Below are 144,179 nucleotides of genomic sequence, written 5' to 3'. Positions count from 1 at the left end.
CTAATGTCCTTTAGGGGAGGAAACCTGCCATCCTTACCTGGTCTGGCCTATATGTGACTCCAGACCCTCAGCAATGTGGTTGATTCTTAATTGCCCTCTGAAATGGCCTAGCAAGCCACTCAATTGTAAAATCTCACTAAAAAAAGTCACAATAAGAATAAACACCACACGGACTGCAGCGGTTCAAGAAGGCGGCTCACCGCCACCTTCTCAAGGGCAATTAGGGATGGGTAATAAATACCGGCCTTGCTAGCGATGCCCACAACCCATGAACGAATAAAAAAAAAGAACAACAGTGGTCCCAGCACCAATCCTTGTGGAACACCACTTCCCACCTTTTGCCAGTCTGAGTAACTACCTCCAACCCCTACTCTCTGTTTTCTGTTTTGTAGCCAGCTTGCTATCCATTCTGCTACTTGTCCCCTGACTCCACATGCTCTGACCTTAGTCATGAGTCTACTTTGCGGTACCTTATCGAAGGTCTTTTGAAAATCCAGATATATTACATCTACTACATTACCCTTGTCTACCCTTTCTGTTACTTCTTCAAAGAATTCAATAGGGTTGGACAAGCATGGTCTTCCCTTTTGAGATCTGTGCTGACTTTATTATATTTTCGGTTTCTAGATGTTTTTTCGATTACATCTTTGAGTATGGATTCCATTATCTTTCCTACCACCGACGTTAAGCTAATTGGTCGACAGTTCCCTGGACTTGTTCTATCTCCCTTTTTAAATATAGGAATCACATTAGCTGTCTGCCAGTCCTCTGGCACCATTCCCTTTTCTATTGAATTTTTATATATATGTAATAGTGCCTCTGCTATCTCTTCCCTAACTTCTTTTAATATGCACGGATGCAATCCATCCGGACCAGGGGTTTTATCCTCTCTAAGTTTGATAAGTTTATCAATTATCTCCCCCCTTTCTATCTTAAATGTCTTTATATCTTTTTTGATCTCATCTTCTAATGTCAGGCCCACCTTGTTAGTCTCCCTGGTAAATACTGAGGCAAAGTAATTATTTAATATTTCTGCCATTTCACTGTCATTACCTGCGAGTTTATTGTGTGTAACCCTCAGTGGCCCTGTCCCATCCCGATTTTTCTCTTGTTATTTATGTGTCTATAGAATACTTTACTATTTTTGTTGTTACAACACAAGCGGAAATTATTTTGAGCATAAATGTTTCACTTCCCATTTTACGCAATCAGTTCAACTGGAAACTGGCTTTTGCTAGTTTCATTAGATTTAAATCTAGTTTTTCAAGAAGGAAGTTTTGAGGTTATTTCAGTTATTTCCTTTGATTTTTTTAGCCTAACTGTTCTTGACACGAGGCAGGAAGGAGGATTTTCTTATCAAAACTAAGGACCTCCAACTGGTCATGCTAAAATAAACGTCACGGCTTAAACCTTCTACTTCCAGCTGCCCATTGTAGCAGTGTGAAAATTGGAATCCTCGTGGTCACCAGAGAGAGGAGACTTTCAGCCACACTCTTGAGGTGTGCTGTCCTAGCCCCAGGTACCTGAATAAATAATGAAAAAACACTATTAACCCTTGATGCACTACAATGAATTACCACATATTTTATGAGGCAAATGTACATTTGATTGAAGGGTGCTTGCGAGAGAGTAGTGTGGTACACTGGATTTGGTGACATGCCTTAGTGCCTATAGGAGAGTATATTAGATTAGGTTACATGGCTGTATGTTTGCGGGACAGTATACTGGTACTTTGGATTTAGTAACATAGCTGCTGTTTTTGTTGCAGCATCAGTTCCAGGAATTTAAAGGTTAAATAATGGTTATGTACTTGAAAGTCTGAACTCTACACTAGGGGTTTTAAAAGTGGTTCTGAATACAAACCTGTATGAGCTTCTTACATTATTTATTATTGGTCAGTAAAATTTTTACTGCTAACTTTTTTTGAATATACTCTATCAATAGAAAACCTCCTTTTGGAAGACAAAACATTTTGTAATTTTTAATCCCCCCATTTATTTCTAGTCCCATTTATATTATTCTTTATTAATACATTTTCTTACTGGATTTAATCATTTTGTGAAGTCAAAATCAGCTTTTATCCCTCCTGACCCATGTGGAAGGAAAAAGTAGACCAAGTAAACGGCTGAAAGCTCCTTCTTCTTAGAAGAAAAAAAGTTCTCAAAAAGGGGCAATTCTAAAAATAACAAGGGAGAGAATGAAGGGCGCCAGAAACAGAATAATAAACACAGCCCGAAACATGTGGTATAAAGGCAGCAGAATTTGGAGGTCACTGAACTTGCTTTACTGACTGAACCTCGATTATCCAGCACTTCTTAACCCAATTCTTCCAGAATAACCCAATTTGTGAAAATCTCCACAGAATATTATTTGTGGGGTCCGCTGATACTCTGAGGCTATTTCAACTGTTTTGATCACATTTCTTTCGCTATATTTTGGCTGATTTTTCTTCTGACTTGTGCTGCCATTGCCTGTTGCACAACCAGCCTAAAAAACTGGTTAAAAATTAAATCACTACAAACAAACTATAGCTTTACAGTCCTCAAGTGTGGTGCAGTTGTATTTTAGTGAGTTTCACAATCTTTATTTTTCACTAACTTCACTTACATTTTCAAACCCTTTTCGCTCACTCCTGACGTGTTGGCTCTAAGAATATTTTTTTCCATCTATTGAATAATATTTAATGCTAAACATTGATATTTTGCTCATTCCTTTCCATCACAGGAATGACTTTCATGGCTCATTCTACTGGGAGTGTTATATTTGCAGCGTAAGTACTTTTCTATAGAATGAGAAGGAGTACAATAGTCTTAAGGAGCTTAATATTCCTTACATTAATATATTTTTTAATCCGTTCTCTGAATATGGGTGTCACAAGCAAGACTATTGGCCATCCCTGGTTGCCCTTGAAAAGGTGGTGGTGGGCCTTCTTCTTGAACCTCTACAGTCCATGTGGTGAAGATTCTCCCACAGCACTGTTAGGTAGGGAGTTCCAGGTTTTTGACCAAGCAACAATGAAGGAACGGCGATATATGTCCATGTCGGGATGGTGATGTGACTTGGAGGGGAAGGTGGAGGTGGTGGTGTTCCCATGGGCCTGCTACCCTTGTCCAAGAACCTGGAACTCCCTACCTAACAGCACTGTGGGAGTACCTTCACTGCATGGAGTGCAGAGGTTAAAGCATCTAAGTTATCAAGATAGCTAAAAGAGCTGGGATTTTACACTATAGAGAAGCGTAGACTGGGGTGATCTGATTAAGGTTTATAAGATGATGAAGGGAATAGATTGTGTTCCTGTTGACAGTTTTGATCGCCAAGAGAGTCAGAGAGGAATTTCCCCCAAATTAGCCTGGGTTTTTATCTGGTTTTTTCGCCTCTCCCAGGAGATCACATGGTGTGGGGTGGGGAGTGTATATATTGTTATGCACAAGGTATCACAATTGTGTGGGACAGGCTGGATGGACCAGAGGGTCGTTTCTTGTCCGTCATTGTTCGTATATTCTTATCTAGGTGCTGGAGGTCACGGGTTTGAGAGGAGCTGCTGAAGAAGCCTTGGTGACTTGCTACAGTTCATCCTGTAGATAGCACACACTGCAATCGCGGTGTGCCGGTGGTGGAGGGAGTGGATATTTAGGTATAAGAGCATTTAAGCTTATTTTCAACTCCCTTATTACATTTGTCTTTTTTTTAAGCTCTCCTCTGAATTTGGTGCTGTTCTCATTGGAAGGGAGGAAATTAAGGGGTGATTTAATAGAGGTGTTTAAAATCACAAAGGGATAGGACAGAGTAGATGGTGGATAGAAACTGTTTCCAGTGATTGAAGTGACTAGAACAATACGTAAATAAGATTAAATGTAAGAAATTTAGGACAGAGATCAGGAGAAACATTTTTAAACAGAGGGTTGTGAGGCGATGGAATCCACTACCAGAGTTAGTGGTTGAAGCAGAGACCGTGTCAACATTTAAGGATAGATTAGATAGGTGGTTGAAAGAAAAGGGAATAAAGGGATATTGGAACAGGGCAGGCATGTGGGATTAGGACTGATTGGTTGAACAACCTGTTTCCATTTTGTAATTCCTATGTAATTCCAAGTCATATTATCGTCTTTTACTTCTTAAGCAGCAGTAACTAATGACTCATGGCAAGACACTTTACTCACATTGCACTTAATGTAAGATAAGTATAACACCAATCAATTCTGTAACTCTCAAAAAGAACACATCAGTTTTATAGTGTGAGTATTAAGTCTAATGGGCACAGTAATGGTTTTGGTTCTGGACTGATAACCCAGTGGACATGAGGTCAAATCCCACCATGGCAAATTGTAAAATTGAGCTGAATAGATCTGGTTATTTGTGGGCTAGCATCAGAGAAAATAACTATGGCATTTACTTTTTGTCATAAAAACCCAACTGATTCACAAACATTCTTCAGGTACGGGAACCTGCCAGCTGTACTCAGTCGGACCTACATGTGCCTCCAGTCCCACACTATGTGGATAACTCTACCGCCCTCCAATGGGGTCCACCAAGCCTCTTGGTTATAAAGCAGTTGCTATGAAGGAAGTCCACCACCACCTGCTCAGGACAACTGGGGATGGACAATAGATCCGGCCTTGCCAACATTACCCACACCTTCAGCAGGAGGTTGCTCAGGTAAAATAATGACCTTAAACTCGGATCGATAACCTATAACCAAATAGATTCTAAACTAGATCACGCAGCAACCAAATGCTTTAATTTGTTTGAAAGCCTTTTATTGTTGGGGGCAACCTAACCAGTCGTACTGTTATCATCAACAGCGGCTTTTCTTCCTCGGGGAAACCATGCTAACTTGAGTTGTTCCGTAACTGTGATGTAACGACTGTTATTTACTGTAGATGTAGGAAGTACAGAACGACAATATTGTAATTATAGTTCTGTCCTCTGTGGAATCTACCTTAAGCAAACAATGGTTGAGACTTGTTTCCAACAATGAAAAGGGCTCTGTTAAGTGATTCATATTGTTATAATTTCATATGGGATGCATATAATCCATTAACTTACTCACACAGTTATTGTTATAAAAAAATTATGTAATATCAAAATAGCTGTTAAAATCATGTACATTGCATTAATTTCCATTAAAAAAATATTTTTAAAAAATAAAATAATTGGCTCCCGGTCTAGCAATGCCTCAAATTTAAAATTCTCATCCTTGTGTTCAAATCCTTTCATAGCCTCACCTCTCCCTATCTCTGTAATCTCCTCCAGTCCTACAACCTTCCAAGATCTCTGCATTCCTCCAACTCTGGCCTCTTGTGCATCCCCCACTCCCTTCACCCCACCATTGGCGGCCGTGCCTTCAGCTGTTTAGGCCCTAAGTTCTAGAATTCTCTCCCTAAACCTCTCCGCCTCTCCACCTCTCTCTCCTCCTTTAAGACGCTCCTTAAAACCTATTTCTTTAACCAAGCTTTTGGTCACCTGTCCTAATATCTCTTTATGTGGCTCGGTGTCAAATTTTGTCTGATTACGCACCTATGAAATGCCTTAGGACATTTTACCACCTTAAAGGCGCTATATAAGTGCATGTTGTCATTATAAATATGCTGAATAATAACATTTATTAGTTCCTTATTTCTTTCTGTTACTATGCTGCAGTTCTTGCTGATACTGAACCCTTCTTGGGACAATAACATACTTCAACTGCTGATATATTACAGACAGCTATCTCAAGAAACGCTGGCAAGTCATTTAAATTAAATTGGTTTAAGTTTAAATGACACTGACTGATAATGTAAATCCCCAGTGTTTAGTTAAGAGTATCTGTGAAAAAGTGTTCAACAGACTTTTCTCCTTTGTTTGCAAACAGTACACAAAGAGATACACTGCGCTGAGCTACACCACCACCGTACCTGCATCGCAGGCTACTGTGGCAAAAAGTATGTAAAGAACACCACAGAATTTTCACTATCCTGGAAAACAAAAATATTTAATGAGCATAATTAAGGAAGATAGTACCCTTTTGAAAAGAAAGAGAGAAAGACTTGCATTTATATAGCGCCTTTCACGACCTCGGGACGTCCCAAAGTGTTTTACGATCAATGAAGTACTTTTTGAAGTGTAGTCACTGTTGCCGTGTAGGAAACGCAACAGCCAATTTGCACCCAGCAAGCTCCCACAAACAGTGATAATGACCAAATAATCTGATTTAGTGGTGTTGGTTGCCAAACAAACATTATACAATGCATCTTTAGGTGAGATACCAATTTCAGATACATCAATATAAGATAGAACAGAGTGTGATAAAGGACGGCTGCAGAGTACTAAATAGAAATGGCCATCCATGTACATTTAGCCTTGGCTTCAAAACATCCATAATTGATTCCTTCAAAGCAAATGTCTGAATTTAAAGGGCAATGGTACTAAAGCAAAAGTTGGTGGTTGTCACCCATGCTTCTTGAGAGAGATGGAACGTCTCTACAAGTTTATGGCATAGCTGTACCGATAATGAACATGAATGAGATCCTTTGATATTTTTACTGTAATACAGATTGGGTTAATAGTGGTAGATTTAGACTTTGTGCGATAGTGTCACCCATTTTACCCCATACACTATTAGTTCCCATAATGATTTAAGCAGCAATCACTCTTCAAACACTTTTTTTTCAAATCAGCAAGACAGAAATCAACAAAGGATTTTAAAGTCACCATAAATAGTAATTATTTGATTCTTGAATGGGGTATTGACAATGACACCTCACTCTTTAAATGACGAGCTGACTGACAATCAGCCTGAAGGTTAGTTTACTTCAGGCAGAGGAATGTTGCAAACAATGGATTATTAAAGTTCATCTGAAAGCTAGGCTCCCATGTGACTTGAATAAAGGTCAAAAGGGCAACAGAAAGCAACAGAAACTTGTGCACTTCCTTATAGAACATTTTAGAAACCAAACAAGATATACTGGAGTAGAAATAGACAGGCCCGAGGTCCTATTGATATTGGGCCTAGAGCCTCATGTTAATAAGACAAGCGAGCTGTGGATGCCTATGGCATATCCCCAGGCAGCTCGCTGGCAAAGGCAAGATTAATGTCGGGCTGCTGCAATGCTGGCAGCAGTCCCGAAGAAAGGGGGGGAGGGGGGGGGGGGTGGTGATCGGAGCGGGGGTGGGGAGGGGACACCAACAGCTGGAGCACTCCTACTTAGCTCCATGTTAAGGTAATTTCTTTTTTAAATGTACTTCATTTAATATCTTGATTCATTGCTCTAGGCCAAGTGTTTTGGATTATCTATGGTAGCTGATGATTAACACATGGTCCAGCCAGCAGAACAGTTTGGCATTCAATTGGCATTAGCATATTAAACCCCCTTTTGTTTGACAAAACCCAAAAATCAAACACATCCAGACCGTAATGTCCATTCCTGTAACTTGCAGAAATAGCCAGAAGAAACCCATAAAAAAGTCGAATAAAGAGAAGAATGCTTCATTTTCTCACTAGCTCCTCCCCATTCCTTAAAATATACTTCCTTAAAATAAACTTTCACAAATGAAAACTAGAATCTGAAGAATTATCCTTATGCTTTCAGTCACGTTCCTCAGTGAAGCTGAGTAAAGTGAAAAAATAAATCTTCTGTTCCTATTTTTTCATCTTTTTTTCCTAAGAAGATTTTCCACAACTTTGTGATACTTACTCGTTTTAAAAACAGAAAGTATGGATTTCGCATTTCTTCTTTTCATGATCTCCTTATCAGGTAAGAAACAATATTTGTTCAGAACATATATGGGTATATAACAATTGCATATATCTGTGCAAGTTTTATAGAATTAAGAATTATTAGCAGAAGTTTCTTCCAGATTTTTGTCTGATTATAAGCTTGTGAACGTCAGCAGTTAACTTAAATGGATGGAAAATCATGAGGGCTCCCTTAGGGGGGTATAATCCTCCCTACCAAATGTTCCTATATGCGCTGTGCCCGGGTAATTATACCCAGGCAAGGAAACAGGGAAATCTGCCCCAGTATGTCCCTATCCCTTTAGTGTCAGCCGTGGCTCAGTGGTAGCACTCTTGCCTTTGAGTCAGATGGTTGTAGCTTCAACCAGAGACTTAAGCATGTAAACCAGGCTGACACTCCAGTGTAATACTGAGGGAGTGCTGTACTGTCGGGTGGACAGAAAAGATCCCATAGCACTATTTCGAAAAAGAGCAGGGGAGGTCTCCCTGGTGTCCTGGCCAATATTTATCTTTCAACAAACATTGCTAAAAAACAGATTATCTGGTCATTTATTTCATTGCTGTTTGTGGGACCTTGCTGTGCACAAATTGGCTGCCATGTTTCCTACATTACAACAGTGACTACACTTCAAAAGTATTTTATTGGCTGTAAAGTGCTTTGGAATGTCCTGAGGTCGTGAAAGGTGCTATATAAATGCAAGTACATTCTTTCTTTCCAACAGAGCTTCAACTATTCTTGTAAGGTTTATTTAAATTTCAGTTTCAAATAAGCCATTTTATGAATCCATACAGCTTGGTGTGCCAGTAATCTGCTGCTAAGAAAAGCCTCTTCATACTATTATGGGATCCATGTCATAATCTTTTTAATCGCTTTTTGTTTGTTACTGTTTCACTCACCACGCTATTATGTTCTGCAGTCTTAATGCGCAAGAGTAAGAAAAGTAAAACTAAACGGCAATTTTTAAAAAAGTTATAAGGAATAATATGTAAGATAGGAACATAGGAACAGGAGTAGGCCATTCAGCCCCTCGTGCCTGCTCCGCCATTTGATAAGATCATGGCTGATCTGTGATCTAGCTCCATATACCTGCCTTTGGCCCATATCCCTTAATACCTTTGGTTGCCAAAAAACTATCTATCTCACATTTAAATTTAGCAATTGAGCTGCTATCAATTGCCGTTTGCAGAAGAGAGTTCCAAACTTCTACCACCCTTTGTGTGTAGAAATGTTTTCTAATCTCGCTCCTGAAAGTTCTGGCTCTAATTTTTTAGACTGTGCCCCCTACTCCTAGAATCCCCAACCAACGGAAATAGTGTCTCTCTATCCACCCTATCCATTCCCCTTAATATCTTATAAACTTCAATCAGATCACCCCTTAACCTTCTAAACTCGAGAGAATACAACCCCAATTTGTGTAATCTCTCCTCGTAACTTAACCCTTGAAGTCCGGGTATCATTCTAGTAAACCTACGCTGCACTCCCTCCAAGGCCAATATGTCCTTCCAAAGGTGCGGTGCCCAGAACTTCTCACAGTACTCCAGGTGTGGTCTAACCAGGGTTTTGTATAGCTGCAGCATAACTTCTGCCCCCTTGTACTCTAGTCCTCTAGATATAAAGGCCAGCATTCCATTAGCCTTCTTGATTATTTTCTGCACCTGTTCATGACACTTCAATGATCTATGTACCTGAACCCTTAAGTCCCTTTGGACATCTACAGTTTTTAACTTTTTACCATTCCCCTGTCCACTACTTTAGTCACCTCTTCAAAAAATTCAATCAGGTTTGTCAGGCACGACCTACCTTTCACAAATCCATGCTGGCTCTCCCTGATTAACTGAAAATTCTCGAGGTGTTCAGTCACCCTATCCTTAATTATAGACTCCAGCAATTTCCCCACAACAGATGTTAGGCTAACTGGTCTATAATTCCCCGGTTTCCCTCTCTCTCCTTTCTTAAAAAGCGGAGTGACATGTGCAATTTTCCAATCTAGAGGGACAGTTCCTGAATCTAGAGAACTTTGAAAGATTACAGTTAGGCCCTCTGCAATCTGCTCACCTACTTCCTTTAAAACCCTGGGATGGAAACCATCTGGTCCTGGGGATTTGTCACTCTTTAGTGCTATTATTTTCTTCATTACTGTTGCTTTACTTATGTTAATTTTATTGAGTCCCTGTCCTTTATTCAATATAAGTTTTCTTGGGATTTCCGGCATGCTATCCTCTTTTTCTACTGTAAATACTGATGCAAAGTAATTATTCAACATGTCTGCCATTTCCCCATTGTCAATGACAATATCCCCACTTTCAGTTTTTAAGGGGCCAACACTGCTCCTGACCACCCTCTTTTTCCTAATATAACTATAAAAGTTCTTTGTATTGGTTTTGATATCCCTTGCAAGTTTCTTTTCATACTCTCTTTTTTTGCTCTTACTATCTGTTTTGTGACCCTTTGTTGATCTTTGTATCTTTCCCATTCGCCAGGATCTGTGCTATTTTTTGCCTTTTTGTATGCCCTTTCCTTACATCTTATACTGTCTCTTACCTCTTTAGTTGTCCATGGCAGTGAGGTTAGGATGGTAATTCAGTCTTGGAATTTGACTATATAAATACAGTCACTCAATTTCTTCTTTTACCTATTGCCGAATTCTTCATTCAAATCCTCATTTTATTATATAATGGAAGTTATCTTAAACTTGTACAGAACCTTGGTTAGACCACATTTGGAGCAGTTCAGGTCTCCATAGTATAAAAACGATATAGAGGCACTGGAGAAGGTGCAAAAAGATTCACAAGGATGATACCAGAACTGAGAGGTTATACCTCTCAGGAAAGATTGAACAGGCTGGGGCTCTTTTCTCTAGAAAAGTGAAGACTGAGGGGTGACCTGATAGAGGTCTTTAAGATTATGAAAGGGTTTGATAGGGTGGATGTAGAGAAGATGTTTCCATTTGCAGAGAGAACAGAACTAGGGGCCATAAATATAAGGTAGTCACTAATAAATCCAATAGGGAATTCAGGAGAAACTTCTTTACCCAGAGAGTGGTTAGAATGTGGAACTCATTACCACAAGGAGTAGTTGAGGCGACTAGCATTGATGCATTTAAGGGGAAGTTAGATAAACACACGAGGCAAAAGGATATGGTTAGATGAAAAGGGTGGGAGGAGGCCCATGTGGACCATAAACACCGGCATGATCCTGTTGGGCCGAATGGCCTGTTTCTGTGCTGTACATTCTATGTATTTCTATATTAGTTGTTCATAATAACAATTTTAAAAATTGCAATATGATTATGACTAGCAAACAACTGGGGCCAATAATGTAGTCCTGGCACTATGGCAACAGGGTACTGCTGTGTTGGGGTGTCATGTGTGTCTATATTGCAATGTTCTCGCACTATAATGCAAGGTCAGTTTCTTTCCATAATATTGCAGCGTTCCTGCTGTGCAGCACATGAAGCAAAGGATGCAACTTTGAAGGTTCTATTGCAGAAGCTGCTGGAGAAAAGGTCTGTCCTTTTTGAAAGGGAAGGGCATCAACCTCTGACGAGTAGCACAAAAAACAGGCTGGATGGATTTAGCAGAGTCAATGTTGTCTCACCTGTGACCAAACTCTGGGAATAGGTGAGGAAGAAATCTGTTGGTGCGTGAAAGGTTGTCAAAGTAAACATGCTCAAACTGTACATCAATTTACTATGTTGTCTTACAACACATCTCACAAAGCATGTATTCTCAATGATGGTCTACCTCAAGTATCTGTGCTTGCTCCTTTATCATTCAACAATGCCCACTTCGATTGCTTGCTGGTGGCATCTCAGACTTACACCAAGCCACATCTGAAGCTACCCACTGGTTCACCAGTCTAGACTTGGTTATTTTAACGTTGCTAATCAGCTCCCTCGCCATACAAAAGTGGTAGTAGTAACAGCACTTTATTGTAAGCTTGATGGAGCTTCACACTGGAATTCTGGCAACTATACACGCACTTTCCAAATGCACAAGCATGCCAATGTTTTAGCATTGCACTCTGTATAACTGCTATGTCAATGCATCTGCCAAGCAGCCCATGAAATGTGGCAAGGAACAAACACCAGGCATAAAGCCAGCACAAGGTTCTTGAATATTACATGTTCATCGACTCACATAAAAGGGTTGATCGCCAGAATCCTCTTCTGCCACCGGCCCTTTACAAAACGGATCACAATCTTCTTGGATTGTAACCTTCTTGAAATGTAACCCTGCTATTCAAGAAAGGAGGGAGAGAGAAAACAGGGAACTACAGGCCAGTTAGCCTGACATCGGTAGTCACGAAAATGCTGGAATCCATTATTAAGGAAATGGTAACAGGGCATTTAGAAAATCATATGATTAGGCACAGTCAACATGGTTTTATGAAAGGGAAATCATGTTTAACAAATTTATTAGAGTTCTTTGAGGATGTAACCAGCAGGGTAGATAAAAGGGAACCAATGGATGTCATATATTTGGATTTCCAAAAGGCATTCGATAAGGTGCCACATAAAAGGTTGTTACACAAGATAAGGGCTCATGGGGTCGGGGGTAATATTAGCATGGATGGGGGATTGGTTAATGGACAGAAAACAGAGAGTAGGGATAAACGGATCATTTTCAGGCCAGCAGGCTGTAACTAGTGGAGAGCCGCAAGGATCAGTGCTTGGGCCTCAGCTATGTAAAATCTATATTAATCACTTAGATGAAGGGACTGAGTGTAATGTATCCAGGTTTGCTGACGATACAAAGCTAGGTGGGAAAGTAAGCTGTGAGGAGGACACAAAGATTTTGCAAAGGGATATAGAAAGAAGGGCTTGCATTTATATAGCACTTTACAGCCAATAAAGTATTTTTGAAGTATAGTCACTGTAGTAATGTAGCAGCCAATTTGCACAGAGCAAGCTCACACAAACAGCAATTTGTTAATGACCAGATAATCTGTTTTAGTGATAAATATGGGCCAGGACACCAGGGATAACTCCCCTGCTCTTCTTCAAAGTAGTGCCATGTGATCTTTTGCATTCACCTAAGAGGGCAGACAGGGCCTCAGTTTAACATTCCATCTGAAAGACAGCACCTCCAGCAGTCCCTCAGTACTGCACTGGAGTGTCAGCCTAGATTTTGTGCTTAAGTCTCTGGAGTAGGACACACTGCTCCTCTGTTAACTGGAGGTAAGATGATCTGGTCCTGTAGACTCATGTGTGGTAAGGCCTCCTGCGCGCTCCCTTCCTTTGCCCTCTTCTCCCTTCAGCTATGGGTCTCTCTACTCTTGCTTGACGCTCTTCCTCCTCCTCCTCCTCGTCCTCCAGCCATAATAATACACCAAGCAGCACACCCATGTTGCAGAGGTAGTTTGTGCAGCCGCCTCTGGGCAGATATTGTCCCCCAGCTCCAATTAATAACTTGCTACAATTTTTGTAGTCAACTACAGCAGCCAACATAGCTAGAAATAGGCATAAAAGCCCACTAGCAGTCTCAAACGATCAACCAGGAACTTGAGGATCCCTTTAAAATATTACTGGTACAATGTCCTCTTCGATTGTTCCCACCCAGCATTTGTGGACGGGTTTTAAAATGGGCGAATCTAGCGCTCAGGAAGTCAACTACGGCACAAGGGTCCTAAAACAGGCACAGGACCCCTAATTGCATTATTAAGTGTCTGCCGATTCCCTGGAGGACTAAAACATGCCGGACTCAAAATGGCGGCAAGCGTACTTCCGGCAGACATCGGCCGCGAGAGATCACCACTCAAAATTCGGAGGCCTGACACCTATTTTACCGGTGCTAATCGGGTGGCCGTAAGTTAAAAATCCCCTCCTCCCATCAATTTTTAGAAAGGGCTACTGAATAAATCAACATATTGCTCATGTTGTCGCAAGTTGCTCATCCTGTTTGAAATGTCATCGAAACCAACAAAAAGAACCGCTATCCTAACCCAAGACCACATCAATTGCACCTGAAAGCTACAGCTCTCTCATTTGTTCCCAGTTCCGTACGACTGAGCATGTTGTAGGTGCTTGCTTTGTATTCAAGCAGTTTATACCTGGCCTTCTCCTGCAAGCAGTGCCAACCTTTTTTTGCTGCAGGACCATTAAGGTTCATCCTCAATTGAATGAGTTTTCCCCACATTCCTCAGTGATCACAGGGTGGGCCAAAAAAACCTGAGCTGCAACTCACAGTGCAAACATGGCAAGTGCTCTTTAATTTTGAGCCGCAGCACTTTCTACTCTTGTTTGCTGCTGCCTCATTGGATTTTTCATTCCCTGCCAATGGCAGGGTCCCTACACTTGTTTTTCCTGTGTATGGAGCGTATTCCAATGAGGAGATATAGCTAGCCTCACATAATTTGGTGAACAAATGTAAGGAATCTTACAACACTAGGTTATACAACCTGGTGTTGTAAGATTCCTTACATTTGTCCACCCCAGTCCATCACCAGCATCTCCACATCATAATTTGGTGAAGGCAGCCCTCCTACTCTTGACACAGGCACTCCCACACCACAAGTGAGCACAACCCCAATTTTGCTGGTATATGCCATATTATTTTACATAGACAGTGATATAGAGCTTCTCATCATCCAAGCTATCCTGTCTGATACTAAACATGCCTCCTGCAACATATGTTGGCTTACAAGAATTTCTTGCGTCAAGACCCTTTAAGGAAGAAGGAACTTGCCTTTATAGAGCACATTTCATGTCCTCAGGAAATCCCAAAAAACTTCACAGCCAATTAAGTACTTTTGAAAGGTAATCACTATTGTTATGCAGGCAAATGCAGCAGCCAGCTTGCAGACAGCAAGATCCCACAAACAGCAACGAGATAAGTGATCAGATGTTGGTTGGTGCAGAAGCAAGAGTGCTGCTACTGATCCACGTCTGACCACTCAGATGGCCCTAAGTACAACAACACTTTCATTTACATAGTGCCGTTGGTGTTGGCAAGATGTCCCAGAGTGCTTTACAGATCGGATGATTGAAATTGATACTGAGTGGAAAGAAAAAGAGTTAGATAGGAGGGCTGAATATTCGATTGGGTATTTCTGGTAAGGAGTGACACTCACAGAGAGTGCTGTTCAGGAGATCACAGACCCACAGCCCTTGATGTTCCATCCATTAATACCGCCAAGTACAGCTGCTATCGACTGTACGCTAATTGAAACACAAAAAATATGTATTCGATATTCCAGTCCCTTGGTATACAGGGTTGTCCACGCTGCACAGATGTGCTCACTGCAAATCGTCCCGGGATCAATGCACAACTCATTCCTGTCTACCAGCAATATTTGAGGATTTTTAACTGGATGCCTCTTGGGAGGATCAAGTGTAACCACTCAACCCGTGGCTGATGCCATCAATGCAAAACCCACACATCATTGAGATAGGCTACAATCAAACTTATATCACTGCACGATCAGGTGTGGTGCATATCATTGGAGAGTTTAAATATAGATGAAGATATCAGTGTAGATTTTATGTTGATAGGATTCCCCCTCAAAAAAAAATATTGTTTCCACCTGGCTTTTGAGAAGGAGCAGGATGTACATTTACGGATCAGTGAAGAGTGACTGCATGAGATGGAATGTGAGCAATAGGAGCAATAACGACCAGCATCTCAGGATGAAGTTAGATGTAATCATCTTATTGCGAATACCTTCACCTGCACAATGACAGTGAGGCATAGATATGATGATCTGTCTTTTTTTCTGATTAATATTAATTATTACAGATTGTTTACAAAATGTTCTTGAAGTGTGTGGAATGGCCGTATTGTTGTTTGTAAACCTTTGGGGGTTAATGTTCCATGTACACATTTTCATACATGAAACTGCTGATCAATTTTCATCAATGTTTACGTCATATCTCCGCAAGGAGAGCAGGGTTTCAATAAAGAAAACTCTCTGTACTTCTTTGCAAAAGAGAGCAGAGGACCCTCAAACATACCAATAGAATGATCAAATTGGGAGAATAAGTTGATGATATTTAATACACATATTTAAAGTTTATATATATTCTATGCTATTAAACTGTTACATTTTTTTACTTTCATTGTACTTTAAAACGTGTGTTATATTTTCACACCTAACAGTTACACGCGCTACAATAACTGGACCAGATGCAGTAAATGGATCAGTGGGACAATCAGTCCATATCACGTGCACATATGACACATACTACAGCAATTATCAAAAATACTGGTGCAGAGGGCATGCCTGGGAAGCCTGTACTGTTCTAATACAAACCCAAGGCCCCAGGAAGGTAAACTCTGATGGCAGAATAACAGCTACAGCTGATAATGAAGCAGGAGAATTTTCAGTCACGATGGAACGATTAACAGTGAACGATCAAGGCTGGTATTGGTGTGGAATTGAAAGATATTTTCTGGACCTGTTAAGTCCTGTAAAACTTAAAGTTAATGAAGGTAAGGCCTGAATATACATTTATTATTGTGTACATTTTTCAGCTATACATTTTTGATAGATGACAAAGTTATATAGTTTGCTGTACGATTTATTATATATTTTGCAAATTTCCAAAATTTTCAGTGGAACGTTAAAGTTATAATTCAGATAAGAATAAACCAGCAGAATAGTGAAAAAACTACAAAGTGTTTAATTTTGGTACTTATTCTATATAAATCAAATTTTCTATCTTTTTACTGCTAATTAGGATAAATTTATCTCTGATGGTTTAGGCTGAATGTGTAACACAAGATTGGTGATAAAATCTAATAAAAATTATTTATATCATTTTTAACAGCTGACAAGTTACTTCCCTCATTCTCAGATTATCTGTCAGACAAGGAAACCCAAAGGTAAATGTCACACGTTATCTTAAACTGGTCCATTCTGAGCAGTTGTTCTGTATCTGCACAACTGTAATAATGTGTAATATCCTACAGCCATATGAGAGATCTTTATTGTTTCTCTGGGAGGGGGTGCAGGTAAATGTTTGCCCAAAGTGTCAGTACTGTGGAACAAAAAGCATTTTTTCCGCCAGTATCAGAAACAAAGGGGATAATTTTGACTTTGTGCGATAGTGTTAAATGCATGATAGTGAATCGGCCGCCTGTTTTACATCTCTCCTGTTGAAATCAATAGAAACTAAAGTAGGGCGAGATGGGTGGAAGGAGGCTTGTGTGGAGCATAAACACCGGCATAGACAAGTTGGGCCAAATGGCCTGTTTCTATGCTGTAGACTCGATGGGGTAATTTTAACCTAACTCAGCAGGCAGGAAACCCACGGGATCAGGTGGAACACTGTTTTTACACACCACCCAATACTGTTCTCCATTGACTTCAAAGAAGAGTAAAATCAGGCAGGGTGTAAAACCACTTTGCGCCTGATCCCGTCAGCTTCCCGACAGGGGGGTTAGGTTAAAATTGCCCCCGTAAATCAGTTTGCGACAGGTTAAAATACCTTTTTAGAACATATTTCTTGCACATTTTGATAAGATGCAGGACTCTTGGGTGAATCAGACTTTCGTAGACTTCCATCATGCGAAGAGGTGAACAGCGCCTGGAACTTCTGCTGTTGATCTCCCACTGTAACGGCCGTTTGCACCACCTCTCTGGGGTTACCACCAATCTCCTGCAGAAGGTACTGCAAGAGATTGGGAGAAGCTCCAAGGGAATTCTACCCCGAGATCTTTAAGCTAAAGCTGAGTGATCAGAGCTCCATTTGTATGTCATGGTAATCCATTCTAGTACATAATTCAACATTATTAGGTAACATTGGGGGTGGCAAATGAAAATATACCATTGGTGCAATAAGGGATTCTCTCCTGGGTCTGAGGGCTGGATTTTAACTCGGTGTCCGACCAGTGAAGCCAGTTGGGCAGCCAACAGATAGTGTTGACGGTAGGCCTGGTACAACTGCAGGTTCAGGCCGGCTGGCCTGCAGGCAAAAATTCAACATCGGATCAGGCCAGCCGGCCTCTGCACCAGAAGAAGGTAGGTCCGTTAGGGGGGGGTGGTCTGATTTCGGGAAGGGGGAGAGGGGGGAGCCGAAGTGACAGCAGCACAGGTTGGTTTTTATGGAGCCTGGGCGAGCACCTCTGCTCCTCCCGGTCCCATAAAAATACAGTAAAACTTACCTGTGGGCCCCTCTTTGGCCGGACGGCCAGCTGACACCGAGGGAGATTGGCGCAGTGCACACTCTGTGCATTATTACCCCAAAATAGCAAATGGGGTCCTATGTACGTCATACAGTCCCGATTTGCATTTTCAAAGGTTCTACATCCTGACTCGGGGTTGGGGGGGAGGGAGCTCTGGCTGCCCAGCGGTAGGCCCCGGGGGAAGATTGAGGAGGCCACAGCGACGACGGGAACGAGGTGGTAAGTCATTCCCCACCATTTTCTGGGCGCTACCGTGCCCCATTTCGGCCAAGCGATAGACTTCAAAATCTACCCCTGAAATTCAGATGTTTAGTCAGTGTAATGGATGCTTGCCCTATGTCTAATCCAATATTATACCTGATCTGGGAGTGTTTGGGGTAATTTTGACTTTGTGCGATAGTGTGAAAGAGGCTGCCGAATCGCTATCACCTGTTTCTCTGGGGATGTGCAGGTGAATGTTTGCCCAAAGTGTGGAATCTCATTTTCTGTGGAACGAAATGCATTTTTTGCACCAGTAGCAAAATCATTTTAACTTTGTGCGATAGTGTAGAACAGGTGATATTACGTAAAGTTACATGGGGTAAATTTTAACTTCGAGCCGGGAAGGCAGCGGGGTGGGTGGGTGGGGGAGAAGATTTTCGGGTGCGAAACTCGGAAGGTAAGCGGGCATGGGAGTTTGGGGAGCTGGGAAGAAGATCGGGGGAGGGGCCGGGAAGAAGATCGGGGGAGGGGCCGGGAAGAAGATCAGAGGTCGCTGGATGTCGGGTGAAGAGTCGGAGGTAGGTTGGGGTCCACCATTGTTGGGGGGGGGGGAGGGGCACCGATCGCGGGGTTTCTTTCGGCCAGGTGAGCTTGATGGGCTTGGATGAAGCACTCCTGCTCCTCCGGGCCCACAAGCAGTGAAATAAAGGCATTCACCTCATGGATCTGGCCCTTCCCGCCTGTTTTCGCTTAACGTGATTCGGAAGCGATGGGAAACCCGGACGGTAAGGTTAAATTTATTTTAATTGTCCAAAACACAAAATATTAAGTACCACCAGTATCTCAATGGGGTACATTGCCCTTTCAAGTATTGGCCTGCCAGCTAAGTGGGGGTGGGACCTCCTGGTGTCTGTTGTCCACACGCAGACAAACCTGCCTGGGTTAAACCCAGAAGTGGTTGTGGTGATCATTACAGGTGGCCTGAGTACCTGGTTGTAGTCACTTTGCAGATCTCCCTATGAGAATTTATCAAGTATGAGTGACTCCCCGGCACGCCGAGCAGCCAGGTGAGACGCTGCTTCGCCAATGGTTCGCCCATCGTCATCCTCCTCCTCCTCCTCATCTTCTTCAGTGTTGATGGTAGGTGCGACTGCTTGTGGGGTGTATGGGACCTCATCTACCGGTAACCCCCTCTGTTGAGCGATGTTGTGCAGGATGCAACACATGAGTATTGTTCTACACACCCTCGCCTGTGAGTACTGAAGGGCTCCCCCAGATCGATCCAGGCACTGGAAGTGTATCTTCAGCAGTCCTATGGCTTGCTCTATGGCAGACCTGGTGGTGCTGGGACCATTGTTGTACCACTTCTGCGCCTCGCTGGTGGGATACCTCACAGGTGTCATGAGCCACGTCTGCAGGGGGTATCCCTTGTCTCCAAGGAGCCGTCCCTTAAGTTTGTCTTGTGCATGGAAGAGGGCCGAGATGTTGGATTCACGCAGAATGAAAGAATCATGGCGGCTGCCTGGGAATTTGGCACACACCTGCAGAAATCTCTTACTGTGGTCGCAAACCAGTTGCGCAATGATAGAGTGATATTCTTTTCTGGCTCGTGTGGAGGTGCTCGGATTGCTATGTATGTGCAATCAATTGCACCCTGTACCCATGGGAAGCCAGCCAGAGAGTGGAAACCCATTGCCCTCTCAGTCTGGCTGATGTTGCCAATGGGGAAGTTGACGTAGTGGGATGCCCTGGCAAACAAGCCAACTGTGACCTGTCGTGTACACTTATGGAAAGATGACTGAGAGATCCCGGTGATGTTACCGGTGGTGCCCTGGAAGGATCCAGAGTTGAAGAAGTTGAGGGCAGTGGTGACTTTAATTGCGACGAGCAATGCGTGGTCACCAGGCCCAGTCGGGAGCAGCTCTGCATGAAGGAGCCTGCAGATGGCTGCAGCCACCTGGCAACTCAATCCGAGACTTCGTAGGCACTGCTCCTCAGAGAGGTCCAGGAAGCTCAGCCACTGCCTGTCGACCCTTTCACGAGGGTGGTAGCTCCTGTGACGACGGCCCTTCCGTTGTTACCCTCTCTGCTCTTCTGCAGGTCCTTGTGGCACACCTCTGTCTTCTGGAGCTGCAACTCTCAGAACTGCATGCCATGCCTGGCGCAGATGGTGATGTGCCTCCTCCTCAGATGTAGTGCAATACATCCATTGCACCCACCCACCCCCGCCCCCCATCCTGATGGTGTCGGTTTGAGGGGGTCCAAAATGCAGGCAAATATATCTGAACAGAAGAATTCTGACTGTGAACAAAGAAATCTGAGTCTAAACACAAAGAACTCCCAGCCAAATGTTTGTCTGAGAGAACTGAGTGCCCTGCCTCAAAAACTCACCTTTTATCCCCATTTGTCAATCATTGGTATGAATGTCCAAATGGCTGCCGGCTGCAACTCACCTCCGTTTCCATGGCGTGTTTCAGAGGCTACAGGAGACACGTTCAGGTAGAGTTAAAATCATTGTCTGCCTCAATCCCCACAAATTTAATTGATTTAAGTACTTCAATTGTCTTAATTCCCCCTTTAAATGTCAGCCCGCCGGTTTTAATTGCCGATGGGACTTCTGGGCTTCTGAAACACGCACGTACCCAGATGCGTTGGAGTTGGAGCCGGGACTCGTTCTTGCTCCCAACTTTTAAAATTTTTACTGCCACCCACCGCCCCCCCACCACCTCCAACCCACCCGTTCCTTGGGGTTAAAATCATGCCCCATATCTATCGGGAGAAATAAGGGGATGATTTTCCACTTCAGCACTCCTGGCACAGGCTAAGAGCAGATCCTGGGAGATAGCGGACCTTCCAACCCGATATTTTCTGTCCGCTAATTTTAATAGGTAGAATCTCACGGGCCGTGGTGCGTAATTTCCCAGTGTGCTCCAGGGGCTCCTAAGCAGAATCTTTCCACCACACGTGTAACCAAATGATTCACACCTTCAAGGTAATCCTGAACGTTTAGGAAGTTCCAGAAAGAGGAACTATTTAGATTAAACCATTCTGTCTTCTATCTACCCAGGCAAAAGAATTCTCAGTACTATTTTACATGGAGCGTTCTACGCTGGGTGTTCTTTGCCATTCTGCTTGTTTGGGCCATTTTGGTCAAACTGAAAATATAGGTGAAGAAAAACCGGTAAGTTGTTGTTTTTTTATCTTCTAGCTTAACAACATAAACTTTGGAAGAATTCTTTGAAATTTATTCATCATAAACATTTCCAAAAGGATAACAGAACAATAAGCACAACATATTTCTGAAGGAAACATGCCCCATTTTATCTTATATTGAGATCATATTTAGGGATGATTTTTTGTTGAAACAGTCAAGCAGCTTTCAAATCTTAAATCTTAAAATGCAGCTAGCATTTATTATTTTTTTAAAAATATGGTGCCATATAATTAACTTATGTTGGCACACTTTATATTGAGTGTATTATGTATGTTAATATTTAATATTTTACTAAAGTGGAAGGATTATTACAGAAAATCAAATAAAACATTTAAAAATGGCCCAAAGTACATTGGGGATGTACTCAGTAAACTTATCAGGTGGTTTCTGAAGAGCAACCACATAAGCAATATAAAAAAGCTTTATCATATGGCAACTATACCAACAATCCACAAGATCAAACTGGGGGGATCCAGAAAGCTCACTATTATTTCTATGATAATGAGATTTAGAGTTTAGAATGAGTTCCATCTCACCATTGGCGGCCGTGCCTTCAGCCACCTAGATCCCACGCTCTGGAATTTCCTCCCTATCATAATATCTACATTATGTGTACTATACTACGTACACTATAAATCTATACTATACGACATTCACTGGTTCCCCTTTATCTACCCTGCTAGTTACATCCTCAAAAGACTCTTATAAATTTGTCAAACACGATTTCCCTTTCATAAAACCACGTTGACTCTACCTAATCATATTATGATTTTGTAAGTGCCCTGTTACCACTTTCTCAAGAATGGATTACAGCATTTTCCCAACCACAGACTAGCTGGCCTGTAGTTCCCTGTTTTCTCTCTTCCTCCTTTCTTGAATAGCGGGGTTACATTTTCTACCTTCCAATCCGCTGGGACGGTTCTAGAATCTAGGGTATTTTGGAAGATCACAACCAATGTATCCACCATCTCTTTTAGAACCGTAGGCTGTAGACCAGGGGATTTATCGGCTTTTTTAGTCCCATTAGTTTCCCCAGTAGTTTTTCTCTACGGATTTTAATTACTGTAAGTTCCTCACTTTCATTAGCCCCTTCATTCCCCACTATTTCCGGTATGCTTTTTGAGTCTTCTACTGTGAAGACAGATACAAAATATTTGTTTAATGTCTCTGCCATTTCCTTATTCTCCTTTATAATTTCTCCTGTCTCAGCCTCTAAGGGACCAATGTTTACTTTTGCTACTCTCTTCCTTTTTACATACTTGTAGAAGCTCTTACAATCCATTTTTATATTTCTTCCTACTTTACTTTCATATTCTATTTTCTCCCTTTTTATCAATTTTTTGGTCATCCTTCACTGGTTTCTAAAACTCTCCCAATCCTCAGGCTTACTACTCTTCTTAGCAACATTATAGGCCTCTTCTTTTAATCTAATACTATCCTTAACTTCTTTAATTAGCCACAGATGAATCGCTTTTCCCGTGGAGTTTTCATTTCTCAATGGAATGTATATTTGCTCTTCATCAGAGGATCCTTTACTGTGAAATTACTAATTAACCCTGTCTCATTACAGAATACAAGATCTAAAATAGCCTGTTCCCTGGTTGGTTCCATGACGTATTGCTCTAGGAACTGTCTCGAAGGCATTCCATGAACTCATCCTCCAGACTACCTTTGCCAATTTGATTTGTCCAGTCTACATGAAGATTAAAGTCCCCCACGATTACTGCATTACCTTTGTTACAAACTCCTATTATTTCTTGATTAATACTCTGTCCAACAGTATAACTACTATTAGGGGGCCTATAAACTACTCCCATCAATGTTTTCTGCCCCTTGTTATTTCTTATTTCCACCCATACTGATTCTACTTCCTGATCTTCCGAGCCAAGATCCTTTCTCACCACTGTCCTTATGTCATCTTTTATTATTAGGGCTACACCCCCTCCTTTTCCATTCTGCCTGTCTTTTCGAAATTTCATGTACCCCGGAATATTTAGTTCTCGACCTTGGTCACATTGCAACCATGTCTCTGTAATGGCTATTAGATCAAACCCATTTATCTCTATTTGTGCAATGAATTAATTTATCTTGTTACAAATGCTCCATGCATTCAGATAAAGAGCCTTAATTTTAACTTTTTACCATTTTCCCTGCTTTGACCTTATTAGCTGATACACTATTACCGTTTAAACCTTCTGTCCCTTTTTGCCACTCTGCTTATCTTTACCCAAATCATTACACTGCTCTGTTGCCTTGACTTTTCTCATTAGATTTCTAAATTTCCCCTCACCTTCCTCCCACCCGCCCTTTTTAGTTTAAAGCCCTATCTACAGCCTCGTTATTTGATTCACCAGGACACTGGTCCCAGCCCGGTTTAAGTGGAGCCCGTCCCAATGGAACAGCTCCCTCTTTCCCCAGTACTGGTGCCAGTGCCCCATGAATCAAAACCCGTCTCCCACACCAATCTTTTGAGCCGTATATTTAACTCTCTGATCTGTCTGTCCCCATGCCAATTTGCACAGGTAGTGGCTCAGGTAGTAATCCAGAGATTATTACCTTTGAGGTCCTGCTTATTAATTTAGACCCTAACTCCTCAAACTGTCTCAGCAGAACCTCATTCTTAGTTCTACCTATGTCATTGGTTCCAACATGGACCACAACAACTGGATCCTCCCCCTCATGTTTCAAGTTCTTTTCCAGCTGCGAGGAGATAGCCTTAACCCTGGCACTGGGCAGGCAACACAGCCTTCGGGACTCTTGGTCACGGCTGCAGAGAACAGTGTCTATCCCCCTGACTATACTATCCCCTACCACTACCACATTCCTTTTTACTCCCCCAACTTGAATGGCCTCCTGTACCACAGTGCCATGGTATGTTTGCCCATCCTCCCTGTAGTCTTTGCTCTCTATAGTATAGTATGTTTGGATTTTCAAAAGGCATTCGATAAGGTGACACATGAAAGGTTGTTACACAAGATAAGGGTTCATGGAGTTGGGGGGTAATCATAGAATCATAGAAATTTATGGCACAGAAGGAGGCCATTCGGCCCATCGTGCCTGTGCCTTACAGAAAAGAGCTATCCAGCCTAATCCCACTTGCCAGCTCTTGGTTCTTAGCCTTGTAGGTTACAGCACTTCAAGTGCACATAAAGGCACCTTTTATATGTGATGAGGGTTTCTGCCTCTACCACCCTTTCAGGCACTGAGTTCCAGACCCCCACCACCCTCTGGATGAAAAAAAATTTCCTCAGCTCCCTTCTAATCCTTCTACTAATCACTTTAAATCTATGCCCCATGGTTATTGACCTCTCTGCTAAGGGAAATAGGTCCTTCCTTTCCATTCTATCTAGGCCCCTCATAATTTTGGACACCTCAATTAAATCTCCCCTCAGACTCCTCTGTTCCAAAGAAAACATTCCCAGCCTATCCAATCTTTCCTCATACCTAAAATTCTCCAGTCCTGGCAACATCCTCATAAATTTCCTCTGTTCCCTCTCTAGTGCAATCACATCTTTCCTGCAATGTGGTGACCAGAACTGTACGCAGTACTGAAGCTGTGGCCTAACTAGTGTTTTATACAGTTCAAGCATAATCTCCCTGCTCTTATATTCTATACCTTGGATAATAAAGGAAAGTATTCCATATGCCCTCTCAACCACCTTATCTACTTGCCGTGCTACCTTCAGGAATCTGTGGACATGCACTTCAAAGTCCCTCTGTTCCTCTACAACTCTCAGTATCCTCTTATTTATTGTGTTTCCCTTCCCTTGTTTGACCTCCCCAAATGCATTACCTCACACTTCTCCGGATTGAATTCCATTTGCCACTTTTCTACCCACCTGACCAGTCCATTGATATCTTCCTGCAGTCTACAGCTTTCCTCTTCACTATCAAACACATGGCCAATTTTTGTCTCATCTGCAAACTTCTTAATCATGCCCCCTACATTTAAGTCTAAATCATTGATATATACCACAAAAAGCAAGGGACCTAATACTGAGCCGTGCGGAACCCCACTGGAAACAGCCTTCCAGTCACAAAAACACCCGTTGACCATTACCCTTTGCTTCCTGCCACTGAGCCAATTTTGGATCCAACTTGCCACTTTCCCTTGGATCCCATGGGCTTTTACTTTTCTGACCAGTGGGCCATGCGGTACCTTATCAAACACCTTGCTAAAATCCATGTAGACTACATCAGCTGCTCTACCACCATCTACCCTCCTCGTTACCTCCTCAAAAAATTCAATCAAGTTAGTCAGACTCGACCTTCCCTTAACAAATCCACGCTGACTGTCCTAGATTAATCCTTGCCTTTCTAAATGATGATTTATACTGTCCCTCAGAATTGTTTCCAATAATTTGCCCACCACCGAGGTTAGGCTGACTGGCCTGTAATTACTCGCTTTAAACTATGGTACAACGTTAGCAGGCCTCCAGTCCTCCAGCACCATGCCTGTAGCCAGAGAAACATAGAAACATAGAAAATAGGAGAAGGAGTAGGCCATTCAGCCCTTCGAGCCTGCTCCGCCATTCAATATGATCATGGCTGATCCTCTATCTCAATACCATATTTCTGCTCTTTCCCCATATCCTGTGATGCCTTTTGTGTCTAGAAATCTATCCAACTCCTTCTTAAATATATTCAGTGATTTGGCCTCCACAGCCTTCTGGGGTAGAGAATTCCACAGGTTCACCACCCTCTGAGTGAAGAAATTTCTCCTCATCTCAGTCCTAAATGCCCTACCCCGTATCCTGAGACCTTCACCCCTAATTGAATTTTTTGAAGAGGTGACTAAAGTAGTGGACAGGGGAATGTCAATGGATGTTATTTATATGGACTTCCAGAAGGCATTTGATAAAGTCCCACATAAGAGACTGTTAGCTAAGATAGAAGCCCATGGAATCGAGGGAAAAGTACGGACTTGGTTAGGAAGTTGGCTGAGCGAAAGGCGACAGAGAGTAGGGATAATGGGAAGGTACTCACTGGCAGGATGTGACTAGTGGAGTCCCGCAGGGATCTGTCTTGGGGCCTCAATTATTCACAATATTTATTAACGACTTAGATGAAGGCATAGAAAGTCTCATATCTAAGTTTGCTGACGACACAAAGATTGGTGGCATTGTAAGCAGTGTTGATGGAAACATAAAATTACAAAGCGATATTGATAGATTAGGTGAATGGGCAAAACTGTGGCAAATGGAATTCAATGTAGGCAAATGTGAGGTCATCCACTTTGGATCAAAAAAGGATAGAACAGGGTACTTTCAAAATGGTAAAAAGTTAAAAACAGTGGATGTCCAAAGGGATTTAGGGGTTCAGGTACATAGATCATTGAAGTGTCATGAACAGGTGCAGAAAATAATCAAGAAGGCTAATGGAATGCTGGCCTTTATATCTAGAGGACTAGAGTACAAGGGGGCAGAAGTTATGCTGCAGCTATACAAAACCCTGGTTAGACTGCACCTGGAGTACTGTGAGCAGTTCTGGGCACCGCACCTTCGGAAGGACATATTGGCCTTGGAGGGAGTGCAGCGTAGGTTTATTAGAATGATACCCGGACTTCAAGGGTTAAGTTACGAGGAGAGATTAGACAAATTGGGGTTGTATTCTCTCGAGTTTAGAAGGTTAAGGGGTGATCTGATAGAAGTTTATAAGATATTAAGGGGAACAGATAGGGTGGATAGAGAGAAACTATTTCCGCTGGTTGGGGATTCTAGGAGTAGGGGGCACAGTCTAAAAATTAGAGCCAGACCTTTCAGGAGTGAGATTAGAAAACACTTCTACACACAAAGGGTGGTAGAAGTTTGGAATTCTCTTCCGCAAATGGCAATTGATGCTAGCTCGATTGCTAATTTTAAATCTGAGATAGATAGCTTTTTGCCAACCAAAGGTATTAAGGGATATGGGCCAAAGACAGGTATATGGAGTTAGATCACAGATCAGCCATGATCTTATCAAATGGCGGAGCGGGCTCGAGGGGCTGAATGGCCTACTCCTGTTCCTATGTTCCTATTGTTCCTCTGAGTGAAGAAATTCCTCCTCATCTCAGTCTTAAATGGCTGAACCGTTATCCTGAGCATTAATGTCAACTTCAAAGTTGCCGGTTATAGCGTCTTAAGTGCTCCGTTATTTCAGGCAGAAACAGCTGTGCTTACTCACCAGTTCGCACCTCATTAAGGTGCACTGAATGCAAAATGCAAGAACAAACATAAGTAAGTAAATAAGTAAATAATACCTTGTTAATGTTCAATTACCTCTCGTGTACTTAAAATCTTCTAATCCCCTTTAAGTGGTGTGGAGTTACAGTTTGTACTAAGCACTGACTGTTGTTTAAATAAAGATGCAGATCAGAGTGCAGCTGGAAACAACTGGGCAAAAGGTCACTACACAGAAGGAACATACTTGTTATATGGTGATAGGGCTACCATGTTATACCGGCCATTGCGTACAGTGGGTAAATTGCGTTCGCACAAAACGCGCTCGCCATAAGCCCTGGGGACTTATGGAGAAAGATTACAAATTAATCAGACAGTCTACTTCAGCTTTATGTCACACTAAACTAATGCCAAACCATCAATGGGTAAATAATACCAGGATGGCATGGCCTATGTGAGATTACCTAACTTGATGCTGATGGTGGGTGAGAGGAGGAGGGAAGGATTCTTATTCGCCATCATTGCGGTCCTTCACCTTGATGAGCCCAGAAAAAGATTAAAGTTTCGGCTTGTGCTACATTTAAAAGTGACCTATTTTCTTAACCCATTTTCTTAATACAATAATTTCAATCTTCATTTTAAATGGCTGTGTATAAAGTAGTACTTGCTAAGGGGTAGGAGGAGGCTCTTGTGGAGCATAAACACTGGCATAGGCCAGTTGGGCTGAATGGCCTATTTCTGTGCTGTAGACTCGATGTAACTCTATGCAACTAAGCGCAAATTGACTCTTAACATGAAGCTTGCAATATGAATCTTCCTTTGCTTTTTGTTTCCAGGGCAATAGGATCTGTAACTTTACATCAGCACCTTCAGTACACTGCAGAATGTCCAGTCAACCGAACAGCAAGACTATCCTCATCACGCCCTTAATCACCATATGTACGGCATGGACTGACTGACAGATATTGTGCAATAACTGTGCTGTGTTCTTTCGAAGTCACTAATTCTCTTTTGTACTGTCTCTTGCTGTACAATTTAAAACTATTAACAAGGTTAGTTAAACCCACATTTATGGGCGGAGAGCTAAAATGTAAAAATTCAGCTGCACTCCGCTTGGTGCAAACCAGGATCCAATGTTGCAAAATTGCGCCCTCACGGCCTATGATTTAGTGTCCATTAAAGTTAACTTCTGCTGGCAAGCCCAATGATAGAGGAGTCCCAGCAATGCTCGAAACCTAGAGTGTGGAAAACAAAATTGAATCTTTAAATGAAGGTTACTCACTGCATCTTTTCTTTGGGCGAGATTAATGCATCAGGTGAGCGATGCATTACTGCAGCAATGACTGCACTGCAGTCCCACATTACCGCCACCATTGTTTAATTGTTGCAGTGTAAAGTGTCACACTGACCGCAATTTCTAGACTTACAAGTTTAAACTCAGGCCACAATAGTGATAGCGATGACTAGCTTTTGCACAATAAGGATTTGGGGGTTAACAATGGATAAAGGTTCACCAAAGCATCGATTCATCACACATCAACGTTGACAACTGAATTGCCTTTTTTCCATTCAATATGTTTGTACTATCAATATATATTATGGACCGGAAAATCTTCAGAGGTTCTCTTGATCTCCTGCCATAACTTCATCAGGAGATCGGCAGAACCCCCAGAGAAACGGTGTAAATGGACAGCGCCGTTTGTCCAGAGGTTTCTCCGATCTCCCGCCAAAGTTAAGGCAGGAGGTCGGGAGAATCGCCCTGGAATTTCATGAAATATACACCTGGGGTCATTTTCTGACTTCGCCCTTGTGCCAGGAAGCCTCACCAGCTGGGAAAGCCTCACTGGGAGTTCAGGCACTGGCACGATTTTCCAATCATTCAAAGTAATGGTCAGAAAATTGTGTGCTGCGCAACACACAAGTTTCTGATGCACACTCCAGATGGGTGAGGCTCTCTGATAGAAGTGCACAGTCAGAAATTAGCTTTATAATGTAAATTGAAGACACTTTTTTTTTTGCTTCATAACTGTTGTTGTTGCAACTTTGTCCTAAAAATCAAATGTATTTTTCTGTTAGGTCACCTACTATTGCGAAATTAATTGTTATTCAATAAACAAATGACCCCATTGTATCCTGACTACTCATGATAAACAAAATGTGTTTCAACTGCTTTGCAGAAGAGAACATTGCAGTTTTGTAATATTTTTAAACTTATTTTCATTTCTTTATCACCTGCTGTCCAACACTGTCGCAGAAGGTAGAGAAGTTATTTACTCTGATGCCATGGCCATCGATGCCACTGATTACTGAGTAGCTCAAGGACATTCATGGCCAACAGTGCCACTCCTCCCTCCCCCTTTTCAATATGAAACAAATCACCTCTATCTGGCACTTCATCTAACGTCAACTGATTGTAAAAGGACAACTGTCATCAAATTCCACTGGCACAGCCAGTCCTGACAGTCCTGAGTCTCAGACAAAAGGCCTTCTTTTTAATTTTGTTTGATTGAATTTATATTCAGGTCAAGGTGAGAGTTAACTGTGTAGAGGAGTGGAATATTTTTTACATTGAGGACCATCGTGTTAGGTCCAGCATCACCAAATGAAAAATGAAGTTCCCTCTGCTCTACCTCAACAAGGTTCCTTATCTTCAGCCTCTGAAGATCACTTACTGTTGTGCAGGCATGATTTCATTTTCCATTTTCCACACCAGCAAACTTCATGGGCGCTGGGTCTGATATCCACCTCGGTGCTGATGCATGCTGAATCACAGCTAGTTTTATGTTGTGGACCAGAACATATTAGAAACTATGGGTATAGTCTGCCAAACTCATTTCAAACAGGATTCTTTGAGCCAGCACTGGAAGGAGACTTTTATCACATAGTGCAGATTGGATTCAACCACTAGTGCCAGATGTGAACGGTCACAGTATTAACCCACTATGCCACCCAGTTCAAAAAAAGACCAGATTGAGAGGCTGAAGATTTACCACTTGCACTATACGAGGCCGTCTTATTCCTTTCTTTTTTCTGTTTTTGTATATCATATCGATGGGGTTATTGTGTCAGGGCTATTGCACTAGTGCTAATGTGTGCCATGGGGTGATAGTTATGTGAGTTGGTATTAATGCAGTGGCTGTACTCTTTAGCCCTTACTTCCCCCAGGGGTTAATATTTGTAATACATATTAACCCAGGCCTGTTATTATTTTATTTGTTTATTGAATGCTTGTTAAACAGAAATTGATGGTGAACATGCAAACTTGCTGAGAATTTACTTTATTATGACATTATGCTAATTTCTCTTACCTAAAACACCATAAGGGGCCAGTAGAGTTCAAGTGGTGAGAAGGATGTATTGACTAGAAACATAGAAAACATAGAAAATGTACAACACAGATGGAGGCCATTTGGCCCATCGTGTCTGTGCCATGCCAGACTAAAAGAGGAACTCTGCAGTGTGGATATTGATAATTTGGAGGAAGAGAAGGAGCTGGAAAGAAAGAAAAACAAAGGACTTGCATTTATATAGCGCCTTTCACAACCTCAGGGTGTCCCAAAGTGCTTTACAGCCAATGAAATACTTTTGAAGCGTAGTCATTGTTGTAATGTAGGAAACACAGCAGCCAATTTGCACACAGCAAGGTCCCACAAACAACAATAAGATAATGACCAGATCATCTACTTTAATGATGTCGGTTGAGAGATAAATATTGGCCAGGATACCGGGGAGAACTCCCCTGCTGTTCATCGACTAGTGCCATGGGATTTTTTACATCTGCCTGAGAGAGCAGACAGAGTCTCGGTTTAACTTTTCATCCGAAAGATGGAACAGTCCAGCAGGTTCAAGTACCACAGGAGGTGGATTTTCAGCATCGCTACTACCCAATGCAGGGCGAATACTGCAAATAGGTCATTGCCTGTACCTCAACAAGGAACATCATGCTAGGAGGCTGCCACTCAATAGGGATGCAATCTTAAACTTACTTCAGCATCTTGAAGAATACCTGAAACTAAACAGCAACATACAGATGGTGTTTTCAGTGGAAAGGATACCACACTACTTGTTAATATCATTGGATGCTTTCAGGCATCAACAGGGGAGAGCGCTCAATTCAATGAGTATGCATCACCGAGGCTACAGGTGACCTTTTCCAACATGCTTCAGCAGCAGCTGAGAGGCAGACCCAATTTTACCTGTTGGGTGGCATTCATTAAGAACAAGGCCCATTTGATCACATTGCCCCACGAAGACAGGCAAAGGCTATGCCCCAAGAAAGGGATAAGGATGAAGATGAATCCACTGCATCACACCAGGCATGCTCCAAGGCAGCACACATGCAATGGGCTTTCATGATCATTGTAGTTAATAATCGTTTTTCAAATTACTCTTTCTTTCTGTACTTTTATGCTTTGAAACTGCAGGCGGGAGAAAGGTTGAAAACAGGTTGTCAAAAAAATCTCCCTTAAGCGGCATCATAAAGGGAATCTGCTGCCTGTCAGTGATACCCTGTCCATGGCCGGCTATGACCATATGACCAGCAACTGTAAGATGTACTCTGTGGGATAAAGCACTGACCCTGTGTTCCCAGCAGAAAGACTCATTGATAGGACTGCAACATGATTCTGTAGCATCGTTCTCCAGCCCATGCTTCCATCAAGCCTGGCTCCCAGGTTGGAGCATGGATTGGTGGGTGAATTTAATCTATATGGTTAATTCCACGATCTAGTGTTCTCAGTTGATTTTTCCCCTCCATTTCTCAAAGACGTTGAGGCCAATTATAATTCTTCTTATCGCTGCCTTGACTGAGATCTGCTTACTCAGTGTAGACCAGGGACAGAGGAGATTTACGAGGATGTTGCCAGGACTGAAGAATTTTAACTATGAGGAAAGATTGGATAGACTGGGGTTGTTTTCTTTGGAACAGAGGAGGCTGACGGGAGATTTAATTGTGATGTATAAAATTATGAGAGGCCTAGATAGAATGGATAAGAAGGACCCATTTCCCTTAGCAGAGAGGTCAATAACCAGGGGGCATAGATTTAAAGTGATTGGTAGAAGGATTAGAGGGGAGCTGAGGAGAATTATTTTCACCCAGAGGGTGGTGGGGGTCTTGAACTCACTGCCTGAAAGGGTGGTGGAGGCAGAAAACCTCATCGCACTTGAGATGCCATAACCTACAAGGCTACGGAACAAGAGCTAGAAAGTGGGAATAGGCTAGATAGCTCTTTTTCGGCCAGCACAGATACAATGGGCCGAATGGCCTCCTTCTGTGCCATAAGTTTCTATGATTCTATGAACCTGGGACTCTGCTGGTCTACAAAGATCGACTACTCACTGGATAAACTAACTGCCATCAGGGGAGCATAAGAAGTTAATTTTTAAAACAGGCATTAGCAAAACTGTTCCTATAATCAAATGCTTCTGGCTACATAGGTTACTTTTTTTGTTTCGTTGAATTTTTCATAATGCAGCTTGAAAAACTGAACACTTTCCAAATTCACACATTGAGTATTAGCATTAAGTATTCTCATCACAAACACAACACAGCTCGATGCAGAATAAACCTTCCTCTGCTCTGCCCCAAGCTCAGAGAAGCATCGTTTACACCATTTCTTTTTCTGCACCAAATTTTCCAAGGCCTCTCCAAGTGATGCTAAATCTGATGCTAAAACATGCCATATAATAGGCTCATGCCCACAGAGAACCAGTTTGAAGCTGTATGTCGGACACATATAGCCAACAGAGGAGACTTTCACTCCATCAGTCTGGGCTGGATGTGAACTTATGGGCATGATTTTATCGGGAGGCGGCGGCAGAGGAATTCCAGTCGGGAAACCCGGAAGAATTTTGACGTCAGGACTTCTTTTATATTTTTCCCACCCCACAGGTCGGCCTGATTGACAGGCTGGCCTCAGTCCGATGGGTGAAGAAGGAGGAAGAGGTCATGTTCAGCTAAGTGTTAGATGGGTTGGGGGGGGGTCACCGGGAGGAGGATCAGTCATCGGGGGGCTCAGTCATCGGAGGAGGGGGCAGTTGTCGGGGGGGGGGGGGGAAATCAGTTGTCGGAGGGGGACCTGTCATTGGAGGCGCTCAGTCATCGGAGGCGGGGTCTGACATCGGAGGGGGGCTGCCATCGGAGGGGGGGGGGAGCAGCCGTCGGAGGGGGGGTTCAGTCATCGGAGGGGCTCAGTCATCGAAGCGGGAGTCACTCATCGAAGGGTGAGTCAGTCATCAGGGGGTCAAGGATTGAAGATCTTGGGGCTCAGGGGTCATCGGGGGGAATGGAGATCGTGGGGGAGGGGAACTGAGATCGTGGGGGAGGGGAACTGAGATCGTGGGGGGGGGGACTGAGATTGTGGGGGAGGGGAACGGAGATCGTGGGGGAGGGGAACGGAGATCGTGGGGGAGGGGGAACAGAGATCGTGGGGGGAGGTCAGTCAATCGCATTTGTAGGGTGGAGGCAGGTAAGCTTGTTGGGCCTAGGGGAAGCATTCCTGCTTCTCCTGGCCCACCTGCTGTTTCGGGCCTTCCCCCCTCCTCTCACGTGGCGTGAATCAGAAGGCCCGGGAATCCCGGCCCCCAAAAACCTGTCAAAATGGAGGCCCACAGCCTCCTTGAAAGCCTTCACTGACCGACCCGCCTCCTGAGAGCAGATTGGTCGCCCGCTCCTCATCCTGCCTCTGTGAAAACCGGAAATGGGCTGGTTGGAGGCAGGTTTTAGATTTTTTTAATTTTTACTGCTTGCCCCACCCCCAACCCACCCGTTTTTCCCATTTAAAATCATGCCCTACATTCCAGAGGTGAAAGGCTAACTAAGAGGTGAAAGGGACCAGTTGTCCCTTAATTTTTATTACATGTTATTTTTGTTGTTTTAAAAATGTATCTGAGAAGCACATTGCCACAAGACTTAAGAAGTTACTGGAAAATAACATCTGCACTGAGAGTAATCTTTTTTTAATTCATTCTTGGGATGTGGGAGTCGCTGGCAAGACAGTTATTTATTACCCATCCCTAGTTACCCTTGAGAAGGTGGTGGTGAGCCGCCTTCTTGAACCGCTGCAGTCCGTGTGGTGAAGGTTCTCCCACAGTGCTGTTAGATGGGCAGTTCCAGGATTTTGACCCAGTGGGCTCGATTTTAGGGTTGGGTTTCCTGCGGGTTTCCAGCGGGGGGGCCCCAAAAATCCCGATACGAGGTCACGTGACCGGATCGCGCCGCGATCCCGAGCACTTCCGGGTTCCCTGATGACGTGCGGGGCTGCGTGCGTGGCCCCCGCTGGTGGGAATCCCGCAGGCAATTAAAGCCAGCGGGGTTCCACTTGAGAGTACTTACCTTGCTTGTTGAGGTCAGTTAATGAGCTGAATCAGCTGTCAAAAGAGGAAGTGTGGGATTTCACCTGCATCGCAGCATGTTTCCCACACTGGGGGAAACAGTCTCTCTCCAACCAGGCGTGTTGCAGCCAGCAGCCTGTGGCAGGTGCCAAGGTGCACCCCACGGGGTAGAGCCCTCACCCACGCAGGAGGCCACCGCGTCACATAGGGCAACCCCTGCCCCCCACCACCCCCCGCCAAGCCAGAGGACAGACCGACACGAAACTGCAGCCCCAGTCCGAGGAACCACCCACCTACCCTGCACAACCCCTCAGACCAACAACGGCCAGATGGGTGGTGCGTGGACACCCTCGGAGGACGAACAGCATGACCAGCCCCAGCAGCCTCGCAGTCCACGCCGTCCGCCGCAGAGACGTGGAGCCCCCCAACACGGGGTTGTTGCACGCCCACCTGCACAGCAGGAGGGAGGGCTACCACAGAGAGAGACGCATCGCAGAGGGCACTACCCTCGCCACATGGTCCACAGACCGAGGCGAAGCTCCCCGGACCTCTCCGAGCAGCAGTGCACACGGAGGCGCAGATTCACTCGACATGTAGTCGTGGACATGTGCAGGCTCTTTCATGCCGAGCTGCTCCTGCCTGCCAAAGTCACCACTGCCCTCCACAACTTCTCCTTCGCATCCTTCCAGGGTGCAGCCGGCTACACCACCGATGTCTCTCAGTGGTCTGCGCGGAAGAGCCCTGCAAATACACCTGCACCTACTCTGCAGTAACACGATGGGTGGCATCAGTGGTGGGTCCTCATAGTGATACCCAGGAGCGGGCATTATTGGACACAACAGACAGTATTCGCGGAGACATGGCAGTGGTGGTGCCAATATAATGTGTGCTGTTTGTTGCTCTGAAATTCAATATAGGTACCACCCATGGCAAACCCTCCGACACCCTTGTGCACCCCCTTCATGCTCACGAAACATTTGCCTTACGCTGCCTACTGCACATATGTGATGCATGCCCTGTGGCTGCAGCACAGGTGGTGGCAGGTTGAGTGAGGCTGGCCGTGAGGGAGATGCACGAGAGGGTGAGTATGGGATAGAGCCATGAGATTGTATGAGGATTGGGTCGCGTGTTAGTGGCAGGATGAGTACTGGCGAGGTGAGTAGGTGGAGGTAAGATGAGGATGGGGTTTGAGTGGGTATGAGGGGTGATGTGACAGAGTAGTGTTGGCGGTGCCGAAGGAGATGTGGGGTTGGGGCAGTGTTGTGGCAGATGGAGTGTAGGGGAAAGACTTCATGTTCTCACTGTGGCTGACCTACTGAGGTCATTGCAGCGCCTCCTGCACTGTATGCAGGTGGGCGATATGTTGGTTGCGCAGGTGACCCCCTCTGCCACCTCGAGCCAGGCCTTCTTGGTGGCAGAGGCTGGCCGCTTCCTCACGCCCGCCGGGTGGAAGATCTCTGTCTTCGCCCTCCTCCTCACCCCATCTGATGATACCTGGGGTGAGGCATCATTAAACTGGGAGCAGCCTTCCCCCTGGGCTGCTCCATGCTGAAATTTGTTCCATTGGTTGCAGCATCTGTCAGTGGAGGACTGCCCCTTTAACTAGAGAGCCTCCAGCTGACAGATTGTACTGCGCATGCGCAGCCCGCCCGACGCGCAGACCAGCAGCGTGGACCCCGGAGGAGCAGGTAATTGATTCCTGTTAGTGGGTTGCCTGCTACGATCGCGCGGGCAACCCAATAATTTCACCGAGCGTGTTGACCAGGCTACCGAAACCCAACCCGCCGGAAACCCGCAGGCCTGGTAACATCGAGCCCAGTGTCTTTGAAGAAATGGGGATATATGTCCAAGTCAGGAAGGCATGTGACTAGGAGGGGAACTTCCCGTGGTGTTCCCATGTGACTGCTCCCCTTGTAGTTCTCGGTGGTGGAGGTCATGGGTTTGGGAGGTGCTGCCGAAGAAGACTTGGCGAGTTGCTGCAATGTCAAATTAGCTCTTCCTTGTTAGTCCTCGTATATTTGTAAAATTTTCATTACAACAGAAAAAAAATCAAACGCAGCTTCTGCAGAATAACAATGGACAAGTCTAAGGGTTAATTATTTATCAAGTCCATTTTATTTTTAGAAAATCCCCATCAAGACTTTCAGAACATCGAAGTTGTGCTTCTGCATTTAGACAAATAAACCCATAAAGAGAAATGGTCCTGGCCAGTTTGTAAAATGCTGCACAGCAAAGTGAAAAACAAATTAAGTGAATCACAAAGCACATCTTATTGAATACACTGTATAGAATTTAAATGATTTAATAGAGATTGTAAAAGCTATAAGATTTTAACTCTACTTGCAGCAGTCATTTTGTCACTAACAATTAAACAGTTGATTCAATTCTTCAAACAAGGCTAAGAAAGAAAACAATTAGGCTTTTATATAGCGCCAGCGTGTTGTACCATGAATGCCTTGGTACTTATTTATTCAAACTAGACATGTTGTAAGGTCTGAGGGTGTCACAACTGAAAGCTGTCCTTTCTATTCTCAGCTATAGTAGTGGTCACAATCTCACAAGTGTTAAAGGGAAGTAAATTAATGGTTAGATACTGCAGTGCAGAAGCAGGGCCGCTGAAGTAAAGATCTGTGTGCGAAAAGTGGAGTTGTAAAACATTTAAAAAATGGGTTTTACCCTTCTCCTGTCTATTGCTTTCCTATCAGGTAAGAAAATATTAGTCTTATTTGTATTTTTGGAAATAATAGGAACGTACAGTTGCATCAGTCGGACCAGAAACATGATCTGTTGTGAAACCCTGTGATGTTACGTCAGACACTAAAAAATATCTTCTAACTGCTTTTCAAAATGTTAGAGAAAAATAAATAAGCCTATTTTACACTACCAATAATACAATGGAACCTCATTATTACAAACTCAACCATTCACACCTCCTGCTTTAATTACCATTTTCTTGATTGGTGTGAAGCTTGGAGTTCAGACCTGGATGAGATGAACCCTCTGATCAGACAGATTATTTTTCTGCTCATCCTGAATTTGTAATAATGGGACTTTACATTACACGTAGTACAATTTGTGCTTATCTAGCCTGTACTGACTTGTTCAACTTATTCGTTAAAATTTTAGTTAATGAATTGGTTGAGAAACACCAACTAATTTTGAGTTAGAGCCTAATGCAGAGTTTTTTTTAACATCAAAGTGTGAGAAACTAATCAGTGAAAAACAAGACATTATATTGTAATCACCATCTGAAATCATTCAAATGCTGCACTTCCTGTAACTTCCCCAAAAGCGGAAACAGAACGTAAACATTTTTGTTAAATAATCTTGTTACCTTTTTTAATTACTGTTAACCCCGGTGCGATTTTAGCTCCCAATCATTGAAAAAACTTGCCTGTGCAATGTGGTGACAAAATCTGACATGGGGAGAAATTCCTGCCTTTGTTGATTCGTATGAACATGTCACCGTTTGTATAAAGTAAGCAACACAAGCTTTATACTCACATTGACTAAAAGGGGACTTTCAACCCCTTGCGTGTTAAACTCACTAAACCAGTTAGCAGCAGATTAGTTGCAAGATTCTGCTTTTTTATAAGTATTCCTGATTGATTGATTTAACTGACTTTTTATGTAATGAAATATTCTCTCTATTGATAATAAGCTAAATTTGTTTATTTTTTGTACCCTTGGGAAATGCCAGATACTATTAGCAAGCAGAAGACCTCATTTTGGCTCCATTCCTGCTTTCCTAACGCCCATTTCTAAACGATTGTAAAAGCCCAATGAAACAGCTCATATCACCTAGCTTATCTCTAAGTACAGTTCTACTTTCCAGACACATGCTGAATTTTAAAGCTGAGCTCTTATTTTTTGTAATTATTTACTGTTTCTTTATGTAATTAGATGCAAATCTAAATATCTTTGAAATGTTTCCAATACTATCTAGGTATTTTAAGAGACAAATAACAATGGCTGTTATTTCCTGCAATACTGTCATCTCCTAATTAACATAAATACTCTGAATTTTATAAAGCCACAATTAGTGAGACAGAATGGTCAGTATGTTTGACGGTGAATAGATTATATAAAGAGCCCTAAACAGAAGCAGATGGCTTTAGATTGGTCTATCAATATTCCTAGCATTCTAAAATCTTCTGGATCTATCCAGTATTATCTTAAAATGGGAAATGTCTATCACAGATAATTCACCCCCTTTGCTAGACTCTCCCAACAATACCAGGTCTGATAAAAAAGAAAGCACAAATATTAAAATAGTTTCACACATCTTTCCTCATTGATGTCGTTCCAATATAGATGCCATCCTATTGCTTCTGACTCATTGTTCTGGCAAAGAAAATGGTATCTTGCATAGGGTAAAAACATTTTGTTCCTCTGCACATTTAATAAAGGCACCGGTCAAAATTAATTTGAAAGCATTCAAACTGGGTATAGTTTGGCGATGTGCCTAGAAACTCAAGATAGCCAATTTGGATGACCTTGGCTCTTCATAATTACTTGGACCTCGTTCACGCCTGTTTTGCACTTAAACTGGTGCACTGAGGCCCAATTTCGCGGACCAACGTCCTGCACTCAAAGGAAACATGAAAAACACCCATGCGGAAATTGGATTGGGCCATTATTCAGGCGTTGGGCCTGGCCCGCTCAGGATTCTTCAATGAAAGGTTAGTTTTTTAAACCTTCCTGTGAAGCCAGGAGGAGCAGTTACCCCGCCATGCCCGAGACTTACCTTTGTGCAGTTCAAAAACGCTAGCTGCCTGTGGAAGCACAACAGGTAACTAAAGCTCGTGCATTGGGTCCAGGCAAATTCATACCCCTATATATTTAAAGTTGTGCTGCTTTAACCATGTTTACCTCACCATTTTAACTTAAAACCTATTTAAACAGGAAGCAAAATGCACACACAGAACAAGGTTTAAAAGTGGTAGAACATGAACCTCACTGAGTTATTGCTCTCCAAAGTCTATAATATTCCCTACACTCTTCATAGCATCCTTTAATGAGCAAAAATCCTTTTCTGTTGGAAGACAGAAACCACATGGATTTCAAATTAAAATACGGGATACAAGGAGCATCTTAATTCATTTCGTTACGTTTTTTCAGCCAGTTTGAAATGTTTTACCTCAGATTCTCAAAGTGATTTAATGTTGGGTTAAATAACAGAAATATAGCTTGCACTAGTTCGCATTTAAAATTTGTTCACACAGTCCCTCCTTGTGTATGCTCAACCAAACATTACTGTCATAAATCACAAAAATAAGGGACAGGAAAAGGCCTTCTGGTCCATCCAGTCTGTCCCATACAGTTGTGGTGCCTCATGTATCACAATACTGACATTCCCCTGGGAGAAGCATTAAAAACAGATAAAACCCAGGCCAATTAGGGGAAAAAATATGGTAAATTCCTCTCCGACCCCCCCTTAGGTGATCGAAAGATGGGAGGGAAAGTATAGAGTGAGGAGGACATAAAAAACCTGCAAGGGGATATAGACAGGCTGGGTGAGTGGGCGGAGATTTGGCAGATGCAATATAATATTGGAAAATGTGAGGTTATGCACTTTGGCAGGAAAAATCAGAGAGCAAGTTATTTTCTTAATGGCGAGAGACTGGAAAGTACTGCAGTACAAAGGGATCTGGGGGTCCTAGTGCAAGAAAATCAAAAAGTTGGTATGCAGGTGCAGCAGGTGATCAAGAAAGCCAACGGAATGTTGGCTTTTATTGCTAGGGGGATAGAATATAAAAACAAGGAGGTATTGCTGCAGTTATATAAGGTATTGGTGAGACCGCACCTGGAATACTGCATACAGTTTTGGTCTCCATACTTAAGAAAAGACATACTTGCTCTCGAGGCAGTACAAAGAAGGTTCACTCGGTTAATCCCGGGGATGAGGGGGCGGACATATGAGGAGAGGTTGAGTAGATTGGGACTCTACTCATTGGAGTTCAGAAGAATGAGAGGCGATCTTATTGAAACATATAAGATTGTGAAGGGTCTTGATCGGGTGGATGCAGTAAGGATGTTCTCAAAGATGGGTGAAACTAGAACTAGGGGGCATAATCTTAGAATAAGGGGCTGCTCTTTCAAAACTGAGATGAGGAGAAACTTCTTCACTCAGAGGGTGGTCGGTCTGTGGAATTTGCTGCCCCAGGAAGCTGTGGAAGCTACATCATTAGATAAATTTAAAACAGAAATAGACAGTTTCCTAGAAGTAAAGGGAATTAGGGGTTATGGGGAGCGGGCAGGAAATTGGACATGAAGCTGAGTTCGGATCGGTCAATGCCCTGTGGGTGGCGGAGAGGGCCCAGGGGCTATGTGGCCGGGTCCTGCTCCGACTTCTTGTGTTCTTTAGATTTGTGGTTGGGATCAGATCAGCCATGATCTTATTGAATGGCGGAGCAGGCTCGAGGGGCCGATTGGCCTACTCCTGCTCCAATTTCTTATGTTCTTATGTTCTTATGAAACTAGCCCTGATTAACGTTACAAGGCACCAACCTCTTGTACGAGGTGATCTCCGCCCCAGCCAGAAACAGGCCCAGCTCTTGCTTGAAAGAAATTCAACAAATCAACGTTCATCCCACCAGCCGGCTGTACTCCTCATGGAGAACTCGAAGAATATTTATGCCCATTTTATATTGAGCGGCAGTCCTGTTATATAAATGAGGTGGTGTTAGTCAGGAAGTGCTTTTCCGAGGGCTCCACCAGAAATGAAATGCTGGCTGATGTAGAAGGACGCCCCCACCGGATATCTCTGGCTCCCATTTTTTTCTGCCCACCCATACAAACCAACTGGGAAGCTCCGTCGCCAGAAAATATAAGGTGCAATTGTACCCTTTAAAGAACGGCGTGCACATAAATTGTGTATGCACAATTCTTCCTCCATCCTTCCTGGTGCTCTTAACATCACCTACATGTAAGTGGGATCAATTCCACTGTACTCGCAGCCCGAGGACATTGCAGAACCACTTTAAATAGAGTTGGGACCACTTCAAGCGGCCATAGCATCGAGGCTTCTGATACAATACAAAGAGAAGAATAAATTGGTTAGGGCAATAGGAGAGAATAATAACTTGAAAATAAATATTAAAAATAATTAAGAAATAATTATTCTTATGTAGGAAAGAAGAAGTGTTCTTTCCACAGACTAACAATTTTTTTAAAAAAATTATTGAGAAACCAAGGTGACAAGCCAAGGTACATAGTGTGGGACATCACCACAGAAAAACAAACCAAAACCACCCCACAGGTTTCACCAGTGTGCATTATAAAGATAACACAGGATATCGCAAGTTTCAGATGTGATTGATACACTGCTCTGCGGTGTTCTTGCAAACACCACAGGTTGTGCTTTCTTGCTCAGAGTAGACTGAGGCTGTCCGCCCAGTTATAACTTACGCTCCAAATCTTTAGTGTCACTCCACTGTACGTTTGACTTGTGGTGTGGGTTTGGGGCTGGAAGAATAGTGAGAGGGGATGTAGTAGCAGGTAGTAGCAAGCAGAGTCTTGCTCATATGGGCCTGTGACAGTTAAATTCACCAGCCATACAGCTCCTAGAACAATAGTAACTGGCTGAGGAGGTCTCACTCGGACATGGATACAGACTTTTTAAAATTGTCCAAGCAACCATCTTCACCTCTTGTTTCCCAAACACAAAAAGAGGAAATCTGAGGATGAATAAGAAGGAACAAACTGTTCTGCAAATACACCACATCTAATTCCTGCAACTTAAACTACATTCTAGTCCTCGGATTTAGCCAAGTGCTCCAGGCGCACCTCCCACCAAGACTGCTATAAGTGCACCACTTATTCGCTCTCTCCTTCCCTCCCAGGCTCACCTCTAGGTCTGACTCCGCTCCTCTCTCCCACCAAGGCCTGCTTCCAGTATGCCGGTTCCATTCCCTTCTTTACAGTAGGTTGGCTCCAGTCCTACTGTTCTACACGGCTGTAGACTTTGGTCCTGCTACTACATCCCCTCTCACTGTTCTTACAGCTCCAAACCCACACCACAAGTCAAACGTACAGTGGAGTGGCACCACAATTTGGAGCGTTAATTATAACTGGGCGGACAGTCTCACTCTACTTTGGGATCATTAGATTTGCTGCTCCCATTGCTTCGTAAAATTAAACAGTAGAAACAGCAGAACCAATGCTAAGGAAATCAGCTTTTTCTCACCAAACTGAGGCGCCCTTTGTGCATTAACACTGCCAGTCTATCACATACCTAACTGTGCACCTGACTCAGACTCCCATGCAACATTTCATTCACCCTCAAACACAAAAGCTTTCACTCTCATATCCCTTCTGCCTTTCGTCCTCTGGTCAAGCTCTGCTCGCTCCCCAATCCAACGTCAAGCCTTAGGGCTTGCCCCATTCTTGAAACTGACTAACTGGATTGCTCTGACAAAGAGCCAGCATGAGCTCGATGGGCTGAACTGCCTCCTTCTGTGCTGTAACCATTCTATGATTCTCTATGCTTCTACCAGTATCGGGCACATCCACAACTCTAGACCCATTACAACTTCAACCAGTCCAGGGTACAAGAGTGTGATTCCAGATCAACCATGCTCTCCCAGGCCAGAATCTATTCCCATACATTACAGACCCTTATCCCCAGTTTCTCTGAAATATGTGTATTTTAGAATCTTCCAAGAGACCCCTCTACACCCTTGCCTGGCCTCTTCTGCCTGGTCCAAAACTCTTTCGCCACCCAATACATTTTTGTTTCTTGCTGCGTGTCTTTTTCCTTAAAAATGTAAAAGAAACAAATCTCAGTAAAATTGGTAACATACATGTAGACACTGTGGGAAACACAGAAGAGAGAGGGGAGTCATTGTGATCGAGTGAGTCAAAACGAGTGGAAAAAAAAGGAATCAGACAAACAGAAAGGACAATGAGGCAGCCATGCAGAGAGAATGAAAGAATGGAAGGCAAACAAAGAGATAGAGGAGCCCACAAAAAAAAGAGTGGAACAGTTAATGGCATTAGAGGGACAGTTACAGGGGGAACATCAATTTTAATTCTTATGTTTCTGTGTGCAATAAGAGTTCAACTATTGTACTTTAAAATGTGTGTTATATTTTCGCACTTACAGTTACGCACGCTGCAATAAGTGGACCAAAAGAAAAAATTGGAACAATGGGAAGTTCAGTCAAAATTATTTGCAAATTTGACAAATATTACAGCAATTATCAAAAGTACTGGTGCAGAGGCTACTACCAGAGATCCTGTACTATTTTAGTACAAACCCAAGGCGCTCAGAAGAAAAGCCATGATAGCAGAATAAAAATTGCAGCTGATAATGACAAAGGAGAACTTACAGTATCTATGGAGGGATTAACAACAAACGATAGGGGCTGGTACTGGTGTGGAATAGAAAAACGTCATCTTCTGGACATATTAAGTCCTGTAGAACTTAAAGTTACTGAAGGTAGGACACAAATATATGTTTACTAGTGTGTATATTTTCAACTATATATTTTTGTTCGATAATAAAGTTATACAATTTGATGCAGGCTTTATTATATACTTTACAAAATCTCCAAGATCCTGATTTCTCAGTAGAGTGTTAAAGTTATAATTCTGTTAAGAATGAGCCAGGACAATTTTGAAAAACCATCTGTTGCATTTTGATCATTCTGTCAAATCAGAATTTCAATCTTTTATCAGTAATCAGTGTAAATTTATCTTGATAGTTTAGAGTGAGTCTGTTACATAAAGTTGGTGAATAATCAAATAATATTTTTATGCATCACTTTTAACAGCTCAAAACTTACTTCCTTCGGACAAGGAAAGACTAAGGTAAATGTCAAATGTATCTAAACTGGTGTATTCTGAGCATTTGTTCTTTATCTGCACAATAATGGCAGAGTTCAGGTGAATGTTTGCCCAAAGTGAGGAATGTTGCTGCTGTAGAATGATTTTCATTTTCGGCACCAGTATCAGAATCAAGCTCTGACAGACCAGGTATAACATCGGTTACATAAAGGGTGGAGCATCCTTTACACCGACTTATCACGGTGCTTGAAACTATGGGGGTGACTTTCCTGGGGGCTTCTCCCGTTCCACCATCACAACTTCGGCGGAGGGTCAGCCTGTTTTCGCGTGTGAACGAGGTTCCCGATAAAGTAACGGCGGCAGAGGGAAATTCACCCCCTTAGTCTCAGAAGATAACCTCCTACTGCACCAATATGGCAATTCTACTTACCACCGGCAACCCTTGTGGGGGTTTTTGTGCTGTTGACTTGCGCCCAATGTGGACTGGGCCAAGACTACTCCAACCCAAACCTTTACAGTTGGCAAGGAGAAGAAATCTTCATCCCATCTGGTTGAGTTGGATTCAAACGCTGCTTGCAGCAGCAAAAAGGCACTTTGCTAACATACAACCTCACCCACTGCTATACAACCATATTAGTTGAGTACACTACGCTACAGTAAATATGCAAGATTAGTTTCTTTTGGTTTGCTGTTCAATGTATGTATAGGTGCAGATGTAATTATGTATGTGCTAATCCATTGCAGTCAATTTTTTTTATCCATCAGTCTTCTCTTATGTATGGGTGGATGGTAAAGATAACAAGGATGGAAAATTAATGTCCCATTTTAAAGTTATTTCAGCTTCCCAGTGGAGATCGAGTCAGTGAGACTCAGTTCATGTATTAATGCTGCTGAACCCTGCCCATCACCTAACTAATTCGAATTCTACAGGGGTTCGTTTACAAGTCTATGGTCCCAGTGAGGAGCCCCGCTGACCAGAAGCACCTATTGAAAATTCAGGCCCATAATGCCCAGGATTCTCTGACCATTAAAATGATTGATCGGAAAACAGTGGGCAGTGGCAACCCAACTTTTCAATATGTGCTCCCGATGGGCAAAGCTCCGTGCCAAAAGCACGGACTCATAAAATTATCCCCATAACTAGCAGGAGCCCAAAGGATAGGTATGATCATCAGTGTGATTTCACCTATTATGCGTTTCTGCAACTAGAGCCACTGAAAACAGAAAAATAACTTAAAATGACAAGACTGTGTTTTTTGAGGAGTAATCGTTACCTTATTCGTGATACAAGTTTAATTATGAGCTTTAGGGAACTGTCGCCTTCAGACCGTACCTTTTGTTCAGTATTTTACAACAGGCGACCACATCCTGGAACTGAAATAATTAAAAAATCTTTGACCAAAACCGTTTGTAATATTTACCATAACTCTACTTAACAGCACATTATAACAGTTTGTAATAGTAAGGCAATTTGATAATTTAATAGATATGTGTTGATTGAAGTGCTTTCATCAGGGTCCCAGTGTGATACGACATTCATGCACTGAATGTAATCCAGTGTACTCCACTGCATAACTCCAGAGTAACCAAGAGCACCTCAGACTGGGATTCATGGGTGTTGTGTTTACAAAACGGTTAAGTGATTAAGTAAAGGAACTTAAAAACTCTTTCAATTCGTTTTAGGATGGAGAAAAAGAGTCAATGTTGGGGCTTGCTTGATACTTATGGTCTAAGTTATGGAGGAATATTAGAGTTGGATGAAGACTGTGCAATCAATTCACACTTGGTTTACATGGTCTGCAAGGGATATGAAGTATGAGCTTCCAGCCTGGGGCTGAGTTTAGAAACATAGGAATTGCTAGATGATAAAAGACCAAGGTCCATCTAGTTCGCCTTCTACCATCCTGGTAGTCACATGATACGACGATAATGGAGTTGCTGACTAATCATTGCAATCAATCTCTATCAATTAGTCTACAATAGAATTAGACTTGATGTGAGGAAAACCCCCAGCGGTTGGGAGCATTCGGAAGTTTAGATCTCCTCTTTGGTTCATGACTATGGTAAAATAACATGCTGTGTGGTATTTGTCATGCAATATTTTCAAAATTTTAACTAAGTTAAGCTACTTGCATGACAGGGTGGCTCAGTTTTGTGTGTATTGAATTGTAGGACCTAGAAGCTCAGAAAGGTGGGTAGATAATTTTAAAAATCAATTTATTTTTTAAAAGTAAAGAGGGTTGTGCCGTTTCTCCAGGGTTTCCGCTGATCATCTGCCGAAGTTTTGCTGGGAAATTGGAAGAGTCCCCGTGAGAATTTTATTCCATGGCGTGTTAGAAGCAAAGGCGACATAGTTAGAAGACAAAGTGAAGAAAAAAATAGGGGAAAGGGACAACAAGACAAACAGTTGTAAAGGCTTTGTGATTTGATATTCATAGTACTATTTCTTTCTTGCTTTCGGTTATATAGGAGAAATACTACAGTGACAAAGTTAATCATAGCACTGTTGTAATGAAGGCATTTGTTTCACATCAGTGTGTGAGCTGCAAATTTTAGAAAACGACTGGCCCTGGGAGACTGGAATTGCCTAAGGAATACACTGTCATAAAATAAAAACAGAAAATGCTGGAAAACACTCAGCTGGTCAGGCAGCACCAGTGGAGAGAGAAATGGAGTTAATGCTTCAGGTCGATGACCTTTCATCAGAACTCCACCTATCATTAAACTATCATAGTTGGACCATCGATTCAATGCCACATTAGCTTGTTGCAAGGTAGAGTCAGTATCTGAGACTGATGCTATGTGACGTTGGAGAGTAATAGTCTATTTCATTACCCCATGATATCATCGGGGAGATATGGCAGATATAGCAAAATGTTGCATTACTGTGCATAATTACCTGTCATGGTCCATATATGGCTGATTATGTTTGTACATGTAATTTCTCTCTGTTTTTCATAAAACCCCAAGGCTTTTCATAATACTCGGACTAATCTTTGGAATTTTGTCGATGATGCTCCTCGGACTTGTGATCCTGGTTATCAAAAAAATAAGAAAGCACAAAAATAATGGTAAGTTCAGAAACAAAACCTAATTTCATGCAGCAAAGTAAATCCATCTCTCAAAGATACGAAACAAAAACCAATCACATGATATGGAACAATCGTTAACGGATTGTGTCTTGATCTGCTGCTGAGATTCTACCTATATCTGCATTTCAGCAGTACGAACATCTTGCCAGGACAGAAATCTCCTCATATTTTCATTTCAATCTGGCACTAATCTCAGTAAACCAGTCAGCCAAAAGTGACGGTACTTCCTTTATTTCTGTGGAAGAATAGGAACTCTGTTGCACTGTCTATTCAGCACAATATAATGGTGACAGGATTGCCAGTAACATTGTGGCAATTTGTATGTGGCACATAGCAAAGTGTATTGTTTCTTGCTGAGGCTTTTTAAATGCTAGGGAGTCACGTTAGCACGCTTAATTCAACACAAAGGTGATTTTATTTCTTAATTAAAAGGACTACTTGTTTGCATTTTCTGTATCATTTGATACTGATTCAAGACCATGCTCCAGTTTGGTACTGGATAAAGAAGCTAAACAATTATAATTTCTTGAACAAATATCAAGAGCAAAATGAATGAGTTAGTTATCAAATACTAAATGATTCATTTGTAAATCAAACTGCCATTATCTGATTACCTGATAGATAATCTCTCATGCTCAATTGCTGTCTTGTAAATTACATATTTGTTATGCTGTTAAGAGTTAGCATTCTGTGCTTTAGCTTAGATGCAGTTGCAGAATAATTAGATTAGGCAGATACTCCTTAACTCTAAAAGCATATAGAAAACAGAAAGAGATTCCATTTATACAGGATCCTTGGGACACCCCAAAGGACTTTACATTCAACGAATTACTTTTGATGAGTCGTCATTGTTGTCAAGTAGGCAAATAGGGCAGCCAATTTATACACAGCAAGGACCCACAAACAGCAAATGAAACAAATGACCTGATAATGGGCCAATTTTCATATAATTAATAGCTCTAAATGATTAGCAACTGGTACAAATCTCACCAGAATGGTAATCTGTTGATGGCACTCAAATTTTGTGGGTCAGCATATGTGTTTAATTATTCACAGCTCCAGGTGAAGATTTGTATGGGTGCAGGGTGGAATAGGAACATAGGAACAGGAGTAGGCCATTTAGCCCCTCGAGCCTGTTCCGCCATTCAATGAGATCATGGCTGATCTGTGACCTAACTCCATATACCCGCCTTAGCCCCTAAGGTCTAAATATCCCTTAATACACAGCAAGGACCTGCAAACAGCAAATGAAACAAATGACCAGTTAATGGGGCCAATTTTCATATAATAATAGAATTTAAAGGGATGCAGCCTATTAAAGGGAAGTGACAGTATAGTGGGACAAAAATTCTTACAGCCATTGGAAAGGCTCAAAAAGGCATTGTAACCAATTGGCAGCAGTTGCCAAGGAGAAAGGGGGGGAAGGATTACGAACATACAAACAATGACGGACAGGAAAAGACCAACAGGGCTGTTCAGCCTGTCCACACAATTGTGATATCTTGTGTATCACAACATATACACTCTCCACCCCACCCCACCTGAAACCATGGGATTAAAACATGACAGGCATTAATGAGGGGATAGGAAACGCAATGTGCAACAATAAGTCTGCAGGCAAGCAACAGATCAGCCCAGGACCTGACTCCCAGTTTTATGGCTACCAATATGACGGTGTTTTCAAACGAAGTAGTTGTCAGAAGTGTACTGCTGTTTGTCATTCCACGGCAGCCTCGCCATGAGTCTGCATTGCAGTATGCCTGGAAGGAACTGGGTTTGTTCTCCTGCAATAAAAGTGATGGAATGTTGGGTATACCCGCAGCTTAAGTTATGACAAGCTTGTGTGTCATAAGATCTATTTTTATGTCTGTCAGCTTTTTTGGGGCTGTGTCAGCTTTTTAGAAGATATCGCTCAGCTTTTGCCGGTTTTCTGGGTTGTTGCGTACAGAATTAAAAGAAATGTACAAGCTCTCCAACGGTTAAGTTGATTTGCCAACCCCTCAAATGTAATTTTGTTGGGACAATACCCAAGAATTAAATGAGGTAAAGTAACATTTGTGGATGTGTAAGCATATTTGTTGAGAAAACCTTCACAGCAACGCTCATATCTATCGCCATAGCAACTCTGATTGAGTCACATCAAGGCCATCGAGATTTATTTGAAAGGAAATGTCTATTTTTCTAACATAAAGAGGAAGAAAAAAAAAAGGACACAAAGGGCCAGAAACAACCAGGGAGATAGGAAGACAACAGCAAGAGAAAGTGTGTGAGCACCTCAGAGAGAGAAAGGAGATTCAAAGAGTGAAAGGCAAACAGAAAGACAGAGAGGGAGTAGAAAGAATTAAAGATTGGGGAGTAAATTTTCAACTCAGCACCCGGGTGTAAAACTAATGTTGCAGATCAGCCGCCCATTGATTTTAATGGGGATGAAAATCGGGCAGTTTCTATCATGGGAAACCAATCCACGCAAGTGTTAAGTTTAAAATCTATCCTCGGGGGACAAGCAGAGACACAGTTACAGGACGAGTAAGACCTTTTCACTTTTGTCCATGAAATCAATTAGTTAATGCGTTTTTTAAAAAAAGTTATCAACAACCCAACTAACAGCTAAAAATGAAAATAATTGTCGGACTCAATTCGAAGTTAATGAAAAGTGATTGAGCTGTGAAACAGTATCAGAATGTATCATGAGATTTAATTCATACAACTGCCTGACATAGACTGGAGCAATAAGTAACTAATACAAACCCATGTTTGACATTAATGTTTTCTTATGTGATTTAATTCTTGTGAGGCGAGGTTTTAACTGTTACACAATGGCTGATTATGTCTCCTACCCATGAAGTATAGTCCAGTTTGTTCCCCAAAATGACCGCATCACTCTCATTTATCCCAGTTTTTTAATGTAATATTGAATTGTGAATATTAAAAAGTGCAATAGATTTAAAAAACAGCGTTTAAATGCAACTCAAAAACAGTCACGTTTTGAATCTTCCTGCTGCTTTACATGGCTTTATTCATTACCTTTACATTTGTATTTTTTTTTAGATAACAGAGAGAAAGAATCAACAATAGAAAATTCTATTCCAAAGTCTAACTCTGTGGTAAGGCTGCAATCTCTGAGCAATACTGGATGGTTTAGTACCTGCAAAATTGACCGACCTTTGAAGTGATGTTTTGGGATAATAGATACACACACTTAATGCATTCATCTGAAATTCCTCTCTCAACAACAACAACTTGCATTTATATAGCGCCTTGAACGTAGTAAAATGTCCCAAGGCGCTTCACAGGAGCGTTATCAAACACAATTTGACACCGAGCCGTATAAAGAGATATTAGGACAGGTGACCAAAAGCTTGGTGAAAGAGGTAGGCTTTAAGGAGCGTCTTAAAGGAGGAGAGAGAGGCAGAGAGGTTTAGGGAGGGAATTCCAGAGCTTAGGGCCTAGGCAGCTGAAGGCACGGCCGCCAATGGTGGAACGATGAAAATCGGGGATGCGCAAGAGGCCAGAATTGGAGGTGCGCAGAGATCTGAGGGCTGGAGGGGGTTACTGAGATAGGGAGGGGTGAGGCCATGGAGGGATTTGAAAGCAAGGATGAGAATCTTAAAATCAAGGCATTGCTGGACCCGGAGCCAATGTAGGTCAGCGAGCACAGGGGTGATGGGTGATTGGTGTGAGTTAGGATAGGTGTTAACCTGTTTAAAATAGCGGGGAAAGAGCTTCAAACAAATGCATTATGAGTTTGTACCTCATATTCTGCATTGTAATTTCAAGGGCCTTGTGAAAATTTCATAATTTTATGCACTTTGCTGGGGAATATTTGATTTAAGACGTTATTTTGTTTGATAACACTCCTTTGGGACATTTTACTATGTTAAAGGCGCTATATAAATGTAAGTCGTTGTTGTTGTTAAGTACTAACCTTGATATCTGTGTGCAGGGAACAGCACAAAAGGGAATACTTGCAGCAAAATTTTAATGAAAAGTACAAAATTATTTTAATTAAAATTGTGCTGCAAGTATTCCCTTTTGCATTGTTCCCTGCACACAGAAGCCAAGATTAATTAAAATTGAAAAATTATTTTAATTAAAAACAAAAATATTGATTCTGCTCTCTCTCGCCCTTCTATTCTCTCCTCCCATTCCTTGGCCAATTTTTAAATTTACAATTTTTTTAAACATAATCAGATCTATCCTATTTTAACATTTTATCCCTAAAATATTGCAGTTTGAAACCTCTTAACTACCTGGTTTCTGTCTGGCTCCCAATATTCATTGTGTATGTGGGAGAGAGATCAGAAAAACTTGGGGAGGGCTTACTTCCAATTTCCTCCCCCCTCCCCTCAAATCGGAGGAAGCGAGGCAGAGCAGGACCTGAGTGTGCTGATGGAGGAGGGCCCAGACCCCATCCCAAATCCTGGACATGGAGTAAAATCAGGGAGGGCAGCCCATGCCTGTAATGGCACATTTGAAAACTGTATCCTGAGGAAGCACAGGGCCACTTAAAGTAATCGATTGCCTTAGGCTGCAGGAGTTCTTGGGCCTTTTTCCAGGGCCTCAGAAGGACTCACACCAGCTCTCAGCTGATGAAACTTCTACTGAGACCTCCCGAGGATATAATGGGTGGAATTATTAAGGTAGCCCATGAGGTCACCCCGACTTACTCCCTTGACATGAGGTGGGGGGTGCAGGGGGAGTGGAAAATTCACCCTCTCTCCTCTCCCCTTTGGGAAAATTTTCAGCTGTGAGCTTCCTCCCCTTTTTTGGGTCTCCATCTGTTACAGAAGCACCCAAAGCCCAACCAGAGTTTTGGGCCCTTGGTTATCACTGAAAGCCAGCTTTAAAGCTAAGACATGTGGCCATGTAACATATGCGACCAGGACAATTACTGAGGCATTTTTATACATCAAACTGTGAAGGAGGCTCTCCAATAGTATACTTGTCAATTATCCCTTGAGCTCAACAGTGATGCCGGAATGGTTAAAATTCTTTACAAAAACTAAGTTGTTGATTAACTCAAGTACTTGTGTTTGATATTGATTTTACTCCCTATTTACTGATAGTACTTTAAAGTGGATTTTTTTTTTCTAAAATAAAGCATTATCTAAATTTTTGTTTTTGTATTTTAATGATTAATCAGCTCATTGCTTCATTCCCATAAACCACATCCTTGTGCTCTTTGTCTTCAGTTGTCCAGAGACTTGGAAGAAGGGGTTACTTATGCCACAGTGACGATTCAGCCCAGTGATCGTCCTCAGGAGGACTCTGCTACCTCCAACAATGTGAAACCTTCCAAAAGTCAGGAAGCAATCAAGCCGTCAGTAACCGAACCTCCAGCTTCAGAACCAACAGAGTATTCTACAGTTGTATTCAAAAAATAATATTCTTCCAACGTGACTTCTGCAAGATACTTTTGACCCATTTTCTGAAGAATGATATCCCTATAAATTGTAAATGATCCCGTTAGAGTACGAAGCCTCCTGTAATTTTGCACCTCACACCCAGCTGGTGCATATCGGAAAATCACAGGCAACGTACCCGCATTTTTCCGATATTTGCCAGTGACATGGGTTCTCAGGGCATTTGTCCTCAGGTATCCTTTGAACCTGATCGAGAGAAACTATTTCCTCTGGTGGGGAGTCCAGAACAAGGGGGCATAACTTTAAAATTAGAGCTAGGCTGTTCAGGGGTGACGTCAGGAAGCACTTCTTCACACAAAGGGTAGTGGAAATCTGGAACCATCTCCTCCAAAAAGCTGTTGAGACTGGGGGTCAATTGAAAATTTCAAAACTGAGATTGATAGATTTTTGTTAGGCAAGGATATTAAGGGTTACGGAAGCAAGGCAGGTGGATGCAGTTAAGATACCGATCAGCCATGATCTAATTGAATGGCGGAACAGTCTCGAGGGGCTGAATGGCCTACTCCTGTTTCTGTGTTCTTATAACCCGTGACATCACAGTCAGCATCACTTAACTGGGCAGTCATCCTCACTCTGGCAAAATGCCAGCCGTTTTTTCAAAAATGGGAGCAAACAGAAAAATAAAAAAGTACCTTGTTACATTAGAAAAGGATGGATGGATGGATGGGTGAAGCGCAGACTTTTATGGGCAGTCCTGTGTTTTTATGGACCTGTACGTGTACTGTGGCTGTGCCATTCAGGCACATACTGCACCAGAACAACACAGGATAATATACACAACTGTAATATTTTTCTGACTATTCACTATGTGTAGGCAAAATAATATTTTAATTGATCTTTGAAATACTTAACAATTTAGTGCTAAGAACATTGTTGTGAAGTGGTAATAATAGTTTCTGCAGTGACTTATAAAGAATCACAATTGTTTAAGGGTGTAGTTCCATATAATGCTTTATCGCTTACAGTCAATGGACTTGCTGTTGGTGTGCCCTGTTTTTATTTAATGCTGACAGCATACTATGATTAGAGTCCTGTTCTCCAGGTAATATCCTGTACGAAAGGTGCTCAGGGTGCTGGCATTATTTAACATGATAGAGCTATGACAACTGATGTTGTAGCACTGATGAGATGGTATGGCAATGTTTCTTAATGTAAAATAAACACTCTTGCAACACCCTGAGAATGCTCAGTTTCAATGTCCTTGCCACATCAGGGACATTTCCATTCTGTAAAACTTTATTTCAAATGTTTTAACATTCGTATGTCCTGTAAAGTTTTGCTATGTTTGTGCTGTAAATTCACATCTGTATGAGAAAAGACAGATTAATGGGTATTGTGATCTTGACAGGCATCTGAGAGAAAATCTTGATTATTTATACATCCGGTTTTGGCTACACTGGACCAGTGGTGAGAATGTGGAACTCACTATCACATGGAGTGGTTGAAGCGAATAGCATAGATGCATTTAAGGGGAAGCTAGATAAGTACATGAGGGAGAAAGGAATAGAAGGATACGTTGACCGAGTGAGATGAAGTCAATAGAGTGGGAGGAGGCTCGTGTGGAGCACAAACATCGGCATAGACCACTTGGGCCGTATTGGCCTGTTTCTGTGCTGTAAATTCTATGTAATTCTATGTAGAACTAATAAACTGAATGGCAGAGTCAGAAATCAAATTTGCATGTGACATTTTATGTTGAAACCAATCTAGACTATATCCTTTTAGGGACAAACTCCATCTAAATGCACCAAAGGCAAAATTTCTTAATTTGTTTAGGATCCAGAATTAATTTCTCCACAATTCAGCATCACACACATCCGTGGAGATTTCAGGCTGCAACATGTAAGGTTGAATCACTTCAGAATCACTTTTGAATAAGGTTAATGTTTATCCAGACAGCAAATGATGAGGATGTCAATGTGATGACATGAGATCGCCAATTAGCACCTTTGCTATGTGTCAACATTTTAGAGCCCACAGCCAATCGGCATCTATATAAATGGCTATTTAAATCACTGCTAAGTAGAGTCAAGTAGAATGGTTCTCCTCTCAATTTATATTAAAGTCTTAGTCCATGTTGTCAACAATCCCTTGCCCAGCTGATCAATAATTACTGAGCTATACGGTTAACCTTTATTACATCAAATCTTACACATGACTGTGGTATTGTGAAAAAGAAACATGTATAGTGTCAAATACACAATCAATCGGAGGCCGAGAATGAACTGAATGCTCATAATTTATTATAAAGGAATCCTAAGGCTGTCAAATATTCTCCTTCATTGAATCTATTCGCTTTAATGCAATGGAAAAACAGGAGGATGACAGGAAATGTTATAGAGATACGTTTTATGCTATGGGAGATAATAACTTGCGTTATTAACTATTTTTAAGCAATTCACATTTGCTCCCAAGTAGATAAACAAAACTAAAGGTGGCAATTGTGCAAATGAAAGTTTGAAATCCTATTTGTTTTATCAATCTTGAACCAGAACTGTACATGAATTCAAAGGAATAAGTTTAGAAATGTCTAATATACTAGTTACTGACTTTCAAAGGATGATAACTAAATTCAACATACTTAGGAATCCATATAAAACTTACCTGACGTATTTACTGAGATACTAATGGCAAATTAATTCACAATTTTTTAAAGCTAACTTTGCAGCAGGTGGTGGATTGCTAACCCCCCAATACCTGTTATTTTATCGTCCGTGTTCAACCACTTTATTACATGGTTAAATTATTGTACTTTTCTTTTCTTCCACAAAGACATTAAAACTTTACAAACCCTTGATCTGAGTATGTGGCTTTTAGTTTTACCTTTCATTAAGCAAATTACGTAAACTACATTCAAAACACAAATTAATTTTTGATCCAAAACACAAAGGTTGAGGAGGGGTTATTGTTTAAGAGTTTGTGATGCCAGTGTGGACCATTGCCCAGTCATAACACATATCCGAAACTCGGGTGCAGACTTGCAAAATTAGCCCTGTTGTCATTTACATGTAATACAGGAAGTAATCTGCTGTTGGCTGTTGGGAGGCTGCAAGAGAAGGGTAATACTTACCTTTCCAGCTTCTCTTGCCTTGCCTGTCCCCCTCAAATCCTCTGATCCGAGGAGGTACCAGGTGCAGAGTCTTCAGGTGCCCCTGGATCTGAGCATCCTTCAGTCATTAGAATCATAGAATCATAGAAGTTTACAACATGGAAACAGGCCCTTCGGCCCAACATGTCGATGTCGCCCAGTTTATACCACTAAGCTAGTCCCAATTGCCTGCACTTGGCCCATATCCCTCTATACCCATCTTACCCATGTAACATTAGTGTCAAATGTGTGACTACAGCATCTAAGTTGCTGACCAATACTAGAGGATGATACCATTTCTACATAAATAGACTATGTATAGTCCTACAAGGCAGACTTCAGGCTAATAAGAGCAACTCTTGTCAAGCTAGCTATAGATGTTTTGATATGGTGCTGAGGGAGTAATTCTTTGCAGATTTGTCTGAATACAAATATCAGGATTCCTACCTCACCTTCAGAAAAGGCTGTTAGAGCTATCCATTAAATGGAAGAGGCTGCTTAGTGAACAGATGGCATCTATTTTTGACTCCCTGGAAGAAGTTTGAGTAAAACTAGAGGACCTTTCCTAAGAGGCACCCAAGAGTCTTCCCTTACAGAGTGAGGGAAACAGCACTCCTTGTGTCAAAAGAGGGGTTTGTCCCTCGAACGCAGAAGCCCATACAGGTCAGGGAACAAAGGCATACAAGAAGTTACTTCTACTTCGCAAAAAGAAGAAACAAAGAAAGACTCACATTTATATAGGACCTTTCATGACCTCAGGACATCCCAAAGCACTTTACAGCCAATGAAGTACTTTTAAAGTGTAGTCACTGTTGTAATGTAGGAAACACGGCAGCCAATTTGTGCACAGCAAGATCCCACAAACAGCAATGAAATAAATGACCAGATAGCCTGTTATAGTGAAGTTTGTTGAGGGATAAATGTTGGCTAGGACACCGGGGAGAATTCTCCTGCTCTTCTTCAAATAGTGCCATGGGATCTTTTACGTCCACCCGAGACTGCAGATAGGGCCTGGGTTTAATGTGTCATCTGAAAGACTGCATCACTCCCTCAGTACTGCACTGAAGTGTTAGCCTAGCCTTAAGTGCTCTCTCTGGAGTGGGACTTGAACTGAACTGAAAATCTTCTCACTCAGAGACGAACTCGGGCATGATTTTAGCCCCCGCGATCGGGTGCGTTCCTGGCGGGGTGGGGCTCCGAAAATCGGGGATTCCCGGGGCGGGTCAGGAGCCCGGCTCCAACCTGGCCCATTTCCGGGTTCCCCACTGACGCGCTGACATGTGCGCGCAGCCCCCGCATGTGGGACTCCCGCCGGCAATTAAAGCTGGCGAGGTGCCACTTAAGGTATTTATCTAGATATTTCAGGTCGTTTAGAGTCCTGATTAACGTGATATTTTAGGAGGGTTGGGATTTTGCAAACAACTGGGACTGTTTCCCGTACTGGGGGAAACACTCCCAGTTCAAATGGACGTGTTGCAGCCATCAGCCTGTGGCAGCTGCAAAGGTCCATTTGACAGGTGGGGGTGGAGACCCTCACTCATTGCAGGAGGCCACTCTGTCACTTTGGACAAAGTTTGGCCTCCACCACCCTCCTCCTAACAACAAATTTCACCAACTTGCACACTTACCCCGGTATCCAGACACATGTACCTACCTTGCGGACCCCCTCAGATGTGCATCTTCCGGATGGGGGCCGCCCTAGCTGCAGTCATGACCTCCTCAGAGGGCGAACAGCATCACCAGCCTCGCCAGCCACGCCGTCTACCTCTGACACATGGAGCTCCACAACACAGTGCTGTGACACATCCACCTGCACAGCAGGAGGGAGGGCAACCACAGAGAGAGATGCGTCGCAGAGGGCACTACCCTCGCCACAGGGTAAACAGACCGAGGCTCAGCTTCCTGGACCTCTCTGAGCAGCAGTGCACACGGAGGCTCAGAGTCACTCGACATGTAGTCGTGGACATCTGCAGCCTCCTTCATGCCGAGCTGCTCCCGGCTGGCCCGAGCACCATCTTCTTACCTGTCGCTGTCAAAGTCACCACTGCCCTCAACAACTTCTCCTCCACATCCTTCCAGGGTGCCACCGGGGACATCGCCGACGTCTCTCAGTCATCTGCGCAAAAGAGCCCTGCAAATACACCTACACCCACTCTGCAGTGACACAATGGGTGGCATCAGTTGTGGGTCTTCATTGTGATCCTCAGGAAAGGGCATTATTGCACAAAGCAGACAAGATTCGCAAAGGCGTGACAGTAGTGGTGCCAATATTAAATGTGATGTGAGTTGGTCAGAAATTAAATATAAGTAAAAACCATGACAAACCCTCAAACACCCTTGTGCATCCCCTTCATGCTCACGACATGTTTGCCTTACGCTGCCTACTGCACATATGTGATGCATGCCCTGTGGCTGCAGCACAGGTAGTGGCAGGTTGAGTGAGGCTGACCGTGAAAGAGATGCATGAGAGGGTGAGTATGAGATAGAGCCATGAGATTGTATGAGGATTGGGTTGAGTGGTAGTGGCGGGATGAGTACTGGCGAGGTGAGTAAGTGCAGGTAAGATGAGGATGAGCTTTGAGTGGGTGTGAGGGGTGATGTGACAGAGTAGTGTTGGCAGTGCAGAAGGAGATGTGGGGTGGGGGCAGTGATGTGGCAGACGGAATGTAGGGGAATGAGTAAGTGTACTTACTTTGGCTGACCTACTTAGATGATTGAAGCGCCTTCTGCACTGTATGCAGGTGGGCGATATGTTGGTGGTGCTGGTAACCTCTTCTGCCACCTCAAGCCAGGCCTTCTTGGTGGCAGAGGCAGGCCGCTTCCTCCCGCCCTCCTGTCCTCCCCCTCCTCCTCACCCCATCCAATGATACCTGGAGTGAGGCATCATTAAACTGGGAGCAGCCTTCCCCCTGGGCTGCTCCATGCTGTAATTTTTCCTATTTCTTGCAGCATCAGTCAGTGGAGGACTGCCCCTTTAAATAGAGCTCCTCCAGCTGACAGAGCTTACTGCGCATGCGCAGTCCGCCCGCCGCGCAGCTTTCCAGCGGGGAACCCGGAACAAGAGGTAAGTGGATCCAATCAGGCTGCGATCGCGTTCGGGGCAGACTGATTTCACCGGGCGCGTGGGTCGCCCCCCCGCCGCGAACCCGCCGCCATGGTAACATCGGGCCCGAGAGTACTACCACTGAGCCACAGCAGTATTCGCAACAGTAACATACTCCCAGATACTGGTACATAAATTCAGGGGGTGGCGGTGGAATTTGGAAGTTTTATCCAGTTATATGGAAAACCCAAGGGATCTGCAAACCTACGTTTAATCGCTTGACTTTTACAGAGCTTAGTGATCAAAGAACGTATGTAGGCAGTGATATAAATATCTCTGTTCATCCTCCAATTACGTCATTCCCCCATGCCAGCCAAGCTTCTTTTAATTCTTAAAAACATAAAATATTTTAAGTGCTATCATTGTCACAGAATGCAGTGCAATCTCCTCATTAATGCTTTTCAGTTGTTTATTAGATATTTGGTATTTGATTAGATATAGATATTTGATTCTGATACAATGCCATAGGCCTGCGAGCAGACTGTAATTATGATTCGATCTATGAGACATGGGCAAGAGATATAAGTGAGCAAACATTAGAATATCACCTGATATAGCAAAGTCTCAAACCACTAAAAACCTGTAGTGACATTAGCAGCATTACCTTGGGTAACAGTTGACCTCGCAGTAGCTTTTGCGCAACTGTTTGCAAATATTTCATCATTGCTAAGTCCGTTATTTCTATCTACCAGATAGGAAGGTGACCACAGTTTCGGAATAAAACCAGACACTACAAAGTGACATTCTGTCTGCACTATTGGCTGGATCTTTTTAAACATGAAAAACATTGAATTTACTATGATCCTGATCACTGTTTCGTTATCAGGTAAGGAAGCCAAGACAATCGAACTTTTATTACAAACTGGGATTACGCACCTCTTGTTATGACAGAGTTTCACTGATCCGAGTCCTGATCCAGATTTGAGAGAAATTACTTTATTAACCTTCTCCTCAGGTGTTTGCAAAAAAGAGTTTTTCTTTTAAAATCTACATCTTGTATTTGACAGACCACGTAGTTTTTATTTGTCCATGGGTATCTATATATGTATCACAGGTGTCAGCCGTGGCTCAGTGGTAGCTCGATCACCTCTGAGTCAATAGATTGTGGGCTCACTCCAGAGACTTGAGCACAAAAATCTAGGCTGACACTCCAGTGCAGTACTGAGGCCCCATCTGCCCTCTCAGGTGGATGTGCAGGATCCCATGGCACTGTTTCGAAGATGATCAGGGGAGTTCTCCCCGTTATCCTGGCCAATAATTATCCCTCGAACAGCTTCACTAAAAACAGATTATCTGGTCATTATCACATTGCTGTTTGTTGGACCTTGCTGTGCGCAAATTGGCTGCTGCGTTTCCTATATTACAACAGTGACTACACTTCAAAAGTACTTCATTAGCTGTAAAGTGCTTTGGGGCATCCTACAGCCGTGATAGGCGCTATATAAATGCAAGTCTCTTTCTTTCTTATGTGCCCAAGAAGGTTGATTTTTTTTCTTTATAAAGCTTGATTTTCACAGCGTATTTTTATATTCAGTAGATTCAGAGAATATTATGCATATTAACAAAATATTAGCATAGAAATGACAGCAATGTTAGTATATTAATGATTAAGAAAATATCATGACATTCCTCGGCATGTTACTTTAACAAACGCATTAACAGGATTATGTGAACGCACTAAGCATTTGCCTGCTTTTATCACAAAGATTCATTTCTTGGCTATTTGTTTATCAGCTTCATTCATCACGACATGCAACACTTTTGAGACACATTTAAGTGACGAGGTTGTTATGAGTTCACTAGGTAAGTGCATGCAAAGTGTAGGTCTTTTCATGCCATTTTTTATACTCTGCTTTCCAAGACCCTGCTAGCTTTTCCATTTTCAGTCTGATTCTGTGGACGTTTTTTGTACTCATTAGATGCACAGTTGGTGGCCCCAAAAATTCATGATGTCTTCAGGGTATTTGGGCACTGCTTGGGGCAGGCAAAGATGGATCTTGTTACTCTGGTTCTCGGCCCATTACAGCAGTGTTGGGGTTTGTGGGGTGAGGCTGGGGAAGGGCAGTTCCTGCACTCGCCCCTTCAAATTGGACTTCACAGATGGAGGCAAGACTGGCAGGATGGATTCACCTGCTCAACTTCCAACCTTTGGAGCTCCCAACATACTTCTTGGTGCACAGTACTTTCTAGAGGGCAGACATGGGGCCCATCACATGGGTAAAATTCTCACATCAGCCAGTCCCACAGCGATCAATACGAATAAAAAATACTCTTAAATTAGCTCCGTTTTTAGTGCACTGATTTGTGAGTCTGCCTAAGGACCACTGTGAAAAAGGGGCCAGTCTTCAGTTTACACTTCTTTCTGCCACAGGACCTGCCACCAATCCACCCCAACGGTTCAATGACAAGGACACAATTTCCAGCCCTCCCACCAATGCTCCAGCTGCACCCATACTGGGGCATGGCACCCACCCACTCTACAGGGATTACCTGACCCTGGGAATTCCGACAGGGGTCAAACGTGTGACTGAGAAGCCACTATTACAGCGGCGGAGGAGAACTACAGATTTTCAGCCCGGATGAATTTATTAGTTCAGTGAATCAATTACACTGTATTAAATATGAAACTAAGGGCTAGGTGATGTCAGCAGGTTATTGATCATTCCTGGGACATTAAGCAATTGTCAAACGCAATGTGATTGGAAATTTCTCACCTGCTTTGATTACACAGGAACAGAAATGACTAGTGCCCACTTTCCACCATATAGCAAAAGTAATACAACACTTACTGCAGGAGAAGGCAATGGTAAGAGCAGAGCTTCTTTCCGATGATGAATTTGACGATATTCATCTAATCCCATCAACATATCCTTCTATTCCTTTCTCCCTCATGTTTATCTAGCTTCCCCTTAAATGTACCTATGCTAGTCACCTCAACTACTCCTTGTTGTAGCGTGTTCCACATTCTAACCACTCTCTGGGTAAAGAAGTTTCTCCTGAATTCCCTATTGGATTTATTAGTGACTATCTTATATTTATGGCCCCTAGTTCTGGCCTCCCCCGCAAGTAGAAACACCTTCTCTACGTCTACCCTATCAAACCCTTTCATAATCTTAAAGACCTCTATTAGGGGTCTTGGAGGGGTTCATGAAGGTGATGGTGTTTCCCTTACTTTGCTGCTCATGTTTCTCTCAGGGGTAGAAGACATGGGGCTGAGAGGTGCTGTCGAACTAACCTTGGTGAGTTGTTACAGTGCAAACTATAAATAGTACATGCTGCAGCCACAGTGCGTTGGTGGTGGAAGAGATGGATATTGAACTCAGTGATAGAAGCACTAATCAAGCAGACTGCTTATTCCTGGATGATGTCACGCTCCTAGACTGTTATTGCAATAGCACCCTTCCAAGCAAGTGGTGAGTATTCCATCATACCCTGGACTGGAGCCTTGTAGATGATGGCGAGGTCTTGAGGAAGTCAGGAGGTGAGCCACTCATCACAGAATACCCAACCTCTATCCTGCAGTTGCAGCCACAGTGTTAATATGGCTGATGTAGTTCCTTTCTAGTCAGTGGTGCCTCCAAGATGTTGGTGGTAGGGTCTTACTTTGCTGATGTCAGGGGGAGGTGGTTGGGCCTTTTCTTGTTGGAGATGATCCTTATGTAGTGAAAATCTTACTTGCTATTCATCAGCCCAAGCTTGGATGTTGTCCAGGTCCTGCTCTAGGCATTATCAAAAGAGTTGTGAATATAGCTGACCGCTGTAGAATCGTCAGCGTATCGCCCCGCTCCTGACCTTATGACAGAGAGAAGATCATTGATGAAGCAGTTGAAGATGGTTGGGCCAAGGACGTTACCTGAGGAATGCCACCAGGAAGGTCCAGGGGCTGCGATAATAGGCCTCCGATGATCAAAACTATCTTCCTGTGCGTCAGGTATGACTCCGGCCTCTGGAGGATTTTCCTTTTGGCCCTCATTGACCTCAGTTTTGCTAGGGGGTCCTTGGCTCTATATTTGGTCAAATGCTGCCGTAATGTCAAGATCAGGTCTCTGGCATTCAAGCTTTTGGGTCGATGTCTGGATCAAGGCTGTGACAAAGTCAGGAGTCAGACAGTCATGAAGCTTTGTATCCATACTTCTTATGACTAACTTGTGAAAGGCAAAATGAATTGAATACTTCGCATGCGGTGGACGCCAATTCGCTGAATTTCTTCAAGCGAGAGCTGGACCTGTTTCTGGCTGGGGCGGAGATCACCTTGTAAAAAAGACAGGCACTGCATAGAACTATCAGGGCCGGAGTGATCTCCTGGACTAGTTTCAATCACCCAGTGGAGGTCGGAGAGGAATTTCCCAGTTTTTTTTCCCCCAAATTGGCCTGGGCTTTTATCGGGTATCACAATTATGCGGATCATGCTGGATGGACCAGCTGGTCTTTTCCTGTCCAGCATTGTTCATATCATATCATAGTATATTATAGTAAGTACAGCACAGGAGGAGGCCATCCAATTAGTCCCATTCCCATACTCTTTCCCCATAGCCCTGTAAATTTTTTCCCTTCAAGTATTTATCCAATTCCCTTCTGAAAGTTACTATTGAATCTGCTTCCACCACCCTTTCAGGCAGTGCATTCCAGGTCATTACAAGTCGCTGCGTAAAAAATGTCACCTCTGGCTCTGTTGCCAATCACCTTAAATCTATGTCCTCTGGTTACCAACCAATCCTCCACTGGAAACAGTTTCTCCTTGTTTACTCTGTCAAAACCGTTCATGATTTTGAACACCTCTGTCAAATCTCCTCTTAACCTTCTCCGTTCCAAGGAGAACAACCCCAGGTTCTCCAGTCTCTCCACATAACTGAAGTCCCTCATCCCTGGCACCTCTCTAGTAAATCTCTTCTTCACCCTCTCTAAGGCCTTGACACCCTTCCTAAACTGTGGTGCCCAGAATTGAACACAAAACCCCAGCTAAGGCCTAACCAGTATTTTATAAAGGTTTAGCGTAACTTCCTGGCTTTTGTACTCTATGCCTCTATTTATAAAGCCCAGGATCGCATTTGCTTTTTTAACAGCCTTCTCAACTTGTCCTGCCAGCTTCAAAGATTTGTGTATGTGAACCCCCAGGTCTCTGTTCCTGCACCCACTTTAAAATTGTACCATTTAGTTTATATTGCCTCTCCTCATTCTTTCGACAAAAATGCATCACTTCACACTTCCCTGCGTTAAATTTCACCTGCCATGTGTCTGCCCATTTCACCAGTCTGTCTATGTCCTCCTGAAGTCTATTACTATCTTCCACATTGTGTACTACATTTCCGAGTTTCGTGTCATCTGCAAACTTTGAAATGATACCCTCTATACTCAAGTCCAGGTCATTAATATGTTTCAAAAAGAGCAGTGGTCCTAATACTGACCCCTTGGGAACACCACTGTATACTTCCCTCCAGTCTGAAAAACAACTATTCACCACTACTCTCTGCTTTCTGTCCCCTAGCCAATTTTTTATCCACGCTGCCACTGACCCTTTAATCCCATGGGCTTTAATTTTGCTAACAAATCTATTATGTGCTACTTTATCAAATGCCTTTTGAATGTCCATATATGCAACATCAACCACACTACCATCATCAACTCTCTCTGTTACTTCATCAAAGAATTCAATCAAGTTAGTCAAACACAATTTTCCTTTAACAAATAAGAACATAAGAACATAAGAAATAGGAGCAGGAGTAGGCCGATCGGCCCCTCGAGCCTGCTCCGCCATTCAATAAGATCATGGCTGATTTGATCCCAACCACAAATCTAAAGAACACAAGAAGTAGGAGCAGGACCCGGCCACTCAGCCCCTGGGCCCTCTCCGCCACCCACAGGGCATTGACCGATCCGAACTCAGCTTCATGTCCAATTTCCTGCCCGCTCCCCATAACCCCTAATTCCCTTTACTTCTAGAAAACGGTCTTTCTGTTTTAAATGTATCTAATGATGTAGCTTCCACAGCTTCCTGGGGCAGCAAATTCCACAGACCTACCACCCTCTGAGTGAAGAAGTTTCTCCTCATCTCAGTTTTGAAAGAGCAGCCCCTTATTCTAAGATTATGCCCCCTAGTTCTAGTTTCACCCATCTTTGGGAACATCCTTACTGCATCCACCCGATCAAGCCTCTTCACAATCTTATATGTTTCAATAAGATCGCCTCTCATTCTTCTGAACTCCAATGAGTAGAGTCCCAATCTACTCAACCTCTCCTCATATGTCCACCCCCTCATCCCCGGGATTAATCGAGTGAACCTTCTTTGTACTGCCTCGAGAGCAAGTATGTCTTTTCTTAAGTGTGGACACCAAAACTGTATGCAGTATTCCAGGTGCGGTCTCACCAATACCTTATATAACTGCAACAATACCTCCCTGTTTTTATATTCTATCCCCCTAGCAATAAAAGCCAACATTCCGTTGGCTTTCTTGATCACCTGCTGCACCTGCATACTAACTTGTTGATTTTCTTGCACTCGGACCCCCAGATCCCTTTGTACTGCAGTACTTTCCAGTTTCTCGCCATTAAGAAAATAACTTGCTCTCTGATTTTTCCTGCCAAAGTGCATAACCTCACATTTTCCAATATTATATTGCATCTGCCAAATCTCCGCCCACTCACCCAGCCTGTCTATATCCCCTTGCAGGTTTTTTATGTCCTCCTCACACTCTACTTTCCCTCCCATCTTTGTATCATCTGCAAATTTTGATATGTTGCACTCGGTCCCCTCCTCCAAATCGTTAATATAGATTGTAAAGAGTTGGGGACCCAGCACCGACCCCTGTGGAACACCACTGGTTACTGGTTGCCAGTCCGAGAATGAACCATTTATCCCAACTTTCTGCCTCCTGTTCGATAACCAATCCTCCACCCATGCCAGAATATTACCCCCAATCCCGTGATTTTTTATCTTAAGCAATAATCTTTTATGTGGCACCTTGTCGAATGCCTTCTGGAAGTCTAAATACGCTACGTCCACTGGTTCCCCTTTATCCACCCTGTACGTTATATCCTCAAAGAACTCAAGCAAATTTGTCAGACATGACTTCCCCTTCATAAAGCCATGCTGACTTTGTCCTATTAAATTATGCTTATCTAAATGTTCCGTTACTGTCTCCTTAATAATAGACTCTAAAATTTTACCCACCACAGATGTTAGGCTAACTGGCCTATAATTTCCAGCCTTCTGCCTACTACCCTTTTAAAATACATTAGCAGTTTTCCAATCTGCCGGGACCTCTCCTGAGTCCAGGGAATTTTGGAAAATTATCACCAAAGCATCCACAATCCCTACTGCCACTTCCCTCAAGACCCTAGGATGTAAGCCATCAGGTCCAGGGGATTTATCCGCTTTGAGTCCCATTATTTTACTGAGTACCATCTCCTGAGTGATTTTAATCGTATTTAACTCCTCCCCCCGTAGAGCCCCCTGTTTGTCCACTGTTGGGATATTCTTAGTGTCCTCTACCGTAAAGACTGAAACAAAATATTTGTTCAGCATTTTTGCCATCTCCATGTTTCCCACCATTAATTTCCCGGTCTCATCCTCTAAAGGACCTACGTTTGCCTTGGCCACCCTTTTTCTTTTTATATAACTATAGAATCTCTTGCTATCTGTTTTTTATATTTTTTGCTAATTTCTTTTCATAATCTAACTTCCCTTTCTTAATCAATCCTTTCGTTACTTTTTGCTGTCTTTTGAAGACTTCCCAATCTTCTATCCTCCCACTAAGTTTGGCTACCTTATATGTCCTTGTTTTTAGTCGGATACTATCCTTGATTTCTTTACTTAGCCACGGATGGCTGTCATTTCTTTTACACCCTTTTTTCCTCAGTGGAATATATTTATTTTGAATGTTGTAAAATAACTCCCTAAATGAACACCAATGCTCATGTACCATCTTACCCTTTAAACTATTTTCCCAGTCCACTTTAATCAATTCCGCTCTCATACCATCATAATCTCCTTTATTCAAGCTCAGTACGCTTGTTTGAGAATCAACCTTCTCACCCTCTAATTGGATATAGAATTCAACCATGTTGTGCTCGCTCGTTCCAAGGGGATCCTTAACTAGGACGTTATTAATTAATCCTGACTCATTACACAGGACCAGGTCCAAGGTTGCCTGCCCCCTTGTAGGATCAGTTACATACTGCTCAAGAAATCCATCCCTGATGCACTCAATGAACTCTTCCTCAAGGCTGCTCTGCCCAATTTGATTTGTCCAGTTAATATAATAGTTAAAATCCCCCATAATTATAGCTGTTCCCTTATTACATGCCCCGACTATTTCCTGATTAATACTTCTTCCAGCAGAGTTGCAACTATTAGGAGGCCGATATACTACGCCTACTAATGTTTTTTTCCCCTTATTATTCCTTAACTCTACCCAAACTGTTTCATTATCTTGATGGTTTGTCCCAATATCATTTCTCTGTATTACAGTGAGTCCTTCCTTTATTAACATAGCCACCCCACCTCCCCTTCCTTCCTGCCTGTCCTTCCTGATTGTTAAATACCCTGGCATATTTAATTCCCAATCGTTGTCACCCTGCAGCCATGTTTCTGTAATGGCCACAAGATCATACCCATACGTAGTTATTTGTGCCGTTAACTCGTCCATTTTGTTATGAATGCTACGTGCATTCAGATAAAGAACTTTCAAATCTGTTTTGTGACACTTAGTTCCTGCTTTTTCCTTTTTTAACACTTTACCTATTACTCCATACCTTCTGTCCCTTCCTGATACGCTTTCCTCTGTCTCCCTGCTCAGGTTCCCAACCCCCTGCCACTTTAGTTTAAACCCTCCCCAACAGCACTAGCAAACACTCCTCCTAGGACAGCGGTCCCGGCCCTGCCCAGGTGCAGACCGTCCGGTTTGTACTGGTCCCACCTCCCCCAGAACCGTTTCCAGTGTCCCAGGAATTTGAATCCCTCCCCCTTGCACCATTCCTCTAGCCACGTATTCATTTGAAATATCCTCCTATTTCTACTCTGACTAGCACGTGGCACTGGCAGCAATCCTGAGATTACTACCTTTGAGGTCCTATTTTTTAATTTACCTCCTAACTCCCTATATTCTGCTTTTAGGACCTCATCCCCTTTTTTACCTATATCGTTGGTGCCTATGTGCACCACGACAGCTGGCTGTTCGCCCTCCCCCTCCAAAATATTCTGTAGCCGCTCCGAGACGTCCTTGATCCTTGCACCAGGGAGGCAACACACCATCCTGGAGTCTCGGTTGCGGCCGCAGAAACGCCTGTCTATTCCCCTTACAATTGAGTCCCCTATCACTATAGCTCTTCCACTCTTTTTCCTCCCAGCCTTTGCAGCAGAGCTACCCGTGGTGCCAGGAAGTTGGCTGCTGCTGCCTTCCCCTGATAAGTCATCCCCCACAACAGCATCCAAAGTGGCATATCTGTTTGAGAGGGGGATGGCCACAGGAGACCCCTGCACTACCTGCCTGCACCTCTTACTCTTCCTGGTGGTCACCCATTCACTTCCTGCCTGTATACCCTTTACCTGCGGTGTGACCAACTCGCTAAACGTGCTATCCACGAGTTTCTCTGCATCGCGGATGCTCCACAGTGAGTCCACCCGCAGCTCCAGCTCCGAGATACGATCGGTCAGTAGCTGCAGGTGGACACACTTCCTGCACATATGGTCGGCAGGGACACTGGTAGTGTCCATGACTTCCCACATCTTGCAGGAGGGGCAGATCACGGGTGCGAGGTCTGCTGCCATGACTTGCCTTAGCTTAGTTACCCCTTTTAAATTACGTTGAAATTAGAAAATGTTAACTATACTAGGGACCTAGGTTCACTAAAAAAAACACTACCTGCTATAAAACTTGCAGACCTTCCCTTTCTTATTACTTTACTTACAGTAAAACAGTAGAAATACTCACCTGAACCTACTCGCCAATCAGCTGCCTCCCCTGTGCCGCGTCACTTTCTGACTGGTGACGTCACCCTGAACTCTGCCGCTGGTCTCAGAGTCTCGCTCTCAGAGTAAGCTCTGGTCTCGCTCTTTGCCGCCGCTCACCGACTGAACTCTCGCTCTCTCCGCGCTGTTTTTATCCCCGCTCTGGTCTCGCTCTTTGCCGCCGCTCACCGACTGAACTCTCGCTCTCTCCGCGCTGTTTTTATCCCCGCTCTGGTCTCGCTCTTTGCCGCCGCTCACCGACTGAACTCTCGCTCTCTCCGCGCTGTTTTTATCCCCGCTCTGGTCTCGCTCTTTCCCGCCGCTCACCGACTCAATCCGTGCTGACTTTCATTTATTAGCCCATACTTTTCCAAGTGCCAATTTATTTTGTCCCAGATTATTGTCTCTAAAGGTTTCCCCACCTGGCCTGTAATTGCCGGGTTTACTCCTGTCCCCTTGTTTGAACAGGGGTGTAACATTTGCAATCCTCCAGTTCTCCGGCACCACCCCATATCTAAGGAGCATTGGAAGATTGTGGCCAGAGCCTCCGCAATTCCCTCCTTTATTTCCCTCAGTAACCTAGGATGCATCCCATCTGGACCGGGTGACTTTTCTGCTTTGGGAGCTGCCAACCTTTTAAGTACCTCCTCTTTATCTATTTTTATCCTATCCAATATTGCTACTCCTTTAATGCTGCAATGTTTTTATGTTCACCATTAGTAAGGACATTTTCAAGATGGTGGCTAGTTGCACCAAAAAAGATGTGAAGCACCCCACATGGTATGATGGGGCATATTAATGCACCCTCCTTGCTAATAGTAAACTACGTTAAAACTTTTTTTAAAAACCTGAAACAAAATTTTCTCAGCACCATTTCTAACAACAGAACACAAAGTGGAATATACAACTTACTACATTCCTGATTAATACCGTCCTAATTCACTTGCGTCACTCATGAATTATGAAGCCTTGTTCACTTATGGTATAAACTGTATATTGCACTATTCATAAGAACATAAGAACATAAGAAATAGGAGCAGGAGTAGGCCAATCGGCCCCTCGAGCCTGCTCCGCTATTCAATAAGATCATGGCTGATGTGATCCTAATCTCAAATCTAAATTCATGTCCAATTTCCTGCCCGCTCCCCGTAACCCCTAATTCCCTTTACTTCGAGGAAACTGTCGATTTCTGTTTTAAATTTATTCAATGATGTAGCTTCCACAGCTTCCTGTGGCAGCAAATTCCACAGACCCACCACCCTCTGAGTGAAGAAGTTTCTCCTCATCTCAGTTTTGAAAGAGCAGCCCCTTATTCTAAGATTATGCCCCCTAGTTCTAGTCCTTATTATATATGTTTCATTCATGCTACGGACTGGTCTTCAGAAGAACCAGTGGTGATAAGAAACAAGTTTTGCAAACCAAACATTCGCCTGCTTTATGTCAAATACTTAAGTACAGGAAAATAGTTTCATGGCTGAGGAATACTCCACTGATCACACTGAGGATCTAGCAGGGAGGGAGAGATGGGAGAGGAGGTTTGGTGCACAGCTTAGCCATTGTAACATCAGGGGCTCGATTTTGGCGGCGGGTTTCCGGCGGGTTTCCAGCGGGGGGGCCCGGAAAATCCCGATATCCGGTCACGTGACCGGATCGCGACGAAATCCCGGCCACTTCCGGGTACCGCGCTGACGTGCGGGGCTGCGCGCGCAAGCCCCGCTGGTGGGAATCCCGCAGGCAATTAAAGCCAGCGGGGTTCCACTTGAGAGTACTTACCTTGCTTGTTGAGGTCAGTTAATGAGCTGAATCAGCTGTCAAAAGAGGAAGTGTGGGATTTTAGGTTCAAGGCAGTGAGCTTCACACACTGGGGGAAACAGTCTCTCTCCAACCAGGCGTGTTGCAGCCAGCAGCCTGTGGCAGGTGCCAAGGTGCACTCCACGGGGGAGAGCCCTCACCCACGCAGGAGGCCACCGCGTCACATAGGGCAACCCCTGCCCCCCACCACCCCCCGCCAAGCCAGAGTACAGACCGACACGAAACCGCAGCCCCAGTCCGAGGAACCACCCACCTACCCTGGACAACCCCTCAGACCAACACCTGCCAGATGGGTGGTGTGTGGACACCCTCGGAGGACGAAGAGCATGACCAGCCCCAGCAGCCTCGCAGTCCACGCCGTCCGCCGCAGAGACGTGGATCCCCCCAACACAGTGTTGTTGCACGCCCACCTGCACAGCAGGAGGGAGGGCTACCGCAGAGAGAGATGCATCGCAGAGGGCACTACCCTCGCCACAGGGTCCACAGACCGAGGCGCAGCTCCCCGGACCTCTCCGAGCAGCAGTGCACAGGGAGGCGCAGATTCGCTCGACATGTAGTCGTGGAGATCTGCAGGCTCTTTCATGCCGAGCTGCTCCTGGCTGGCCCCAGCACCAACTGCTTACCTGTCGCTGTCAAAGTCACCACTGCCCTCCACACCTTCTCCTCCGCATCCGTCCAGGGTGCAGCCGGCTACACCGCCGATGTCTCTCAGTCGTCTGCGCGGACGAGCCCTGCAAATACACCTGCACCTACTCTGCAGTAACACGATGGGTGGCATCAGTGGTGGGTCCTCATAGTGATACCCAGGAGCGGGCATTATTGGACACAACGGACAGGATTCGCGGAGACATGGCAGTGGTGGTGTCAATATAATGTGTGCTGTTTGTTGCTCTGAAATTCAATATAGGTAACACCCATGACAAACCCTCAGACACCCTTGTGCACCCCCTTCATGCTCACGACACGTTTGCCTTACGCTGCCTACTACACATATGTGATGCATGCCCTGTGGCTGCAGCACAGGTGGTGGCAGGTTGAGTGAGGCTGGCCGTGAGGGAGATGCACGAGAGGGTGAGTATGGGATGGAGCAATGAGATTGTATGAGGATTGGGTTGCGTGTTAGTGGCAGGATGAGTACTGGCGAGGTGAGTAGGTGGAGGTAAGATGAGGATGGGGTTTGAGTGGGTATGAAGGGTGATATTACAGAATAGTGTTGGCGGTGCCGAAGGAGATGTGGGGTGGGGGCAGTGTTGTGGCAGACGGAGTGTAGGGGAAAGACTTTGTGTTCTCACTGCGGCTGACCTACTGCGGTCATTGCAGCGCCTCCTGCACTGTAAGCAGGTGGGCCATATGTTGGTGGCGCAGGTGACCCCCTGTGCCACCTCGAGCCAGGCCTTCTTGGTGGCAGAGGCAGGCCGCTTCCTCCCGCCCGCCGGGTGGAAGATCTGTGTCCTCCCCCTCCTCCTCACCCCATCTGATGATAGCTGGGGTGAGGCTTCATTAAACTGGGAGCTGCCTTCCCCCTGGGCTGCTCCATGCTGCAATTTGTTCCATTGGTTGCAGCATCTGTCAGTGGGGGACTGCCCCTTTAACTAGAGAGCCTCCAGCTGACAGATCGTACTGCGCATGCGCAGCCCGACCGACGCGCAGGCCAGCGCCGTGGACCCCGGAGGAGCAGGTAATTGATTCCTATTAGTGGGTTGCCTGCTACGATCGCGCGGGCAACCCACTAATTTCGCCGAGCGTGTTGACCACGCTCCCGGAGGACCACGCGCTGGGAACCCGCAGGCCTGCTAAATTCGAGCCCCAGGTCTCAGCAACTTTGGTTCAGAAAGAACATAGAGAAAGCAGCTGTGATTGAGAAATCAACTCTAAGTAAACTTAGTTTTTTGTTCCAAAAAATGCTGGTGAAAGCATATCCAGAGAGATGTTTGTTTTAAGGAATATTCTGGGCTAAGGCCATTATGGCTCAATACTTAAAAGCAGGACATAGTCAGTGGCTTGTAGGTAATATTTTTTCCATGAGGTTAAACCTTTCCACTAAAGAAATATCATAATAGCGATTACCTGTTAAATGCGAGTTGTTCCCTATCTAATGTTCAGTGACACAAGCCGAGGTTAGACAGATCTGTAACGTACTGAAAAGAATAGCCATGGCAATCAACAACAACAACAACTTGCATTTATATAGCGCCTTTAACTTTTGAAGAGGGGACAGATCCAGGCTGTTTGTTATTCTTACAAACAGATGGAATTTGTTGAAATGTCAATGAAATTGGTGACCTGTTTAAAGTCCTGTTTCAACGGTTGGGAAATAGTCTGCCTGGAATTTAATCTGGACTTTATAAGTCAGTAACGAACACACTTCAGACAGGCCATTCGAAAAATCACCTTTTTTGTATATTGTTGTAAATTATTACTATCTTTGTTGGATAGGTAAGAAAAGAATTCAACATTTAGATGAACATTTTTGAAGGCCCTTTACCCTCAGAGTTTACTGCACTTTGCAAAAAAAAAAGCTCTGGGTTTTATTGTTTTTCTTACCAGATACATGAAAGTAATTACTTTAGGTCATTTGTGAAAGTTTCAAGAATGAATCATAGAATCACAGTAGAATCATAGAATCATGCCTCACAGAAGGAGGCCATTCGGCCCATCGTGTCTGTGCTGATATGGGCCTGTAAGTAATATTTTAACATGAATCCGAGCGTTCGGACTAAAAAAACAGGAGGGTCGATTTTCTGGTGGGACTGGATTATTGCAAGCACACAGATATTCTCAAAGGCAACTCATGTACATAGAAATACATAGACGTTACAATAGGTGATTCGGCCCAACCAGTCCATGTTGGTGTTTACCCTCCACATGAGCAAATAGTTCTAATCACATTTACCCACATCCCTTCAGCCCCTTTTCCTTCATCCACCTATCCAATCTAATCTTGAATGTTGACAGTTTCTGCCTCAATCACAAACTCTGGAAGTAAATTCAACAACCTCACAACTCTCCGTGTGAAGAAGTTTCTCCTGCTCTCAGTTCTAAATGTTACATGTAATCTTGTATCTATGGCTTTTTGTTCTTGTCCCCTCAACTACTGGAAACAATTTGCTTCTATCTACCCTGTCCCATCCTTTCATAATGTTAAACTCTTTAATCACATTGCCCCGTTATCTGCATTGTTCAAATGAAAAAAGTCCCAGTTTTTCAAGTCTTTTTTCGTATCTGTATTTCTACATACCAGGCAGCATCTTAATGAATCTGTGTTGTACCTGCTCTAAAAACTCAATGTCCTTCCTACAGTGTGGAGCCCAATATTGCACACTGTACTCTAACTGAGGTCTTACGGTTTTATACAGACTCATTATTACCTCCTAGCTTTTATATTCTATACTTATTGTGATAAACCCTAGAGTTCCAACACTTTTTTTTCCAGCCTTATCAACCTGAAGCGTTGCCTTTAATGTGCTGTGAACCAAATCCCTCTGCTCTTCCACAGCACTGAGCCTAATTCCATTCAGAGCATAATTATTGATTTTTTAAAATCAAAATGCATCATACCACACATTGAATTCCATCTGTCACTTTTCAGCCAATTCCTCCACCTTATCAATATCCCTTTGCAGTTTCCTTTGGATTACTAATGAATTAACAATACTTCCTACTTTGGTATCATCTGCAAATTTCAACACCACTCCCTCTAGGCTTATACCCAAATCATTGATATACACAATGAACAGAAGTGGCCTCAGAACTGAACCCGATGGGACACCACCACCCATCTCCAACCACTCTGAAAAACTGCCCTTAACTCCTGCTCTGTTTTTTCCCTTCTAACCAATTTTTAATCCAGTTTGCTATCCTGCTACTAATTCCATAACCCTTGATGTTCTCTAGTAATCTCCCGCATGGTACCTTGAGAAGATTAAGAAGTATGGAATCTTGAAATGTCAGCTCATTAATATATGATCAATGAGCTCACACTGGCACAAGAAGCTCGCTGATTACAAGGCAGGGTTTATGGTGCAGCTGCGGCTCTTTAAGCGCTGCTGGTGTTGTGTAAAGGCAAGATGTCTTTCTTTGCCATAGCCCAATACTTAGCTAGGAATTAATTCATGGGGTGTTGAATTGAAGAAGAAATAGGATGGCAGGAACAGTGAACACCATCTCCTACACCCAGCAGTCTTAGGTGCAAATGTGGAAGAAGTCTCCCAGCCTCAGGAAGATTTCCAAGATTAACTATGGCATCATTTGTCTGCAAAACGTATATGGTCATTGTGTGCATGGCACAGAGTTTATCCTCAGCCCAGTGCAGCTTGACTGAGGCAGCATGCAAAGTACTCAGACATTATTTCCTTTCACACATTCACATGCATGCCCATGTTGCTGAAGGGCACTGAAAAATGCAACTATTGTCACACAGAAATCTTGAATGTTGTGCCAACAAAATCCCAGAATTTGATGGAGTGGAACATCTAATGGATGAGGGTTTCAGCAGCAGATGAGCTGAGGCGGGACGGAGACGGGCAATGTTACGGAGGTGGAGGTAGACAGTCTTGGTGATGGGAGAGGTTATGTCGTGAGAAGCTCATCTCAGGGTCAAATAGGATGCCAAGGTTGCAAACGGTCTGGTTCAGCCTCAGACAGTGGCCATGTAGAGGGATGGAGTCGGTGGCTAGGGAACGGAGTTTGTGGCGGGGACCGAAGACAATGACTTCGGTCTTCGCAATATTTAGTTGGAGGAAATTTCTGCTCATCCAGTACTGGATGTTGTACAAGCAGTGTGACAAATGAGAGACAGTGGAGGGGTTGAGGCAGGTGGTGATGAGGTAGAGCTGGGTGTCGTCAGCGTCCATGTGGAACCTGACATTGTGTTTTCAGATGATGTTGCCAAGGGGCAGCATGTAGATGAGAAATAGGAGGGGCCCAATGATAGATCCTTGGGGGACTCCAGACATAACCGTGCGGGAGCAGGAAGAGAAGCCGTTGCAGGTTTTTCTCTGGCTATGACTGCGAGAGCAGTCCCACCCAGCTGGACGATAGAGAAGATGCATTGGAGGAAGATGATATGGTCAACCGTGTCAAAGGCTGCAGACAGGTCAAGAAGGATAAGGAAGGATAGTTTACTCAGTTACCATGATAAGCCAGATTATACATGGTCAATGAGAGAATCAGGCTCACTGGATTGAGTGCCTTTTCCCTCATCCATGCTTTCTTTGAATACATGCTCTAAATAACATGACAGAACCCATTGCTCTCTGTTCTAACAGGTTCATACGGAGTAACAGGACCAGGGGAGGTGACCGGAAAATTAGGAGGATCCATCACCGTCCGTTGTCAATATAGCATACCAAGTAACAGGGATTTCGAGAAGTACTGGTGTAAAGGAGCACAGAGATTTTCATGCACCGTGATGGCTGGAACTCGAAGATTACAGCAAGAGGAATTCAACAGAATGTCCATTGTGGACAACCAAACCAGTGGGGTATTTTCTGTAACAATGGAACAATTATCACTCAACGATGCAGGATGGTATTGGTGTGGGATAGCAAAGGTTGGCAAGGATGAAATGGCTTCTGTCAAATTGAATGTTCCTGAAGGTAAGATAAGTAATTAGTGACCATTTACTAATTATTTACTTCAAGTTTAAGCATTCAAATAAATGAATTATTCCCTGTGACTGCTTTCTGTTTAAACAGGAAACATTCTTAGTCTTGCTCAGAGATTAAAAAAGGATTCTCAGACTTAAAATATATATTCAGGAAAAATAAACATCTTGTACATTTGACTGATAGTGCGGAAGAATTACATTAATATAGTCTGAAATGAAAAGAAAAAAACATGCTGGAAATCTGAAATAAAACAGTAAACATATATACAGGCCAATGGACATCTGTGCAGAGAAAATACAAGTTAATGTTTTGGGTAGGCCCTTCTTCAGAACTGAAAACTAAAAGGTAAACAGGGGACCCTGTTATTGCTGCGAGAAGAGGGGGAAGGGTGAGAGCTGAGACACAGAAATAGGATGTACACAACCAAGGGTCATATCAACCTATGTTGAGGGGAAAAAAGGCATTTCAGAAGCTCTGGTGCAGGAAGTGGAGTCAGCAGAGCAGGTGTGATGGAGATGGAGAAACCTGGAGAAAGGGATGGATTCTTCACAGGAAATGGAGTGGAAGTAGCATACTCTAGGTAGTTGCTGGAATCTGTGATCTATATCCACGGAAAGCCCATCGAAAGAGAGACAGATAGACAGATAGAGACAGAGGGAAGGAACTAATCAGAGAAAGAACATGTGAAGTGAGGGATGATGGATTGGAACCATAGTTAATGAAATTCTCAAGATCAGAGTGAGAGCAGGAAGCAGTGCCAATGTCATGGAAGAATAGGTCGGGGAGGAGGATCCATGTAGAATTGCGACAAACAGTATTCTACATATCCTACAAAAGGACAGGCAGAGCTGGGACCCATGCAGATCCTCATCGAAACACCGTTTACCTGGAGGAAGTGAGTGGAGTTAAAAGAGATGTTCAAGATGAGAACAAGTTCAGTCAGACAGAAAAAGAGGGGTTGGATAGGTACTGTTAGGCTCCTCTTCATGGAAAAAGGTGAGTGTCTGGAGACTGTCTTAGTGAGGGATGGTGATGTAGCATGACCGTACATCCTGACTATTAAGATAGTTATCTCAGGCTGCTGCTTTTATACGATGATGGCTAAGTAATACTCCAGCACATAATCTAGGCTGAGACGTCAGTGCAGTACTGAGGGAGTGGTGCATTGTTGGAGGTGCCATCTTTCGGATGATATTAAACTGAGGCCCTGTCTGCACTCTCAGCTGGATGTAATAGATCCCATGGCAATATTCAAAGAATAGGAGATTTCTCCCAATTTCCTGGCCAACTAACACCACCAAAAACAGATTAACTGATCATCTTCTCATTGATGTTCGTGGGGCTTTGAAGAGCGCAATCTGGTTGCCCACAAAAGGACAGTGACTGCACTTCAAAAGTATTTCATAGGCGTCCTGCGCAAGACTGTTTCAACTGAAATTCTTTCTTGAGGTAGATGGAGTCACTGGTTTCCTTGTTAACTAAATAATACGTCTGAATCTGAATAGTTCATCCTTGCAAACCTGGAAAATTGGCTAAAAGCTGACCGACAGCCTCAAAAAAAAAGTCGACAGCCCCCACAAGGCACGGGGGACCCTGACATGTGAAAACATGAAGGGTAGATTTTCATCTTCACTGCCTGGGATGTAATTGGGTAGAGCGTATTGTCCGACCTTTGTAAAACCCACCCGATTTTCATTCCACAATAAAGGGCGGGCGACCTGCCCCGGCAGATCACCACTCAGGTGGTGAAGGCTAAAATCTACCCCATAGTTACAGGGTTTTGTAACTGAAGCAGTTGGTACATCCACCCGTCCTTCACTTATATTAGCGGAAAAAGAATAAAAATACGTGAAAGGCTGGAGCAGAAATCCAAACGTTGAAGGCACAAAATTGGTGGTGTATTTTTAAAGGGATGTCTGAGGTGTGCTTTTCGGGAGAAAGTTCGCAAAAAAGGTTCTATCAGCCATCAGTTCTCTTTCCAATGGATTTGATTGGCTCTGTCAGCCTCCTTGTGACTGATCTGACAGGTTCACATTGACAACCTCCAATCCCAGCGATAAAGCTGATTTTCCTCGGGAATCGCTGACAAGCTGACACATGGGCTGAAAAGTTGACTCAGTTCAACAAGCTGAAGGTTGACATGTATGAAAGTTTATTCACAAAGATACGTAAATAGAGAGCTGTGATACAGGAACTAAATCAGATATAATACACTTGAAAATCTACTTATCACCATTAAGCTACAAGGAAATATGTCTGGCCGATCTTCAGCTTAATCCTAACAATTTGTGATTTGCATTTTTTTTTAATCATGCAAAGGCTCCCTTCTTTTTTTCCGACGCTAATGCTGTCAGATATATACGCAGATTTGTTGAGAATTTTTAGGTAATTATACATAAAGCCGAAGTGGCAGAACTGCTTGAAGACGCTTTGGGGTTCAAAAGCTGAAGTTCAACATAGAATTAGTCCAAAAACAGTCCACCAAGGTGAATGGTTTGGCTAAAAACAAACAAATCCTCCATCACTGTCACTTCATAAGGTCTTTCAGGGATCTGTTTGACTGGAAAAGCAGGAAGGATCTGAACATCCTTGAAAAGGAACATTTTAAAAGCGTATGCAGCAACGGAATGGACTAAGTGAACAGCTGTTTCAGAGAGCTAGCACAGGCATGATGTGCTTCTATGCTGTCACTCTGAATTACCAACATGTGCTCTGAATAACCTTCAGCAATTATATATTGTCCTCTATACTTGCAGGTGGATTAACTGGGCCAAAAGAGGTATATGGGACTTTAGGAGGAGCTGTCACTGTGGCATGTCAGTATCATGTACCATATTACAAGAACTACGAGAAGTACTTGTGCAAGGGGACAGAGAAGAAATCGTGCAGTGTAATTGCTGGAACTCAAAAACAGAATGTGAACGACAGCAGAAGGATAATTGTTGCGGATAACCAGATCAGTGGGGTGTTTTCCGTAACAATAAGCAAACTATTGATGGAGGATGCGGGACGTTACTGGTGTGGCATAACCATCACCGGCTACGACAAAATGGTTCCTGTACAACTGAACATTTCTGAACGTAAGATAAACATTTGTTTCTTCCTAATGAGTAGTTCCTATATACTTGAATAAAGTGTTAAATGTTCTGACAAGAGAGGCTATCGCGGTGCTCATAACAAAATCATTTTTTGACTAACTTATCGTAGTTTGTGTGATCCATTAGAAAATTAAGAACTTCTTATAGAGTGGAGATTTCACAGAGTGTTCTAGTGTAGGTAGAGGAGTTGGAATTTGGGGTAGAAAATGGATCTATCACGTTTCTGCCTCAATCAAAGAGAAAATGGCAAATTTGGCCCAGTGGGGATAATTCAAGGCAACGGCACTACCTGAGTTTCTAGGTTTATTTCTCAAACAGTGGATTTTTTTTTCTCATCAATTTTCTCTGATCTTGAGAATTTTAACTATGGTTCCAATTTCCACCATCCCTCACCTTCATGTGGTCCTTCTCTGATGGTTTCCTTTCCTCTGTTTTTCTGTCTGTCTGTCTCTTTATTGATGGGCTTTCCATGGACACCGATTACTGACTCCAATGGAGTATGCTACTTCCACTCCATTTCCTGGAAAGATTCCATCCCCTTTCCTCCTGACTGCGTTGATTCCTCGCTGGTATAAGGTTCCAGGGCATTGGGCCTCCTCTGGCATCTTGTTCACGTGGTCATTATTCATGTGTGAGCCTTCACCCACTACACCAGGACTTTGGCAGAATCGCGGCATAAAGTAGGTAGGGTGAGTTTTACAGCAGTTTCTATAGGGTTATAGCTATCGAGTTTCTATAGCTTTGTCAGCAATAACAAAAGCTTGATGTACAATCACTCCGCCATTACAATTGCCTGTCAACACACGCACCCATTCAACAGCTGTAGTGGAAAACTCCAGAAACGGCCAGTGTCGAGCCAGTGGAGCCACTGGACTAGCCTCCTGCTCAGGAATGGAGCGGACTATCGGAGTTTATCGTTGGCAGGCTATCGAACCATGGAAGGGACATCAGAGCAGAGACGGCCCCCGCCCTTACCTGATGTCCAGATGCACTCACTTCTGGCAAAGCACTGGACTGGACAGTAATCAGACCGGGGGGACGCCAAGAACTGGTGCATTATAAGACCTTAGCATGACATCTGTAGAATGGTTTTCCATTGTTCTGCCATGTGTCCAAAGTCGTATTTGCTTTTTAAATGTCTACTCCACACTGCCTCTAGCCATCTCCTCAGAATAGTTTACATTATTTTACCTGTTATTGATTTTAGGCTAATGAGCCTGGATCGAATTCACCCCTTTTTTAAATTTTAGGTATAATGTTTACTTAATTTCAGTTCCCAGTATGCACAGTACAATAACAACAACAACTTGCATTTATATAGCGCCTTAAACGTAGTAAAATGTTGCAAGGCGCTTCACAGGTTATCAGGCAAAATCTGACACTGAGCCACATAAGAAGATATTACCACAGTTGAGAGGTGGGTTTTAGGGAGTGTCTTAAAGGAGGAGAGAGCGGTAGAGAGGCAGAGAGGTTTAAGAAAGGAATTTTAGAGCTTAGGGTCTAGTCAGCTGAAGGCACGGCCACCAATGGTGGAGCAATGAAAATTATAAAAGTAAAACAGTCTGTAGAGTAGCACTCAAAGATTATAAGAAAGGCTGATATGGAAAACATGTGTCCCAGTTCACCATAGCGATGTTCTTTTAAGGCCGGTGTTAAGACATCCTGTTGGGGCAGATTTGAAGTCACTTTACTCTGTATCTTGTGCGGATTTGGGAGCGCTTGACAAGGGCATGTCCGGCTATAGGAGAAGTGCTTCATTTTCCCAATGCTGACATACGTATTTAAACAAAAAATAAAATGCTTGCCTTCCTGTGGTTAGAAGAGACGTATCTGCTGTGGTAAACAAATTGGCAGCTGACCTTATTTCTCAACCAGGCTCTTGCGGCTTTTGGTCCGGCTCAACCCTTTAACTTCTCAATCTCAAAATTCTTGTGAAATGGCACAATATTCACTGCTGAGGTTAGTTTGTACTAAATGTAATTCAGTATGAATTTTTCTAACGCTCCTGTTGAATATTTAGGGCCCGGTTCTTGCTCCCATGCCAGAAGTGCAGCAGGGTGGGATTTCAATCTCTCCAGGCCGATGATCCTGTCCCAAGTCCCAGGGATAATATTCAGGGCAGGCAGCCCGCACCTGGAGAGGCAAAAAGGAGGTGCCCCGCCTCAAACTACAGGTGAAAAATTGGAGCAGTGCCTTGTTCCTCCAATAGAGGCAGCCAGAGGCTTTCAACAGGCCAAAGAGAAGAACAAACTTTCAATAATTGCCAGCAGGGAAACCAGGACCTGCATTTTGAGGCAATCGATTCACTCTGGGATCAATTATCTTTGCTCTTTACCTTCTCTAGAGACTTTGGAAGGTCTAGCATGAAACCCAGACCTGGTCTCAGTATTAATCACAGGTCATAGAATTTACAGCACAGAAATCCTCCCTCATGTACTTATCCAACTGCCCCTTAAATACATCTTTACTTGTCGCCTCAACTATTCCTTGTGGTAGCAAGTTCCACATTCTAACCACTCTCTGGGTAAAGAAGTTCCTCCTGAATAAATGGATTTATTAGTGACTATCTTATATTTCTGACCCCTAGTTTTGGACTCCCCCACGAGTGAAAACATTTTCTCCATATCTACTCTATCAAACCCCTTCATAAATTTAAAGATTATTTAAAGTTTGAGTAAATATTTATATTAGCTCTAAAAAGGGTATCTGGCTTTTTATCATTTTTATGTGTTGATGTTGTGGAGTCATTAATTTAATTTCCTTTAATTCATTCCTCCACAGAATAATGCGTACAGTTTTGGTCTCCTTATCTAAGGAAGGATGTTCTTGCCTTGGAGGTGGTGCAACGAAGGTTCACTAGATTAATTCCTGGGATGAGAGGGTTGCCTTATGAAGAGAGGTTAAGTAGAATGGTCCTATACTCTCTGGAGTTTAGAAAATGAGAGGTGATCTCATTGAAACATATAAGATTATGGGGGGCTTGACAGGGTAGATGCTGAGAGATTGTTTCCCCTGGCTAGAGAGTCTAGAACTAGGGGGCATAGTCACAGGATAAGGGTCGGAAATGAGGAGGAATTTCTTCATGCAGAGGGTTGTGAATCTTTGGAATTCTCTACCCCAGAGGGCTGTGGATGCTGAGTCATTGAATATATTCAAGGCTGAGATGAATAGATGTTTGGACTCTAGGGGAATCAAGGGATATGGGGATCGGGCGGGAAAGTGGATTTGAGGTCGAAGATCAGCCATGATCTGATTGAATGGCAAAGCAGACTCGATGGGCCGTATGGCCAACTCTTGCTCCTTTTTTCTTATGTTCTTAATTTCATTAATTTAAAATACTATTGATTGCTATTTGCTAACATTCTTATCTATTCGGTCATTCCAATCAGAAACAGTATAACCTACAATTTATATGAGGATGGCTTATCTAATGGGTTGTGTGTGACTTGTAGCCAATGTCAGGAAATGTAATTTATCACTGCAGTCAGTGTCATTTTAGTATTAATTTTGCACATGTAGGTACCACTGTCAAATTTGCAATGACTTACAGCTGAACATTCAGCTAATTTAGTACTACTAGTATCTGTTACTAGTACTCATCATTTAGTTGGTATTTGAAGAATCCATTAAAATGTATTTTGTTTCTTAACTTGTATTCATGAAGTGAAAGACAACAGGTTGGATCTAAAATTCAATTAAAAAAATTGCAGGTCAGTCGGTACAAACTGTATGAAAGATCTACTTGTTTTCTGGCCTTATGCTGCTGACGCTACAACATCAACACATAAAAATGGTAAAAAGCCACACACCCCTTTTTACAGTTAATATAAATAGTTACTCGACTCAAATTTTGCTTTGCTTCCGAACAGTTATTGTATATGTATAAACTGTAGGAGAAATCTACTGCTACAAAAAAACAAAAGCAGAAGAGTTAAATCTGACAGGCACCGTTGTGAATCAGTTAATGCCAGCAGCATTTTCTGTATTTCTTATTTAAATTCAGGTTGTTGGACTGATATCATGAAGATATTGCAAAGGACTATGTAAAAACAACACTACTTTCAGATACATGGAAAGTGGCAGGAAACAGTAAACAAAAACACACACGCAACAGCCAACAGAATTTTTACTACAGAATCGGTCAAATCTGAGCTGTGTAAGTCCTTAAACAGACAGGTTGTTTGAGGAACGATAAAGCAATTTAATTTACCACAGAATTTGATCTTGTCAAAGTGTAAAAACAACTGAATCTGATACCTGTTTAGATTGCTAAATGAGCAAACCCATGTGGTCACCAAGATGGTTCAGATGGACTTCACACTTGGATCGGAGAAATAGCTACACCCACACCCACCGAACGCGAGTATCCCGCTGCATGTCAACCAGGGGTATTGATGCCTTTGTTTGAGGGAAGAGAAGTAGTCCAAACTTAGGTCCTAGAGAGAAGGTATTCATTATAAGCTTGTGGAAAAAAAAGGTCGGCGTCTAGCAAGGTAATTCTCTTCTACCCGTTACCTACAAAAAATGCTGCTCAGGTCTGTACACAGGTAATGGTCAACAGGGGGAAAATCCTCTTTAAAATGAGAAAAATGGTACTATATGGGGTAATTTTATAAAACTTGGAATATCATGGGGAATATGCACCTGAATTCTCGAATTTCACTGCTGGCAGGTGATTTTTTTGCAGCAGGAGTGCAAATTTGTAAAATCGCCCATTGTGTAATGCCTAAAATGACTGCAGAGGGCACATTCAGGTCATTAATGTCTTCCTCCTCCACGCCCCGCCCCACCTCCACTGTGTATGGACCATGAATCTTGACCATTTGCACTCAACTTTACAACTATTATGTGTGTCATGTTTTGGGGCTTTTGCAGTAGATATTTGCTCAGTTTCAGTATCAGCAGCCACTCCTGTAAGTGGACCACATATCCTCTATGATCTGGAGTGCATCTTTTTTCTGCCCAATAGCTAGGTAAATGATAGTGAGGCTCAGGGATGAAAACAAAGAACCCTTACCCTGTATATCAGCTATTGGAATATATCATAAGCCGTCATGTCGTTCTCTCTTTGAAAGCAGACTGGATGTTCTCTTTTACAAAGACAAGCATTCGGGTGTTGAACCAACAAGGTTTTGTTTTCAAGAGGTAGATGAATAAACAGTGAACAGTGAGATATATATTTCTCTACCCTCCTCAATACATAAAACAACAAAGACACCATTCACTTCCTCTATAAACATAGGCTTTAAACTACAGCCTCACCTCTTATCAATGTAGATCAGGCCACTGTTTCAAATCCAGCTCAGCCAACCTGCTGTGGAACTTTTAAAACCCACAGCCTTTCAGCTATTGGCTGAGAGAGACACAATCTGACTGCTGATTAAAAGTGGCTTCCCAATATTGCTCTGCAATTATGAGAACTTGGACCCTGAACTATTCGTCAATGAGGACTCAAGCCAATCAATGTCCCTGCCTCCTTCTCCAAAAGCTCTAAGAAAGAGCTGTCAATCAAAGCCATTCCCCCAGGCTGGGACCTTCGGCAATATTGAATGCAGACAATCTTTGACACCGACAGGGTTGTTTATCCCTCCATGTGATCTATCTATGATAACTGGAGCTGAATGTCTCACATCCAGCCTGCATTTACATGTGACAACACCTTCGTTTCTGGGACCACCAACACCATGCATGTTAATTGACCTCCATCTGCCGTAAAGTACCGTATATTTTCAGTGCATTGCAGAGCCAAGCTCACCAAAAACTCTGTGTACATTGTTTCTAGCACAGTATCAGTTAAAAGCAAAGACTAAAAGTACATTTTTGTCACAATGTGCAGGAAGCAGCTTAAATTTTTACATCAGCAAAAAATACTTACTCTGTTGTTGTTTTTACAGCTCTTACAACATCAACACAGCCCAATGAACTTCAGAAAACAATCACCTGGAGAAATGAAAGGTAATATCTTACACCGGTTGAAATTAATATTCTTTCAAGGATTTCAGAACAAAACTCTTTTGTCATTCAATATTGATGAAGGGCTGCTTGTTCCAACGTAATTATGAGCAATACAACCATCTGCTACTTGTGTTTCAGGATGGCCGCAGGCTTGGTCCCAAGCTACCTGGGCACCGATCAAAGCATAGGCCCCAGCCTGGGGTATGGCTTTGGTTGACAGCTGTTTCTGAGAAAGGGGACAGGGACATTGGTTGGTTCGAGTCCTCTTTGACGAATAGCTCAAGGTCGGAGTGCTTATATGACAGAACAACATTGGGAGCCAGTTTTAGTCAGCAGTCACAGAGTGTTTCCAAAAAATGAACGTGTTTTCTTGTTACATTTGCCTGTATTCTCCTCTTTCCTGAAGCTATTGACTCATTGCTGGGTTATGAATCCCACTGTGTCCATTACACGTAGGTGAGCCTTTGACGTCATCACCAATCTATTTGACCCCATGATGCCTCACAGCCAAAGCCCAAATTTGCCCTCACATGATGTTTGTACATGCACGCTGCCAGCAGGGATCGCTGATTGGGCGATTATATTTCCCTTCCCCGACCCAGAGGCACTGAAAGTAATTATGTCGTCCCATCTGCTGTCACAGCTAAGTTCAGCTAACTCAGCGCATTGCATATCTTCCTGGGCTGTGCGGCTCGATAAGCCATAAGGGAGGTCACAGACAGGTTTTCGGTCACAGGGCATTGCCGTTCAGTTGGTTCTAATGTAAAAAAAATTAATGTAAAAGCCACAGCAGTATCAAACTTTCATCTCGAGAGCTGATTCAATGATTGTCCATTGAACAATAAATCAGCTACTGCAGGCCTGAGACTTCCCAGCCAGCCACGGCCTATCCTCCCTCAGAAGGTCCTTATGATTTTAACATTGGGAAACCAAGTCAAATTTTGTTGGCTAACACTCCTGTGAAGTGCCTCGGGACATTTTACTAGGTTGAAGGCGCTATATAAATGCAGGTTGTTGTTGTTGAGTTGTCCACTCAGCCCGGTTTGCAGGTTAAGATGCAAATTATTGCACTTGATTTTATGGTACTCACAGTCAAACACTATTATTACAGACTAGTGGAGTTCAGCAGAGCTTTTTAGTCAGGGTTTTTCTTTAAAAAGAACATTTTTGAGCTCCTTTAAGGTTGAAGTAGTTGCAGGTAAAGAGTTTGTTATAAAGGAGCGTATCCAGACTTGGGAAGCTGAGAAATGACTGCAATTGAATCCATTCACAAACTGAAAGCAATCCCCAAACCACCAGTAATAAAAACAGAATTTGACTGAGATCTGCCACTTTAATGCAGTGAGCTTGTTCAATGACTTGCTATTTTAAATTGTGTATTGTAAATTGGCGGGCAATCCATCAAACCTAATGTCAAAACGAAACAACTGATATATTACTGAACATTTGAGTATATCAGTGGCAAATCCCAAGTCAGCAATAAATTATGGTTAAAACAAAAGTATAGAAGTCTATTTTCAGAGCATTCTGTAAAATGCACTTTTGACAGCTATATAGCACCAAGTTTCTCTTCCCACTTCTGTGCTAATATATTCCAAGGCACAGAATCGTATCCTTACACTGCAGTGAGTGAAGGCACCCAGTCAATGCCCAGCTGCAATATCATAGTTAATTACCTAAACAAAGAGGGAATAAGGCTTTTGAGTCCTTTAAGTATGATCCATATTTTCCTCTCTGAACTAACTTGAATGGAGAAAAAGAAAGAACATAAGAAATAAGAGCAGGTGTAGGCCATACGACTACACCTGCTCCATTCAATAAGATTAAGGCTGATCTTCGACCTCAACTCCACTTTCCTGCCCGATCCCCATATCCCTTGATTCCCTTCGAGTCCAAAAATATATCGAACTCAGCCTTGAATGTACTCAAAAGACGCAGCATCCACAGCCCTCTGGGGTAGGGAATTCCAAAGATTCACCACCCTCTGAGAGAGAAAAAATTCCTCCTCATCTCAGTCCTAAATCACCTACCCCTTATCCTGCGACTATGCCCTGTAATTCCAGACTCTCCAGCCAAGGGAAACAATCTCTCAGCATCTACCCTGTCAAGCCCACTAAGAATTTTATACATTTCAATGAGATCACCTCTCATTCTTCTAAACTCTAGAGAATATAGGCCCATTTTATTCAATCTCTCCTCATAGGACAACCCTCTCATCCCAGGAATCAATCTAATGAACCTTCATTGCACCGCCTCTAAGGCAAGTATATCCTTCCTTAGATAAAGAGACCAAAACTGTACGCAGTACTCCAAGTGTGGTCTCACCAAAGTCATGTACAATTGTAGCAAGACTTCCTTACTCTTGTACTCCAACCCCCTTGCAATAAAGGCCAACATACCATTTGCCTTCGTAATTGCTTGCTGTAGCTACGTGTTAACTTTTTGTGTTTCGTGGACAAGGACACCCAAGTCTCCCTGAACACCAACATTTAATAGTTTTTCACCATTTAAAAAATATTTTGTTTTTCTATTCTTCCTACCAAAGTGACTAACCTCACATTTCCCCACATTATATTCCATCTGCCACCTTCTTGTCCACTCACTTAACCTGTCCTTGTCCCTTTGCAGACTCTACGGGGCAAAAAAAATTCGATAGGGCCTATTATTGGGCGTAGGTGGCATGATCTGCTATTAACCCGCGCCCAATGGCCCCTGCGCAGGCAGGACGAGAACTTCGTCCGGCCTCAGTACTCACCTGCGAGCTGTGTTGAAATCCAGGCCTTGCACAGTGATTCAAGTAAATGTGCACTTTACACCAGCAGGGGGAGCCCCAATCGCTTAAAGGGAGGATGTCTCTTAAAATCTCTTAAAGGTAACCGGTACCTGTTATTTGCTAAAAGTAACAGTCGGCTGACTGCACGAGTCTGAACGGAGATCAGGCATCACACATGTAAGACACAGATGCAGATCCCGTCCCTATGGTTACAAACTGATGAGTTATGTTGAAACATTGAATAAAGGTTGCGCACGACTAAATCCCATGTCCTCCAATCTGAATGCTAGACCTCACCAATCTGCTGATCTGAGTTTGTACCAGGCCTACAAAAGTATGTGCACCAAGGTTGTTTGATGATATACCAGAGGCTTTGGTGCAAGAAGTGGACAAAAGGAAGGACATCCTATATCCGCAAGGGGGTGCAAGAGACCCTCCAGACATATGCCCAAAAGGCAGTGGGAGGCAGTAGGGGATGAAGTCAGTGCCAGGCGCACAGCATCATGAACATGGATGCAGTGCAGGAAGAAGTTCAATGCTTTGACACGAGTGGTCAAGGGGAGTGAGGTCAACTGTCAAGTGGCGTCTCCTTCCAACTGCACCACTCGCCGCATCCACTGCTCCACACGTTACACACCCCATCACCCACAGACCAACAAACTCTTTCCATCATTACTCAACTCTACCAATCAGATGGTTCCTTGCGCCCTCACACATTACCACTGTTGCAAGCTGTACACCCACAACTCAAAGGCCATACACACTGGCAGCTATTCAACCATGACAGACACATCACCCGGATACAAGTCCTGCTTTCTTGCAGGAGAAGGTGGCAGATATCAGGAGGCAGCAAGTGGCAGTGACATTTAGTCCCTCGAGCCTGTTCCACCATTCAATGAGATCATGGCGGACCTGTGACCTAACTCTATATTCCCACCTTGGCCCCATATCCCTTAATACCCTTGGTTCACAGAAATCTATCAACCTCAGATTTAGAATTCACAATTGAGCTAGCATCAGCTGCCGTTTCCAGAAGAGCGTTCCAAACTTCTCCCACCCTTTGCATAGAGAAGCTTTTCCTAACTTCACTCCTGCACATCCTGGCTTTAAATATTAGGCTCTGTCCCCTAGTCCTAGTATTCAAGTATAGGAGACCTCCAAGATCAGTTGCAAATATCTTGGCAGCCAGAAGCAATAATCCAACCACTAACCTGTATATCCTGCATGGTCCCTTTAAATTGCGCTGGTGAGGATCCTCCAGGCACTGTTAAGACACGTTCAGATAGTTGTGGTTAAGACTGTGCGTTGAGCTGAGCGTTAAGTGCCAAAATGGTGTCTATCACTTTAAATCAGCGCTGCACACTGATTGTATCCATTTTCTCCTTACTTAACATGCAGCCGGCTTTCAGTATTTGCACTTGCACGAATTCCTACACCAAGATAGCGTCCGGTGCACGTCACGCTGGAAACATGCATGCATAGCCAAGATGCCATCTTGGATATTTGAGAGGTTGCTTAGCGCCAAAACAACAGGCGCTACACGGCCCAATTTAGCGCCCCAAGTGTCCTCCTCACTGCTTACTTTCCCACCTAGCTTTGTATCGTTAGCAAACTTGGATGCATTACACTCAGTCCCTTCATCTAAGTCATTAATATAGGTTGTAAATAGCTGAGGCCCAAGCACCAATCCTGGCGGCATTCCACGAGCTACAGCCTGCCAACTTGAAAATGACCCGTTTATTCCTACTCTCTGTTTTCTGTCCATAAGGAAGGAAGGAAAGAGAGAAAGACTTGCATTTATATAGTGCCTTTCATGCCCTCAGGACGTCCCAAAGCACTTTGCAACCAATTAAGTACTTTTTGAAGTGTAGTCACTGTTGCAATAGGTAGGGGTAACTGACAAGATAGACTCTGTGACGGTCCCAGTTCAATATACGCCTGCGGCCCCACAATAACATGAGGTCAGCTCATTTCAATATTTCTCTGGCATGCCTGGCATTTAGCGCACGATGTACTGGGAGCACCAAAGAGGCGGGGTCCAGAAAGTTGACCCCTAGCAGCCAATGAAGGGTTGCCATTGATGTATGCCATTTTTTTCAGAGCCATGGGGTACAAAGTCCCTTTTGAAGCATCAGCTGTTGGAGACCAAGGAACAGCTGGGACGGAAATGGCCACTCAGCACCCAGAGAATTGATCAGACACTCCAGCGCATCATGGGGAGGCCCTGTAATTTAAGTTAAATGTGGGATCTTGTGACAGAGGTTCACAGGTTCTGAGCACACTCGGTACTTCCTACCTGCGTTTCCAACTGCTCATTGCATCAGGCTTAAAGTGAGGTTTAGGCTTTTGCACACGATAATACAGGGGCCCGGGAGTCTAAGCAACCCCTCAGATAATGAAGCAGTCCGTGCCCGCATGCAGCAAGACCTGGACAACGTCCAGGCTTGGGCTCGTAAGTGGCAAGTAACATTCGCGCCAGACAAGTGCCAGGCAATGACCATCTCCAACAAGAGAGAGTCGACCCACCTCCCCTTGACATTCAACAGCATTACCATCGCCAAATTCCACACCATCAACATCCTGGGGGTCACCATTGACCAGAAACTTAACTGGACCAGCCATATAAATACTGTGGCTACAAGCGCAGATCAGAGGCTGGGTATTCTGCGGTGAGTGACTCACCTCCTGACTCCCCAAAGCCTTTCCACCATCTACAAGGCACAGGTCAGGAGTGTGATGAAATACTCTCCACTTGCCTGGATGAGTGCAGCTCCAACAACACTCAAGAAGCTCGACACCATCCAGGACAAAGAATCCCGCTTGATTAGCACCCCATCCAGAACCCTAAACATTCACTCCCTTCACCACCAGTGCACTGTGGCTGAAGTGTGTACCATCCACAGGATGCACTGCAGCAACTCGCCAAGGCTTCTTCGACAGCACCTCCCAAACCCACGACCTCTACCACTTAGAAGGACAAGGGCAGCAGGCACATGGGAACAACACCACCTGCACGTTTCCCTCCAAGTCACACACCATCCCAACTTGGAAATATATCGCTGTTCCTTCATCGTCGCTGGGTCAAAATCCTGGAACTCCCTACCTAACAGCACTGTGGGAGAACCTTCACCACACGGACTGCAGCGGTTCAAGAAGGCGGCTCACCACCACTTTTCAAGGGCAATTAGGGATGGGCAATAAATGCTGGCCTTGCCAGCGATGCCCACATCCCGTGAATGAATAAAAAAAAGTACTACAGCAGTTTATGTGCTGAGTTAGTGGTAACAATCCTATCTTCCATTATTTACCAGCAGCTACAGTTATTTCCCCATTGAGGGGAGATTTAATAAAGGTGTTCAAAATCATGAAGGGTTTTGATTGAGTAAATAGACTGTTTCCAGTGGCAGAAGCATCAATAACCAGAGGACACAGATTTAAGGTAATTGGCAAAAGAACCAGAGGCAAGATAAGAATTTTTTTTACGCAGTGAGTTGTGATCTGGAATACACTAACTGAAAGGGTGGTGGAAGCAGATTCAATAATAACTTTCAAAAGGGAACTGGATATATACTTGAAGGATAAAGAATTGCAGGGCTATGGGGAAAGGATCTAATTGGATAGCTCTTTCAAAGAGTCGGCACAAGTACGATGGGCCAAATGGCCTCCTTCTATGCTGTATCATTCTATGATTCTTAAAAGTTTAAGCGAAATGATGCAAAAGATCTTGTCTTGCTAAAGGAGCCCTTAGGCTGATCCATATGTAAACATGGAGGATGCTTCAGCTTGAGCTAAAATACGAAGTTATTTATTCACGGCAGAACTGGCTGTATTGCTGGAACTGGGCCAAATATCACAGTTTGAACACTGCACTGACAGAACATGGTGGTGGCTTGGAGCAGGGAGGGGGCGAGGTGTGGCCACAAACCCCTCATTAGCTTGTCTTCCCCATTAGCCTAGACCTAACCTAACCCCTGATGTCACCCAAGAACCTGAAACATTTCCAACGGTCATTCTTAACCCTGATCCAACTCCTGACGTCAGCGTGACCCAACCCAGTGTCAGGCTATCCCGAACGCAACTCCTGCTGGCATTTCTGACTCTAATTCAACTCCCAGTAGCATCCTTGACTCCAACCCAACTCCAGGAGGCAACTGGCACACTGAAATGAACAAAGTTGAAGCTAACAAGTTAGCCATTGATAATATGGTAGAGTAATTTTCTGGGCTAACAGCAGGGTAGAATCAAGGATTTGAACAATATTCATTGTGAGTTCACACAGGACCTGAGCATTCACATGGGAACAAGTCCCTCTTTTCCCACATGAACCTTGAAGCTACTTTGAGGGGAAATATTTAACATATAGGTCTTGATGCGTGAAACGTGTTTTGCTCATTCTCCGCTGCTGCTTCGTCGTTAGGTTTCAGCACATCACAACTGGATTTGTGAAAACTCCTCAAACCCGTTTAAATGATATTTTACCAGCTCAACATGTAGAACCATTGAAGTGTACAGCACAGAAGGAAGCCATTCGGCCCATCATACCTATGCCAATTCGTTGCTAGAGCAATCTAAAATAAATACCAGCACTCCATCGAGCTGCAAAGAGTAAATACTCCATGATTAGAAGTGAGTGCTCATTCACCCGCTCACTTTCACTAATGATAAATAATAATAAATCAGAGGAAAGTGCAACTTATGCTTCACAAGCATATTCCTTCATTGCTGACCTGGGAGAGATGGGCTCCATATAGAATCATAGAATGGCACAGAAGGAGGCTATTCGGCCCATCGTTCCTGTGCCGGCTCTTTGAAAGAGCTATACAATTAGTCCCACTCCCCTACTCATTCCCCAGAGCCCTGCAAATTTTAATCTAATTTCCTTCTGAAAGTCATTATTCAATCTGCTTCCACCACCCTTTCAGGCAGTGCATTCCAGATCATAACAACTCGCTGTGTAAAAAAAAAATCCTCATGTTGCCTCTGGTTCTTTTGCCAATTACCTTAAATCTGCGACCTCTGGTTACCAATCCTTCGACCACTGGAAACTATTTCTCCTTATTTACTCTATCAAAACCCTTCATGATTTTGAACGCCTCTATCAAATCTCCCTTTAACCTTCTCTGCTCTAAGGAGAACAACCCCAGTCACTAACCTCTTAGCCAAAAAAATAGGAAAATATGGAAAGTTAACAGAGCTGACTGCAATATGACAACTAACCAAAACAGCAAGGATCGCAACAGTAACCTCATAGTGGAGTAGACAATGGTAAGAAGGCCAGCCATCTTGAGCACAAGGCTAAATTCTCTGAATCCATATATCAGAAGGGAACACTGGATAAACAGTTCAAACATTCATTGTACAAAATGCCAAAGATTCTTTGCTGTCAAACAAAAACAGCAAGGACCAGATTGTGTTCACCACCAAGCAAGGATGGCACCCCCAGGGGAAGCAGCCGAAAACTGAACAGAAACGGTTTTCCAAATCTTGGAGAGAGGTTGCAGTCAACTACGCGGGAAGCATGGGCAGAGCTTAAGCTTTGTTTGTCGGTCTGTCCGCTAGCAGATTGGAGGCCATCCGGAACAGCGGTACAATAGCTGGATACACAACTATCCCAATACGGACATATCTCCTCAAATGGTGGTATCTGGGCTCACTTGGCAAGTCCAACCTGCATTGAGTTATTGAGTGGTGCTGAACAATGATGGTTCAATGTGGTGAGCCACCACACTGTCCAAGTTGGTGAGATTTCTAACCAGTGAACAAGATTGTTAAAATCTGTTGTTTTCTGAGCCACTAGCAACATAATATATATAAGTTTGTTCGAGTCATTATTACCTCTGTATGTTTATTTTGCTTTCATCAGAAGTATATATTGTACAATTAACACAGTGAGGATTATTTTTGCTGCTCTGCATCCAACTTTGACCTTTAATTATCTTCCTTTGTGAATTGCAGTATCGTTAACTGGTCATTCACCATACTGCTGTTCGTGGGACCTTACTGTATACAAAATATTCACCACATTTACCCATATAACAATAGTAACAAGAGAAGAAAATAAAAGTTTTTCTTGATAGGTCTTTTTCATCAAAAACTGCTGCTAGTCACCCGTATGCTAATTAAACTTTAAGGACTACAGATTCAATTAACATTTCAACCTAAGAAACATAGTGTCCAGATTCATTTACTACTACAACAACAACAACAACAACGTGCACCTTTACTATAGCACTTTTAACGTGGTAAAACATCCCAAGTCGCTTCACAAGAGAGATTATCAAACAAAATTTGACACTGAGACACATGAAGAGATATTAGGACAGGTGACCAAAAGCTCAGTCAAAGAGGTAGGTTTTAAGGGGCGTCTTAAAGGAGAAGAGAGAGGTGGCGAGGCAGATAAGTTTAGGGAGGGAATTCCAGAATGTCGGGCCGAGGCAGCTGAAGGCCAATGGTGGAGTGAAGAAAATCGGGGATGCGCAAGATGCCAGATTGGAGGAGGGCAGAGATCTTGAAGGGTTGTAGGGCAGGGGGTGGTTACTGAGCTAGGGAGGGGCAAGGTCATGGAGAGATTTGAAAACAAGGATGAGATTTTTAAAAATATTGTCTATCAGTGAAAGAAAGAGCGAGCTTGCATTTATATAGTGCCTTATCAAGTTTCAGAAACACCCCAAAGTGCTTCACATAGAATAAACTACATTGTGCAGTTGTTACTGTTGTCATATGGGTAAATACAGCAAACGACAAAGTTCCACAAACAGCAATACGATGAATGACTAATTAATCTGTTACTGCAGTTCACAAAGGAAGATAAATAAAGTTCAAAGTTGGATGCAAAACGGCTATTTCGTTGTCTCCTTCCCCCACCTCAGCCGTGACCGGGGAGGATGAGTGGAGTGGGTGAGAAGGCGGGGGGTGAGTGGAGTGGGTGAGAAGGCGGGGGGTGAGAGGAGTGGGTGAGAAGGCGGGGGGTGAGAGGAGTGGGTGAGAAGGCGGGGGGTGAGAGGAGTGGGTGAGAAGGTGGGGGGGTGAGTGGAGTGGGTGAGAGGAGTGGGGGGGTGAGTGGAGTGGGTGAGAGGAGTGGGTGAGAGGAGTGGGTGAGAAGGCGGGGGGTGAGTGGAGTGGGTGAGAAGGCGGGGGGTGAGAGGAGTGGGTGAGAAGGCGGGGGGTGAGAGGAGTGGGTGAGAAGGCGGGGGGTGAGAGGAGTGGGTGAGAAGGCGGGGGGTGAGAGGAGTGGGTGAGAGGAGTGGGTGAGAAGGCGGGGGGTGAGAGGAGTGGGTGAGAAGGCGGGGGGTGAGTGGAGTGGGTGAGAAGGCGGGGGGTGAGAGGAGTGGGTGAGAAGGCGGGGGGTGAGAGGAGTGGGTGAGAAGGCGGGGGGTGAGTGGAGTGGGTGAGAAGGCGAGTGCTGAGGTCTTAAATCTGTAATTTTACGAGCTTTTTTGAGTCACACAGATCTAATAATACTTAGCAAAAGATTGGTACTTTAAAGCTTGACGTCTTAGACATTGGTTGTACGAAAAGTGCACTGGCATTGGCTAGTTGCCATTAGGCAATAAAGTAAGCAAAGTACACCAACTAACTATCATCACTGGTCTGCATTATGTGCCACATTCAAGAAAAACTTAAAATTCCCTTGGAACAGAGTATTACCTGTAGATGTTGTATTATTCCTTATCATTCACCCCTGATAACGACCCTTAAGACTCATTCATTCCTCTTTCAAGCATGGTGCTGCAGTTTCAATGTTACATAACACAACAGCACACCCCAGGAGAGGCTGAATTCAGACTGAAATCGATTTCTGCTCTATGGCAAAAACAAAACTTTGAGGTTAAAGAAAAACGAACAAAACACAAGCAATTTATTTCATAAACGTGAGCAGACTGGATTACAGTCAACAATTCAAGCCGTTTTCTTTCTTCTAGTAATGCATAATTTTCTTTTTGGAGGGGAAATGAACAGAAAGAGCAAAGGTTGATGTGTAATTAATGTAATTATCTCACTCATCGACACTCTGCAGTGGTGATCAGAGATGATCAAAATTATGATGGGTTTTGATAGAGTAAATAAGGAGAATCTGTTTCCAGTGGCGGAAGGGTCGGTAACCAGAGGACACAGATTTAAGACAATTGGCAAAGGAGCCAGAGACAAGATGAGGAGAAAAATTTTTACGCAGTGAGTTGTTATGATCTGGAATGCACTGCCTGAAAGGGTGGTGGAAGCAGATTTAATAATAACTTTCAAAAGGGAATTGGGAAGGTGAAAAATTTGCAAGGCTATGGGGAAAGGGCTTCGGAGTGCGGCTAATTGGATAGCTCTTTCAAAGAACTGACACAGCTGCAATGGGCCGAATGGCCTCCTTCGTTCTATGATTCTATAATGCAGCTCTGCGTAGGTGTCCTTTCACTGGATCCGCTCGGGGCCTCATGCATTGGCACGGCCCGAACGCCACTCCTGTGTGTCACACCAACACTTTTTCAGTCCTCAGTTATGATTTGGGTGCCAAGGTATTTTCAATATCTCTGACTGTGATCAAAGCAAACCACTCAATCAAATGTGGCTGCATTGGTCCACGTCCAACGGTGAGTGCTCTACATGCATTTACAAGAACAGTTCACCAACGCTATTTAAAGAAACTAGCTGATCTGCCTGCCATTGCTCACTAGTGTGGTGGGATCCAGGGCACAGTTGTGATGGTAACATGGTTGTGTGTTCAACTTGGGCTGCTTCTTAAGAGTCAATGCTTATATACTTTCTATGGAGAAATGGTCTAAATTCACATATATTAATATTAGGGAGGGGAAGATTGTTCAGGATTTCCTCTCCTAATCACTACGCAGCAACCTGCTGGAAAAGTTTTCATGTGAATATTAAGTGAGGACAGAATCGGGGTTATCTGTGATCTTACTGCAGCTGAATAGCCCGCTGACAGTCGCAATCAAAGCTCATGGATGATAATTGGCCAGTGGGCCACGTACATGGTGCCAGTAGGCGGTGCCTGTGGAATTGCACCTTGCAAATATCAGAGCTTTAAGAATTACAGGGGAGAGAAGGAAATTGGGAAATTGAAAAAGGGAAGCTTTCGGAGAATGAAAACGAGCCACACTTTGGAGAAATAAACTGTCTACTCTTCTGTTTCCGTAGCACCACAAATTTATCCATCATACTGGTACCTTTGCTCGGAGTTCTGATTGTACTGATCCTTGTTGCTACTATTTTTGTCACAAGATGCAGAAAGCAAACCACAGCTGGTAAGTTGCACAGTTTTGAAAATTCCAATTCCAATTTAAAGGAAAACCTCTGCTTGCAATCGGGCCAGCTGAAGAGTGAGGCCGGGAATTCCCCTCGGAGCCGCTCCCACTCCACCAGCCGTAACTTCGTCAGGCGTGCGGCAGAGTCCGCGGAAGCTGGGGTTTCTGCCACGCTCCCGGCAAAGTTATGGCGGCAGAGCGAGAGTGAGCAGCCCCGAGGAAATTCCTGACCTAATTTACAGTTCCAAATTTGATTCAAGTAAAGCAGGAGCTTACAGGTTAAAGCACAAGTACTACCCCGTTTCTCCATCCACTGTAATAGAGTATGAAATAAACTTTGGGCTATGCTGTCGTGGGATATTTCCTGGACACTTGGACTGCCCAGATGGACTGCAGTGGTCTTGTCCAGTTCAGTAAATTCCTGTGTTCCTATCTACTGGTGGCTTGGTAAGGGCCAGCTTTCCTGGCCACACTCTGCGTGGCCTCTAGAGAGTCGCAGGATCCTGAGCAGCCTAAATGGCTCGGGTCACCCCAGGCAGGCCCACCACCGGGCAGAGCCTAGTACCAGCGCTAGATGCAAAGACAAAGAAAAGAAAGAACGAACTTGCATTTATATAGCACCGTTCACAACCTCAGGACATCCCAAAGCACTTTACAGCCAATGAAGTACTTTTGAAGTGTAGTCATTGTTGTAATGTAGGGAAACGCAGCAGCCAATATGCGCACAGCAAGGTCCCACAAACAGCAAAGTGACAAGGACCACCTAATTTGTTTTTTTTAGTGAAGTTGACTCAGGGATAAATATTGGTCAGGACACCACGGCGAACTCCCCTCCAAAACAGTGACATTTTATGTCATTCTGAGAAGGCAGACAGGGCCTCAGTTTAACAATTCATCTGAAAGACGCCACTGCCAACAGATGAGGCACTCCCTCAGTCCTCAAGTCTCTGAGTGGGACTTGAACCCACAACCTTATAATTCAGAGGCAAGGGTGCTACCACAGAGCCACAGCTGACACCTGGTGCAGCAGTAGTCAAGCTAAACAATGAATAAGAATATGCCTTGATCCTACAGATTTAAATAAAGCCATAGAAAGAGAACAATATACAATGCAGCACATACAAGAAGTAAGTGTGCAACAGCCAATGTAAATATGACGTTCCAAGCAGACCAGGGTGGAAAGTTAAGTTTGATGTATTTGAATTTCATTCAAACCAATGTTTAATCATCGTAGGCTATGTTTCAATTTTATTAAAATTAAATTAGTAAACCAGTACCAAGAGTTCAAACGCAATTGCAAGTAGCAGTTTACTTGATACAGGATTCCAGATGAAGTAGTTTCAGATAATTGCCTGACTGTTCCAAAACCTTTTCATTTGGCTTCAACGGAATGAAAATCGGGCAAAATCTTTAAAAGACGGGCGACTCGCTCCGGCAGATTGCCACCCATGCAGGGAAGATGAAAATTTACCCCAATATGTTTAAAATAAATGGGTTAATGCCTCCATTAAAACAGAGGAGGGTCATACGATTGTTCTAAGTGCTTGTGTGCTAATATTGCAGTCATATGTCCAATTTTATTTGCTCAATTTGACCTCTGCTATAAAGATAGTATTTATTAATAAATTTGTCTGTTGCAATTGCAAAAACACACTGTAGATCAGTATTCATTAACATATACAGGGTAATGGATTCATTTTTATACTCGTGTCGCTGTAATCTATATCTGTATCATTCTTAGGTAAGAAAGGATTAACACATACAGAGGAAGAATCTAACCCAGTCTATAATGCTACGGTAAGAACTTCACACAGCAACATATCTGATGTCAGATATTTAACTGAAGGCACCTATCTATCCTCATTTCAATTATCAGTTTGTCTATTGTCAGAAAACTAAATAAGCCAATTATCTCCGTACTTAAGTTAAAATCAATGTAAATAAAAACTTTTTTTAAAACAAAAAAAATAACCTGAATTTGGATGAAATGATTGACCCCCCCAACAATCTTGTACTTTTATTACCCAGTTTCAGTCAGTAGCCCAGATTTTCCGAACAGCATTACATTAATGTTCATCTTAAATGGATTAATGCAGAGGCTAAAATAACAACAATGGAAAATCTCACTGTTTGCCTCTTAAACTTCAAGAATAAGAAATGCCACACTTTTAACACCAAGCACAAAGGAAGATGGCAGTGGTTGTTGGAGGCCAATCATTTCAGCCCCAGGACATCGCTGCAGGAGTTCCTCAGGGCATTGTCCAAGGCCCAACCATCTTCAGCTGCTTCATCAATGACCTTCCCTCCATCATAAGGTCAGAAGTGGAGGTGTTTGCACAGTGTTCAGTTCCATTCACAACCCCTCAGATAATGAAGCAGTCCATGCCCGCATGCAGCAAGACCTGGACAACATCCAGTCTTGGGCTGATAAGTGGCAAGTAACATTTGCGCCAGACAAGTGCCAGGCAATGACCATCTCCAACGAGAGTCTAAGCACCTCCCCTTGACATTCAATGTCATTACCATCAATGAATCCCCCACCATCAACATCCAGGGGGTCACCATTGACCAGAAACTTAACTGGACCAGCCACATAAATACTGTGGCTACAAGAGCAGGTCAGAGGCTGGGTATTCTGTGGCGAGTGACTCACCTCCTGACTCCCCAAAGCCTTTCCACTATCTACAAGGCACAAGTCAGGAGTACGATGGAATACTCTCCACTTGCCTGGATGAGTGCAGCTCCAACAACACTCAAGAAACTCAACACCATCCAGGACAAAGCAGCCCGCTTGATTGGCACCCCATCCACCATCCTAAATATTCACTCCCTTCACCACCGGCGCACAGTGGCTGCAGTGTGTACCATCCACAGGATGCACTGCAGCAACTCGCCACGGCTTCTTCGCCAGCACCTCCCAAACCCGCAACCTCTACCACCTAGAAGGACAAGGGCAGCAGGCACATGGGAACAACACCACCTGCACGTTTCCCTCCAAGTCACACACCATACTGACCTGGAAATATTTCGCCGTTCATCATCGTCGCTGGGTCAAAATCCTGGAACACCCTACCTAACAGCACTGTGGGAGAACCTTCACCACGTGCACTGCAGCGGTTCAAGAAGGCGGCTCACCACCACCTTCTCAAGGGCAATTAGGGATGGGCAATAAATGCTGGCCTTGCCAGCGACACCCACATTCCATGAATGAATTAAAAAAAACTGGGTTAATCATATTTGTCTGTGCAGCTTAAAACTAAGTGATTGAAAGCCATCTTTAAATTTGGAATTTATATTAAAGTTATTACAATTTCCTCTATTGAATGTACCTATTCATAATTAAATCAATGATCGCAATGGAGAGCGAAGCATGAGCAGCCAGATGTTTGGTAAGAAAAGTCTTTCACAAGTACTATTGCTGCCCTCCAGTGACTCAATAAGTAACCTGTAGTGGTTGAGTCACATTGAGCAAGAATCCAGTTGGTGCTTAGGGAGCTACAATTGTCCTCAGCTTCCTCAGGGTAGGAAGGGGAAAAATGAGCTGGGGTTCTGGGTCCTGATTGCAACCCATTGACCCATGCAGGAAAGTGTCCCTGTGTGTAGTTATCTAGCTTGCCTGTGTGACCTCTCACAGTTGAATACCATGTCAGAACTCCTTCTCTAGACTCGCACAATGAACATTGTCCATTTGGACAAGGAACCATATGTGACTTCAGCGGAGGAGGGGGAAAGCCCACTATAACAAAATTGATTTCAGCTAGAGCCCTTATAGTCACCCAGTCAGTCTCGGCTGAGCACAAAATATTGTGCAAACTTACTAGACCAACCAACCCTGGTCTTTGTACCAAAAATAAATGATTGTCAATTTTAAGAACATAAGAACATAAGAAATTGGAGCAGGAGTAGGCCAATCGGCCCCTCGAGCCTGCTCCGCCATTCAATAAGATCATGGCTGATCTGATCCCAACCACAAATCTAAAGAACACAAGAAGTCGGAGCAGGACCCGGCCACACAGCCCCTGGGCCCTCTCCGCCACCCACAGGGCATTGACCGATCCGAACTCAGCTTCATGTCCAATTTCCTGTCCGCTCCCCATAACCCCTAATTCCCTTTACTTCTAGGAAACTGTCTATTTCTGCTTTGAATTTATTCAATGATGTAGCTTCCACAGCTTCCTGGGGCAGCAAATTCCACAGACCTACCACCCTCTGAGTGAAGAAGTTTCTCCTCATCTCAGTTTTGAAAGAGCAGCCCCTTATTCTAAGATTATGCCCCCTAGTTCTAGTTTCACCCATCTTTGGGAACATCCTTACCGCATCCACCCGATCAAGACCCTTCACAATCTTATATGTTTCAATAAGATCGCCTCTCATTCTTCTGAACTCCAATGAGTAGAGTCCCAATCCACTCAACCTCTCCTCATATGTCCACCCCCTCATCCCCGGGATTAACCGAGTGAACCTTCTTTGTACTGCCTCGAGAGCAAGTATGTCTTTTCTTAAGTATGGAGACCAAAACTGTATGCAGTATTCCAGGTGCGGTCTCACCAATACCTTATATAACTGCAGCAATACCTCCCTGTTTTTATATTCTATCCCCCTAGCAATAAAAGCCAACATTCCGTTGGCTTTCTTGATCACCTGCTGCACCTGCATACCAACTTTTTGATTTTCTTGCACGAGGACCCCCAGATCCCTTTGTACTGCAGTACTTTCCAGTCTCTCGCCATTAAGAAAATAACTTGCTCTCTGATTTTTCCTGCCAAAGTGCATAACCTCACTTTTTCCAATATTATATTGCATCTGCCAAATCTCCGCCCACTCACCCAGCCTGTCTATATCCCCTTGCAGGTTTTTTATGTCTTCCTCACTCTCTACTTTCCCTCCCATCTTTGTATCATCTGCAAATTTTGATATGTTGCACTCGGTCCCCTCCTCCAAATCGTTAATATAGATTGTAAAGAGTTGGGGACCCAGCACCGACCCCTGTGGAACACCACTGGTTACTGGTTGCCAGTCCGAAAATGAACCATTTATCCCAACTCTCTGCTTCCTGTTCGATAACCAATCCTCCACCCATGCCAGAATATTACCCCCAATCCCGTGATTTTTTATCTTAAGTAATAATCTTTTATGTGGCACCTTGTCGAATGCCTTCTGGAAGTCTAAATACACTATGTCCACTGGTTCCCCTTTATCCACCCTATACGTTATATCCTCAAAGAACTCAAGCAAATTTGTCAGACATGACTTCCCCTTCATAAAGCCATGCTGACTTTGTCCTATTAAATTATGCTTATCTAAATGTTCCGTTACTGTCTCCTTAATAATAGTCTCCAAAATTTTACCCACCACAGATGTTAAGCTAACTGGCCTATAATTTCCAGCCTTCTGCCTACTACCCTTTTTAAATAACGGTGTTACATTAGCAGTTTTCCAATCTGCCGGGACCTCTCCTGAGTCCAGGGAATTTTGGAAAACTATCACCAAAGCATCCACAATCCCTACTGCCACTTCCCTCAAGACCCTAGGATGTAAGCCATCAGGTCCAGGGGATTTATCCGCCTTGAGTCCCATTATTTTACTGAGTACCATCTCCTGAGTGATTTTAATCGTATTTAGCTCCTCCCCCCCGAGAGTCCCCTGTTTGTCCAGTGTTGGGATATTCTTAGTGTCCTCTACTGTAAAGACTGAAACAAAATATTTGTTCAGCATTTTTGCCATCTCCATGTTTCCCACCATTAATTTCCCGGTCTCATCCTCTAAGGGACCTACGTTTGCCTTAGCCACCCTTTTTCTTTTTATATAACTATAGAAACTCTTGCTATCTGTTTTTATATTTTTTGCTAATTTCTTTTCATAATCTAACTTCCCTTTCTTAATCAATCCTTTAGTTACTTTTTGCTGTCTTTTGAAGACTTCCCAATCTTCTATCCTCCCACTAAGTTTGGCTACCTTATATGTCCTTGTTTTTAGTCGGATCCTATCCTTGATTTCTTTACTTAGCCACGGATGGCTTTTACACCCTTTTTTCCTCAGTGGAATATATTATTTTGAAAGTTGTAAAATAACTCCCTAAATGAACACCAATGCTCATGTACCGTCTTACCCTTTAATCTATTTTCCCAGTCCACTTTAATCAATTCCGCTCTCATACCATCATAGTCTCCTTTATTCAAGCTCAGTACGCTTGTTTGAGAATCAACCTTCTCACCCTCTAATTGGATATGGAATTCAACCATGTTGTGGTCGCTCGTTCCAAGGGGATCCTTAACTAGGACATTATTAATTAATCCTGACTCATTACACAGGACCAGGTCCAAGGTTGCCTGCCCCCTTGTAGGATCAGTTACATACTGCTCAAGAAATCCATCCCTGATGCACTCAATGAACTCGTTCTCAAGGCTGCTCTGCCCAATTTGATTTGTCCAGTTAATATGATAATTAAAATCCCCCATAATTATGGCTGTTCCCTTATTACATGCCCCGACTATTTCCTGATTAATACTTCTTCCAGCAGAGTTGCAACTATTAGGAGGCCTATATACTACGCCCACTAATGTTTTTTTTCCCTTATTATTCCTTATCTCCACCCAAACTGTTTCATTATCTTGATGCTTTGTCCCAATATCATTTCTCTGTATTACAGTGATTCCTTCCTTTATTAACATAGCCACCCCACCTCCCCTTCCTTCCTGCCTGTCCTTCCTGATTGTTAAATACCCTGGCATATTTAATTCCCAGTCGTTGTCACCCTGCAGCCATGTTTCTGTAATGGCCACAAGATCATACCCATACGTAGTTATTTGTGCCGTTAACTCGTCCATTTTGTTATGAATGCTACGTGCATTCAGATAAAGAACTTTCAAATCTGTTTTGTGACGCTTAGTTCCTGCTTTTTCCTTTTTTAACACTTTACCTATTACTCCATACCTTCTGTCCCTTCCTGTTACGCTTTCCTCTCTCTCCCTGCTCAGGTTCCCAACCCCCTGCCACTTTAGTTTAAACCCTCCCCAACAGCACCAGCAAACACTCCTCCTAGGACAGCGGTCCCGGCCCTGCCCAGGTGCAGACCGTCCGGTTTGTACTGGTCCCACCTCCCCCAGAACCGTTTCCAGTGTCCCAGGAATTTGAATCCCTCCCCCTTGCACCATTCCTCTAGCCACGTATTCATTTGAAATATCCTCCTATTTCTACTCTGACTAGTACGTGACACTGGCAGCAATCCTGAGATTACTACCTTTGAGGTCCTATTTTTTAATTTACCTCCTAACTCCCTATATTCTGCTTTTAGGACCTCATCCCCTTTTTTACCTATATCGTTGGTGCCTATGTGCACCACAACAGCTGGCTGTTCGCCCTCCCCCTCCAAATTTTAAATAATTAATCATTCTAATTACAGCCAGGAAAACAATATGAAGTAAAGCTCATTTATTTTAATACTTTAAAAAATGTGTGGGCTGGATTATCACCCCCAATCCTGCCTGATTTCCCTCCTTGTCCTCATTTGTTACCGCTGCTTCCCAGGGTCGCCATAGAGAAGTTGACAGTAGGTCTCGGGAAGCAGCAGTAACAGCCCTAAAGTCTCCCCACAGACGGAAAGGGCCTTGTAGGGGCCTCCTCCCCTTCATTCTGGTCCCCACTTACCTTGCTTTATAAGCTTTAGTCTCTGCCGAGGCCTACAAAGCAGTCAATGTGCCAACCTTCAACACCTTTCTGCCCCTTTAACTGCCCAGCTGCCCCCTCTGGTGCTGCAGCTGGGAGGAGAATCCTGGCCTGCGTGTTAAATTTCTTATCTTTGTAACTTTATTTTAAACTCTAGAGCTTAATTTTCATCAGGCTCTTGGTATGAGTTAGGTGGTGCAGTATTATCCCCAGTTTGATCCCTTCTGGTCCCAACCTTATCCCAAACAACCTGCCAACCCTAATCTCCCTCTTCACTGCCTCCTAGTGTCCCTGCTGGCTCCCCCTGACCCTTCTTCATTGATCCCTTTCCACCTTCTCAGTCACTCTGTCCCAGGCTCCCCCTCACCTACTCCTTGATGCCTCCTGGAGCTTGAGCTGAGGGTTCATAGCCTAGAACTAGGAATTACTTGACAACATAACAAAATAACACACACCAGTCTTCCACTCCCAAGAAAAGATCATTTCTACAATTGTTAGAAGCTTGGAGCCCCAATTGGATTCCAGGTCTCCATGGGAGGTGAGAGGACAAGAAACATGCAGTGTTAAACATTGAGTCGACTTCAGCATCTGTTACCCCTGATTGCATCTGCTCATAAATTGAGTCCAAGGCTTATGAGGGGCCCAGAACTTGACCAGGCCTAAGCTTTCAACTTTCAATTTTTGGTGTGGAGGTGTAATGGCTGCCTTCTGTGTTTATTGTATAATGTGATTCTTGGAACTAACTGATCCCTACGATCCATGTGACTGATAGAACCAAGTGGTTAGCATGGATCAATTGGACACCAAGTTTTTATGCTATATTCATATATTCATACAGAAACAAAACTTATTAAAAAATTCTTGTGGGCACAATGAAAAGTTGTATGGGTAAGTCCTTCTTCTAATTTATTCCAGCTTCTCAACGAAATTATGGAAGAAAGTACAACAAAATAAAATGCAGCATTTTATAACAGAATCCTTTATCAATCACAAGTGTTAAATTTTCTTCTATTTGAAATCAATCGACACACTGTAGTATGGCAACAATCATTTATAAATGCTTTTTTAAAAGTTTTTCAGAGATGATGGACAAGATATCACATATGACATGGCAACAAGCAAATTCAGCACTCAGATACAAGAAGACTTCCCCACTTATATTTATGAGAAGCCTCATCATGAACAGTAGGAGGCTGCAGATGCTTCAGAATCAATTCAATATCCTACTCTTGCATTTCAATCATAATGCTTCTGTTACCGATACTTTAAACTTACTTTCTAACTTTATAAGGACAGTCTGAAGTACTTAGTTCCATTTTTATCAATGTCTTCATCTCAGCTGACAGCTTCAATTCTACAGCCTGCGCCGTTTTTGAAGAAATGTGGCTCAGAGATTACTCTCATTGTTATTAACAGGTGAATGCTTAACGCTTCTGGATTGCAATCCACTATTTCAGCAGACGTGTTAACACTTAAAATAAATGGGCTAATATCTGCGTTAAAGTAGCAGACAGGACGTGTCATACGGACGAATTGCGTGCTCATCGACTGATGAGGCCAACAATAATTTCTAGCTTTACAGAGTAGACGTAAACTGCCCCCAACTGCCTTTATAAATTTTTTTTCTAAAACCATTGCGTTGCAAGATGTTTTTTGACAGACTTATCGGGTCATTGATTGTGTTTATTATGTCGATTGATCACATGTCAAATTAAATGCACATCACTGTATACAATGGCAACAGGAGACTGAGGTTGAATCTGTTAACAAATTGAATATTTTTGCTAATAAACCATCACCTAAACAATGAAAGTTCTGACATTTGGTAACAATCTTTCTGTGGATATTTGATTATACTGAGGTGAGGTGATACTCAGGGTGGCATGTCAGGTAATGTATTTTATGTAGCCAATTACGATGGAATGTTGCTAGACTTAACGTAGGCCCAGAATGTACATTCATTGGGATAACTTCTGTGATACAAGAAAGAAAAAAAAATAAAATTCTAGTGCTGTACAAAGAACTTTTCATTAGGCTGTGCAATCATTCTCTGAAAACCATAGCCCATTCAAAGTAGGAAAATACAGCTCTATAATAAGGTTTGTGACGATAACAAAATTGCATGCTAAAGTAACATGGTTTAGTGAACCAGTTCACTGGACTGTGCCAAGTTCTCTCTGCCCCTAAAAGTACCCATGTTAAAATTCAAGTCTGAATTTTGAAGGGGAAACCTCTTAAATAATGACGCTTCTCTGCTGTAGAAGTAGAACAAGGCATGGGGACGGCTACCAACACTCAACTTGTTGACCCAACATATTTTTTTGGTCAAGTGTACTTTTGGTCTAACACCAGGTATCTCGCCATTATATTGCATGGTACATATTTACATATTCTGTGCATATTATCAACATGACTGCTAAGCGATCAGCTCAGATAAACCTGAAATGGTTACGGGACTATTATTTTACAAGCAGAGAAAAAAATTATTGTATCCTACAGCGCCCAACTCCATTCACAATTCCTCTGATAATGAAACAGCCCATGCCAGCCTACAGCATGACCTGGACAACAAGTAGCTGGCAACATTCACACCACATAAGTGGCATTGGCATTCTCCAATGAGAAAATCACAACTACCTCCCCCTGACCGTCAATGGCACCAAAAATGCCAAGTCCCCCACCATCAACATCTTGGAGGGTACCGTTGACTAGAAGCTTAACTGAACTGTCGCTACAAAAGATGCTGAAGACTGTGTGACAAGTGGATCATTTCCTGACCCCCTCAAAGTCCCTACACCATCAAAAGGCTCAATTGTTCAAATACTCTCACCTTGCCTGGGTGAATGCACCACAACAACACTAACTAAACTCAATGCCATCCAATACAGAGCTGTCCACTTGATCATGCCTGTGTCACTGGACTCAATAATGGCCCACTCCAGTTGTTTTTCTTCTTCACGGAAAGGATTTAGGAATGAATTATGTTTGGCTGTTGTGTTTTAAGACAAAGTTATTTTGCACAGGTTTAAAAACCTACAGGTTTCAGCCACTGAGATAAACTGTTTGTCTGCTAATAAGCCAGGCATCAAAGCTATGTATTAAAGCTTGATAAGCCAGTTTGTGGAATGAAGTCGCTCATAGTCTACTTTAGCTAAGACAATGAGGGTCACTTGACTAGTCCCAGGCTCATTAAGTCAGGATGGCCTCTATTCATTTGGAGAAGAGCAGAAATGGCTTCCTTAAGCCTGTATTCCAAGGTGGGGGGTGGGGGGAGAGGTGATCAGTAGTATGTCTTATTGACTGGCAAATCATTGAATGGAGAAGAAATCAGAGGGACAACCCTCCCACTTACTGGGAACACAAAGGGAAAAGGAGACATGAGAAGTCAGGTCAGGGGATTGTGAAGTACAGGCTTGGGCCTGGAACTTGCAGCTAAGATGTAGGACATCTGTTTTTTTCAGTTAGAAGTTGTCCAGAATGAAAGGCAATGTTAAAAACAAGTAAATCAGCCCCTGAAAGGACAGGGCACATGGTTTATGATATGGTTCACAAATATGAAAATTCAATGAGGCTTGATTATAACTGATACTCTGTATGTTCACTGTAAAATGAAACAGATTAACAACTCTTATCTGGCTAGATCTCACAAAGGTCTTTTTCAGTTGCATGAGGCACTTGTGAAAGACAAGTCTTCCAGATCTAGTCACTATGAGGTGCTCTTGTTACACCAATGTATAATTAGATATTGGCCAGTGCGGGTACACTCCTGAACACAAGATGTTCAGAATGCTTATGGGAGTCACCAGCATCGCTGTACCAAAAAAAAATCTAAGACAGACCTAAAGCTTGTATCGAGAGTGAAACAAATTAATGCTTGCCGTGGTTGAGCCAGATCTACTGATTGATGATTGGGTCAGTTGTGCACCATCATATGCTTGAGTTTGCATTGCTTGGACTTGAAGGAGTGAAGATGATGTTTGTACGAGGGGAAATGACAGGGATGGGAGGCAGTGATTGATTTGCTTTATTGCATGTATCTCTCACAGCTCCCTCCCCGGAGCACAATTGCACAGATAATGGGTATGGTGGCATAGTGGTTATGTTACTGGACGAGTAATCCAGCGGCCTGAACTAATAATCCGGAGTTATGAATTCAAATCACTGCCACGGCAGCTGGGGAATTTAAATTAAATTTTTAAAAATCTGGAATTAAAAAAACTAGTATCAGTAATGGTGGCCATGAAACTACCGGATTGTCATAAAAACCCATCTGGTTCACTAATCTCCTTTAGGGAAGGAAACCTGCCGTCCTTACCCGGTCTGGCCTATATGTGACTCCAGACCCACAGCAATGTGGTTGCTTCTGAATCGCCCTCTGAAATGGCCTAGCAAGCCACTCAGTTGTACAATCTTGCCACAGAAAGTCATAATAAGAATAAAACTGGATGGATCACCCGGCATCGGACACGACAAAGGCAAACTAAGCCCAGTTGACCCTGAAAAGTCCTCGTCCCCAGATGTTAGTGAGTTGTGCCAAAATTGGGAGAGCTGTCCCACAGACGAGTCAAGCAATAGCCTGACATAGCCACACTCACAGAATCATAACTCTCAGCCATCGTCCCATCCCTTGGTATGTCCTGTCCCACTGGCAGGACAGACCAAACAGAGGTGGCGGTACAGAGATATACAGTCAGGAGGGAGTGGCCCTGGGAGTCCTCAACATTGACTCCGGACCCCATGAAATCTCATAGCATCAGGTCAAACATGGGCAAGGAAACCTCCTGTTGATGACCACCATCAGTCCTCCTCCATGTTGAGCACCACTTGGAAGAAGCACTGAGGGTAGCAAGGGCACAGAATGTACTCTGGGTGGTGACTTCAATGTCCATCATCAAGAGTGGCTCAGTAGCACCACTACTGACCGAGCTGCCAAGTCCTGAAGGACATAGTTGCCAGACTGAGCCTGCGGCAGGTGGTGAGTGAACCAACACGAGGGAAAAACCTACTTGACCTCGTCCTCGTCAATCTACCTGTCGCAGATGAATCTGTCCACGGCAGTATTGGTAGGAGTGACCACTGCACAGTCCTCGTGGAGACGAAGTCCTGTCTTCGCACTGTGGACACCATTCAACGTGTTGTGTGGCACTATCACCGTGCTAAATGGGATAGATTCAGAACAGATCGAGCAGCTCAAAACTAGGCATCCATGAGGTGCTGTGGGCCATCAGCAGCAGCAGAATTGTATTTCAGCACAATCTGTAACCTCATGGCCCGGCATATTACTCACTCTACCATTACCAACAAGCCAGGGGACCAACCCTGGTTCAATGAGGAGTGTAGAAGAGCATGCCAGGAGCAGCACCAGGTGTACCTAAAAATGAGGTGCCAACCTGGTGAAGCTACAACTCAGGACTACATGCATGCTAAACAGCGGAAGCAACATGCTATATAGACAGAGTTAAGCGATTCCACAACCAACGGATCAGAGCAAAGCTCTGCAGTCCTGCCACATCCAGTCGTGAATGGTGGTGGACAATTAAACAACTAATGGGAGGAGGAGGAGGAGGCTCTGTAAACATCCCCATCCTTAATGATGGCGGAGTCCAGCACCTGAGTGCAAAAGACAAGGCTGAAGCGTTTGCAGCCAGAAGTGCCGAGTGGATGATCCATCTTGGCCTCCTCCCGATATCCCCACCATCAGAGAAGCCAGTCTTCAGCCAATTCGATTCACTCCACGTGATATCAAGAAACATCTGAGTGCACTGGATACAGCTAAGGCTATGGGCCCTGACAACATCCCGGCTGTAGTGCTGAAGACTTGTGCTTCAAAACTAGCCACGCCTCTAGCCAAACTGTTCCAGTACAGCTATAACACTGGCATCTACCCGACAATGTGGAAAATTGCCCCAGGTATGTCCTGTCCACAAAAAGCAGGACAAATCCAATCCGGCCAATTACCGCCCCATCTTTTCATTCACTTTGCTGATGATTGAGAATCGAAGGTGTCGTCGACAGTGCTATCAAGCGGCACTTACTCATCAATAACCTGCTCACCAATGCTCAATTTGGGTTCCACCAGGACCACTCAGCTCCAGACCTCATTACAGCCTTGGTCCAAACATGGACAAAAGAGCTGAATTCCAGAGGTGAGGTAAGAGTGACTGCCCTTGACATCAAGGCAGCATTTGACCGAGTGTGGCACCAAGGAGCCCTAGTAAAATTGAAGTCAATGGGAATCAGGGGGAAAACTCTCCAGTGGCTGGAGTCATACCTAGCACAAAGGAAGATGGTAGTGGTTGTTGGAGGCCAATCATCTCAGCCCCAGGGCATTGCTGCAGGAGTTCCTCAGGGCAGTGTCCTAGGCCCAACCATCTTCAGCTGCTTCATCAATGACCTTCCCTCCATCATAAGGTCAGAAATGGGGATGTTCGCTGATGACTGCACAGTGTTCAGTTCCATTCGCAACCCCTCAGATAATGAAGCAGTCCCAGCCTGCATGCAGCAAGACCTGGACAACATCCAGGCTTGGGCTCATAAGTGGCAAGTAACATTCGTGCCAGATAAGTGCCAGGCAATGACCATCTCCAACAAGAGAGAGTCTAACCACCTCCCCTTGACATTCAACGGCATCACCATCACCGAATCCCCCACCATCAAATCCTGGGGGTCACCATTGACCAGAAACTTAACTGGACCAGCCATAAAAATACCGTGGCTACGAGAGCAGGTCAGAGGCTGGGTATTCTGCGGCGAGTGACTCACCTCCTGACTCCCCAAAGCCTTTTCACCATCTACAAGGCACAAGTCAGGAGTGTGATGGAATACTCTCCACTTGCCTGGATGAGTGCAGCTCCAACAACACTCAAGAAGCTCGACAGCATCCAAGATAAAGCAGCCCGCTTGATTGGCACCCCATCCACCACCCTAAACATTCACTCCCTTCACCACCGGCGCACTGTGGCTGCAGTGTGCACCATCCACAGGATGCACTGCAGCAACTCGCCAAGGCTTCTTCGACAGCACCTCCCAAACCCGCGACCTCTACCACCTAGAAGGACAAGGGCAGCAGGCGCATGGGAACAACACCACCTGCACGTTCCCCTCCAAGTCACACACCATCCCGACTTGGAAATATATCGCCGTTCCTTCATTGTCGCTGGGTCAAAATCCTGGAACTCCCTTCCTAACAGTACTGTGGGAGAACCGTCACCACACGGACTGCAGCGGTTCAAGAAGGCGGCTCACCACCACCTTCTCGAGGGCAATTAGGGATGGGCAATAAATGCCGGCCTTGCCAGCGACGCCCACATCCCGTGAACGAATAAAAAAAAAGGTTCCTCCAGAGCTCATAACCGAGGTGAAATGATAATATTATGGGGACATGTAACTTAATTGGACACGAGGAAGCTACTGAGTGTATGAGGCATGAACAGGAAAATTACACCACCAATTGGGGTCTAAAATCAGTGCCCGAGGTGGTAACAATAAAATTTATGATAACGGGAATCAAGGGGTTAGGGAGAAAGGACAAGTGATTCCACCCACGAGAAACATACTTCGCCAGGGAACAACCCACCAAAGGGTACCAATCAGGGATCAATGCACAATTTAGTGAAAGTCAGGAAAGAGTAGTGAAGAATGATTAATTAAAAGCTTTCTCTCGGAGAGGGTTGTGTCCTTGCCGAAACTAAACAATGTCCTTTATAAGCTGGCCACCACCTCAAACATTGGGAAAACGCAGGGGGAGATTCTAATCAAAGACCTCCGGACCCCCTCTACCCAGCTTTCTGTACGATGTTTTATGATTTTCTTTGTCTGTTTCATGATGTGTGATATGAATCAAATGAAACTGAGACGAGAAGAGCAAATGGCTCAAGATAGTATGTGATGCTAACCAGGAGAGGTGTGGATTCTGGGGAATTTATTCCCAAGTTCCTACAAAGGGGCGACTGTTAGAGATTAACATTGAGAAATAGTTAAGAAATCTATTTTACACAAAACAATCACATATTAAGTTGAGGAAGGAGATGATGGGGGCAGTAGCTGGCACAGATAAGCAACCGGCTCCATGCTGCTGATCCTATTTCTCACTGTCAGTGCCAGGCAGTTCCATGTTACAGCCTGCGTACAGTTGGTGGCATCATGCTGGTTCATCCCTGGTGCCTGCTGGCCTCTTTGGCAAGCCTTCTTTCACCAGCCAAGTGCGAGGCAATGACCATCTCCAACAAGAGAGAGTCTGACCACCTCCCCTTGACATTCAACGGCATTACCATCGCCGAATCCCCCACCGTCAACATCCGGAGGGACTCCATTGACCAGAAACTTAACTGGACCAGCCATATTAATACCGTGGCTACAAGAGCAGGTCAGAGGTTGGGTATTCTGCGGCGAGTGACTCACCTCCTGACTCCCCAAAGCCTTTCCACCATCTACAAGGCACAAGTCAGGAGTGTGATGGAATACTCTCCACTTGCCTGGATGAGTGCAGCTCCAACACTCAAGAATCTCAACACGGTCCAGGATAAAGCAGCCCGCTTGATTGGCCACCCTAAACATTCACTCCCTTCACCACCAGCAGACTGTGGCTGCAGTGTGTACCATCCACAGGATGCACTGCAGCAACTTGCCAAGGCTTCTTCATCAGCACCTCCCAAACCTGCGACCTCGACCACCTAGAAGGACAAGGGCAGCAGGCACATAGGAACAACACCATCTGCACGTTCCCCTCCAAGTCACACACCATCCCGACTTGGAAATATATCACCGTTCCTTCGTCGTCGCTGGGTCAAAATCCTGGAACACCCTACCTAACAACACTGTGGGAGAACCTTCACCACACAGGCTGCAGCGGTTCAAGAAGGCGGCTCACCACCACCTTCTCAAGGGCAATTAGGGATGTACAATAAATGCTGGCCTCGCCAGCGACGTCCACGTCCCATGAACAAATAAAAAAAACCTTGTACCACTTCAACCATTAATATATTGAGGCACTTCAAAACCATCAATAAGTTGGCATGCCAACCACTAGGGACTTTTCACTTAGATGCCATTCAGCTCCCATCAAAGTTGACATTGTAAGATCTCCTTTTTCATGTCCCCTCATTTATTCTGCTAAAGTCTTGTAAATGCTTCAATCACCAGCATTCCTGTTAATTAGAAGATATCGTACGACTCATTTAGGTTCCACATAAACATACTTTTAGAAAATGAAATTCTCCAAAGAAATTTGAAAAAAAAATCATAAATTGCCAACAAAATCAATAACAGAAGCCTATACTAAAAATGTACGAGAGATTAAGGTAGGACAGAGCTGCAAGAGGTCCTATATGTGCTCCATTGCTCATGGAGATTCCTTACGCCCATTAATTTCTCCAACCTGGCTCAATCCTGGCCTACATGGATTGAAAACAGCACAAATACCACTTGTAGTCAGAAAGTGGGGAAAAGTCATCTTCACAGATCACAAGTGATTTAATTCTGGTCGTTATGGTAATAATTCCCAATAATTGTGGGTGAATTCTGATTGGACGGTTATTTTCCTGCCGGTGGAAAATTTTTCTCAGTCGTCATTGTTGTGTTGTCATGGTGATTGATTCAGCAGATAATGTTTTCTTTTTATAAACGTGTGAGAACGCATGCAGAAGAATTGTGAATGTGTGAGTGGAGTATACAAGAGTATTGTATCTCAATACAATTCATTATAGTAATGCACAAATATGGCTGAAAATTAAGCAGATTGCTCTACTTTACATGTAAACTTCAGAATGTTATAGAGGGTAAAAGGCCCCAAAACACCTAGAATAACAACCTAGTCCTTTAGTCAGGGCCACAAACCTTTTCTTTATATTTCCTTACTGTGAAAGAGGAACTGGTCTACTCAACTGTTATATGAATAAGGAAGTGACCAACTCAAATACAGTATAAGGAACCAACCGATTCAAACACAGTACAGCTAAAATACGATGTCTGCCCAGGGTGAATTCACCCACCAGAAACTGTCCACAGCAATGGAATTAATTGCTCTTTTGATTCTGACTTCTGCACCAGGTAAGTCTTTCTTTTAAATCTTGTTTTTTTACTGTTACTAAAAAGTACTTTTGTAATCAGAGGAGATGAAGACCAGAAACTTCGACTGACTGACTAATCTGGAGTTTTGGTGCAGTCAGCTAAAGGTAAACCACCCACGGTCTTGCAAGTTGTTGTTGTTGTAATATCCATGTGCTTTTCCAGCATCTTCAATCCACCTTCGCTTCTTTCTGTGCTTTCCCGCTGCATCTGATTCTTTCGGCCCTCTTGCAGCTCTGTCCTACCTGAAACTCCGGCTCCTCATCAATGCCAAGAGGCGAACTTCATTTCTTTTTAGGCTTACAACAAAAAACTTGCATTTATTCAGCACCTTTAACGTAGTGAAACGTCCCAAGGCACTTCTCTCTACAGACTGCACAGAAAAATGTTGAACCTCGAACATTGTCTCTTAAAATGCAAACTGTGTGAAATATCAGACTTTAAAACAGAAGTTCTTTTCAAAAGAAAAATCACCATGCTCCATTATTTCAGTTCAATTACATTTAAAGAAATATCAGCAATATCTCACTTCTTCTAAAAGATTAGATGTTACCAAAAATTGAATTGCATCAGAGCCTTGAGTGTTTCTTCACACTGTGCTTTATCCAGCAACTGAAGCTCAAATAATGTAATTGCTGTTGAAGCAATTTGTTTTGTGACTTGTGAGTTTACTTGCATTTAAATGATCATATTTCTCAGTACCAGCTCAGAGCTGATAAACCTCCTCCTGTCGTTTTTTGGACTAGCCCTACAACACCTATCTTTAGATTCACCGAACGCTCTGTTTGACACCAGTGCACATAGATAACATCCTCAACTGAATCATCCATGATGCTCTTGGTGTGTTGCCAAACCAACAGTTCCACAAAGAAAGTATTTTAACCTTCCAGCCTTCACGCTGCATTTATTTCTCATTGCTTTCCTGCACCAAAAGATAACCAATTTTCCTGTCACGTCTACCTCAAGTTTGCCTGAAAAGTGGGCACTGGACTTTGAAGGCTGTATTTTGGAGGCAATGGGTACGGATAGTGTGGTGATTATCTTACCAGACTAGTAATCCAGTCGGCCTAGACTAATAATCCAGAGAGCGTGAGTTCGAATCCCACTGTGGAAGTCTGAGAATTTGAATTCAGTTTTAAAAATCTGGAAATAAATAGCTGTTATTAGTAAAAGTTACCATGAAGCTGTTGGGTTGTTGTAAAAACCCAACTGGTTCTCTAATGTACGTTAGGGAAAGAAACCTGCCATCCTTACACCAACATGGTTGACTCTTAACTTCCCTCTGAAGTGGCCTGAGTTGCATTAAACTGCTAGTGGTTCAAGTGGAAGGCCCACCACCTTCTCAGGCCAATAAATTCTGGCCTCGCCAATGACGCCCACATCCCAAGAATGAATAAAAACAATCCATTTTTTAAAGTGACCAAGAGCAATTTTGATAACAGGACAATCATCGATCTTGGGGAAAAGATTTGGCTTAATCGTTCAACTTTGCTGAAACAGCAAGGAGCAGTGTGTTTGACACCTGCGGTTTGCTGGGAAGGTGGTATGGGGAGCTTAGAACCTTCAACCACAGTCCAGGGCAAACATGGCTTTCCCTCCAGCTGTTGACGTTACCATTGTCTTGAACCTTTTTGCCTCTTGGGTCCTTCCAGGGTTTTGCTTGAGGTATATGTAACATTAGCCAGTCTGCAGTGCATAGGTGCATGCAACAAATGGCAAATCCCTTGTTTGAAAGTTCTCCATGGAGCCCAGGGAGGTATAGGCCTGAGCACTGTGTTTTAGGCTGGATATCCAAAAACCCATGTAGTCCCTCCAGGCTCCTTCTGACAGGACAGGCCCAGATGTGAATCAGAAGGGATGTTGCTTCATCAATATGCAGCTGGTCCGCAACCATCATCGTCACATCAGGCAAGTGACTGCCAAATTCCCAGGCTGCTAACATGATGCCCTCATTCTGCAGCATGTATTCCACCACTGATTGCAAATTCCCAACGAGTGAAGAAGTGCTTCATTGGCGACCAAGGATACTCACTGCTGCCTTGTCTGATGCCTCCTTTGCACCATTCCAGTGCACCAGCTGAGAGAAGATATAATGAGACCCATGCCATCACCAAGGCAATTATTGAGAATGCCGATGACAGGACAGTTCAAGGAGCATCCTGCATTACCTGCCAAAGTTTTCAGGATTGTAATGGTTTGCTGAATCGTGCATAACATTGACTTGGAAAGAGGAAATCACCCAGAGGAGCTCCAGCTGGGAGCCAAAACAAACATACAGGAGGTCACAGATTGGGAGGCAGAGGAAGCAGAGGAGATAGCTCCACTGGGCTCTGTCACCACTGCCAGGGAAATACTATTCACCTGAGCTAAATCGAAGCCTTGCCTTTCCAATCCACACAAACATCTCACCCTGAATAAATGTCAAGCACCAGGGGCCACTAAAACCCCACTCCATCTCTGTCCAAAATATCTTTCATCTTCTCTGATTCCTCTCACCTCAACAGCTGCTGTGCAGAAAGCTCTTTACTTTCCAGATCTCCAATTGTGTCTCTGTAACAAGTGTCTGCTACCTTGGTGCTTGCCTTTCCTACCAGTTGGTGATTGTCATGTTCCCCCACCTAGTCTAATGCTGCTTCTTCTTAGAGGAAGCCCTAAGGCAGGGGTCTGTGGGGTGACAGCCAGCTGGGTGTCCACGAGAGCCACCTGAGATCGAGGAGGCTCTCAGGCTCTGTCAAAATGTCTCCTTAAGGGGCCACTCCACACTGCTGCTCTTCTGCTGGTGCAGGGGCAGCCTGGCTCTGCCTGCTCACTAGTTCCTGTGAAGTCCTCGGACAAGGGGTCGGGTAATTTGGCAGCTCAATTATTACCTAGGTCATGCACTCAATTTTTGGACAATTTTTGCTGTCCCTTTAAGCCTGTTGCTGTGTCGGATATCCTGTCCCCACAGAAATTATGCCCCCTGCTCAGTGCCTAATCCATGTAGGGAATGCATGAATAATATTGGAATAAGCAACCTCGCAAGATGTGAGGTCAACGACTTGCAATATGCACATGGACTGCATATGGTGACCGATGACAGGATGCCAAAATTTTGCTCATACTTCCTAGTAGTGATTTACAGGGAACTATCGGTAACAGCCTCTAACCAGGTCAGCTCTCTGTCCTCTCATTGAAGGACTGACTAATAGCACAGGGAAATCTAAAGTGAAGAAATTTTAATGAGAGCCATCTGAATCAGATCCGTGCAAACTAAATATTTGATGAAATAGGTTTAGATCCACTTTTAAAAAAACAGTTTAGACTGTAGAGAGTGGAACATAGGAACATAAGAACAGGAGAAGGCCATTCAGCCCCTCGAGCCTGTTCCGCCATTCAATTAGATCACTACTCTTTGCAAGTGAAATAAAATAACTGAGCTTAGAAATGAGCAGAATGAGAGAACCGGTTAGAAAGAATGAAAAAATCTGGGATTTAAATGAGCTTTTTAGTCTCACTTAAAAGCGATAATCGGCGTAAATAAAGACTATCAATCTCCAATGACGGCAAGGATAATTTTCTCAGAATGCACAACCAGCGGGGAATTTGGCCTCACACCCAGCAGACAACAGGAAGTCACAGGCCCCCATATTGGAAAAATCACGCCCCAAAAGCTCTGTATAGGCTGTAATTTGAGTAACAATGTTGGTGATATGAGAATCAACACAAGGAATTTGATATTAAAAATGGAATTTGATCGATAATTGCAAACAACCAGACTGCTTTAACAGTGGAACAGCAGTGTTTATTCAGTTAAATACTGTTCTCGTTGTTTCTGATAATGTAATCAATCAATAATATGCCCGCAGGGTCATATCAATTAACTGGACCAAAGAAGGTTGACGGAGAAGTGGGAGGATCGGTCACTGTGGACTGTCGCTATGATCTGATTTACAAGGACCATGTTAAACAATGGTGTAAAGGTCAAACTTACTTTTTTTCACGTCCTGTTGTGGTTTCTACTGATCATCCAGAACATGGAAGAGTATCACTGACTGATAATAAAACACAAGGGATATTTTCAGTTACCATGAATCACCTACTGAAGAGTGATGAAGGATTGTACTGGTGTGTGATAGCACGGTCAACATTTCAAATGAATGAAAGGATTTCTATCAAATTAGAAGTTTCTGAAAGTAAGATGACAAATATATTTCTATTTAGTTTATTGTGATCAAATTTAAATATATGAGCCCAGAAATTCCCACCCGTCTGCCCTGACAATGACCCTGTGCCAAATCCCAGGGGGAAGGTTCATTTGCATAAAATGGGTGGGCACCCATTTGTGGCACAACTGGGGTGCCCTGACCATGGGGACAGTGGATTTCCAGCGCAACAACTTGCCACTCCATCAGGAAGGGGTGGGGGAGGGGGGTGGAAATGGGCTGGCAAAAATATCCCGACTGAAAGGTTTTACCTGCCAGCTGTTGTGTTGTTGTTGTCGTGTCACTTCCCCAATGGTAATCGATCGCTCGGAGATCAATTCCTCCGCCCAACTCACACTATGTCAGGAGGAGGAGAATCAGCACTATATATACACACCCAGTAACCACCATTCATGGGTCATGTACTTTGTTGCTGTTGCTTCTAATTTCATCTTTTTGTGCCACACAGTCTAGCTCTGCTAATTGGGTCATTTTTTTGCCCTAAAAAAAAAACTGAATGATTTAATTATTTTGAATGCATTGATCATTTGAATTAAGCAACATAAACAACACAAAGTGGGAATTCAGTGCTAAAAAATGATTTATCAGATTATTTAAGTAACTAAATTAAGAGGAGTAGACTGTATACAAAAAATGCTTTAGTGATTAAGTGTCCAGCAAGTTCATCTATTTTAGCCCCAGCACGGAAGTCAACAATGGGCCCAACCACGAGGACAGCAAGGACTACTGAGGCTTCTGTCGCGACATCTCTCACCACTTCTTTTCACAGCACTGGAACAGTCAGGTTAGTCTCTCAAAAGGTTGAAATCAATATTGTGCATCTTTACCAAAACTATGAAAGTATTCTGCGAATAACCCACTGGAGCATTTTTAAAATGCTGACCTGGAGAGACAAATACAATACGGAGCGTCACCATCACTCAAAGGGTGGTGAGTGTCTGGAACGAGCTGCCAGAGGCAGTAGACAATTTTGTCTTTTAAAAAGCATTTGGACAGTTACATGGGTAAGATGGGTATAGAGGGATATGGGCCAAGTGCAGGCAATTGGGACTAGCTTAGTGGTATAAACTGGGTGACATGGACATGTTGGGCCGAAGGGCCTGTTTCCGTGTTGTAAACTTCTATGATTCCATGATTCTATCCTTGGTGAAACTTATAATAGATTCTATTCCTTTTCGTTTTGGTACTTTGCATCGGATGGAGCAGATTTCAAGTATTTCTGACAATCCCCACCCTTTTTTTTTGAAGGTGATTAACTAAATAAAAGTTGCAGCATTACATTTTCCGCACGGTGCCGTGTTGAGATGTCCTTCACATGTTCTCTGTAGGATGCCCAGAGGCTGATCTTCCTCCCCTGCTGCAGTGCGGGAGCAATTATTGCAGAGCACATCAGACGTGCGCATTGCTACGCTGACATCTTCAGCATTCGAGCTTCCTCATGGGGCCATATTATAATGAAACAGATGCAATCCTGGGCGCAGGGCCAGACAGAAGAGGAAATCAGGGCACTGTCTGGGCCTGAACAGCACCAGCACCATTAAATGGGGAAGGTATAGTTAAATCCCCATGGAAGAGCCAGAAGGAATTCAATTTTTTTTCAGGTAATAGGACGAGATTTTGGTCTGGACACCTCCTGATGAAGAGTGGTAAATACTTAATGTACAAGTGATTTGCATGGCAGTGGTCTTCATGTTCATTTAAAGATTCCATCCCCTGTGAATGAGCTTGCACTGCTGGGTCATGGTTAGGCTGGCAGCAGCACTCATGCAGCAGTCGTGGCACCCCTGCAGCCTGCACGGAGGGAGGGAGCAGGCGAGCGAGTGGAACCGTGATGCCAAACAGCAAGTATGGAAAAGTTCAGGAAAAGGGAAAACAAGTGTTGGTATGAAGAATGTTGGAGCAGGAATAGAAGGGGGTGCTGGTTCGAATGTGAGGCTTCCCTTTTGTATTCCAGGTGGTGTGAGGCAGTTGTACGATTGGGGGAGGGGGGTTTCTGACTTTAGGGAAACTGGTGTTTGTGGCTCAGGAATGACCAATAACTGTCAAGGAGGCTTGTGATAGTTTCCTCCTGCCTGCTTCCAAATAAGTTACATCGCAAAAAAGGGGAGTGACAAGTTACTGAATATGGCCTCCATCACTACGTGTAAAAGACTAATTAGCATTCTGCAACAAGTCCTGAGGCAGCAAAACCAGTTTTTATTCAAAAGGTCAACAATAGAAACCTATTTTGACAATTGCCAGCCTGTTGCTTAGGACAGAAAGCACCTAAACAGCAGCTCAAGGACTTACCACAGTCCACTGGGACGTTGCTTCCTCAAAGATGTCAAGGAGGTTGGTCATGCAGGATTTTCTCCTTCTGAATCCATATTGATTCCCATCCTCTGGAGGGATGAATGTTGATCAGCACATCAGAAGGATGTTCCCTTTTCTCCCTTGAGATCTTTTACATCCATGTAAGCAGGCAGGTGGAACCTTTCCTCCGAAAGAAAGCACCTCTTGGCACTACGATGGTGAGGCTTGAGTTCACAAACTTCTGCCTCAGAGACAAAGGTGTTACCAACTGAGCCAAGCTGCACACTTAAACTGTGGGCATCTCAAGGTCTAATTACTTGGACCGAGGATGTCAGCACATTAGCAACAATTTAACGCATTTGTGTTAAATTCCTATTTTATCAGAAGCGTTAATTTGCTTTTAATAAGCCTCCGTTAATATAGCCACGGAATTTAGTCGGAACACATTAAATGTTCACACACTAACCTTTGTATGATGTCATTCCATGGCCATTGTATTTCCTTAAATATCGATAGAGTGGTTGGATTATTTCATAAATTTCTAGAATTTAACTTACACCATTTAGAGGTACAGATATAGCAATGATCAAATGCACTTCTCATTTATCTGATTGAAACACGATGAACAAGACTGGAGAGGAATAAAGTTGTTCTTGTTTTATAATTACCTCCGCTCTGTCGATCTCATGCTCCACATATTTCGCTTGTATTTTGCAGTAAGGAAGCTGTGACTCGATGGCAGGTTGTCCTTTCAGCAGTCGTGGTGATTATTGTCTTCCTGCTGCTCGTTGCTGCTGTCATTCTTTGTGCAAAAACAAAACAGCAGAAGAACAGTGGTAAGTTCAGTCCAATACAACAAAATAAAAATCAAGAGCAACTGTGTTTAAAATATCTACGAAGAAGAACTTGCATTTCTACAGCCCCTTTCACAACCTGAAAACATCCCAAAGGGTTTTCCTATAATTAAATATTTTGAAGTGTTGTAATGTAGGGAAACAGTGCACCCAATTTCCGCACAGCAAAATCCCACAAACAGCAATGTGAAAATGACCAGATAATCTGTTTTAGCGATGTTGGTTAAGGGATAAATATTGGCCAGGACACCAGGGAGAACTCCCTTGCTTCTTCTTTGAATAGTGCCATGGGATCTTTTACGGGCATCTGAGAGGGCAGGCAGGGCCCCGGTTTAACGTCTCATCCAAAGGAAGAAGGTTTTCCAACATTTTCTAATCATTTCATGTTTATATATGCAAAGAACTATTAGACTAAGGCTAGCACACAGGGGGAAAACACTGCAGGGCAGGAACATACATCAAGTTTAAATTCAATACATCTCAAGTGGTTTTAAACACAATTCAATATTTCAAGATTTTGCAGTATTCAATTGGAATAGAAAATGTTATATAAAAACTGAGATCTCGTGTAACGACCAGAAGTGGTTGTGCCCAGACTCACCTATGCAATTCCCTGCACAGGGAGTTCACATTTCAGCTGGGATTTTGGGGAGCACGGCAAAGCAGAGATGAGGGACTTCCGTGAGCTGCGATGTCTTCCGTGGTTGAATAGTCGGCTCACTCACAAAAGAATTGCCACTTGAGCAAAGTATTGGAGGATAGCTGGTAGCTGTGGAACTGTAGGCCAGCTAAAGTCAACATCTACAGAAGACAGGGGGGAAAGGGGGGGGGAGCAAATTAGCAAAATAAATGTCTGAAAGGAAAAAAAGAATGGTTATTCACAAGTGAACAAAATCAGGCTACCTCCAGTGACTTTCCACTGTCACCAATGAGAAAACTATGTTTGTTTCAGTTCATTTTAACTCAAACAATGTAAGGAGATTACACCATAGTGGGGCAGATTTCCCTCTTACTGTGCCTGGGTATATTGGATCACCTAGGCACAGCACATAGAAGAAGTTTGGATAGGCCCCCTTATGGGTGCCCGCTCATCCCTACCCGATTCTCCTCTGAAACGCTGCACCCATGTGATCCAATATGCCCAGACGCAGCAATAGGAAAATCTACTTCTTTGTGCCCTGCTGAGGCACTTTGAGTTTTTGCAAGAGGTGTAATGTTATGCTGAAATAGACTAATTTATGAATCAAGTTCTTTAGCAACCAATGGATTCAGCAATCCAATGGGACCTCCTGAAGATGTGATAAGGCACTACATAAATGCAATTTCCTTCTTCTTTTTATCAGATAGTAAAGTTCCTTTAAAGCATATAATAAACTGGATGTATGAAGTTTTCCATAAAACACATATCAAACATTGCTTAAATGAATAAAACCCATCAGGAATCTTTGCATGTTTGAGCACAATAAAATTCTTATTATAAAATGATGTTTTAATTATAATTTTATTTTATAGGCACAAATGAACAGAACATTACTGATGCGGAAAATCCTGCAGTAATCTGCAAGGTAAGATGATGCCACGTCAGACCCATAGATGCGGAAGGTGGCAGTAGGCCCCAGGACAGGGTTGCCAACTCTGATTGGAGGCACTCCTGGAGGTCTGATCACACAATATTGGGACCACACGATGTCCGATCGCGTGATATCTGCAAACGTTATTGCATTTGGTATGTTGGCTTTCATTGCAAGAGGATTTGAGTACAGGAGCAAGGATGTCTTATTGCAGTTATACAGGGCTTTGGTGAGATCATACCTGGAGTATTGTGTGCAGTTTTGGTCTCCTTACTTAAGAAAGGATATACTTGCCATAGAGGGAGTGCAGCGAAGGTTCACCAGACTGATTCCTGGGATGGCAGGACTGTCACATGAGGAGAGATCGGGCCGACTAGGCCTGTATTCACTCGAGTTTAGAAGAATGAGAGGGGATCTCATTGAAACATATAAAATTCTGACAGGGCTAGACAGACTGGATGCAGGGAGGATGTTTCGCCTGGCTAGGTGGTTCAGAACGAGGGGTCACAGTCTCAGGATACGGGGTAGGACATTTAGGACTGAGATGAGGAGAAATTTCTTCACTCAGAGGGTGGTGAACCTGTTGAATTCTCTACCACAGAAGGCTGTGGAGGCCAAGTCACTGAATTTATTTAAGAAGGAGCTAGATAGATTTCTCGACACAAAAGGCGTCAAGGGGTATGGGGAGAGAGCGGGAATATGGTATTGAGATAGAGGATCAGCCATGATCATATTGAATGGCGGAGCAGGCTCGAAGGGCCGAATGGCATACTCCTGCTCCTATTTTCTATGATTTTATGTTTACCTCGCCAGGTTCTCTGCACTAGCCGGTGGCGGGGGTCGGGAGGGGGGGTTTGTTAGGGAGATGGGGGAGGCACGAAATTTAGAACTTGCAGGCCGCGAGCAGCATGCCCCATTCTGGGAGAGTCCCAGGCAATTCGGGAGGGTTGGCAACCCTACCCCAGGAAATGGTGGTTAAGGCCCAGAGTTCCTCCCATGGAGGCAGAGGACCTGGTAGTGGCCTCCTCTCCCCCACTCAGGCTCAGAGACTAATCTACCGAGGGCCTCGATTTTACTGCATGGCACTCTGGTCACATTATTAGCCGCCTTAACTCCCTTAAGTCTTTTTCTCACACAGTCTACAGGCTTTCAAAACCAAGTTTTCCAGCACCCAAACATTAGGTATCAGCTGTGGTAGCACTCTTGCCTCTGAGTCAGATGCTGTGGGTTCATGTCACACCCCAGAAACTGAGGGAGTGCTGCACTGTCGGAGTTGCCGTCTTTCAGATGCAACGTTAAACCATGGCCCCTTCTGCCCTTTTAGGTGGATGTAATAGATCCCATTGCACTATTTGAAGAAGAGGAGCAGGGGAGGTTTTTCCTGGTATCGTGGCCAATATTTATCACTCAACCAACATCACTAAAACAGATTATCTGGTCATTATCTCATTCTGGAACCTTGCTCGGTACAAATTGGTTGCTATATTACAACAGCGACTACACTTCAAAAAGCACTTAATTGGCTGTAAAACGTTTTGGGACGTCCTGAAATCGTGAAAGGCATTACATAAATACAAGTCTTTCTTTCTTTAGTTTCTGACTTACCTCAGCTTCTCTTCCATTCTTTTCAACCTTGGTAATGGTGACCATTCTGGCCCTTCACCCAAGTTTCTCAAGATTTAAAAAAAAAGAGTATAATCTCCCTCAGAAATGAATGACGGAAATTTGGTCTTCTGTAAATATATGTAACCAGTACAGTTGACAATAACACAGAACATTTGCAGATCCAAGTTTCATTGGTTCCGATAAAAGCTGTGAGTTTGGTTGACGCCGTGCCATTATTGTGGTGACAGTTTTCCATGTGTCTCAGTTTTCTAAGGAAGATAATGAAGTGACATACTCCACTGTGAAGATCCGCCCCAGAGCAGACAGGGAAGATACTTACGTTAATGTTCAGGATCTTAAAGCCCAAGAAACCTACCGGTCACCCAGTGGTCAAGATGCTTCGGAAACTGTAAAATATTCAACAATTCTTTTGAAAGCATAATGAAAAGACCCAAAACAATGTGAGTGCTTTTCTATACAATTCCACCTTGAACATGTCTTCAAAAGAACACCTCCTGTTCTAGTGTTTCTCAGAAAGACTGTCCAGTGAGCTTAGATGTGATTTAAAGCAATTTTTTTATACATTTGTCTTTGTCTGTACAAACCTATTGAGTGACTGTCATGTCAGTTTTTCTATTGAGCGATTACAGCTTTGGTCATCAATGCAGATTTAACCCTTTGAATGTTCATTTTTTTCCCCTAGCATTTAAAATATGTCATTATCATTTGAAACAAACAGACATCTTGTAAAGATCAAGCATGTAAAAAAGCAGAAATACACAAATGCACACATGCCCTCTCACTAAATAACAATGATATCTCATTGTTAACTTGATTAGCTAGTGGCATTTTCACCTCTGAGTTGGAAGGTTGCGAGTTCGAGGGCCACTCCCCAGGATTTGAACGTGTCGCCTAGTCTGACATTCCAACTCGGTACAGAGGGAATGCTACATTGTCAAAAGTTCTGTCCTTCAGGTGAGGTATTGAACTGAGGCCCTGATTACCTATTCTGTTCGGGTGGTCATTAAATTCAGCACAGGTCCGGCATTCAATGGGTACCTTCCTGGTGCAGATGTCTCCACACTGGGCGGTTCATTCACACACCGAGTCAGCAGGATATGCCGAGAAATAGCTTTAAATTTGAAACAGCAAAAATAAAGATACATGAGGAGTATAGTTTGTCTAACAAACCTGTATTGAGATGTGGCCAGGATCACAAAATGCTTCCGTTTCACAAATGGGTTAATTCTGCATCAACAGAAAAACCGTGGTTCTCTGAATAGCACTCCATGTGAGTGAAGCTCCCCTCTGGCAGTGATGGATTGCGGAATTACCCCTTATATTTATACTTCCAGTTACCTCCCTGACAAAGATTCTCCCTGGCTTTGTTTTTTTTAAAAAAGTGTGATTGGTAATGTCAATTAAAAGGCTGCAGATATTCCGACTTGTTTAAGTTCCTGGAGAGTTTCTCTGTACAGTTTAAATGACTATTTTCATTTCTTTATAATTTTTTTTTAAAAAGTGTGATACATGATGTGTGGCAGTTAGAAAACAGAAAAATGTGAAGAAGAAGAAATGGGGAAGCATCAAGTATAGAAATGCACCCGAGGCATGCAGTTTTCTATTATAGATTGTAACTTTGACAATCATTGATAATGGCTCGACTTTTTTATATATGTGTATGCATGTATGATGGTATAGACAGAGCTTGTGAATGGAAAGAAATCAAAAATATTGACTGTAAATTTGAAAACGGAGATACACGATATACAACACTGATACACATACCTTTGACTTATTTCATGCATATCATATGGGAGCTATTCTATCATCAGCACAAGCCCGGTTTAATATTGGTGCTTTTGCAACAGTAGATGAAAAACTCACCCACCTCTCAGTGAAATTGTATGCTTTACATTTCCGTAGAATATGCTCCGGGTAGAAAGAAAGACTTGCATTTATATAATGCCTTTCACGACCACAGGCTGTCCCAAAGCACTTTACAACCAATGAAGTGCTTTTTGAAGTGTAGTCACTGTTATAAGGTAGTAGTGTTGACACTGAGACATACACAGGACACCAGACATGAGTGATTTCTCCAGTCATATGTAGAATGATAGGGAAATACAGCGATTGATCACTTTCTCCTTTATCCATCCAGACAACTTGTGCTGACAGCTCACAAGATACTGCTTGGGATTCTCTTTGCTGTCATGCTTTTTTGTGTTATAGAAAGAAAGAACAAACAAATGAACTGTTTTTAAATAGCACCTTTCATATCCTCAGGATGTCCCAAAGTGCTTCACAGCCAATGAAGTACTCTTGAAGAGTACTGTGTTGTAATGTAGGCAAATGTGACAGCCAATTTACACACAGCAAGGTCCCACAAACAGCAATGAGATAGATGAGCAGACAATCTGTTTTAATGATGTTAGTTGAGGGATAAATGTTGGCCAGGGCACTAGGAGAAACCTCTTGCTCTTCTTTGACTATCACTATGGGGTTTACATCCACATGAGAAGGCAGATTGGGCCACGGTTTAACATCTTAGCCAAAAGACATGATTGCACTTTCATGCTGACCAAGGATGAAGGAAAACCATGGTAATTTCAAACAAATATGTGATATATCCTCTGTAACATCCCCTTATACACCACACATTATTCCTTGGGCTAAAATAATGAACAAACCACTGTGTACTAAGCCTCTGCCAATAGCACTCTGAAACCAACTACCAAGAGATGCATGACAGGAGCGCAGGAGAAACTCAACAACAACAACAAATTGCATTTATATAGCGCCCTTGAAGTAGTAAAATGTCCCAAGGTGCTTCACAGGAACGTTATCAAACAAAATTTGACACCAAGCCAAATAAGGAGATATTAGGACAGGTGACTCGGGCAAAGTGGTCGTTTTTGAGGAGTGTCTTAGAGAGGCGGGAGAGGTTTAGGGAGGGAATTCCAGAGCTTTGGGCCTAGGCAGCTGAAGGCACAACCGCCAATGGTGGAGCGATTAAAATCGGGGCTGCGCGAGAGGCAAGAATTGGAGGAGCGCAGAGATCTCGGACGGTTGTAGCGCTGGAGGAGGTCACAGAGATAGGGAGGGGTGAGCCCATGGAGGGATTTGAAAACAAGAATGAGAATTTTAAAATCGAGGCATTCCCGGATCGGGAGCCAATGTAGGTCAGTGAGCTCAGGAGTGCTGAGTGAACGGGACTTGGTGCGAGTTAGGATACGAAAAGCAGAGTTTTGAATGAGCTCAAATTTATGGGAGGGTAGAAAATGGGAGGCTGGCCAGGAGAGCATTGGAATTGGCAACTCATCTATAAACTCTGCAGGGGAATTGCATGCTATGCAGTCAGCCCATGATAATAACAATTGTTTAAACATCCTTTCTATAATCGGGCATTCAAAGCTATGAATAATTTTCTAACTGTCGCCTAACTACTTCCCGTGAAAACTTTCCTTATTTTAGCCAATGTTGAATTTTCCTTCCAGGTATGAAATATCTTAAACAATTTTACAACACCAAGTTATAGTCCAGCAATTTTATTTTAAATTCACAAGCTTTCGGAGATTTTCTCCTTCCTCAGGCAAATGTTTCAAGAGCTCCTTGAAGCCTACGCATTTATACATATTGAACAATACATGGTGTTTACAGACTGCCCCTGCAACTGCCCGTTGCCAAGGCGATCACCGTGTTCAGACAGAGAGGTGTCATCTGCAGAACCCCCGAATACACATTCAACAAAAAAACAAACAGGGAAAAAAAACAGAGAAAAAAAAACACAGAGAGAGGCAGAAACATCCGGAAGGCAGAGAGAGCCAGCAAATGACCCATTATATTAAAAACAGATAACATTTGTTCGCTGGTGGGGTAACGTGTAGCGTGACATGAACCCAAGATCCCGGTTGAGGCCGTCCTCATGGGTGCGGAACTTGGCTATCAATTTCTGCTCGACGATTTTGCGTTGTCGTGTGTCTCGAAGGCCGCCTTGGAGTACGCGTACTCCAAGGCGGCCTTCGAGACACACGACAACGCAAAATCGTCGAGCAGAAATTGATAGCCAAGTTCCGCACCCATGAGGACGGCCTCAACCGGGATCTTGGGTTCATGTCACGCTACACGTTACCCCACCAGCGAACAAATGTTATCTGTTTTTAATATAATGGGTCATTTGCTGGCTCTCTCTGCCTTCCGGATGTTTCTGCCTCTCTCTGTGTTTTTTTTTTCTGTTTTTTTTCCCTGTTTGTTTTTTTGTTGAATGTGTATTCGGGGGTTCTGCAGATGACACCTCTCTGTCTGAACACGGTGATCGCCTTGGCAACGGGCAGTTGCAGGGGCAGTCTGTAAACACCATGTATTGTTCAATATGTATAAATGCGTAGGCTTCAAGGAGCTCTTGAAACATTTGCCTGAGGAAGGAGAAAATCTCCGAAAGCTTGTGAATTTAAAATAAAATTGCTGGACTATAACTTGGTGTTGTAAAATTGTTTACAATTGTCAACCCCAGTCCATCACCGGCATCTCCACATCATGAAATATCTTACTGTGGTGTAGCACTCCATCTAGTGATGCAACTAGGAACTGACAAAACAAACAAAGCAAATCTGAATGGCTGGTAACTTTGGCACTGTAACATGCGACCCTCTGAGCAGAAATGATTCAAACACTTAATCGCTGAGATCCCAGGTCACTGAGTAATTTTAATTTGTTTTTGTTCCAATCAATCCGGCTGTCACAGTCCCTCCATCTCTCCTTTGTATCCCACAAGCCACTCAACCCGACCTCTGGCGGGCAGGATGGCCAAAAATCTCCCTTCTTCTCCCAGCGACTCCCCTGGTCAGTGAGCAAGGACCACTGAACCTCAGTCAGTCGGCTGAGCATTTTGCCTCCACTCAGGACTTCCTACGACTGGTTATCCAAGATCAAAGCTTGCCATCTGCAGAAGGCCCAGTTGTGGATGCCAGCAAATGTTGAGATTAGGAGCTGGTCTCCCAGCCTGTATGTTAATCCAGTATGTTAACCCATTAACAGCTCACTCCATCACAGTTGTTTTTCTTCAGGCTGAAAGCAATGTTGGAGGGTGTATTTCATTTTAACTATAAATTGCTTAATGCTTATTGATACACAGGGATAAAACTTAACAAGGCTGCGATGCATGAAGAATAACAGAGGAATTGCTAGATAAAAAAAAAGGCCAAGGTCCAGCTAGTTCACCTTCTACCATCCTGGTAATGATATGATACAACAATAATGGAGTTCCAATGGGAACGCTATTGTATTTTCAAACAAGGTACAGTTCCACATGCAATAAGCAAACAACATGGTTTACTGATTTCAATAAAGAGCTAAATGCTGGACATCTAAAACAAAAACAGGAAAAGCTGGAAACACAGTCAGCATTTGTGGAGAGAATAGATGGTCAACATTTATAAAATCTTAATATAAATATAAAAAACAATGAGGAAGGCCTTGAATTTGCTCAGGTCAGTAGGAGGGCACCTCATGGAGCAGGTGTGCCACTGTGGGAGCATCATTGGCACCTGCCAGCCCTGAAACTTGTTCTGCCCTGAGAGCGGTGGGGTGGGGGGGGGAGGAGAGGGGAGGGGAGGGGAGGGGAGGGCCAGGACACATGCCATGCTTGGACCCCACCAGTGGAGCCCACCTATGCCTCACCTCACTGGCCTAAGGAAATGGGAGAGATGGAAAACAGAAAACCTGGGGATCTGGTTTGAATTAAAACAGAGGATGCTGGCAAAGTCCACCTGCTCCAAAAAGGGAACGAGCAGGTCAACGGGGAGAGTGCAGGCAAAGGGTCTCACCCTCCTCCAACGCATCTTCTCTTCCCCCAGACACTAACATTTACCTACTTCAAGAATACAGCCATTACTTTGTTCAGGCATAGAAACACTTTGTAAACATGAACAGCTGATGTACAAACAAGATCGACAAGCACAATGCATTATTGGTCTATATAGATAACCCAAGTGCAGTAGTTAAGTATGTTACACATAAACCAACACTGATAGTGAACCAAGCTTAACATCCTTTGGAGTTGATGGTTTCAGAGTTGAGACTAAAGGGAAAGTCTCTCCATCCAGGAGGAGGTCAGCCTCCTGCACCCAAGGAGCATTATCTGAATGATTAGTAACCGCGGGTGAATCATCTTTATTAGTTTAACTGAGAACCGTGCAGTAAGTCATTACAGCAGGAGTTGTGACTGGTGTCTGTCTTACATTGAGGTAAAAGAAGAACTTCCTCAGTACATTTCAAACTGGATCCTCCGCTAGTCTGTTACGTCTTTGGAAGTGTGGTGTGGCAGGACTTGCACCTGGCACGGGGATGTACCTTAGACCCCGCCCCCACAATTCTCCAGCCTGAGGGTCATTTGCATTTTCCACCGGGGAGTCTGTTTGGAAGGGGCGGGGTTGCAGAATTTGGTCGTGGCAGGCCCGGTGGCCTTATTAAATTTTAATTTTCAAATTTTTGAATATGGCACCTAAGCCTCTGCAATTGAAGACTCTGTATAGGTATTTCTATTGGTCACTTAAACGCACAGAACTCTGGTGACAAAAGAATAGAAATCTGATCAACTCAGGCACTCCTTGGATCCCCTCACAAATCTCCTAGCGTACCCCAGTTTGAATTGCTACGTCATACAGTTAAGCCCTCAGTCCAGCTCCTCTTTACACTCTCTGGATACCAGTTCACATTGATTCTCGTCCCTTGAAATTGCTGGTCAAGGCCCTAAAAGGGGTGCACTTGAAATGCTTTACTGGGTTAAGCACAAAAGCATTATTTTCTCCTTTAATACAGAATACAGAAAAAAAAAACACCAGAGATTCAAATTGAAAAGGGATTTTCATATTTATCATCCCTTTCCTTTGGGCGTGTACACCTTTATTTAAAGTTGTAGTTTGTCAACGGTCAGCCAAGAAACGACAACGTCCTCAAACTGCTACACATCAAGTTGTGAAACAGGAAGATTTGTCAATACCTCTTATCCTATATCATATTGCGAAGATATTTGCAAATCTATGAGGAAATGATCGATTCAGTACAGAACCTTTAACCAACACGTAGATATCCTCACTGGAAACCATGGAGTTCTCTGCTCTGCTGTTCCTCACTTTGATATCAAGTAAGATTATCCAATTATATATTTAGAATAACAGATCGCATTTATATTGTGTCTTTAACATTAAAAAAAAGGCTCAAAGCGCTTCACAGCGGTGTGAAGAACACGGACACCGAGCCAAATGAGGAGAGATTAGGAGGGGTGGCCAAAAGCTTGGTCAAAGAGATGTGTTTTAAATAGGGTCTTAAAGGAGGAGAGGCTGCTGGCGAGGAGGAGGAGGAGGGGGGGTTAGGGATGGAATTCCAGAGAGTTGGACCTAATTGAAGGCACAGCCATCAATGGTGGGGCAAAGGGAGGAGACAATGCAGAAGAAGCTTGAGTCAGCGGAATGGAGAGTTCCATCAAGGAAGTGGACGGAGGGATATTGTAGGACATTACAGGAATATGAAGGGGTGAGTACGATTTGCATTATCAAGAGGCCCACTGCCCAAAATAACAAAGGAAGGCCCCTTTTAAAATGGCGGCTGCCAGACATCGACGTTAACGGGGCAGTAAGTCTACCGACTCCAACAATGCCAATTTGGCCAGGTGAAAATTGGCCCAGGCAGGCTAACATTTCAGGTTTAAGCCCTTCGTCAAAATTTAGATTGTAGTTCTATTCAGAGACGAACAGCACAAAATAACCGTCCTCAGGTTTCTACAGTAGTGAAGATAAACTTACAGTGTGGAATGTAAAGTGAATATGAACGTCACGTTCTAAGATTTCAAGTTGTTTATTCTTAACTTGGGACTTTTACTGCATTAAAGGCGCTATATTAAATGCAAGTTGTTGTTGTTGTAACATATCATTTACTGATAGTTTGTTCATTTAATCAAAGATCATTTGATTGTTGAGCTCCCGAGCTGGCCTACTGAGTAAAAGCACATCACTTTCCCGCTCTGTTTCCATTAGCGGGTTCTCCTGCAAGTTATAACCCACCTCAGCCTATGCTGCCAGACAGTATAGTGGTACCTGCACAGTGATATTATGAAAAGTGAAGCTTCCTTAGTCACTTAAGGACGTTGTAATGGCTCCACAGATCAATCTGATAGTGATTTACAGTTAGTGACTGCACTAACTGTAAATCACTCTTAGTTACACCTGCATGAGTAGGAGGGTTTGGAGTGATGAGTTAAATCCCACAAAGCCCATACCGACTGGTTTCATATGTTTCCAGCACCTTTCAGAGCCTTGCTAAATCCACCTCACACTCAGCCAGCCAGCAGCTTCCAAAGTTATGTCTCAAGCCATATCTGTCACGTTGCTCAGTAGAACGAATTATTGGTTTCCCAATGTCCCCATAATCGTGACAGCGGACTAAAGAGTGCTTCTTTGTCATTGGTGCACAGCCCAACGCCTCGATGCTATGACCTGTATCCATATCCCCAAAGTACACAGATTTACTTTAACAATTAAGACTTCCATTCGATTTATAAACAGATGATTGCCTACATTTTTCGAGTACATCCTGATAGCGAGAGTCTCGTCCGCCACCAGGACATATCGGAAAAGCAACTTTCTAATAGTCACTGGTTCCTCGCTGCCAACGAGTACTCGGAAAATTACCACCTATGTGTCATTTCAGGAGGTAGTACTTTAGGGGCAAATTTGAGGACTTACTGCTGGAAAATCTTAAACACGACAAGGAGAATACGGGCCCATGTGTTGCAGCAGATTGATAGGAACATGAGAATTGCTTGAGGAAAAAAGACCAAGGTCCATCTAGTTCACCTTCTACCATCCTGGTAATCGCATGATAAAACGATAATGGAGTTGTTGACTAATCATAGCAATCAATCTCTCTCAATTAGTCTACAACAGACCCAGATATGGGGTGAGGAAACCCCCAGTGGTGGAGAGCTTTTGGAACCATTGCCACCTGTTCCTCCCAAGCATGCTACACTTAACATATATCATGTCTCAAATTACTCATACACCGTATCCGAAAATATTATTTTCTGTAAGAAATCTATCTGATTTACATTTAAATGAGTCAATACTACCTGCTTCCGCCATCTCCCTAGGGAGCCTGTTCCATAGATTAACCACTCGCTCACTGAGATAATGTTTCCACAAATTGGTTTTGAATTTGCCCCCCTTCAAGCACAGGCCGTGTTCTCTGGTTCTACTGTTCGGGACCAAGAGAAACAGCAATCATATCAACTCTCAACCTTCTCTTTTCCAGTGAGAACATGCCCAATTTACATAATCACTCCTCATAATCCAATCCCTCAATCATTCTGGTTGCTCTCGTCTGTATCCTTTCAATAGCTGCAATATCCTTTATGTGATGTGGTGACCAGAACTGCACACGGTATTCCAAGTGCGGTCGCACCAATGATTTATAAAATGGCAGGATTACCTCACCACTTCGGCTCAATAGTGACGTTTTAATACATCCCAACATCTGATTTGCTTTACTCACTGCCACCGAGCGTTGTTGAGAAAGCTTCAATTTATTGTCAATCAGGACCCCCAGATCTCTTTCATTTTCCATACACATTATTTTCTTTCCATTTAAGCAATAGTCGCTTCCTGGATTTTTTTTTTGTTCCCCATGTGTAAGACTTTGCATTTGTTATTTGTGTTCTACCAGAAGAGCTGGGTAAAATTGATTGTTGTGATACTTTAAGCTTTCTGACGTTAAATTTCACCAACAGGTTTGTGGCCACAAATTGCATCGATGGTGATGAAAGCGGCAGTGGGAGAAACGGTCACAGTGAAGTGTCCGCAGGCTGTGAACCAAGGCATCTACAGCTGGTGTAAAGCAGTTTCCAAGAGGAGATGCGTTACTATAGTGAGCACCAAGGGATTTGTGCACAGAGAGTATAGTGGAAGAGCATCAATCACCAAAGACAATGGGTTAATTTCCGTTACCATAACACGACTTCAGGAGAGAGATACAGGAACGTACTGGTGTGGACATCAAAATGCAGATTATATCAATATTTTAGATGTGATACTGCTAAAGGTTTTCGCAGGTAAGAATTTATCGGAAGATAATAGGGCTGATAATATGGTCCGGGTGCAGTGACACCAGGATTGCTGCTGTTCAGGGACTGTATGGGCCACGTTATGAGCTCAGCTTATTAACGTATGATCACGGGCTCCCACTATTAACTCCATTTCCATTAACCTATCTAAACAGACAGTATCCTTTCCCCTCAATCATTTTACAAACCTTAAATCATATTCCATCCAAGCCCCTGTGTCTCCACAGTAAAATAACCTTCATTTCCATATGTGCCCAAGCCACTGCTGAATTCGGTAGGGCCTTTTTTTTTAAGGCGGCAATGGCGGCCGCCTGAAATGAGCACAGTCCTCATTTCAATATTGAAATGAGCCTCCTGAAACCCATTTCCAGACCCGTTCACGAAATTGGTTAAGGCGAGTTGGAGGCAAGCTTCGACTACTTTTTCAGGCTCTACAGCGGCGCCGCTGGAGGCCTTGGAAGAAGCCTGCAGGAGTCCTCCTCCTACTGCCACATTAAGACTGCAGCCGCTGTCGGCCCGCGCTCATACAACCACCACCCCCACCCACCCACCCCCACCTCGATTGCCTCCTTCCCGCTCCCCTAATTTCGGATGGTCCTCGGGCCTCTCCGTTCTGGTGCGCCTTGGCTGCATGTCGCACTCGACTTTGGGCGCTAATGAATTTAGGCCCGAATGGGGGTGAAATGGCTCTTGGGGCAGTTGCGTAAAATGGGTGATAGCGAATCGGCAGCCTGTCTTCATTGTAATTGAACATATTACAGTCCTATATTTTGTTCTCCACATTGTACATAAAGGTCTGGATAGTAGCAAAAAAAAACACTTGGCACAATTATAAATAATGTCATACAGAAACAAAAAAAATTCACAATTCGCAGAAAGTAGCGTCTGCAGATTTTCTTTTCCATTGATTTCACCCTCAATACCCCAAGGGCAGATGTCCTTATGTAACCAATTTTGTATTCAATGGTTCTCGCAGTACCACCTAAAACTCTATTTGACTTCCAAATAGCAAACTCACATTGCTTGTGTATCTTTAGCAACCAAAACTATCCTCAGGTCTCTTTCCTGAACTTATTCCTGACCTCCACTGTATAACATGCCTGGAGTTAGGTACCTTCCATGGACTTAGAAAATGTACCCTAACATGTTCTTGTTTACACTGCAGTAGCACAATACAGAAAGGATTTACCAAATTTAGACTGACCTACTTCTTAAATACAGTTCAAAATAGAGGCCATTAATAAATATAGTATTAGAACGGGCAGGGACCGAACACAGGCCCACTGAGCACTGTGACTGTGTTCTTAAGTATGAACATTTTTGACATTTTCAATGATTGGATCATTTATTGTATATTTTGTTCAACAAAATATGTTCCGTTTTTCAGCATTTTAAACTTTTAATGTTTTTTTATTAATTTACGAACAGAATTATGGACACCAATCAAATCACAGATCAATGGTATAACGGGAAAAGCAGTCACTGTACAGTGTCTGTACACGGAGCAGTTTATAGACTATAATAAATTATTGTGTAAAGTAACCTCTGTAAATGAGTGCACCTCCATAGCCAGCTCTGATGGACATGTGCAAAATCTGTATAAAGGCAGAGCATCAATCACTACTAACGATGATCAGCGTTTTGCCGTTACCATGAGCAACATTCGTAAAAGAGATGGAGGAGAGTACTGGTGTGGAGCAGCAAAAATAGTTGAAGTAGAGATTGCACAGGTTAAAGTCCTGAACATTTCGAATGGTAAGAATCAATATAAAATTATTGTAATTCAATTGGTGTTACATAGAATAACATAGAATTTACAGCACGGAAACAATTGGTCTGTGCCGGTGTTTATGCTCCACACGAGCCTCCTCCCACCCTATTTCATCTAACCCGATCAGCGTATCCTTCTATTCCTTTCTCCCTCATGTACTCATCCAGCTTCCCCTTAAACGCATCTATTCTTTTCACTTCAACTGCTCCATGTGGTAGCAAGTTCCACATTCTAACCACCCTCTGGGTAAAGACATTTCTCCTAAATTCCTTATTAGATTTATTAGTGACCATCTTATATTTATGACCCTTGGTTTTGGTCTTGTCCACATGTGGAAACATCTTCTCTACATCTTGTTGCACATACATATTGTACAATACTTGATTTATATCATAAAGTTTAGTTAAATTATTGTTTCCGGCAATACATAGAATTCAGTAAATTTATATTGATTGTCATCTTAATCTGGACTTAAATCATGAGTTGGAATTACTTTGAATGAATACAGTGTTAGGATGGACAGTGAATGAAGCCAGGGTTGTTCCTATTTCTTTCAGTCGCTGGTCCAGCGCTGTAATTCATTCAGCTTATGAAGGAAGGAGAGCAGGCCTTCCATGGCAAAGAACAGGAAATTATATTGGACTGAAAGCAGCATAAACTCTATCTCATTTTTTAGTTTGGCCAGATTAAACAGTGAGGCGTTGAGTGGCATCTTCCAGCACAAGGGAGGGAAATATTGGAGAGTGGAATCATGCCTGGGTGCTTTCTGGCACCTCCTAGTGACTGACTAGAGGGATCATTGATGGTGGCCTCAGAGTAAGCAGTCCACCCATCCTCTTAACAATGGCGTCAGGCCAGAAGTACACAGAACAAGGGACAAATGTACATATACAGTATAGAAACTTACACAAATAACTTCATAAAAATAAATAGAAAGGGTTTAAGTTTGATGCCCTTCTAACACTGTTAGCCACTCTTGAAGTCCCCTCAAAATGTACATTTGTTGTTTCTGCCACTAAGAATCCAGCTTTTCCTCAGGCTTCCTTTTCACAAGATCACACGATAATTAAGGACAAAGAAGTCCATTCAGCCCATCTTCGTTCATCCATCCAGAATTTGACCTATTGTCTTAAGGCAAGAGGAAAATGAAACTTAATCAGCCAGTGATAGAGTGAATAAAAAATGTCTTCCTCCCTCCCACCCCACCGCATTCTCCTTCTTAGGTACCGTAAGGTTTGAAGAAGATGGAAGTTATGTTGTGTTGTGGATGGTTATCAGTTATTTGTTGCGTTGTTATAATATATTTTCTTTAATAAATCCCCTAAAACAGCAAGAAGACCAACATTAAGTACTGAGGTCATATCCACCACCCCCACAGTTAGCATCAATATCAAAAGGTAAGATTTTAACAGTTGTCATCAAAATAACAAAACTTGAATCATTCTGATTGAAGTCACAGTTAATAGACAGTTCTGCTGTCCTCATGAGTAATGCTGATGTCCTTAAAACTACCACAGTCCACACAATGTCCTTTTTTGCGCTGTACTTTTCCCCATACTTCTTCTATTAATTGTCTTCCCATTCGATACAATCAATGCAAAAGCTAGGGATCAAAATGTTCCCAGGCCCTGACAATAATCGGTCAGTTGGGGATAGTATGTGAGCTATGTATGTCCGCTTTCTTTGACTTCCCTCCATCAAGGGAAGCCTCACACCTCAGCCCAGAGTTTCAACAGTGAGAGATAGTTTCACCAGAACATAGGTCATCTTTTAGCTCTTGAATAATTACAGTTAAGACCAATTCCTCTTTTTAGTTCAATCTACTAAGTATTAGAGATACTTTCACTTGTTCTATTGTATGTACAAAGCCTTAGTTTCATCTATTCCACTTTAATTTTTTAGTAAAATTGCCCAACAAACATGGTACATCATCCTCTCAGCTGTGCTGGGACTATTAATCTTATCACTGATGGTTCTACTTATATGGAGAAAGAAAAGGATGAAAACTGCCAAAGATAAGGGTAAGTAGCCAACAAAACATTTTTTCTGCAATAAATATGCAAATAGAAACAGCAATTGTTTAGCATTATAGAACAATAATAAAACATTAATATGAAATTGAAAAGAACTGCTTTCTCATTGAAGACACATAAGAACAGGAGTAGGCCATTCAGCCCCTCGAGTTTGTTCTGCACATAGCGCGGGCACACTTTTGGTCAATATTGTTAGTACTTGTTTTGACATATAAAAAATATAAAGTAAACAAAGTAAAAGATAACAAGAACTACAGTGAACACAGCAGGCTTTCCGTTCCTGGAGTCAGGGGGAGAGAAACTTCATTGTAATTCACCATCCAAAGGAACATAATATTGTGTGAGGTCCTGACTCATTTAATATCATCACCCAACTACAGCAGCAGAATTTGCAATAATTTCATGCAATGTCCACAATTACAGACACTCAGTTGTTTTTCTTCCTCTCTCTCCCCCTCCTTCTCCTCTCCTGAAGTCACTGACTGTCGCACCTCGGCCATTCTTCACACATAAGCCTAGGCAGTGAATGTCAGCAGGCTATTCAACTGCGAGGGGCATCACAGTGGAGGCTGATCCTGTTCTCGCCCAATGTCCGCACTTCTAGCGGGAATTACTGGATAGCAGCTAGGAGCAGGAGCTCTAACCGATTCTTCTCTCTCTAATTTTGGGGGGCTGAAGCCATTTGTGAAACCCCTATCACAGATCCCATCAATATCAATTAATTCATCACAGTCCAAGGAACAAAGCCAGGTTTATACAGCTCAGCTATTCACTGTCCTAACCAGTTGAGCCATTGAAATAGCGCACACAGTAATTGAATCTTGGTTTTCAAATACTGTTGCAGTATTTATCATGTGAACTCTTTGGCTGATTACTGTTTTGTAATCCACCTTTCAGGATCCTTTCTATAAAGTGTACCAAATCATGAATCATTCTGTAAGCTATTGTGGAGAAAAATTAGTGATAAGGAGGATTTTGTCATATGATGGAACTTGCATATAGTTCATGAAATTGGTAAATTCTAAACATAAAAAATAAATTAACTGTTGTGCATATGCAGCATTTTTGAAGACTATCCAGTATGTGTCAATGGATTGAAGGCCGTAATCTCGTCTCACAGATTCAGATCAAACTTTTGCATCCCTCTCAGTTTGTGATATCATTTGAGCCTCGAGTTTTTTCTCAGCAGATTGCAGAAAAAGCACTGAAAAGCTCTCCAATGTCAGGGAGAAATCTCACAGCGTTTTCAGAAATCTAAAACAGAAGATGCTACTCATCACCATCAGGAGATTAAATTATTTGGGGAAGAGAGGGGAAAAAAATAGTCCATGAGTCAGGTTTAAATGCAGCACAAGCCAAAAGATATCGCAGTGTGCTATGCTCAACTGAATCTTGTGCAACACTCTGAAGGAAGTGGTTGTTCCTTCATGTGACAAGGATGCAACAAGTGGTTGTAGCTTCCTGGAGTAGGTTAGAAGAACGTGGTTGGTTTGATGCGTGTGGGTGAGCGTGAGTGTGAACCAGAGCGAGAGATTGAGGTTCTTGCAGTGCTTTGCATTTCAGACTAGAATAGTGCTGGTGAAAGTGAATGAGAGCATTCTTGTTCCAAGTGAGTCTCATTTATTTTACAGGTAATAATGAAAACCCAGAACCTCCCATCACTGTCAGTAAGGTAAGAATGGCATGTAATATAAGGTAATGATATATTGCTCCACTTTTTTTGTTTTGCAATTTCTTACCATATTATTTCTTCATTTCTTCAATAAGCTACAAATGCCCTAAAGTAATGACTGCAACTATGTTGACATATTGTGCACCTTGCTTTTCAAAACACTTTTGACAAGGTGCCACACAAGGCTCTTTAATAATTGGGATCAGTGGGCAGATTTTGGGTTAGATGTAGAAATGGAGTTGCATTCTCGTGGACAGAAGGTTATTGTTAACGGCAGTGGTTCTGCGGCAGGCCAATTACTAGTGGAGTCCTGCAGGGATTGGTGTTAGAGATGACGAAGAGCAATGGTCCTATCAGTGATCTGGATCGAGGTGTTGGGGCAACCAACAACAAATTCGCAGATAATACAAAGATTTGAGTAGGTGTTAGGACCTTGGATGAGAAAAATAGATTACAAGCAAATCTTAGGACTGAGATGGGGAGCAATTTCTTCGCTCAGAGGGTCATGAATATTTGGAATTCTCTACCCCAGCGGGCTGTGGATGCTCAGTCGTCGAGTATATTCAAGACTGAGATCGATAGATTTTTGGACTCTAAGGGGATCAAGGGATATGGGGGAATCGGCCGGAAACTGGAGTTGAGGTCGAAGATCAGCCATGATCATATTGAATGGCGGAGCAGGCTGGAGGGGCCATATGGCCTACTCCTGCTCCTCTTACAGAACAGAGGCCAAAGTGAGGGAAATTTGGCCACCTTGAAGTACTCTTATATTCTTCCTAGCAGCCAGTTAGCATCATTTGATCCTGTGCTTATAACTTTATCAGTTGGGATATAATCCATGGCCATTCTACATCTAACATTTAATTTTGCAATAATTGTAGAACTTCTATTAATACATTACACAGTGCACAAAGGCTAATGTTGATACATGCATCATATTAGAGCTATAAAAGAGATACAGATCTACACCACTTGATGTGGTTACAGCAGTGACCTGAGATGCAAGCCGAATATATCTGCACAGCTGGTCTTGTTGATTAATACAGGCTCCTTTGCTAGACCCAGTTCTCACTGTCGACACACAAGAATTGACACTATTCATAAAGGCTCATGAAGCAAGTGGGTAGGATGATTGTGGTACTATTCAAAGGAGCTTGCACAATTTGCGGCAGTTCTGTTGTGTGTACATCTAATGAAAGGTATATGCTGCTCACTCAGCCACCAGGACATGGTGATGGCACTTTGTTGCAGTGCTCAGCCAACCCAACTCTGGCTCCTTCACTTCAAGATAGATCATCACAACAAACAAAATGAAAGCGGTATAGTTTCCAAGCAAGGCTGCCTTCATACTTACAGTAAAATCCCCAATCTTTTAATGATTTCCAATCATTTAGAATCAGCAGGTAGTCAGCATACTCAAGAGGAGGTCTGGAATAACCCACTTGGAGCAAAATTCGAGGTGCTGTAATGCTAAATGTCAGAGTTAGCAAATATATGCATAAAACACACAAGCAACCATTCCTGATTGAGAGATAATTGATTCAATGTACATGCTATGTGAGACTCTGATCACCTTTACACAGTTTCATGCATCTGACTGATGGATTTATTTTAGTTTGACAGAGAAGCTGAAGATATGATTACATATTCCACCGTAACCATTCAACCTTCCGCTCAGACGGAGGGAAATTCTGCAACTTACGCCAATTTGAAGGATTTGAAAAAGCAACATGGAGGCATCAAGATCAATTCTTCAGAATCAGTGGAATACTCTACACTGTCATTCAAATCCTAGTGCAATTACATCCTGAGTTTATATATAGTATTTTCTTATTAAGTTAATATCATTTCTATATATATTTTCATTTCAGACATTCCAAAATGATTGTAATCCAATTATTAACAAGCAATAAGATGCAATATATGTCAGAGATCTATTAAAACCCAGTTTTCAACTGAGTTTGAATGCACTTTGAAATTATTATTTTTTAAACTTTCACTTGAATTCTTCCTGTGCTCTACATCTACCTGGAGGACAGAATAAACAACTATTCTGGGGTATCTACCAATGTAATGTCATGTCCAGCATGGGGAGATACACAAGAGCAGCTCAGTTTTCCCTTCTTTCTGTGACAAATCAGCCTCGGCTCTATGACTACCCTCAAAAAACAAACTGGGATCAGCGTGTTGGGAATCACAGCCGAAAACCTGTGACTGTGCAGCTGCAAACTGGAGATTCTGCTGTCCCACCTCACAAACTGCTATTTCATCCCAAATATTATAAGCTGGTTGGTTTTTCAAATTCTGTTTCACACTTAATAGTGTGCTCGTGAAGCATGTGACTGATCACACATAGTCCAAAATATGCGATCAGACAATAATTTCTAAAAGACAAAAATGCTTGTGGTTACAATAATAGGATGGATTAAGACTTTTTAAAATGAATGGCAGACAAAATTTACACTGGCTAGTCTAATGGATAAATGATCAAGACTTTTCATGGTGAGAATGATATGCAAGACTGGCAATCGGCAAACCTGATGCATACATCTTAATTTTGTATATGATTTTATGTTGTTCAAAAATAAGGGTATGATTTTTTAAAATCACTTCCTTTGTCCCCAAAAGGCGCTGATTCTCTCTGGAGTATTAAAT

At 43.2% G+C, this 144,179-nt stretch overlaps 4 protein-coding genes across 7 annotated transcripts; all 4 read left to right on the top strand.

Annotated features, from left to right (window-relative positions):
• Positions 1-7,151: 7,151 nt before the first annotated feature.
• Positions 7,152-29,543, top strand: LOC137344568 (CMRF35-like molecule 7). Of its 3 annotated transcripts, none has more exons than XM_068007619.1 (6): positions 7,152-7,199; positions 7,648-7,733; positions 15,812-16,144; positions 16,483-16,537; positions 21,108-21,221; positions 28,249-29,543. In XM_068007619.1, exons 2-5 carry the CDS (start codon positions 7,694-7,696, stop codon positions 21,205-21,207), a joined length of 528 nt encoding a protein of 175 aa, XP_067863720.1. In that variant the 5' UTR covers positions 7,152-7,199; positions 7,648-7,693; the 3' UTR covers positions 21,208-21,221; positions 28,249-29,543. The 3 variants fall into 3 exon arrangements, with proteins under 3 accessions (XP_067863720.1, XP_067863721.1, XP_067863719.1); XM_068007620.1 differs by having other exon boundaries at positions 7,170-7,199; positions 7,645-7,733; XM_068007618.1 differs by lacking the exon at positions 7,152-7,199 and having other exon boundaries at positions 7,234-7,733.
• Positions 29,544-37,244: 7,701 nt separating this feature from the next.
• Positions 37,245-55,843, top strand: LOC137344567 (CMRF35-like molecule 1). The gene is made up of 6 exons (XM_068007616.1): positions 37,245-37,449; positions 43,851-44,186; positions 44,521-44,557; positions 47,504-47,604; positions 50,674-50,729; positions 52,818-55,843. The coding sequence occupies exons 1-6, from the start codon at positions 37,410-37,412 to the stop codon at positions 53,007-53,009; spliced, it is 762 nt and encodes a 253-aa protein (XP_067863717.1). The 5' UTR covers positions 37,245-37,409; the 3' UTR covers positions 53,010-55,843.
• Positions 55,844-59,967: 4,124 nt separating this feature from the next.
• Positions 59,968-127,370, top strand: LOC137344654 (polymeric immunoglobulin receptor-like). Its single transcript, XM_068007778.1, has 13 exons — positions 59,968-60,065; positions 76,265-76,594; positions 79,363-79,686; positions 85,599-85,659; positions 97,574-97,680; positions 99,422-99,477; positions 106,418-106,530; positions 115,310-115,392; positions 119,256-119,582; positions 120,288-120,396; positions 122,622-122,740; positions 124,271-124,323; positions 126,200-127,370. Exons 1-13 carry the CDS (start codon positions 60,017-60,019, stop codon positions 126,374-126,376), a joined length of 1,908 nt encoding a protein of 635 aa, XP_067863879.1. The 5' UTR covers positions 59,968-60,016; the 3' UTR covers positions 126,377-127,370.
• Positions 126,329-143,447, top strand: LOC137344566 (polymeric immunoglobulin receptor-like). 2 transcript variants are annotated; one of them, XM_068007615.1, is made up of 7 exons: positions 126,329-126,395; positions 135,716-136,036; positions 137,477-137,803; positions 139,150-139,216; positions 139,722-139,840; positions 141,484-141,524; positions 143,140-143,447. In XM_068007615.1, the coding sequence occupies exons 2-7, from the start codon at positions 135,739-135,741 to the stop codon at positions 143,317-143,319; spliced, it is 1,032 nt and encodes a 343-aa protein (XP_067863716.1). In that variant the 5' UTR covers positions 126,329-126,395; positions 135,716-135,738; the 3' UTR covers positions 143,320-143,447. The 2 variants fall into 2 exon arrangements, with proteins under 2 accessions (XP_067863716.1, XP_067863715.1); XM_068007614.1 differs by lacking the exon at positions 126,329-126,395 and adding an exon at positions 132,999-133,078.
• Positions 143,448-144,179: the final 732 nt, after the last annotated feature.

Source organism: Heptranchias perlo, chromosome 27 (assembly GCF_035084215.1).
Source record: "Heptranchias perlo isolate sHepPer1 chromosome 27, sHepPer1.hap1, whole genome shotgun sequence".
Taxonomy (NCBI): domain Eukaryota; kingdom Metazoa; phylum Chordata; class Chondrichthyes; order Hexanchiformes; family Hexanchidae; genus Heptranchias; species Heptranchias perlo.
The sequence above is the reverse complement of the archived record's forward strand: the minus strand, read 5'-3'. Positions and strand labels throughout refer to the sequence as shown.

Coding starts and splice junctions, on each gene's coding strand:
- LOC137344566 (XM_068007614.1), top strand. CDS start 133,039: ATGGAGTTCTCTGCTCTGCTGTTCCTCACTTTGATATCAA. Junction 139,217..139,721: donor GTTAGCATCAATATCAAAAG/GTAAGATTTTAA, acceptor TTAATTTTTTAG/TAAAATTGCCCAACAAACAT. Junction 139,841..141,483: donor GAAAACTGCCAAAGATAAGG/GTAAGTAGCCAA, acceptor TTTATTTTACAG/GTAATAATGAAAACCCAGAA.
- LOC137344567 (XM_068007616.1), top strand. CDS start 37,410: ATGGGTTTTACCCTTCTCCTGTCTATTGCTTTCCTATCAG. Junction 44,187..44,520: donor AGAACTTAAAGTTACTGAAG/GTAGGACACAAA, acceptor CACTTTTAACAG/CTCAAAACTTACTTCCTTCG. Junction 44,558..47,503: donor TCGGACAAGGAAAGACTAAG/GTAAATGTCAAA, acceptor TAAAACCCCAAG/GCTTTTCATAATACTCGGAC.
- LOC137344654 (XM_068007778.1), top strand. CDS start 60,017: ATGAAAAACATTGAATTTACTATGATCCTGATCACTGTTTCGTTATCA. Junction 79,687..85,598: donor ACAACTGAACATTTCTGAAC/GTAAGATAAACA, acceptor TTGTTTTTACAG/CTCTTACAACATCAACACAG. Junction 85,660..97,573: donor ATCACCTGGAGAAATGAAAG/GTAATATCTTAC, acceptor CTGTTTCCGTAG/CACCACAAATTTATCCATCA.
- LOC137344568 (XM_068007619.1), top strand. CDS start 7,694: ATGGATTTCGCATTTCTTCTTTTCATGATCTCCTTATCAG. Junction 7,734..15,811: donor TTTCATGATCTCCTTATCAG/GTAAGAAACAAT, acceptor CACACCTAACAG/TTACACGCGCTACAATAACT. Junction 16,145..16,482: donor AAAACTTAAAGTTAATGAAG/GTAAGGCCTGAA, acceptor CATTTTTAACAG/CTGACAAGTTACTTCCCTCA.